The 144179-nt window shown below is 37.4% G+C and overlaps 1 pseudogene; it reads right to left on the minus strand.

Moving 5' to 3' along the window:
• Nucleotides 1-133780: 133780 nt before the first annotated feature.
• On the minus strand, nt 133781-134496 carry LOC100141194 (protein tyrosine phosphatase type IVA 2-like; annotated as a pseudogene).
• Nucleotides 134497-144179: the final 9683 nt, after the last annotated feature.

The raw sequence follows: 144179 nt of genomic DNA on the forward strand, positions 1-144179 counted from the left end.
GAAGACTCATTGGTAAAATCCCTGAGGCTGGGAAAGATGGAGAACAGAAGAAGAAGAGGGCTTTGGATGAGATGACTGGACACCATCACCAATGAAATGAACATGAAATTGAGCAAAGTCTAGGAGGGTCAAGGAAGCCTGGGGTGTTGCAGTCCATGGGATCACAGAGAGTCAGACACAACTGGGTGACTCAACAACAACAACAACAAAATGGAATAGTTCTCAGCAGTAATTAAAAAGGAACAAATTAGTTATATGAACAATAACATGGGTGAATTTCAAAATCACTATGCAAAGTGCAAAAAGTCAGGATCCATGATACTTCTTTTCACATGATTCTGTTAACAAGGAATTTTAAAGCAATTGAATATAGTGAGAGCATATTGGTGGTTGCCAATAGCTAATTGTTGGGAAGGTGTTGACTGCAAATAGGCATAAGAGAAGAAGGAAAGATTCAATAAACATACTATGTGGAATTTACACAGGTATGGACACTTGTAAATGTTTGTTAAACTATACAGTTGAAATGAGTGCATTTTAGTAAATATGAGTTAAAATTCTAGCACATCATAATAATAGATAGATGAGGGGAATCAGTTATTTGACATCTGAAAGTCACTTTGGGAATATTTTAATTTACTGTTCCACTAGTAGTAAGAGTTTTGTTGTTGTTCAGTCTCTAAGTTGTGTCTGACTCTGGGACCTCATGCACTATAGCATGGTAGGATCCCCTGTCCTTCACTATCTCCTGGTAAGAGTTTAAATAGGATCTAACAACCAAATCTTACTAAAATTTGCATTCTTCATATTCTGCAAAATTGTACATTTTTATAATTATTATTTCTCACCTAAATTTCTGTTGTAATAATGTTCTGATTAATTTAAAAAAGCCACAGAATGAGTTATAAAAACTTCTTCAAGGTTAAATCAAAGCACCTTTTCACTATGACCTGATCAATTTCTTTATTAAAAACTAAAATGTGAAGAGTATATTTTATCTAATTATTTGAAAAGATGCATTTTGTTTTAAAACTTCAAATATTTAAGTAGTTAGCATATAGCATTTAATGTCTAAAGGACTCGCAAATTAGTGACATGGACAAGTGAGCTTATCCATAAACTATTCACATAAAAGGGAAAGGATTCCAAAAATACATTTATTAAAAGGTTGTTTTAGTCAGTACTGTTTAAATAGCAAATCCTAATTAGTTCTTCCTATAGCTGCCTATACCTCAGGTAATGCTAGCAGTCTCTGAGACCTACTTTATAATAATTAGTTCCTCTGTGATGGCAATTTTATTTCTCTCATTTTTTTTTTTTTTGTTAAGAAAGAGTTTTTGTTAAAAAAAATAAGTACACTTTCTGACTTTGGGGTTCTGGGAAAGACAAATTTTTCAAATTAATTGCATTCATACACACCATTAAAGGAAATAATAATTACTTGTAACTTTAAGCACTTGATTCTGCTTTCCTAATAGATGATTATTTTAATAAGGAAACACAAAAAAGCAGAAAAAATCATGTGTATCCTTTCTCAATATGGTCCAACGTTTTTTAAAGAATTGCTTTTAGGCATATGTGTATGTGCTAAGTTGCTTCAGTTGTGTCTACCAGGTTCCTCTGTCCATGGGATTCTCCAGGGAAGAATATTGGAGGGAGCTGCTGTGCCCTCCTTCAAGGGATCTTCCTAACCCAGGGATCAAACCCATATCTCTTATGTCTACTGCATGGCAGGTGGGTTCTTTACCATTAGCACCACCTATTTAGCCATAAATAAAGGAAAATAATCATCTATTGGCATTTAAAATGCTTAAACCTGCACACTGTGATGGAACAAAACTTATTATGCATTTAATTACAAAGTCATTGAAAGTATGAGATATATTTTTAATAAATAAAAAAGCAGGGTACATAGCTATAATAAATGTCTATTTAAATGTTTACTATTTTTGGTTATGTAAAATTGTAAACAATACAAGTACATTCTAACTGAATGTTTGATATTCAAAAATATTTAGCAACTTGGTACAATAATTGTTTTGAAGACATAGTGTGGAGTCCACTGGGTTATGGAGCAACTTAGTGATAGGTATTCAGAATCATCACATTTTCTTTTGTTTTCAAAGTCCTTTCTTAGAGGACCTATCATTTGCTTTCATGGCAGTTTTCTACAAATCATGATCAGGATGGATTTTGGTTTCTCTGTAATATTTTCACTCGATTCTTCCATTTTACTGGTACTGTAACATGCAGAGATTTTAATAAATTTACTGGAGATTATTTCAGGTTATTTGGGTGAAATGAGTTTATTAGATGTTTTCATGGAGAGCTGGTAACTAACAGAGTTTTTTTTTAATGGATTTTATTTTTTAGAACAGTTTTAGGTTCACAACAAAATTTGCAGAAGGTACAGACATTTGTGTGCCCTCCCCCATTATCAGCATCCCCCAACAGAGTGATACATTTGTGATAGTAGAAGAATCTATGTAATCATCCAGCTTTTGTAATTTACATAATGGTGCCTTCTTGGTGTAGTACATGTTCAGATAAAAGTATAATGACAGACATCCACTATTGTAGTATCATACAGAGTAGCTTGACCGCCCTAACCATCCTTATGTTGTTATTGATGCTGAGTCACAAACAACTCTTTGTGACCTCATGGACTTTTTTTTTTTTTTAATATATATTTATTTATTTTAATGGAGGCTAATTACTTTACACTACTGTATTGGTTTTGCCATACATTGACATGAATCTGCCACGGGTGTACATGTGTTCCCCATCCTGGACACCTCTCCCACCTCCCACTCTATCTCATCCCTCTGGATCATCCCAGTGCACGAGCCATGAGCACTCTGTATCATCTATCGAGCCTGGACTGGCAATTCATTTCATATATGACAATATACATGTTTCAATGCCATTCTCCCAAATCACCCCACCCTCGCTGTCCTCCACAAAGTCCAAAAGACTGTTCTATACATCTGTGTCTCTTTTGCTGTCTCACATACAGTTTATCACTCAGATCAGATCAGATCAGATCAGTCGCTCAATCGTGTCCGACTCTTTGTGACCCTATGGATCGCAGTATGCCAGGCTTCCCTGTCCATCACCAATTCTCGGAGTTTACTGAGACTCACGTGCATCGAGTCAGTGATGTCATCCAGCCATCTCATCCTCTGTCGTGCCCTTCTCCTCCTGCCCCCAATCCCTCCCAGCATCCCAGCACCTCCTAGGTCTTTTCCAATGAGTCAACTCTTCGCATGAGGTGGCCAAAGTACTGGAGTTTCAGCTTTAGCATCATTCCTTTCAAAGAAATCTCAGGGTTAATCTCCTTCAGAAAGGACTGGTTGGATCTCCTTGCAGTCCAAGGGACTCTCAAGAGTCTTCTCCAACACCACAGTTCAAAAGCATCAATTCTTCAGCACTCAGCATTCTTCACAGTCCAACTCTCACATCCATACATGACCACAGGAAAAACCATAGCCTTGACTAGATGAACCTTTGTTGGCAAAGTAATGTCTCTGCTTTTGAATATGCTATCTAGGTTGGTCATAACTTTCCTTCCAAAGAGTAAGCGTCTTTTAATTTCATGGCTGCAGTCACCATCTGTAGTGATTTTGGAGCCCAGAAATATAAAATCTGGCACTGTTTCCACTGTTTCTAAATCTATTTCCCATGAAGTGGTGGGACCGGATGCCATGATCTTCGTTTTCTGAATGTTGAGCTTTAACCCAAATTTTTCACTGTCCACTTTCAATTTCATCAAGAGGCTTTTTAGTTCCTCTTCACTTTCTGCCATAAGGGTGGTGTCATCTGCATATCTGAGGTTATTGATATTTCTCCTGACAATCTTGATTCCAGTTTGTGTTTCTTCCAGTCTAGCATTTCTCATGATGTACTCTGCATATAAGTTAAACAAACAGGGTGACAATACACAGCCTTGACGTACTACTTTTCATATTTGGAACCAATCTGTTGTTCCATGTCCAGTTCTAACAGTTGCTTCCTGATCTGCATACAAATTTCTCAAGAGGCAGATCAGGTGGTCTGGTATTCCCATCTCTTTCAGAATTTTCCACAGTTTATTGTGATCCGCACAGTCAAAGGCTTTGGCATAGTTGATAAAGCAGAAATAGATGTTTTTCTGGAACTCTCTTGCTTTTCCCATGATCCAGCGGATGTTGGCAATTTGATCTCTGGTTCCTCTGCCTTTTCTAAAACCAGCTTGAACATCAGGAAGTTCACAGTTCACATATTGCTGAAGCCTGGCTTGGAGAATTTTGAGCATTACTTTACTAGCATGTGAATTCAGTGCAATTGTGGGGTAGTTTGAGCATTCTTTGGCATTGCCTTTCTTTGGGATTGGAATGAAAACTGACCTTTTCCAGTCCTGTGGTCACTGCTGAGTTTTCCAAATTTGCTGGCATATTTGCTGTAGCACTTGCACAGCATCATCTTTCAGGACTTGGAATAGCTCCACTGGAATTCCATCACCTCCACTAGCTTTGTTTGTAGTGATGCTTTCTAAGGCCCACTTGACTTCACATTCCAGGGTGTCTGGCTCTAGGTCAGTGATTACACCATCGTGATTACCTGGGTCGTGAAGATCTGTTTTGTACAGTTCTTCTGTGTATTCTTGCCATCGCTTCTTAATATCTTCTGCTTCTGTTAGGTCCATACCATTTCTGTCCTTTATCGAGCTCATCTTTGCATGAAATCTTCCTTTGGTATCTCTGATTTTCTTGAAGAGATCTCTAGTCTTTCCTATTCTGTTGTTTTCCTCTATTTCTTTGCATTGATCGCTGAGGAAGGCTTTCTTATCTCTTCTTGCTATTCTTTGGAACTCTGCATTCAGATGTTTATATCTTTCCTTTTCTCCTTTGCTTTTCGCTTCTCTTCTTTTCACAGCTATTTGTAAGGCCTCCCCAGACAGCCATTTTGCTTTTTTGCATTTCTTTTCTATGGGAATGGTCTTGATCCCTGTCTCCTGTACAATGTCATGAACCTCATTCCATAGTTCATCACACACTCTATCTATCAGATCTAGGTCCTTAAATCTATTTCTCACTTCCACTGTATAATCATAAGGGATTTGATTTAGGTCATATCTGAATGGTCTAGTGGTTTTCCCTACTTTGTTCAATTTAAGTCTGAATTTGGCAATAAGGAGTTCATGGTCTGAGCCACAGTCAGCTCCTGGTCTTGCTTTTGCTGATTGTATAGAGCTTCTCCATCTTTGGCTGCAAAGAATATAATCAATCAGACTTCAGTGTTGACTATCTGGTGATGTCCATGTATAGAGTCTTCTCTTGTGTTGTTGGAAGAGGGTGTTTATCATTACCATCTTTCTAAATTCCATATATATGTATTATTATATTGTATTGATGTTTTTCTTTCTGGCTTACTTCACTCTGTATAATAAGCTCCAGTTTCATCCACCTCATTAGAACTGATCCAAATGTACTCTTTTTAATGGCTGAGTAATATTCCATTGTCAGTATGTACTTTCTTATCCATTCATCTGCTGATGGACATCTAGTTTGCTTCCATGTCCTGACTATTATAAACAGTGCTGCAATAAACTTTGGGGTACACAAGTCTCTTTGTATTTCTGGTTTCCTTGGTGTGTATGCCAAGCAGTGGGATTGCTGGGTCATAAGGCAGTTCTATTTCCAGTTTTTTAAGGAATCTCCACACTGTTCTCCATAGTGGCTGTACTAGTTTGCATTCCCACCAACAGTGTAAGAGCGTTCCCTTTTCTCCACACCCTCTCCAGCATTCATTGCTTATAGACTTTTGGATAGCACCATTCTGACTGGTGTAAAATGGTACCTCATTGTGGTTTTGATTTGCATTTCCTGATAATGAGTGATGTTGAGCATCTTTTCATGTGTTTGTTAGCCATCTGTATGTCTTCTTTGGAGAACTGTTTGTTTAGTTCTTTTGCCCATTTGTTGATTGGGTCATTTATTTCTCTGGAATTGAGCTGCAGGAGTTGCTGGTATATTTTTGAGATTAATTCTTTGTCAGTTACTTCATTTGCTGTTATTTTCTCCCATTCTGAAAGCTGTCTTTTCACCTTGCTTATACTTTTCTTTGTTGTGTGGAAGCTTTTAATGGACTTTAGAAAAACAGCAATTTCTGTCCCCCATGTCTCCCAGAGTTAGCTTAAATTCATGTCCATTGTGTTGATGACACTAACCATCTCATCTTCTGCTGTTCCCTTCTCCTTTTGCCTTCAGTGTTTCCTGGTATCAGGGTCTTTTCCAGTCAAATGGCTCTTCGCATCATGGGGCCAAAGTATTAGAGCTGTAGCATCAGTCCTTCCAATAAATATTCAGGGAAGATTTCCTTTAAGATTGACTTGTTTGATCTCCATGCAGACCAGGAGTCTTCTTTAGCACACAAGTCAAAGGCATCAATTCCCTGAAGCTCAGCCTTCTTTACGGTCCAACTCTCACATCCATACGTGACTACTAGAAAAATCATACCTTTGACTGTATGGACTTTTGCTGGCAAAGTGATGTCTATGCTTTTTATATGCTGTCTAGATTTTTTATAGTATTATTTTCAAGAAGCAAGTGTCTTTTAATTTCATGGGTGCAGTCACAGTAAACAGTGATTCTGGAGACCAAGAAAATAAAATCTGTCACCGTTTCCTCATTTTTTCCAATCTATTTTCCATGAACAGTATGAAAAGGCAAAAAGATGCAACACCGAAAGGTTAACATCACCAGATGACATCACAAGATCGTTGACACTGAAATCAGATGGATTGTATTCTTTGTAGCCAAAGATAGAGAAGCTCTATGCAGTCAGCAAAAACAAGACCAGGAGCTGACTGTGGCTTGGATCACGAACTCCTTATTGCCAAATTCAGACTGAAATTGAAGAAAGTAGAGAAAACCACTAGACCATTCAGGTATGACCTAAATCAAATTCCTTATGACTATAGAGTGGAAGTGGGAAATAGATTTAAGGGACTAGATCTGATAGAGTGCCTGATGAACTATGACGGAGGTTCATGACATTATACTGGACACAGGAATCAAGACAATCCCTAAGAAAAAGAAATGCAAAAAAGCAAAATGGCTGTCTGGGGAGGCCTTACAAATAGCTGTGAAAAGAAGAGAAGCGAAAAGCAAAGGAGAAAAGGAAAGATATAAACATCTGAATGCAGAGTTCTAAAGAATAGCAAGAAGAGATAAGAAAGCCTTCTTCAGCGATCAATGCAAATAAATAGAGGAAAACAACAGAATAGGAAAGACTAGAGATCTCTTCAAGAAAATCAGAGATACCAAAGGAAGATTTCATGCAAAGATGGGCTTGATAAAGGACAGAAATGGTATGGACCTAACAGAAGCAGAAGATATTAAGAAGAGGTGGCAAGAATACACAGAACTATACAAAAAAGATCTTCACGACCCAGATAATCAGATGGTGTAATCACTCACCTAGAGCCAGACACCCTGGGATGTGAAGTCAAGTGGGCCTTAGAAAGCATCACTACGAACAAAGCTAGTGGAGGTGATGGAATTCCAGTGGAGCTATTCCAAATCCTGAAAGATGATGTTGTGAAAGTGCTGCACTCAATATGCCAGCAAATTTGGAAAACTCACCAGTGGCCACAGAACTGGAAAATGTCAGTTTTCATTCCAATCCCAAAGAAAGGCAATGCCAAAGAATGCTCAAAGTACCATACATTTTGAGTACACACTCATCTCACATGCTAGTAAAGTAATGCTCAAAATTCTCCAAGCCAGGCTTCAGCAATACGTGAACTGCGAACTTCCAAATGTTCAAGCTGGTTTTAGAAAAGGCAAGGAACCAGAGATCAAATATCCAAAATCCAATGGATCTTTGAAAAAGCAAGAGAGTTCCAGAAAAATATCTATTTCTGCTTTATTGACTATCCAAAGCCTTTGACTGTGTGGATCACAATAAACTGGAAAATTCTAAAAGTAATGGAAATACCAGACCACCTGACCTGCCTCTTGAGAAACCTATATGCAGGTCAGGAAGCAAGAGTTAGAACTGGGCATTGAACAACAGACTAGTTCCATATAGGAAAAGGAGTATGGCAAGGCTGTATATTGTCACCCTGCTTATTTTATTTATATGCAGAGTACATCATGAGAAACCTTGGGCTGGAGGAAGCACAAGCTGGAATCAAGATTGCTAGGAGAAATATCAATAACCTCAGATACGCAGATGATATCACCCTTATGGTAGAAAGTGAGGAAGAACTAAAAAGCCTCTTGATGAAAGTCAAAGAGGAGAGTAAAAAAGTTGGCTTAAAGCTCAACATTCAGAAAATTAAGCTCATAGCATCCAGTCCCATCACTTCATGGGAAATAGATGGGGAAACAGTGGCAACAGTGGCTGACTTTATTTTTCTGGGCTCCCAAATCACTGCAAATGGTGACTGCAGCCATGAAATTAAAAGACGCTTACTCCTTTGAAGGAAAGTTATGGCCAACCTAGATAGCATATTAAAAAGCAGAGACATTATTTTGCCAACAAAGGTCCATATAGTCAAGGCTATAGTTTTTCCAGTGGTCATGTATGGATGTGAGAGTTGGACTGTGAAGAAAGCTGAACACCGAAGAATTGATGCTTTTGAACTGTGGTGTTGGAGAAGACTCTTGAGAGTCCCTTGGACTGCAAGGAGATCCAACTAGTCCATTCTAAAGGAGATCGGTCCTGGGTGTTCTTTGGAAGGAATGATGCTAAAGCTGAAACTCCAATACTTTGGCCACCTGATGAGAAGAGCTGACTCATCTGAAAAAACTCTGATGCTGGGAGGGATTGGGGGTAGGAGGAGAAGGGGACGACATAGGATGAGATGGTTGGATGGCATCACCGACTCAATGGACATGGGTTTGAGTGGACTCTGGGAGTTGGTGATGGATAGGGAGGCCTGGCGTGCTGCAGGTCATGGGGTCTCAAAGAGTCAGACATGACTGAGCCACTGAACTGAACTGAACTGAAAGATGAACTCCCCAGATTGGTGGGTGCCCAATATGCTAGTGGAGAAAATCAGAGAAATAGCTTAGGAAAAAATGAAGAGGCTGAGCCCAAGGAAAACAGCACCCAGTTGTGGTGATGGAAGGAAAGTCCTCTGCTGTAAGAAAAAAGTATTGCATAGGAACCTTGAATGTTAGGTCCATGAATCAAGGTAAATTGGTAGTGGTCAAACAGGTGATGGCAAGAGGGAACATCGACATTTTAGGAATCAGTGAACTAAAATGGACTGGAACAGAAAAATTTAATTCAGATGAGAATTACATCTACTATAGTGCACAAGAATCCCTTAGAAGAAATTGAGTAGACCTCATAGGCATCAAATGAGTCCAAAATGAACTACTTGGTTGCAACCTCAAAAGTGAGAGAATGATCTCTATTTGTTTCCAAGGCAAACATTTCAATATCACAGTAATCCAAGTCTGTGCCCCAACCACTAATGCTAAAGAAGCTGAACTGTTCTAGGAACACCTACAAGGCTTCTAGAAATAACACCAAAAAACAACAAAAAAAAGATGTCCTTTACATCATAGTGGACTGGAATGCAAAAGTAGTTAGTCAAGAGATACCTAAAGTAACAGGCAAGTTTGGCCTGGAGTACAAAATGAAGCAGGGCAAAGGCTAACAGAGTTTTGCTGAGAATGCACTGGTCACAGCAAACACTCTTTTCTAACAACACAAGAGACAACTCTACACATGAACATCACCAGATGGTCAATACCAAAATCACATTCATTACATTCTTTGCAGGTGAGAATGGAGAAGCTCTATACAGCCAGAACAATCAAGACTGGGAGCTGACACTGGCTCAGATCATGAATTCCTTATTGCAAAATTCAGACTTAAATTGAAGAAAATAGGTTGAACCATTAGACCAGTCAGGTGTGACCTAAATCAAATCCCTTATGATTACAAAAGAAGTGACAAACAGATTCAAGGTGTCAGATCTGATAGAGTGTCTGAAGAACTATGGACGGAGGTTCGTGACATTGTACTGGAGGCAAAAATCAAAGCCATCCCCAAGAGAAAGAAATGCAAGAAAGCAAAATGTTTGTCTGAGGAGGCCTTGAAAATAGCTAAGAAAAAGAAGAGAAGCAAAAAGCATAGCAGAAAAAGAAAGATATATCCATATGAATGCAGAGTTCCAAAGAACAGCAAGGAGAGATAAGAATGCCTTCCTATGTGGTCAATGTAAATAAATAGAGGAAAACAATAAAATGGGAAAGACTAGAGATCTATTCAAGAAAATGACAGATACCAAGGGAATATTTCATGCAGAGATGGACACAATAAAAGACAGAAGCAGTATGGACCTCAGAAGCATAGAATATTGAAAAGAGATGGCAAGTATACACAGAAGAACTATACCAAAAAAGAACTTAATGACCCGGTAACCACAATGGTGTGATCATTCACCTGCAGCCAGATATCCTGCAGTCCAAAGTCAAGTGGGCCTTAGGAAACATCACTATAAACAAATACTGGGCTGGAAGAAGCACAATCTGGAATCAAAGTTGATGAGAGAAATATCAATAACCTCAGATATGCAGATGACACCACCCTTATGACAGATAACAAAGAGGAACTAAAGAGCCTCTTGATGAAAGTGAAAGAGGAGAGTAAAAAAGCTGGCTTAAAACTCAATATTCAAAAAACTAAGATCATGGCATCCAGTCCCATCCCTTCATGGCATCAAATAGATGGGGAAACAATGGAAACTGTGACAGACTTTATTTTTTGGGCTCCAAAATCACTGCAGATGGTGACTGCAGCCATGAAATTAAAAGACGCTTGTTCCTTAGAAGAAAAGGTATGACCAACCTAGACAGTATATTAAAAAGCAGAGACATTATTTGCTGATAAATGTCCATATATTCAAAGCTATGATTTTTCCAGTAATGTTTGGGATGTGAGAGTTGGACCATAAAGAAAGTGAAGTGCTGAAGAACTGATGCTTTTTAATTCTGGTCTTGGAAAAGACTCTTGCCAGTCCCTTGGACAGCAAGAAGATCCAACCAGTCAATCCTAAAGGAAATCAGTCCTGAACATTCATAGGAAGGACTGATACTAGACCTGACACTCCAAAACTTTGGCCACGTGATGCAATGAACTGACTCATTGGAAAAAACCCTGATGCTGGGCAAGTTTGAAGGCAGAAGAAGAAGTGGATGACAGAGAATGAGATGGTTGGTTGGTATTACTGACTCTATGGGCATGAATTTGAGCAAGCTCTACGAGTTGGTGATGGACAGGGAAGCCTGGTGTGCTGCAGACATGAGTTTGCAAACAATCAGAAATGACTCAGTTACTGAACTGAACTGATTTACATGAAATGATGGGACCAGTTGCTATAATCTTAGTTTTCACCTTTATCTGCTCAGTCTGTTCATTCTTTGTTTCCCCTATCGGGTATTATATAGTGAAATTATACATTATGCAGTGTTCATATTAGCCTTTTTCACTTTTTAACCTGCTTATATGTTTCCTCTACATTTTCATGGCTTGATGCATTATCTCTTTTTAGTAATAAATGATATTCCAGTATGCAGATGCTCCACAGTTTGTTCACCTACAGAAGGACATATTGACTGATTCCAAATTTTGACAATTACAAGTAAAGTTGTTAAAAACATCTGTGTGCAGATTTATGTGTGTACACAAATTTACAAGTTCTTTGGGTAAATGCTTTAAGAAACATGGTTGCTGGGTCATATGGTAAAGATATGTTTATTTTTGCAAGAAACCAACAAATAGTCTTCCAAAGTGGCTGAACCCTTTTGCATTCCCACCAGCAATGAATGAGAGGTTTTGTCGCTGCCCTATCTTTGCCAAAATTTGATGATGTCAGTGTTCTGGATTTGAGTTTTTCTAGTAAGTGTGTAGTGGTATTTCATTGTTTTAATCTGAATTTCCCTGATGACATATGATGGGAGCATCATTTTTATACTCTGTCATTCATATATCTTTTTTTTTTTTTTGGTTTGATGACTGTGGAGACCTTTGGTTCTTTTTTTAGCTAGGCTTAAACTGTAAAGAGTTATTTTTATAGTTCAGATGACAGTCTCCTATCAGGTGTGTCTTTCACAAATATTTTTCTGTCTGTCATGTCTTCTCATTTGCTTGATAACAGCAGTTTTTAGTGAACCCTAGACTCTAAAATTAGCTCCAGTGAATATGTTGTAATTTTTTCTTAAAGAAACAAGCATCCATTTTTTATCCACCGTGAGGTGATTGTGCTAATTAACACTCAATTTACAGGAGTTTCTTATCATTCTAGCGAAGCACCTCTACTGGACAAATTTTCATGCTATTTATCAAAGAAAATTGATTTCATTAATTTCAACCTATGAAACATGAATTTCATTGTGTGAAGTATCATGGTTGTAACAAATTTAGCATCACAAAATAAATAGCAACTTTGTACAGTGAAAACCAATCAAATTTTCTTCAAAAAATTTCCCTTTAATCACTCTCTGGCCTCCGCTGGCCATGGTTCTGAACCCAGAAGACGCATTTCAGTTCTTTTTTCATGCAACCTATGGCAGCATCTGAGTCAGGCCCGCCTTACTGAAATATTATTTTCCCTTGCCAACCAAAATGAACATATCCACAGTTCCTCTGTTATATCTCTGGATGCTCTCAGTATCCTTATTGAGTCTTTTTAAAAATGCCTTCATTTTCACCAGTCTTTTAGTATACTCATGTCTGTCTGTCCTGCTCTGGATGATTTCCACTATCCCCAAGCCAGTCTTTATCACTGTTCTCAATCCCACTGTGTTATAGAATGAATGTTTCAGTCACTCAAATTTCCAATGGTGAAGCCCTAAATAATAATGTGGCTGTATTTGAAGATGACCCCATTAAGGAAATAGTTTAAAGAGGTCATCAGGGTAGGTAGGGTTCTAATAATATAGAATTAGTGTCCGTATGAAAGAGACCAAAGAATTCTTTTTCTCACTCTTCACATGCATACATTAAAGAAAGACCAAATGAGATATAGTAAAGCTTGTGTCTGCAAGCCAGAGAATTTCTAAACTCTAAGTACCATGTTGCCACTCTGATTTTTGAATTTTCAGGCTCCAGAACATGAGAAAATTATGTTTTATTTTTTAAATATTTAAACATTATTTAAGCTGTCTAGCCTGCGATATTTTATTAGGACAGTCTGAACTAAGACAAGGTATGGTGCCAGAAGAATGAAAAAATGAAGAAGAGAAATAATGAAATAAAAATACTGAGCTATTGAGTATCTTCTTTATACTACAGGAACTTAGAGTTTTCAAAATAACACTTTCCAATGTAAAACAGGGGTTGCTTTTGTGTAATAAAGGTAAACCATATACCTTAATAGTTTGGAAAATGATGACAGACGTATTCAAGCATGACAGGCAAACTACACTAGCTAATCAAATATTTAACTATTAAAAGCTCTTCCAAAATTTAAGAAGAGAAGACCTGTGGAATAAAACTGGGTCTCCTCTCTTTTACTGCTATAAAGAGGGACTAGGGGAAAATGTGTCTTTTCCATTCAGAAGCAAGGAATAGAGCACGAGCTACAGAGGTATCATGCCTGTCTTTTCATTGATGAGTTCTAAGCAATAACAGAGGTATTTCAATCAATATTTGTGTATTAATCATGCAAAAGTAACTGTTTTTTTCATAATTAAAAGAAATCTTTTTACACGCAAATATGTGATACAAAAATATAGCAGAAGGAACACAAATCTGCCATGTAGTGTGCCATTTTGGTCAGAATGTATAAACAAGTCGACATATAGGTAAAAGGTAATAATCATGATAAGGGATAATATTTTATTATAACTCAGTTCAGTTCAGTTCAGTCTCTCAGTCATGTCCGACTCTTTGTGACCCCATGAATCGCAGCACACCAGGCCTCCCTGTCCATCACCAGCTCCTAGAGTTTACCCAAACTTATATCCATTGAGTTGGTGATGCCATCCAACCATCTCATCCTCTGTCATTCCCTTCTCCTCCCACCTTCAATCTTTCCCAGCATCAGGGTCTTTTCAAATGAGTCATCACTTCATATGAGGTGGCCAAAGTATTGGCATTTCAGCTTAAACATCAGTCCTTCCAATGGACACTCAGAACTAATCTCCTTTAGGATGGGCTGGTTGGATCCCCTTGAAGTCCAAGAAACTCTCAAGAGTCTTCTCCAACACCATAGTTCAAAAGCATCAACGTTTCAGCACTTAGCTTTCTTTATGGTCCAACTCTCACATCCATACATGACTACTGGAAAAACCATAGCCTTAACTAGGCAGACCTTTGTTGGCAAAATCATGTCTCTGCTAACTAGGTATTTCAGAAAAAGGTATATGGAAGTACCATATCCCACTGGTTTAATATATATTTCTATGTCAATTAAGTTGTGTAAACTTGCATTTTTAAAGTAGTTTTTGTCCTTGTGGTAATTGATGAAGCATATTTTGAACTCTACAGTAAGAAATAATTTATTTCTCCTCTTTAATTTGTAAAATGTTCACCTTATATCAAACCAGAAAAGTTGAGCATGTGTTTTATATAAAAAAGTATATGTGTATCTATATTCTCACTATGAGATTTTTTACAAACCTTAACTAAACTTAGGTAAAACCCTTTAAAAATCATAGTTGAAGTAGTTATTAGGCTCTAACTGCACATTTCAGGACAGAAAAGAAGACAAGAGATGTCACTGAGGACCAAGTTCAGTTCAGTTCAGTTCAGTTGCTCAGTCATGTCTGACTCTTTGAGACCCCATGAATTACAGCACGCCAGGCCTCTCTGTCCATCACCAGCTCCCAGAGTTCATGTCCATCGAGTCGTTGATGCCCTCCAGTCATCTTATCCTCTGTCGTCCCCTTCTCCTCTTGTCCCCAATCCCTCCCAGCATCAGAGTCTTTTCCAATGAGTCAACTCTTCGCATGAGGTGGCCAAAGTACTGGAGGTTCAGCTTTAGCATCATTCCTTCCAAAGAAATCCCAGGGCTGATCTCCTTCAGAATGGACTGCTTGGATCTCCTTGCAGTCCAAGGGACTCTCGAGAGTCTTCTCCTACACCACAGTTCAAAAGCATCAATTCTCCGGCACTCAGCTTTCTTCACAGTCTGACTCTCACATCCATACGTGACCACTGGAAAAACCATAGCCTTGACTAGATGGACCTTTGTTGGCAAAGTAATGTCTCTGCTTTTGAATATGCTGTCTAGATTGGTCATAACTTTCCTTCCAAGGAGTAAGCATCTTTTAATTTCATGGCTGCAGTCACCATCTGCAGTGATTTTGGAGCCCAAAAAAATAAAATCTGACATTGTTTCTACTGTTAGATGCATTATAAAAATATCAGTGCATAGTTCCTTTAGAAATGTTCAGGCTACATATTCAGGCTACATTTTTAACCTTATTAATCATTGAGTTTTTAAATATATTTTTGTCTTGTTTTTCAGCATTAGGTACTTATTGAAAATAAGATAACTTTTAAAAATCCTCCATCATATTTTATGGTTCATTTTACTTAAATTTGCCTAAATTTATCAATTACAATACACACACACACACACACACATCATGGACAAAACAAAGCTATTTTATATTCAGAGATTTGTCTCATGAAAATTACAGAAGAAAGTAATTAAATTTTATATAAACTTTATTTTGAAGATTTCCCTGGATTGAACAAATTTGGTGAAATAACTAAACATAAGTAAAATTCAGTTTGAGGCATGAACGTAAGTATAAAACCCTAAAAAATTTCATCCCTCAAAAGTTTTCTGTGCTGTGTAAAGATACTACTCTAAGCAATCGTCAGGTATCCTGATTTACTTCTAGAGGACAGCAGTGGGTCTATAGTCAATGCGACTCTGTTACACTGCCAACCAGACAGTGGCCAAATATAAATTCTTTACATTTTCTTTTATAATCTATAATATTATGCTATTGAGCTAAGTGTTACTAAGTGCTCTTCAGATACACAAGTCCCTCATCTTTTTACTACTTCCTTAATTAAATGATTTGGCTACCCTTCTAGAGGGGCTTCCCAGGTGGCACTTGTAGTAAGGAACTTGCCTGCCAGCGCAGGAGACATGAGAGACATGAGTTCAATCCCAGGGTGGGGAAGATCCTATGGAGGAAGGAATGGCAACCCACTCCAGTATACTTGTGTGGAGAATTCCATGGGCAGAGGAGCCTGATAGGCTATGGTCCATGGGGGTCGCAAAGAGTTGGATGTGACTGAAGTGACTTAGCATGCATGCATGTATACTTTTAGAATATCAGGCACACAGTAGGTTCCATGGTGGCTCAGACAGTAAAGAATCTGGCCCTTGGTTCAATTCCTGGGTTGAGAAGATCCCCCGGATAAGGGAACTGCAATGCATTCCAGTATTCTTGTCTGGGGAATTCCATGGACAGAAAGACTCCATGGGGATCTCAAAGAGTCAGAAATGACTGAGTGACTACACTTTCACTTTCATGTGATAAAATGATATCGTAATAGAAAGCGCTGCTACCAACTCTTAGTGTGGGAAAAGCCTGAAGTAAAAGTTGAAGAAAGAGCATTAAAGAGTTAAAACTAAAATTCCAATTTACTAAAAATAACAAGAGAATCAAATGACTATGTATGTGCCTCTTCTCCCAACTTCTCAATGAAAGTGTGTGAAATATTGTAAGTTTTCAAATATGAATATTTGGGCCACATTTTCTTTATATACATCTTTACTAATTTTAGCATATTTGATTTGGGTTTTTTATTTGAGACTCAGGCATAAGTGATTTTTGTTGAACATTTTAATTGTTGAGCCTCTAAGTTATGGAAACTTAATGAGCATTCCTAACATGCATTTTGCTGCCTGAACCCATGTTTCTGTCTTATTGAATTATGCTAACTTTTAAATGTTGAATCAGCCTTGCACTTCCCAGATAAAACCTATCAGTCATGATAATATTTTTCTTTTAATATATTGCTAGATTTCATTCACTAATACTTTGTTGTTTCTATTTTCATTAGTGATTGTTGTCTACAGTTTACTTCTGTTGTAGTGTCTGCATCTAATTTTATATCAGACAAAAGCAGTCCTTATAAAAGGAATACAAATTTTTAGATACACTTTTACTTTATGAAAATGTTTGAATATAATTGGTTTTATTTCTTCTATACATGATTTGTAGGAATCTCCACTGAAGTCAACTTGACCTGGAAAAGTTGATGTTTCTGGAAAGTTTTCAACTATGAATTAAATTTATTAAACATATATAGGGCCACATAAGTTTAATACATATTGTAATCACTGTAATATATATTTCATGTGTTATGATATCTTCTATGTTTTAATTTGTTTTTTACTTTTTTTTTTTTTTCCCTTGGTCATTCTGGCTTGGTTTATCAGTTACATAGTTCTTTTCAAGCAACTGCTTAGTCAGATTTCATTAATTTTCTCTGTTGTTTTTATATTTTAATTTCCTTTTTTTTTCATATTTTATTTTCTATTTTTATTTTTTTAATTTTATTTTAACCTTACAATATTGTATTGGTTTTGCCATATTTCAAAATGAATCTGCCACAGGTATACATGTGTTCCCCATCCTGAACCCTCCCCCCTCCTCCCTCCCCGTACCATCCCTCTGGGTCATCCCAGTGCACCAGCCCCAAGCATCCAGTATCGTGCATCGAACCTGGACTGGTGACTCATTTCATACATGATATTATACATATTTCAATGCCATGCTCCCAAATCATCCCACGCTCTCCCTCTCCCACAGAGTCCAAAAGACTGTTCTATACATTAGTGTCTCTTTTGCTGTCTCATATACAGGGTTATTGTTACCATCTTTCTAAATTCCATACATATGCGTTAGTATACTGTATTGGTGTTTTTCTTTCTGGCTTACTTCACTCTGTATAATAGGCTCCAGTTTCATCCACCTCATTAGAACTGATTCAAATGTATTCTGTTTAATGGCTGAGTAATACTCCATTGTGTATATGTACCACAGCTTTCTTATTTTAATTTCTGTTTTTGTCTTATTATTTATTTATCTTTTTTTAGGTTTAGATTCCTCTATTTCTCTTTACTCTTTTCTATTAAGTTCCTTTCTAAATAGTACTATTTGCATCTTATAAAATTTTATACATTGTGGTTTCATTTTCAACCAGTATTAAATATTTTTTAATTTCCAATTGATATTTTCCTTTTTTATGTGTAAGCTAGTTTAAAGAGTGATATTTATTCTACATATTTAGGAGTTTTCTAGGAATTTTTCTGTTCTATGATTCATTCTTAATATAATTACACTTTGACCACAAAATTTACTTTATATGATTTCAGTTACTTGACCATGACTCAGAATTGGGCCTATCTTTATTAAAGTCCTATGTCCACTTAAAAATAAAGTGTATTCTTTTGCTATTTGGTGGAGAGTGGTACAAATATAAATCAGACCTAATTTCTTGATAGTTTTGATTGTATCTTTCAAATTACTACTGATTTTATTGTTTTTATTGAAAGAGAAACTCCCCAGGAGAGTAGGTACCCAATATGCTACTGGAGATCAGTGGAGAAATAACTCCAGAAAGAATGAAGGGATGGAGCCAAAGCAAAAACAATACTCAACTGTGGATGTGATTGGTGATAGAAGCAAGGTCCGATGCTGTAAGGAGCAATATTGCATAGGAACCTGGAATGTCAGGTCCATGAATCAAGGCACATTGGAAGTGGTCAAACAAAAGATGGCAAGAGTGAATGTCGACATTCTAGGAATCAGCGAACTGAAATGGACTGGAATGGGTGAATTTAACTCAGATGACCATTATATCTACTACTGCAGGCAGGAATCTCTCAGAAGAAATGGAGTAGCCATCATGGTCAACAAAAGAGTCCGAAATTCGGTGCTTGGATGCAATCTCAAAAACAACAGAATGATCTCTGTTCATTTCCAAGGCAAAGCATTCAATATCACAGTAATCCAAGTCTATGCCCCAACCAGTAACACTGAAGAAGCTGAAGTTGAACGGTTGTATGAAGACCTACAAGACCTTTTAGAACTAACACCCAAAAAAGATGTCCTTTTCATTATAAGGGACTGGAACACAAAAGTAGGAAGTCAAGAAACACCTGGAGTAACAGGCAAATTTGGCCTTGGAATATGGAATGAAGCAGGGCAAAGACTAATAGAGTTTTGCCAAGAAAATGCACTGGTCATAACAAACACACTCTTCCAACAACACAAGAGAAGACTCTATACATGGACATCACCAGATAGTCAACACTGAAATCAGATTGATTATATTCTTTGCAGCCAAAGATGGAGAAGCTCTATACAGTCAGCAAAAACAAGACCAGGAGCTGACTGTGGCTCAGACCATGAACTCCTTATTACCAAATTCAGACTTAAATTGAAGAAAGTAGGGAAAACTACTAGACCATTCAGGAATGACCTAAATCAAATCCCTTATGATTATACAGTGGAAGTGAGAAATAGATTTAAGGGCCTAGATCTGATAGATAGAGTGCCTGATGAACTATGGAATGAGGTCCGTGACATTGTACAGGAGACAGGGATCAAGACCATCCCGATGGAAAAGAAATGCAAAAAAGCAAAATGGCTGTCTGGGGAGGCCTTACAAATAGCTGTGAAAAGAAGAGAAGCGAAAAGCAAAGGAGAAAAGGAAAGATATAAACATCTGAATGCAGAGTTCCAAAGAATAGCTAGAAGAGATAAGAAAGCATTCCTCAGCGATCAATGCAAAGAAATAGAGGAAAACAACAGAATGGGAAAGACTAGAGATCTCTTCAAGAAAATCAGAGATACCAAAGGAACATTTCATACGAAAGATGGGCTCGATAAAGGACAGAAATGGTATGGACCTAACAGAAGCAGAAGATATTAAGAAGCGATGGCAAGAATACACAGAAGAATCGTACAAAAAAGATCTTCACGACCCAGATAATCACGATGGTGTGATCACTGACCTAGAGCCAGACACCCTGGAATGTGAAGTCAAGTGGGCCTTAGAAAGCATCACTATGAACAAAGCTAGTGGAGGTGATGGAATTCTAGTGGAGCTATTCCAAATCCTGAAAGGTGATGCTGTGAAAGTGCTACAGCCAATATGCCAGCAAATTTGGAAAACTCAGCAGTGGCCACAGGACTGGAAAAGGTCAGTTTTCATTCCAATCCCAAAGAAAGGCAATGCCAAAGAATGCTCAAACTACCCCACAATTGCACTGAATTCACATGCTAGTAAAGTAATGCTCAAAATTCTCCAAGCCAGGCTTCAGCAATATGTGAACTGTGAACTTCCTGATGTTCAAGCTGGTTTTAGAAAAGGCAGAGGAACCAGAGATCAAATTGCCAACATCCACTGGATCATAGAAAAAGCAAGAGAGTTCCAGAAAAACATCTGTTTCTGCTTTATTGACTATGCCAAAGCCTTTGACTGTGTGGACCACAATAAACTGTGGGAAATTCTGAAAGAGATGGGAATACCAGACCACCTGACCTGCCTCTTGAGAAATTTGTATGCAGATCAGGAAGCAACAGTTAGAACTGGACATGGAACAGCAGACTGGTTCCAAATAGGCAAAGGAGTTTGTCAAGGCTGTATATTGTCACCCTGTTTGTTTAACTTATATGCAGAGTACATCATGAGAAACGCTGGACTGGAAGAAACAGAAACTGGAATCAAGATTGCCGCGAGAAATATCAATAATCTCAGATATGCAGATGACACCACCCTTATGGCAGAAAGTGAAGAGGAACTAAAAAGCCTCTTGATGAAAGTGAAAGTGGAGAGTGAAAAAGTTGGCTTAAAGCCCAACATTCAGAAAACGAAGATCATGGCATCCGGTCCCATCACTTCATGGCGAATAGATGGGGAAACAGTGGAAACAGTGTCAGACTTTATTTTTTGGGGGCTCCAAAATCACTGCAGACGGTGACTGCAGCCATGAAATTAAAAGACACTTACTCCTTGGAAGGAAAGTTATGACCAACCTAGATAGCATATTCAAAAGCAGAGACATTACTTTGCCAACAAAGGTTCGTCTAGTCAAGGCTATGGTTTTTCCTGTGGTCATGTATGTATGTGAGAGTTGGTCTGTGAAGAAGGCTGGGCACCAAAGAATTGATGCTTTTGAACTGTGGTGTTGGAGAAGACTCTTGATAGTCCCTTGGACTGCAAGGAGATCCAACCAGTCCATTCTGAAGGAGATCAGCCCTGGGATTTCTTTGAAGGACTGATGCTAAAGCCGTAAGTCCAGTACTTTGGCCACCTCATGTGAAGAGTTGACTCACTGGAAAAGACTCCGATGCTGGGAAGGATTGGGGGCAGGAGGAGAAGGGGACGACAGAGGATGAGATGGCTGGATGGCATCACTGACTCAATGGACGTGAGTCTCAGTGAACTCCAGGAGTTGGTGTTGGACAGTGAGGCCTGGCATACTGAGATTCATGGGGTCGCAAAGAGTCGGACATGACTGAGCGACTGATCTGATCTGATTGATTGAAACAGAAATCTTAAAGCTACAACTGTAGTTTGTATTTTTATTATATTTATGTGAATTTCCTGTAGACAGCATATATTTATCCTTTTTTAAAAAACAATCCAGTATACCAATCTTTATATTTTAGTTTGCTTTTTTATTTTATTTTATTTATTTATTTATTATTATTATTTTTTTTACAATGAGCGACGTCGCTCGCAGGGGCTGCTGGGAACGCCGCTCCCAGCCTCTCCCCTCCCCAGACACGGACCTTCCCGGGCCGCGCCACTTAGTTTGCTTTTTTAGATCATTTAAATTTCCTTAAATTATTGACATGCTTAGATTAACATTTATAAACTTTTTTTTTTAATTATTCTGAGGGATTCCTCTATGGTATTCCTTTAGTCTCATTACTGAGCTGGCCTTTTCTCTCTGTGTATGGAGTGGATTTTCTCAGTGATTTCTACCCTCTTTCTCATGACACTCTGCAGCTTCCTCTGGGAAGCCTCCAGCTCTCCAGGAAACGCTCTGGTACCCTGCCCAGCTCTCAGTGTCATTTGTGAGCACCCATTGAGGCCAGTGGAGAAGAAAGAGTTAATGAGGCCAAACTCCCCCTCACAACTACCAAAGTCGATAGTTTCTCCTTCCAGTCCATACTCGACTTTTAGAAATCCCTTGAAAGTGTGGCTGAAACCTAATTATTGTCTTCTAAGAGAGCTTTGGTTTAATTTTGTTCTCTGTTCCCAGGAGGCTCTTATCACTGTCTGTCCTTCAAGTCTTGGTCTTTGCTTCTATGTCAAACTAGTTGATTATCCTGTGACTTTAGATTTTTAATGAGCTCAAGAAAACGATATGACCTTATGCAGTATATGTTTTTCCTTGGTGAAATGTTGGAAACAATGTCTTTTCCAGCTTTCTGTATACTAAGCAGAAGCTCGAAATCTAGGAACATCTTCTTGTCACTAACATTTCATTGCCATTCCCCTCAAATGTTTTGAATACTAAATAGATCATGCAATAATTTACTTTTAAAGCACAGTTTATATTTTTTTAGCTGAATTGGAAGTAAAAGTTACTTTCAAATCCTCTTTAACCTCTGAACTAGAAATTATCATGAATTTACAAGGCAAATATAAATTTTAGAAGCTTTATTTCTGAAGAAATAGACTCAATTCAAAGCTATTTTTCCTTAAGACTGAGCTATCAGTTGGTCATATCATCTAAAATAAGACTTTAATAACAAGATTTACCTCCAATAATGTAATTGCCACAAACTTTGAAGCATGAACATAAGTATGAAAACGAAAAAAATTTCATCCCTCAAAAGGTTACTGTGCTGTGTAAAGATACTAGTCTAAGCAATTGTCAGATATCCTGATTTATTTCTAGAGGACAGCAGTGGGTCTATAGTCAGGCTTCTTTATCCACAGGATTCTCTAGGCAAGAATCCTAGAGTGGGTTGTCATTTCCTTCTCCATATAATTAGCACATTAGTAAATGTTTTTGTGTATTCTTTGAATTTGTAAATATGAACCTGAAAATGGGCTTTGCTTACCATTCCTTTGAGTAAATCAATGGCTAACTAAGCAGAAGGCTTGGATCTACTGTATATCAAACTTGTTTTAATAAACTCAAGCAGGCTAGTCTCAGAAACTGCAGTCTTAATCATCATACTATCAGACTCTTTTAATACATGTTAATGGAATTCACTTTTTTTTAATTTTTGATTTGTTGTTGTTGTTAGCTGTGGTGATTTCACATAGAAACCTAAAAAAAAGTAAAAATACATAGATAGAAATAATCATAACGTCTCTATCTGAAGCAGGGTAAGGGCCCTGGTATCTGAGGATGTGACCTTCTCTTGCATTTACTTACTCTTCTTGTTGTTCACTGTCCTGTCACTCAGTCGTGTTTGATTCTTTGTGACCCCATGGACTGCAGAACTCCAGGCTTCCCTGCCCTTCACCATCTCCTGGCACTTGCTCAACTCATATCCATGGAGTCTGTGATGCCATCCAACCATCTCATCCTCTGTTGTCCCCTTCTCCTCCTTCCTTCAATCTTTCCCAGCATCAGGGTCTTTTCTAATAAGTTGGCTCTTTGCATCAGGTGGCCAAAGTACTGCAACTACAGTTTCAGCCTCAGTGCTTCCAGTCAACATTCAGGGTTAATTTCCTTTAGGATTGCCTGGTTTGATCTCTTTGCTGTCCAAGGGGCTCTCATGAGTCTTCTAAGTTCAAAAGCATCAGTTATTTGGTGCTCAGCATATTTTATTGTCCAGCTTTCACATCCATAGATGACTACTGGACAAACCACAGTTTGGCTATATGGACCTTTGTAGGCATAGTAATGTCTCTGCTCTTAGTGTTGTACAGACCATGAAGGGGAAATATAAAATGCCACTTTGGGTCACATTTTGAAAATACTATTCAGATGAAAATGATTTTTTGTAAAACACTTGAAAGAGTATATATATATATATATATATATATATATATATATATACATATATACATATATATATATAGTTGCTGTCTTTCAGTCACTAAGTCATGTCTGACTCTGCAACCCCATGGACTGCAGCATGTCAGACTTCCCTGTCCTTCACTGTCTCCCAGAGTTTGCTCAAATCCATGTCCATTGAGTTGGTAATGCCATCCAACTATTTCATTCTCTGTGACCCCCTTCTCCTTCCTTCAAACTTTCCCATCAATCTATCTATAATAATTACAACATATATCAAAATGTATAATTCAATGATTTTTCACCAAAATGTATGTTTAGGTCTAAGGAATAGATAGACATTGACAAGTCCACCAAATACTCTCTATTTTCAGTAGTCAGTTCTCAGTAGCATTGATAACTGACTGTGAAAGAACAAGTTTTCATGTTCTTTCTATTATCAGATATTGCCCCCAGTGTTTGCCCACTTGCCAAGATCTCTGTAACATGAAAATTTTCCATCATCTCTAAGATGTTGCTTTGATTAAATTGCCCATTTGGTTTCTCCAGACCAGTGAGAGAGTTAACATATTTAATGTTAAGGAAAATAAGAAAACAAGATAGAACTCAGTAAAACAAGAAAGTTTCCAGGAAGCACTGCTATGTTCTCATGTTCTCTTTCTAACACTGATGGGCTTGTGTCCACTCTACTTCCCACTTGAGGGACCAATGGTGAAAGGTAAATAAAACTCTACTACTGGGAAGTGTTCCAAAATAACCTTAAATTTCTCTCTTCCATCAAACATAGACCCCAGAATAAACAGAATAATTGCCATAATATTTTACCTAAGCTACTTTCCTTAGGTCATTTCCTTGACCACCTCTCAAGTTTGAAGTAAAAGTTAGTATTAGGTTGCATGTTACAATGATTAGTATTCCTCTCAGCTGTGTTTCACTCCCATCACCCTTGAAATTGGTTTCCTGTCTTTGGTCAAGACTAAGTGAGCAGGATTAATATATTTTACTTCTGGGTAGAAGTTTCTAGAGCCTGCACGTGCATCCACATCCTCTCTTTTTCTTCTTCAGCTTCTAGCAGTGTTCAGAGAATGTGTAAGTCCTGAGTGAGAACAAGATCAGTGTAGGAAAATTGTGAAGAGCCTGAACATGAGTGAAGAATAAGCTTTTTTTTTTTTTTTTGATGTCACTAAGATTTAAGAGTTGCTGTTACTAAATTGTAAACTTGTCACTAAGATTTAAGAGTTGCTGTTACTAAATTGTAAACTAGCTCATCCAGACCAGTACAAGAATATGGTATTATCATCTTGCTTTATGAGCAAAGAAACCTTGGGCAAATAAGATTTCATCCCTGACCATCAGAGGATACTGCTTCCTTTAATTCAGTGGTTTTGCATCTTGGTTGGCAAAGCTCTTCTCTAGTTGTGGCAAGCCAGGGCTATTCTTTGTTAAGTGCTTGGGCTTCTCATTTCAGTGGCTTCTCTTGTTGTGGAGCACAGGCTCTAGGCACTCTGGCTCAGTAGTTGTGACTCAAGGGCCCTAGAACATGGGCTTAGTAGCTATGGAACACGGGCTTAGTTGCTCTGCAGCGTGTGGAATCCTCCCAGATCATGAATTGAACTGTGTCCCCTGTATCAACGGAGAAGGCAATGGCACCCCACTCCAGTACTCTTGCCTGGAAAATCCCATGGACGGAGAAGCCTGGTAGGCTGCAGTCCATGGGGTTGCTAAGAGTCAGACATGACTGAGTGACTTCACTTTCATTTTCACTTTCATGCATTGGAGAAAGAAATGGCAACCCACTCCAGTGTTCTTGCCTGGAGAATCCCAGGGACGGGGGAGCTTGATGGGCTGCCGTCCATGGGGTCACACAGAGTCGGATGCGACTGAAGTGATTTAGCAGCAGCAGCAGCCCCTGTATCAGCAGACAGATTCTTAACCACTGGACCACAAAGGTAACCCTCAACTCCTGGAGCTGTAGTGATCAGCTACACTACCCACCCTCCATACATCAGGACTCTATGTAAGATTTGAATTAACCAAACTTGGTTCCTCTCAGTTTATTGTAATATACCATAACTAAAAGAAGGTTGTATGAACAGAAAGGAAATAGTAGTCATATTATCTTTAAGACTCAAAAGAGTAAGATGTTTGTTTTATTAGGCTTTTAGCCGTGTCCATTAGAACAGACCTGCTCAGCAGATGCGATCCTAAGTGATAATTATTTCCTAGATCCAACTATAACTTTTTTGTGCCTTTAATGAGGATTTTTCCACTAGGAGCATCTTCTCAAATAAAGGAAATGAATGTTATAATCTCCTTGAGAGTTACATACATCAATGGTTTGTCATTTTACATTTCTCTCAACACATTAATAATTTGTCATTTTGCATTCCTCTTTATACATTAATGGTTTGTCATTTGGTCAGTAGGTTAGTCTCTTGTGAATTTGCTTAATATGAGCTATTTCCACGAAGGTCACACTCCTTCAAGCATATGCAAATATTACAAACAAATCGTGGAATTTACAACCACATCTGAGTTTGCAGCCTGAGGCCCTGTCTGGGCAGGGAGCCAGACCCTTCATATGACAGGTATCATCTCTCCCAAATACATCTGTATCTTTAACATTAGGCAGCTCGGTCTATCCTTTGTTAACTTTTTATCTACATTTAGCACAGTAAAAAGAATTGAGAAGCTTAGCAGCTCTGGTCTCATACTCAAATATAAATTTAATCAAGAGAGTAAGTATTGGACCTGGAGAATATCTGTTTTTATTTCCAGAGTACTAAGTTATACTCTAGGAGAGATTGACAGTGTCTTTGTGCCCTGAACAACTACTGGGAGTTCTAAATGTCCCTAACCTTCCAAGAAAGCAAATTTAGCATCAAGAATGCTAGTTGCCTACCTTCAAAATTTCAACTTGCTAGAACATTTTTTTACAATTAGTATTTGAAATACTATGAGTGTTGTTATAACTTCCTGCAGCACTACACCTAAATAAACCATAATTTTAACACTTAATGATTCAGAACTAGAAAACATATAATAAAAGTAGGTAAGTATAAACTAGTACACATTATGGGGTGGCAATTTTTCACAGCAAAATTCCAGCCATGGAGCTTTTCTGTAAAAAACATAGTTTTATGACTACTGTTTCCCCGTCTCTTTCAGCTGAGTTTTCTAAAGGGAAGTTGAAATCAGAAACTTAAATGTCTCTAGCCTAAAACTGCAACCAAATCCTAAATTCAACTTTTTCTAAATTAAAATACAAGCCATCATTTGAAAGACTTTGGAGAGGATCAACTGAACAAGTTGCAATTGAAGTTTATAAAACAAAACAAGAGCATAAATACCCTATTTTTTTTATAGGAATCCTTTATTATCAGTTATTTAAACTGAATTCTTGACTTAAAAAATTCTCACTGCAGTGTATAGGAAGGAAAGACACCCTTTGGTAAATATATACTGAAATAGATTTGGAATTTTTTTTTTTTTTAATATCTTTATTTTCCAATTAGGCTTCTTTTTTTCTCAAAAATGCTGAAGTTGGCTCTCCATCTCTCCTGTGAGATGATGCTGTATAAAATATTTCTCTAACAGGGCATGTTTTGTTACTGTTACACATATCTTTAGCTGATAGACAAGTAGCAGTAGATTTTATCTAAAAAAATCAAGGCAACAAACCATAATGAAATCACTTGTCCAGTCTGTTCCTGGATTATGATTTTAATACTTTTATCTTCTATTTTTCCAGTTCTCTGTTATATGATGAAAAAGAGTTTTAATTGGTCGAGTCAATTAGGATTTTCCAAATTTATTTCTCTTTTTTAATGTTAACTGTAACCTATAAATTCACTATAATCTTTTATCACTAAAACTATTCATTTTTAAGACCTATCCTAATCAAATAAGTGAAATATATGCCACAATATTAGAATACACACATCACACACACACATATGCATTCACAGCTCTAACATATTCTGCTTATAAAGTAGTTCTTAAAGGAATATAGAAAACCATAATCTACTTAAATCTTTCTTTAAAACTTGAAAATAATCCCATTTTTCTCCATTGTTTTGAATTCACCTATATTTCTATTTTAAGTCATTTGACTTGTACTTGACTCTTGAATCCTGATGTTGGGAAAGAGTGAAGGCAAAAGGAGAAGAAGGCAGCAGAGATGCTTGGATGGCATCCCTGACTCAATGGACATGAGTTTGAGCAAACTCAGGGAGATGGTGAAAGACAGGGAAGCCTGGCATGCTGCGGTCCATGGGGTTGCAAAGTGTCAGACATGACTTAGCAACTAAACAATAACAAATTTGACTCTTGGACCCAGATTTTCTCATTTTTCTGATATGGACTGTTCCATTGACTTTAATTATATTACTTATATCTTAGGTAGAAAGGTAGATTCTTCTTTTCTCATTGAAGGATAGAATAAACTTTACATACAAAATATGGCATATTTCAGTGGTGTTTTTCCAGATATGAATTGGAAATGGAATAAGCTCTTTGTGCAACTCTCTGATGAGAATTGCAGCCTGTAAGGCAGTACACTGCAATCCTCTATTTTCAAAAGAGAACAAGAATGATTACATTTGCAAGTCAATGAAGAGAGTGACATGGGAAATTCTTTGTTATTAATGTTCTGCTAGATAGCCATTTACCTTAAAGGAGGAAAGTTTTAGGAAAATTGAAACAGTAAAAATGCTACTCAGAAGAATGACTATTTCATCCAAAAGTTGCTCAGGAATGTATTTATTTGTAGAGCCCAGGGATATGTGAAAAAAAATGAACACCCCTAATAGAAAAAAAAAAAAATCAAATACTCCAAACCATGTGCAAAAAGTATGTTTCCCTCTGTATATAATAATCTTTTGGTTTCACCAGGCTGTATGTGATAGCTTTAATGATTAGACTTATTTACCCACATTTCACTGATATAAATAAGCATATATGACCACAGAAGTCCCCTTAGTTCTCTTCTAATCATTAGTGCAATAATTGATTCCAGAATATCTTGTTCACAAGAATTACAGGTGAGAAGAACACCATGCACTTGGGCGTCTGGCAGAAGGAGAAGATGAATGCTTCCACCTCAAACATTTCAAAAGCTTTAAATAAGAGGTCTACAAAAATATATATTTGTAGTCTCAGACATTAGATATCTATATAAATTTTAACAAAATAAAATTCTGAAAGATTTTATGATATTTCATATTCAGAACATTTAAACTTCTCAGTGGAGCTTCTTAAAGTCTTGGGGAAAGATTCACATTCAATGTAAATATTGTTCAATCATCAAGCTGTGTCCAACTCTTCACGACCCCATGGACTGCACCATGCCAGGCTTCCATGTCCCTTCAGTATCTCCCAGATTTTGCATAAGTTCATGTCCACTGAATCAGTGATGCCATACAATCATCTCATCCTCTGTCATTGTCTTATCATTTTGCCTTAATCTCCCAGCATCAGGGTCTTTTCCAATTCATCAGCTCTTCACATCAGGAGATGCAGCTTCCAGATCAATCTTTCCAAAGAGTGTTCTGGTTTGATTTCTTTTGAGATTGACTGATTTGATCTGCTTGCTTTCCAAGGGACTCTGAAGAGTCATCACAATTTGAAAGCATCAATTTTTTGACATTCTGCCTTCTTTATTGTCCAGCTCTCACATCTGTACAAGACTACTGAATAGACCAAAGCCTTGAACGTGGAATGTTAGGTCCATGAATCAAGGTAAATTTGACGTGGTCAAGCAGGAGATGGGAAGAGTAGACATCAACATCCTAGGAATCAGTGAACTAAAATGGAGAGGAATAGGTGAATTTAAATAAAATGGCCATTATATCTACTACTATGAGCAAGAATCACATAGAAGAAATTTAATTGCCCTCATAATCAACAAAAGTTCAAAATTCAGTACTTGGATGTAACCTTAGAATGACAGAATGATCTCAATTCATTTCAAAGGCAAACCATTCAACATCACAGTAATCCAAGTCTATGTCCCAACCACCAGTGCTGAAGAAGCTGAAGTTAACTAGTTCTATGAAGACCTAGAAGCAATCTAGATGTCCATCAGCAGATGAATGGATAAGAAAGCTGTGGTACATATACACAATGGAGTATTACTCAGCCATTAAAAAGAATACATTTAAATTAGTTCTAATGAGGTGGGTGAAACTGGAGCCTATTATACAGAGTGAAGTAAGCCAGAAAGAAAAACACCAATACAGTATACTAATGCATATAAATGGAATTTAGAAAGATGGTAATGTCTGAGTGAACTCTGGGAGTTGGTGAGGGACAGGGAGGCCTGGCGTGCTGAGGTTCATGGGGTCGCAAAGAGTCAGACACGACTGAGTGACTGAACTGAACTGAATGACAACCCTGTATGCATGACAGCAAAAGAGACACAGATGTATAGAACAGTCTTTTGGACTCTGTGGGAGAGGGAGGGGCGGGGGATGATTTGGAAGAATGGCATTAAAACATGTATAATATCTTATAAGAAATGAATCGCCAGTCCAGGTTTGATGCAGGATACAGGAAGCTTGAGGCTGGTGCACTGGGATGACCCATAGGGATGGTATGGGGAGGGAGGTGGGAGGGGTGTTCAGGATGGGGAACACGTGTACACCCATGGCAGATGCATGTTGATGTATGGCAAAACCAATACAATATTGTGAAGTAAAATAAATAAATAAATAAAATAATAAAAAAAGAAAAAAAATAAAACTTCTTAAGACTAACACACAAAAAAGATGCCTTATTCATCATAGGGGATATGAATGCAAAAGTAGGAAGTCAAGAGATTTCTGGAGTAACAGGAAAGTTTGGCCTTGGAATACAAAATGAAGCAGGGCAAAAACTAATAGAATTCTGCAAAAAGACTACACTGGTCACAGAAAACACTCTTTTTCAACAACACAAGAGATGACATTACACATGGACATAACCAAATGGTCAATATTAAAAAGAAAAATTTTATTGTTATATTGTTTGTAGCTGAAGATGGAGAGGGCTGTATACAGTCAGCAAAAACAAGACCTGGAGCTGACTGTGGCTTAGATCATCAGCTCCTCATGGGAAAATTCAGTCTTAATGTAAATATATTTGGTCTATTTCAACAGAAAATATAAAGTATCCTTTTTAAAAGACTCTCTCTCTTTTTTTTTTTTTTTGCTTTTTACACATAGCCAGTATTACTAAAATCTTTACACTTGCAAGTATGAAGTGATTAAATGGTGTTTTGACAATTGTTTCCACAGTGTTATGATGTGTATTGAGTCCTTCCTACTTGTAAGTCTGTTTAGTTGGACTGACCTTTGGCCCAAGGCAATCTTTGCATGCATATATATATAGAATATATCATTGACCTAGGATAGGGAAGGATTTCTTAAGTATAAATTGAGTGAAATAAGCCACTTGTAGTACGACAGATTCTTCTTGATTCCATTTATATGAAGTAGCAAACATAGTCAAATTCATAGATTTCAAGTGTGAAATGCTGGTTCTAGGAGCTAAGGGGAAAGAAGAAGAGGACTTACTAATCAAAAGTTACAGTTTCAGCTCAACAAGATGAATATATTTACAGATCTGCTGCAACTATACTGTACCGTACACTTAAAATGTATTTATGATAGAACATCTCATGCTGTGTTTTACCACACAACAAAATAAAACTAAAAAACAAAATTTCAAAAGCCAAACACAATACAGAATACTAATATATGAGGTTATAATAGAATTAAAGATTTCTATTTAGTAAAGCATATCACAAAATTAATAGAAAGATAACATTAAGAAGATATTCTACTATGTTAAAACTGAAAAATGATTAATGTCTATAATATCCAAAGACTTTTGCATATCATTAAGAAGAGGGCAACTCAAGAGAAAAACTGGTTAATAGTATAAATAGGCAATTTGCAAAAGGAAACTTTACATGGAAACAATATTCAAATTAGAATTGAGACATACAAATTAAAAATAAAAAGATAAAATAATATTCTACTAGACTGGCAAAAAAATAAAGTAAAAAATTTAATTGTTGGTGAATAATGGGAATAGGGACCCTAATGTGTTGGTGGCTGGAAGGAGAGCAGAGAACAGCTATTCTGAGATTAAGCTAGCAGTACAGGGAGGGATGAGGGAGGAGGGTTCAGGATGGGGAACACGTGTATACCTGTGGTGGATTCATGTTGATATATGGCAAAATCAATACAATATTGTTAAAAAATAAAAATAAATAAAAATAAATAAATAAATAGCACAAAGTCCTGCAGTGTTCCAAAGGAAATATGTACAAATATGCTCACTTAAAAGTATTTGTCATGTAAAGATTTGGAGGTGATATCATTTTCCATTATTGTAAGCTGGGTGCATACTGTGATCTATTGTCCAGTAATTTGAAAAAGTATTAGATATAAATATAACAATAGAGTGTTTTAAAACCAGATTTCTCTATAAAAATGAGATATTAAAAAATGTGGAATTTAATACATTCCCCTTAAATATAAATACACACTTTGTAAGAATATACCTAAATAAAATGTATATATAATTGCTGGTTGTTGTTTTTAGTCACTAAGTTGTATCCAATTCTTTTAAGACCCCATGGACTATAGCCCACCAGGATCCTCTGTACATGGGGTTTCCTAGGCACGAATACTGGAATGGGCTGACATTCCCTTTCCAGGGGATCTTCCTGACCCAATGATAAAATCCTCAACTCCTCCATTTGCAGGTGGATTCTGAGAAAGCTAATTCTTAGGTAGGTTGATAAGGAGACCAGGGCCCTTGAGGAGGAGGAAGGGACATTTTTTTTTTTTCTATATTCCTTCATCTTAGTCACATAAGACTTTTTTTTAAGCTCTGAGTTGTTATGGGAACAATCTATTTTGCCTGAGATTAACCTTCTTTAAGTCCAGAGTTAATGATTGCACAAAAAAACAACTCATCTTGCTCAAGGGTATATTTTTCCTTAAACTCTATGCTAATAATTATATAACAGCAATGTGTCTTGCTTGAGGACATGTTTCTCCTTCTTAAGAACCTCTGACTAACCCTGTTATCTTAGGATGTGTGTTGTGGTAGTGGGTCTGATAAGACCTTTCTATTGTTAGCAATAAATTGAAAAAGCATATAAGACCTTGGTAGGAGTAGCAAATCGGGCATTCTCTGCCCTCTTCTGATGTCAATGTCAGAAGCTTTCTCTGTCCCTTTTTCACCATGATAAATCTTTTGCCACATAAAGCTCTGAGGGACTGAAGCCATGTCTTTGGTCCTGAAGCAAAAGTCTCTCCTTTGCAGATCATGAACCCAACACTCTTCACCATAAGCTATTGATTCTTTACCACTGAACGACCAGGGAAACCCTGAATATACAATTAACACAAGGTATGAGTACATCATTGGAGAAGGAAATGGCAACCCACTCCAGTGTTCTTGCCTGGAGAATCCCAGGGATGGGGGAGCATGGTGGGCTGCCATCTACGGGATTGCACAGAGTCAGACATGACTGAAGCGACTTAGCAGCAGCATGAGTACATCATGAGAAACACTGGACTGGAAGAAACACAAGCTGGAATCAAGATTGCCGGGAGAAATATCAATAACCTCCGATATGCAGATGATACCACCCTTATGGCAGAAAGTGAAGAGGAACTCAAAAGTCTCTTGATGAAAGTGAAAGAGGAGAGTGAAAAAGTTGGCTTAAAGCTCAACATTCAGAAAAGGAAGATCATGGCATCCGGTCCCATCACTTCATGGCAAATAGATGGGGAAACAGTGAAAACAGTGTCAGACTTTATTTTTGGGGCTCCAAAATCACTGCAGATGGTGACTGCAGCCATGAAATTAAAAGACACTTACTCCTTGGGAGGAAAGTTATGACCAACCTAGATAGCATATTCAAAAGCAGAGACATTACTTTGCCAACAAAGGTTCGTCTAGTTAAGGCTATGGTTTTTCCTGTGGTCATGTATGTATGTGAGAGGTTAACTGTGAAGAATGCTAAGCGCCCAAGAATTGATGCTTTTGAACTATGGTGTTGGAGAAGACTCTTGAGAGTCCCTTGGACTGCAAGGAAATCCAACCAGTCCATTCTGAAGGAGATCAGCCCTGGGATTTCTTTGGAAGGAATGATGCTAAAGCTGAAACTCCAGTACTTTGCCCACCTCATGCGAAGAGTTTGACTCGTTGGAAAAGACTGATGCTAGGAGGGATTGGGGGCAGGAGGAGAAGGGGACGACATAGGATGAGATGGCTGGATGGCATCACTGACTCGATGGACGTGAGTCTGAGTGAACTCCGGGAGTTGGTGATGGACAGGGAGGCCTGGCGTGCTGGGATTCATGGGGTCGCAAAGAGTTGGACACGACTGAGCGACTGAACTGAACTGAACTGAAAGGTGGCCTATTGTAACAGGAGAAGAATTGAGTGTAATAGATGTGAATGAAGGGGAATAGATGAAATTAAACAATAGAGGAACTGTACAAATTCCAACAATGATAAATTGACATAGTTGAAGTGAAAAATAAAAGACAAAATTGAACAAGTACCAAAATCTTTAACACAGAAATTTAAGACTACATGTTCAGTTCCTATGACTGCCTTCTTTTCATCTACATTACAATATAATTCTGCTATGTTAAGTTTTCTATGTATTTTATATTTTGATTGATATTATGAATAAGATTTATGTTCATTATACTAGCTTGTCAAAAACACCATATGTAGAAAACAATTATTCTCTCTTTAAGGATATTTTAAACAAAAGTATAAAGAATTGCCTTATTAATCCTAAGAATGTTCATAAATTTTCCTGGATTTTGCAGGCAAATAAGTATTTCTTCTGTTGGAAACAATAATTTGTGTTCTTATTTTCTTTGTAACTGAATAATTTTTGAAATGTCAGAGCTATTTTGAGCAAGTCATTGCCATCTTGTTACTTGTTCTCATTTTCAATATTTGTTATTATTTTTCTTTATAACTGAATTGTTGGCACATAAAAGCCATTTTAAACAAAAGTGGTCATTTCTTCCATCAGTGTTTTGTCATTCTACTGTCAGTTTTACATATTATTTTTGCTTGAATATGTGATAGATATTGTTTGTCATATTATGAAAGTTTCCTTTCATTCACACTTTATTCATAGATTTTCCTTGTTTGTATTATTTTCTTTTTTAAAATTATTATCATTATTATTTTTTACTTTACAATATTCTATTGGTTTTGCTATATATCAACATGCATCCACCACGGGTGTACAGTTGTTCCCCATCCTGAACCCCCCTCCCACATTCCTCCCTATACCATCCCTCTGGGTCATCCCAGTTCACCAGCCCCAAGCTTCCTGTATCCTGCATCGAACCTGGACTGGTGATTCGTTTCTTATATGATATTATACACGTTTTAATGCCATTTTCCCAAATCATACCCCCCTCCCTCTCTCACAGAGTCCAAAAGACTGTTTTATATAACCTGTGTCTCTTTATTTTCTTAATATTAATTTGATATTATAAAAAGACCTAATAAAACATAAATTGACTTAAATTGAAGAAAGTAGGGAAAACCACTAGACCATTCAGATATGACCTAAATCAAATCCCTTATGATTATACAGTGGAAGTGAGAAATAGATTTAAGGGCCTAGATCTGATAGATAGAGTGCCTGATGAACTATGGAATGAGGTTCGTGACATTGTACAGGAGACAGAGATCAAGACCATTCCCATAAAAAAGAAATGCAAAAAAGCAAAATGGCTGTCTGGGGAGGCCTTACAAATAGCTGTGAAAAGAAGAGAAGCGAAAAGCAAAGGAGAAAAGGAAAGCTATAAACATCTGAATGCAGAGTTCCAAAGAATAGCAAGAAGAGATAAGAAAGCCTTCTTCAGTGATCAATGCAAAGAAATAGAGGAAAAAAAGAGAATGGGAAAGACTAGGGATCTCTTCAAGAAAATCAGAGATACCAAAGGAATATTTCATGCAAAGATGAGCTCGATAAAGGACAGAAATGGTATGGACCTAACAGAAGCAGAGGATATTAAGAAGAGATGGCAAGAATACACAGAAGAACTATACAAAAAAGATCTTCACAACCCAGATAATAACAATGGTGTGATCACTGACCTAGAGCTGGACATCCTGGAATGTGAAGTCAAGTGGGCCTTAGAAAGCATCACTACAAACAAAGCTAGTGTAGGTGATGGAATTCCAGTTGAGCTATTCCAAATCCTGGAAGATGATGCTGTAAAAGTGCTGCATTCAATATGCCAGCAAATTTGGAAAACTCAGCAGTGGCCACAGGACTGGAAAAGGTCAGTTTTCATTCCAATCCCAAAGAAAGGCAATGCCAAAGAATGCTCAAACTACCACACAATTGCACTCATCTCACATGCTAGTAAAGTAATGCTCAAAATTCTCCAAGCCAGGCTTCAGTAATATGTGAACCGTGAACTTCCAGATGTTCAAGCTGGTTTTAGAAAAGGCAGAGGAACCAGAGATCAAATTGCCAACATCTGTTGGATCATAGAAAAAGCAAAAGAGTTCCAGAAAAAACATCTACTTCTGCTTTACTGACTATGCCAAAGCCTTTGACTGTGTGGATCACGATAAACTGTGGTAAATTCTGAAAGAGATGGCAATACCAGGCCACCTGATCTGCCTCTTGAGAAATTTGTATGCATGTCAGGAAGCAACAGTTAGAACTGGACATGGAACAACAGACTGGTTCCAGATGGGAAAAGAAGTTCTTCAAGGCTGTATATTGTCACCCTGCTTATTTAACTTATATGCAGAGTACATCATGAGAAACGCTGGACTGGAAGAAACACAAGCTGGAATCAAGATTGCCGGGAGAAATATCAATAACCTCAGATATGCAGATGACAGCAGCCTTATGGCAGAAAGTGAAGAGGAACTCAAAAGCCTCTTGATGAAAGTGAAAGAGGAGAGTGAAAAAGTTGGCTTAAAGCTCAACACTCAGAAAAGGAAGATGATGGCATCTGGTCCCACCACTTCATGGGAAATAGATGGGGAAACAGTGGAAACAGTGTCAGACTTTATTTTTCTGGGCTCCAAAATCACTTCAGGTGGTGACTGCAGCCATGAAATTAAAAGATGCTTACTCTTTGGAAGGAAAGTTATGACCAACCTAGAATAGCATACTCAAAAACAGAGACATTACTTTACCAACAAAGGTTCGTCTAGTCAAGGCTACGGTTTTTCCTGTGGTCTTGTATGGATGTGAGAGTTGGACTGTGAAGAAGGCTGAGCACCAACTAATCGATGCTTTTGAACTGTGGTGTTGGAGAAGACTCTTGAAAGTCCCTTGGACTGCAAGGAGATCCAACCAGTCCATTCTGAAGGAAATCAGCCCTGGGATTTCTTTGGAAGGAATGATGCTAAAACTGAAACTCCAGTACTTTGGCCACCTCATATGAAGAGTTGACTCATTGGAAAAGATTGTGATGCTGGGAGGGATTGGGGGCAGGAGGAGAAGGGGACGACAGAGGATGAGATGGCTGGATGGCATCACTGACTCGATGGACATGAGTCTTGGTGAACTCTGGGAGTTGGTGATGGACAGGGAGGCCTGGCGTGCTGGGATTCATGGGGTCGCAAAGAGTCGGACATGACTGAGCATCTGATCTGATCTGATTTAATAAAACATAAGAACTACACATTTGGGCTTCCGTGGTGGTTTAGGTGGTAAAGAATATGCCTGCAATGTGGGACACCCCATTTGGTCCCTGGGTCAGGAAGATTCCCTCTAGCAAAAATGGCAACCCACTCCAGTATTCTTGCTTGGGAAATATCATGGACATAGGAGCCTGGCAGGCTACAGTCCAAGGAGTAGCAAAGAGTCCAACAATAATGACAGACTAATACATATATTTTTAATTAAAAAAATCCCCCGAATTATGAATAATATTACATAAATTGGACTATTATACAGCACCTTCCAATCATGGATAAGATTTGTGGGTTCCCCTAGCTTGACTACGAGAAGGCAATGGCAACCCACTCCAGTACTCTTGCCTGGAAAATTGCATGGACAGAGGAGCCTGGTAGCCTGCAGTCCATGGGGTCGCACTGAGTCAGACACGACTGAAGTGACTTAGCAGCAGCAGCAGCTAGCTTCACTAAGGATATATATAGTATATATTTTTTCTATTACTGGGTCATAAATTATTAAAACAAATGTGTTCAAGTAGCACACATCTATTATTTCACATTTTATGGGGATCAGAAATCCGAAGATGACAGAGCTGAATCAGCTTAGGTTCTCATGATGGGACTGAAATCCAGATATTGGTCAGGGATATGGTTCTTAATGAGGATTCGGGGTATTCTAAGCTCACTGTGGTTGGCAGAATTCATTTGCATCCTGTTGCAGAATTAGGATTCCTATTTTCCTGTTAGCTGTTCTTCAGTGACCTTCTCAGCAACTGGAGATTGTTCCTTGGCCTGTGCCTGAAAGTGAAAGTGATGGACTCTTTGCGACCCCATAGACTGTAGCCTATCAGGTTCCTCCACCCATGGGATTTTCCAGGCGAGAGTGCTGGAGTGGATTGCTATTTCCTTCTCCAGGGGATCTTCCCTGAAAGGCACCTCAAAACATGAATGGTACTCTCCTCCATACCACCCAATGCATGTTTCTCTGGTTTCCTCTCCTGTGACCAGCTGAAGAAAACTTTATGCTTTTAAAGGATTCACACAGTTAGATCTGGCCTACCAAAATAATCTCCCTATTTTATTTATTTATGGCCATATCACATGCTATACAGGATCTTAGTTCTCTAACAGAGTAGCAAGCCTGCATCCTCTCAGTGAGAACACAGAGACCTAACAACTGCACAACCAAGGAATTCTGACAATCTCCTTATTTTAATGTCAACTAACTATGGATCTTAATTATATCTGCAAAATCTCTTTGCAATAGTTCTTTTTTTTTTTTTTTCAGTAGCTTTTTTTTTTTATTAAAATATTTTTAAAAGAAAAGCCATCCTGAACCCTCCTCCCTCCTCCCTCCCCATACCATCCCTCTGGGTCGTCCCAGTGCACCAGTCCCAAGCATCCAGTATCGTGCATTGAACCTGGACTGGCATCTCGTTTCATACATGACATTTCACATGTTTCAATGTCATTCTCCCAAATCTTGCCACCCTCTCCCTCTCCCACAGAGTCCATAAGCCTGTTCTATACATCAGTGTCTCTTTTGCTGTCTCGTATACAGGGTTATTGTTACCATCTTTCTAAATTCCATATATATGCGTTAGTATACTGTATTGGTATTTGTCCTTCTGGCTTACTTCACTCTGTATAATAGGCTCCAGTTTCATCCACCTCATTAGAACTGATTCAAATGTATTCTTCTTAATGGCTGAGTAATACTCCATTGTGTATATGTACCACTGCTTTCTTATCCATTCATCTGCTGATGGACATCTAGGTTGCTTCCATGTCCTGGCTATTATAAACAGTGCTGCGATGAACATTGGTGTACACATGTCTCTTTCCCTTCTGGTTTCCTCAGTGTGTATGCCCAGCAGTGGGATTGCTGGATCATAAGGCAGTTCTATTTCCAGTTTTTTAAGGAATCTCCACACTGTTCTCCATAGTGGCTGTACTAGTTTGCATTCCCACCAACAGTGTAAGAGGGTTCCCTTTTCTCCACACCCTCTCCAGCATTTATTATTTGTAGACTTTTGGATCGCAGCCATTCTGACTGGTGTGAAATGGTACCTCATAGTGGTTTTGATTTTCATTTCTCTGATAATGAGTGATGTTGAGCATCTTTTCATGTGTTTGTTAGCCATCTGTATGTCTTCTTTGCACAAATGTCTATTTAGATCTTTGGCCCATTTTTTGATTGGGTCATTTATTTTTCTGGAGTTGAGCTGGAGGAGTTACTTGTATATTTTTGAGATTAGTTGTTTGTCGGTTGCTTCATTTGCTATTATTTTCTCCCATTCTGAAGGCTGTCTTTTCACCTTGCTAATAGTTTCCTTTGATGTGCAGAAGCTTTTAAGTTTAATTAGGTCCCATTTGTTTATTTTTGCTTTTATTTCCAATATTCTGGGAGGTGGGTCATAGAGGATCCTGCTGTGATGAATGTCAGAGAGTGTTTTGCCTATGTTCTCCTCTAGGAGTTTTATAGTTTCTGGTCTTACGTTGAGATCTTTAATCCATTTTGAGTTTATTTTTGTATATGGTGTTAGAAAGTGTTCTAGTTTCATTCTTTTACAAGTGGTTGACCAGTTTTTCCAGCACCACTTGTTAAAGAGATTGTCTTTAATCCATTGTATATTCTTGCCTCCTTTGTCAAAGATAAGGTGTCCATATGTGCATGGATTTATCTCTGGGCTTTCTCTTTTGTTCCATTCATCTATATTTCTGTCTTTGTGCCAGTACCATACTGTCTTGATAACTGTGGCTTTGTAGTAGAGCCTGAAGTCAGGTAGGTTGATTCCTCCAGTTCCATTGTTCTTTCTCAAGATAGCTTTGGCTATTCGAGGTTTTTTGTATTTCCATACAAATTGTGAAATTATTTGTTCTAGCTCTGTGAAGAATACTGTTGGTAGCTTGATAGGGATTGCATTGAATCTATAAATTGCTTTGGGTAGTATACTCATTTTCACTATATTGATTCTTCCAATCCATGAACATGGTATATTTCTCCATCTATTAGTGTCCTCTTTGATTTCTTTCACCAGTGTTTTATAGTTCTCTATATATAGGTCTTTAGTTTCTTTAGGTAGATATATTCCTAAGTATTTTATTCTTTTCGTTGCAATGGTGAATGGAATTGTTTCCTTAATTTCTCTTTATGTTTTCTCATTATTAGTGTATAGGAATGCAAGGGATTTCTGTGTGTTGACTTTATATCCTGCAACTTTACTATAATCATTGATTAATTCTAGTAATTTTCTGGTGGAGTCTTTAGGGTTTTCTATGTAGAGGATCATGTCATCTGCAAATAGTGAGAGTTTTACTTCTTCTTTTCCAATTTGGATTCCTTTTATTTCTTTTTCTGCTCTGATTGCTGTGGCCAAAACTTCCAAAACTATGTTGAATAGTAATGGTGAAAGTGGGCACCCTTGTCTTGTTCCTGACTTTAGAGGAAATGCTTTCAATTTTTCACCATTGAGGATAATGTTTGCTGTGGGTTTGTCATATATAGCTTTTATTATGTTGAGGTATCTTCCTTCTAGTCCTGCTTTCTGGAGAGTTTTTATCATAAATGGGTGTTGAATTTTGTCAAAGGCTTTATCTGCATCTATTGAGATAATCATATGGTTTTTGTTTTTCAATTTGTTAATGTGGTGTATTACATTGATTGATTTGCGGATATTGAAGAATCCTTGCATCGCTGGGATAAAGCCCACTTGGTCATGGTGTATGATCTTTTTAATATGTTGTTGGATTCTGATTGCTAGAATTTTGTTTAGGATTTTTGCATCTATGCTCATCAGTGATATTGGCCTGTAGTTTTCTTTTTTTGTGGGATCTTTGTCAGGTTTTCGTATTAGGGTGATGGTGGCCTCATAGAATGAGTTTGGAAGTTTACCTTCCTCTGCAATTTTCTGGAAGAGTTTGAGCAGGATAGGTGTTAGCTCTTCTCTAAATTTTTGGTAGAATTCAGCTGTGAAGCCGTCTGGACCTGGGCTTTTGTTTGCTGGAAGATTTTTTATTACAGTTTCAATTTCCGTGCTTGTGATGGGTCTGTTAAGGTTTTCTATTTCTTCCTGGTCGAGTTTTGGAAAGTTGTACTTTTCTAAGAATTTGTCCATTTCTTCCTCGTTGTCCATTTTATTGGCATATAATTGTTGATAATAGTCTCTTATGATCCTTTGTATTTCTGTGTTGTCTGTTGTGATCTCTCCATTTTGGTTTCTAATTTTATTGATTTGATTTTTCTCCCTTTGTTTCTTGATGAGTCTGGCTAATGGTTTGTCAATTTTATTTATCCTTTCAAAGAACCAGCTTTTGGCTTTGTTGATTTTTGCTATGGTCTCTTTTGTTTCTTTTGCATTTATTTCTGCTCTAATTTTTAAGATTTCTTTCCTTCTACTAACCCTGGGGTTCTTCATTTCTTCCTTTTCTACTTGCTTTAGGTGTAGAGTTAGGTTATTTATTTGACTTTTTTCTTGTTTCTTGAGGTGTGCCTGTATTGCTATGAACTTTCCCCTTAGGACTGCTTTTATTGTGTCCCACAGGTTTTGGGTTGTTGTGTTTTCATTTTCATTCGTTTCTATGCAAATTTTGATTTCTTTTTTGATTTCTTCTGTGATTTGTTGGTTATTCAGCAGGGTGTTGTTCAGCCTCCATATGTTGGAATTTTTAATAGTTTTTCTCCTGTAATTGAGATCTAATCTTACTGCATTGTGGTCAGAAAAGATGCTTGGAATGATTTCTATTTTTTTGAATTTACCAAGGCTAGCTTTATGGCCCAGGATGTGATCTATCCTGGAGAAGGTTCCATGTGCGCTTGAGAAAAAGGTGAAATTCATTGTTTTGGGATGTAATGTCCTATAGATATCAGTTAGGTCTAACTAGTCTATTGTATCGTTTAAAGTTTGTGTTTCCTTGTTAATTTTCTGTTTAGTTGATCTATCCATAGGTGTGAGTGGGGTATTAAAGTCTCCCACTATTATTGTGTTATTGTTAATTTCTCCTTTCATACTTGTTAGCATTTGTCTTACATACTGCGGTGCTCCCGTGTTGGGTGCATAGATATTTATAATTGTTATATCTTCTTCTTGGAGCGATCCTTTGATCATTATGTAGTGACCTTCTTTGTCTCTTTTCACAGCCTTTGTTTTAAAGTCTATTTTATCTGATATGAGTATTGCTACTCCTGCTTTCTTTTGGTCCCTATTTGCATGGAAAATCTTTTTCCAGCCCTTCACTTTCAGTCTGTATGTGTCCCCTGTTTTGAGGTGGGTCTCCTGTAGACAACATATGTAGGGGTCTTGTTTTTGTATCCATTCAGCCAGTCTTTGTCTTTTGGTTGGGGCATTCAACCCATTTATGTTTAAGGTAATTACTGATAAGTATGATCCTGTTGCCATTTACTTTATTGTTTGGGGTTCGAGTTTATACACCATTTTTGTGTTTCCTGTCTAGAGAATATCCTTTAGTATTTGTTGGAGAGCTGGTTTGGTGGTGCAGAATTCTCTCAGCTTTTGCTTGTCTGAGAAGCTTTTGATTTCTCCTTCATACTTGAATGAAATCCTTGCTGGGTACAATAATCTGGGCTGTAGGTTATTTTCTTTCATCACTTTAAGTATGTCTTGCCATTCCCTCCTGGCTTGAAGAGTTTCTATTGAAAGATCAGCTGTTATCCTTATGGGAATTCCCTTGTGTGTTATTTGTTGTTTTTCCCTTGCTGCTTTTAATATTTGTTCTTTGTGTTTGATCTTTGTTAATTTGATTAATATGTGTCTTGGGGTGTTTCGCCTTGGGTTTATCCTGTTTGGGATTCTCTGGGTTTCTTGGACTTGGGTGATTATTTCCTTCCCCAGTTTAGGGAAGTTTTCAACTATTATCTCCTCAAGTATTTTCTCATGGTCTTTCTTTTTGTCTTCTTCTTCTGGAACCCCTATGATTCGAATGTTGTAGCGTTTAATATTGTCCTGGAGGTCTCTGAGATTGTCCGCATTTCTTTTAATTCGTTTTTCTTTTATTCCCTCTGATTCATTTATTTCTACCATTCTATCTTCTAATTCACTAATCCTATCTTCTGCCTCTGTTATTCTACTATTTGTTGACTCCAGAGTGTTTTTAATTTCATTTATTGCATTATTCATTATATATTGACTCTTTTTTATTTCTTCTAGGTCCTTGTTAAACCTTTCTTGCATCTTCTCAATCCTTGTCTCCAAGCTATTTATCTGTGATTCCATTTTAATTTCAAGATTTTGGATCAATTTCACTATCATTATTCGGAATTCTTTATCAGGTAGATTCCCTATCTCTTCCTCTTTTGTTTGGTTTGGTGGGCATTTATCCTGTTCCTTTATCTGCTGGGTATTCCTCTGTCTCTTCATCTTGTTTAAATTGCTGAGTTTGGGGTGTCCTTTCTGTATTCTGGCAGTTTGTGGAGTTCTCTTTATTGTGGCTTTTCCTCGCTGTGTGTGGGTTTGTACAGGTGGCTTGTCAAGGTTTCTTGGTTAGGGAAGCTTGTGTCGGTGTTCTGATGGGTGGAGCTGTATTTCTTCTCTTTGTTCAGTCGCGCTGTGGGGAGGGAGGGAGGGATGCTGCAAAGAAATAACACTGGCGTGCGCTCGCAATGCCTCAGCCACACTGGGTCTGCCCCCGCTCACGGCGCGTGTAGCCTCCCTGCCCACACTGCTCGGGCTCTAGGTTGTTCCGCCGGGAACAATCCGAGGCTGGCCCTGGGTTGCATGTACCTCCCAGGTCCAAGCTGCTCAGGTTCAGGCACTCGGGTAGTCCTCAGAGGCGCAGACTCAGTTGGGCCTGAGTTTTGTGCTCTTCCCAGGTCCGAGCAGCTCAAGTGATGAGGTGTTTGGCGAGTGCCAATGCTGCGACTTATCGCCTCCCCGCCACTCGGTTATCTGGGTGTAAAACTGGCGCACCTTCTCAGGCAGATGTTAACCGTCCAGACCCCCAAAAAGTTTTAGTTAGCAAAGAAGCCTGCTTACAGTTTTATAGATAATGTCTCTCTGGGGCTGCGATTGCCCCCTTCCGGCTCTGGCTGCCTGTCACCGGAGGGGGAAGGTCTGTAGCCAGCTATCTCTGTTCAGTTCTTTGTTCCGTGCGCGGGCCTGGCGGTGTCTTAGGTTGGGGCTGGCTTTTCGCGTGGTAGATATCCCACAGTCTGGTTTGCTAGCCCAAATTATTTCGCTCAGATAGTGCTCAGGGTATTCAGGCCAGATTCTTACTCTAAGCGATGCAGCCCGCGCTGCGCCTCCCTGCCCAGCCCCCGCTTGCTAATGGCGCGTGCAGGCGTCTGCGCTGCTTCTCCGCTGGGGGAGTTACCGTAGGACTCGCAATCTTCGAGTTTTAATTGTTTATTTGTTTTTTCTTCCTGTTATGTTGCCCTCTGTGCTTCCAAAGCTCAGCACAGATTCGGCAGTGAGAAGGTTTCCTGGTGTTTGGAAACTTCTCTCTTTTTAAGACTCCCTTCCCGGGACGGAACTCCGTCCCTCCCTCTTTTGTCTCTTTTTTTGTCTTTTATATTTTTTCCTACCTCCTTTCGAAGAGTTGGATTGCTTTTCTGGGTGCCTGATGTCCTCTGCCGGCATTCAGAAGTTGTTTTGTGGAGTTTACTTGACGTTTAAATGCTCTTTTAATGAATTTGTGGGGGAGAAAGTGTTCTCCCCGTCCTACTCCTCCGCCATCTTGGCTCCTCCCTCTCTGCAATAGTTCTTAGCTAAACTTTTAACTAAATATCTAGCAGAAGAAGTATGAACAGAAAGGGTTGAGAATTGGTGTGAGGGGGGGCACCACCCTAAAATTCTATCACAAAAGCATTGCTAGAATACCATATCCATTCAGTGAGGATCCTGTCATGGGTGAAATGTTCCCTTTATTATTCATGTAGAGAATTTTATACATTCTTTGTCTTTGCAATCTAACTCTTTGAGATGCCATGGACTGCAGTCCTCCAGGCTCCTCTGTGCACGTGTTTCCCAGACAAGAATATTGGAGTGGGTTGCCATTTCCTCCTTCAAGGGATTTTACTGACCCTGGGATTGAACCACCTCTCCTGTATTGGCTGGTAGGTTCTTTACCACTGAGCCACCTTGTGCAGAGACACTGCAAGAAGTCACTTGACTGGGTAATTTTTAAGATTGTCATGACCAGTTCTTTATCAAAGTTTTTTTTTTCTGTAAAATATTCTTTCCTCTTCTTATTGTTAGTGATTTTAATATCTGGTATTTGTTTAGAATGGCTTTTGCCAGATTTCTTTAAAGTTTCCCTTACTATAATCTTTTCTTTAATTGAATCACTACATCCAGCCCATGATGAAGGGGAAATGAATTAAACTCTACCTGGGGATGAGTTGGAAAAGAGGGGGTGTAACTACATGAATTATTTATAGTTTTCCTGTAAAGAAGATCTGTCCTTGTTTCTGATTACTTATTTATATCAACATGGACTTGTGAATATTTATTTTATACTTTGGGTTCTAATCTGATTTTTTATATTTATTTTGTGGCTCAAATTTTTCCAGCTCTGGCCATTAGGAGTTCTTTCAGAACCAGTGTTCATACCGAATGGGACTCTTGGGCTTGAGATCTCTGTAGTCTCACTTGAGTCCACATTCAAGTGGCCTCCATGCTTTGTTTAATGCTCTGCTGTCACCATCTTAACATCTTAATCATTTTACTTTAAAATCTGTGTTCTCTAATTGACATCTGATGGTACAGTGATGTGCTGGACTCTTGGAGACTTCACTCACACAGAGTTCCTCTACATGACTCCTCTTCCTTGGGGCACTGTCCATGCCTGTTCCCAAATCCTTTGAATCTATGGGCATGATCTGGCTTTTTTCTCTCCCTAGGGAACCAGAGATAACTGATGGTTTGCTTTCAGGCGACCCAGGTCCATTTGGCATGAGAAGGACTGTTTTCTGCCATCACTCTTTGCCCAGGACTGAAAACGGAGAGTCCAAGTTGTGTACATGTGCCCTGGAAGTCTCAGTGGGGCACAACCATCTCGGCTGGTAGCTCCTGTCTCTCTGGTTGGCAGCCAGCTGGAGACTGTGTCCTGGGAGTATCTAGTCTCTAGCTTCTAGCCCAACCCCAAACCAGGAAACCAGCTAGTGTGTCCCAGGGCAGAGGCTAAGATCCCTGGGAATTGTTTCTGCTGTAGGTCAAGACAATGGGCTCTTGGGAAAAACAAACAAAAAAAATGACCAACTCAACTTTTTGCCTGTCCACATGCAGCTGGGCTGTAGCCTGTCCATCCAGGAGCTGAGGCTGACAGGAGGTGGAATACTTCAGCTCTCAGGCCTTTAGTCAAGGGACTTAACGAGCTCTCAGAAGCCTGTGAGAGTCTTATTGGCCCAGGAATAATTCTGCTTCCTTAGAGTGCACCCTCTTAGCAAGTTCCATGTCTGGAAGAACATTTCCTTCCTTGCCCAACCTTCCTGATCTGGCTTCCATTTGTCTCTTTGGGCCTGCTGGAGTCACCCTTGGGAATAAGCTACAAAACATAAATTGTACAATTTTTGTAATTCTATTTACAGGTTAGATGCTCTAATATTTGCCTTTTAAAGTGATTATTACACAATATAAAGATGAACAGTAAAATGCATACAATGTTTCAAATTTCAAATTTTCTTTTCTTAGGAGAATATTGAATAATGTCTTATTATAACATAGAGTTGGAGCATAGAGAGGCTGAGTACCAAAGATTTGATACCTTCGAATTGTGCTGAAGACTCCTGAGAGTCCCTTTCACAGAAAAGAGATAAAATCAGTCCATCCTAAAGGAAATTAACCCTGAATATTCACTGGAAGGACTGATGCTGAAGCTGAAGCCCCAATACTTTGGCTACCTGATGTGAAGAGCCAACTCATTGGAAAAGTTGCTGATGCTGGGGAAGATGGAGGGCAGGAGAATGGGCAGCTGAAGATGACAGAGGATGATATGGTTGGATGGCATTACTGACTCAATGGAAAGGAGTTTGAGCAAACTACTGGAGATAGTGAAGGACAAGGAAGCCCGGAATGCTGCAGTTTGTGGAGTCACAAAGAGTCAGACAGGACTTAACAACTGAACAACAACAACAACATACCATAGTCTCATAAACAACAGTGATTTATCTGACAGTTTTGGAAGCTGGGAAGTCCAAGGTCAAGGTACTGTCAGATTCAGTGTCTGGTGAGAACCCCCTTCCTGGGTCAGTGATAGTAGGCTTTTCACTGTGTCTTCACATTGCAGAAGGTGGGAGAGCTTTCTGCTGCTTTTATAAGGCACTAATCCCAATCATGAGGGGTCCATCTTCATAATCGAACCACCTTGCAAAGGCCCTACCTCCAAATTACTCATGTTGGGGATTAGGTTTTAAAATATAAATTTGGGGGGCACAATTAGTCTATTGCATACTGTTAATAAAAAAACAACATATCTACTTGAAAGAAACTTCATGGGAAAGGAAAAAATATATAATTTCTTTAATTAAAAAAAAAAGTTTTCTTTTTCTTGAACAAGATTCCTTCATGTTTAACATGGCCACCTGCAATTTATGGGAATCCACAAATCACACAGTAGATTCTGTTATTTTAAAATATCCCCATTCCTCCACCTTTATTTTTTTTCTTTCCTTTGGTACTTTACATTCTGGCATTGATGTATGCTCTTAACTTTTCTTGTTCATCCCCTGCTACCTGGTTATATCTTCTTTGTAGAAAAACTGTTTTTCCTGCCTTGATTTTTGGAGTTATATTCTCGGTAGGATTCTATTTGTAGGCTAAAATTAATGAAGAAGCATATCATTTGACAGTCAATTAGCTGTATGTAATAGGATGTGTACTTAGAAATGCTTAAATAATGGAGGTTTCATTTTCTTAAAGTGAATATAATTTTCAGATTATCTTCTCTGAGAGGTTTCATGGTTCTGAGGCTCAAAGTCAGCTCTTCTGTGAATCTTTTTATCTTCTCATCCCTGTCTCCAGCACCCAACCATTCTTTTCTGTTTGTTTACATTTTTATTGGACAATAGGTGATTTATAAGCTGTGCTACTTTCTGATGTAATACAAAGTGAAATAATTATGTTCATACATATACCCAATCTTTTTTAGATTCTTTTCACACATAGGCCATGACAGAGTATTGAGTAGAGTTCCCTGTGCTATATAGTAGGTCTTTATTAGCATCCAACCATTCTTAAACAATATTCAAACCTTAAGAAAAGGGAACATTTTCTTTTGACATGTCTCTCATTTTATCAGCAGATTTCTCTTCAAGAGCCATAAACCAGAGTTGATCTGTAGCCTAGCTTAATTGGAGCTGCAGAAATGTTTACTATTTTCAGCCTGCATTGTGAGAGGTAAGCTCTGATGGCAAGAAGAAACACAGAGGAGACACAAGGAGGAGGCAGAGGGCAGGTGGGGACAGCATGCATTGGAATATGTAACAGACTCAGTGGAGGCTCAGAGCATCTGAGGACTCAAGGAAGCTGGAAGCAAGACCTTCCACGTGAGAAGTCTTTTGCTTTCTTTCTCTTCCAATCCATCTTTTACTTCTTATTATGCATTCTTGATTTTTATTCTCAGAGCAGAGATGCCCTTGTTCGATGATTAATAGAGCCAGAAGCAACTATCTTTGCTTTCTAAATATGGTTTGTTTTTCTCTTTCTTACTTCACCCTGTATAGTAGGCTCTAGGTTTATCCACCTCATTAGAACTGATTCAAATATGTTCCCTTTTATGGCTGAGTAATAATCCATTGCATATATGTACTAAAATTTCTATATCCATCCAACTGTTGATGGACAGCTTGGTAGCTTCCATGTCCTAGCTATTGTAAATAGTGCTACAATGGATATTGGGGTACATGTGTCTTTTTCATTTTTTTTTATTAGGATATATGCCTGGTAGTTGGACTGTTGGGTCATATGATAGTTTTATCCCTAGTTTTTAAAAGAATCTCCATAGTGTTCTCCACAATGGAGATGCAGACATAGAGAACAGACTTTGGACACAGAGGGGAAAGGAAAGGGTGGGGTGAATTGAGAGAATAATATTGATATATATACATTACCATATATAAAATAGATAGTCAGTGGGAATTTGCTGTATGATGCAGGGAGCTAAAACCTGGTGCTCTGTGACAACCTAGTCCAGTGGGATGGGGAGGGAGGTGGGAGGGAGGTTCAAGAGGGAGGGACATATGTACACCTATGGCTATTCATGTGGAAGTATGGTAGAAACCAACAGAGTATTGTAAGACGATTGTCCTCTAATTAAAAGTAAATACATTTTTAAAATGTTAAAAAGTAAATGTAGTTGCATTTTTTTTTTTTTTGGTCTCTAAACTTCTGAATGAGAATTCCAAAGAAGACCTTTATTCATAGGATGACGTTTGCAGGATTTGTAGCATTCATTATTGCTAGACTGCAGTATTATTATTGACTAGGCCTAAGAACATGCTTATCACATGCTTATATAACTGTGGGTTCATGGGGCAGGGTGGTGAGCTGTAGCAGAGAAACCAAAGAATGAAATCTGTAATTTTATCAGAGGGGTTGACAAAGGTGGGAGTGTTTTTTCTCAAAGAATTTTTTGTAATACACTATTGATTGAATTTTGTGAGCTTCAGTTGTTAATTGCATGTTTTAAGCATTGGATTTTTAGTTGCATTACATTCTCTTTATCTCATTCAGCATTCTCTTTGATCTGTTTTAAATTACTATATAAAATGTATTACTATTTAAATGATCATTTATTATTATTTATCTTTTTCAAGTCACCTGTCACAGTTGCCTTACATGACAGCTTTTTTCACAGAGTATGCAAAAATATATTTTGAAGGCAACACAATGCAAATATATAATAAAATTATATTCAGTAATCTCTTTAAATAATTTATAACCCATGTCCTTCTTAAAAATTTTAAGCACAACATTCTCTATTGCTTCATATTTCAAACTGCTTTCATCAGTCTTATAATGTGTTTTCAATTTTGGCTCTCCTCTTTTTAAATGAGGAGAGTTCTGACTCTAACAGATTTGGTGTGTTTCCACTATCTCTGCATGACAGCATTTAAAATCCATTTCAGGTTAAAACAATTAGGAGAAGGCTAGAAAAATATTGCACACTTGGGGAGAGTGGGTTGAGAGCCCAGAGGAAGTGTTAGAGATGGAGCAATGAGGAGCATATATTCATAGGAGGGCTGCTGCAAACCTCATGTGGAGATGGGAGACCACGAACCACAGATCAAGGACAGAGGCATCCTGGCAAGGATGCCATGGAAGGAGGAAACCCGGCAGAAAGAACATGGACAGGATGGAGGCAGCCTGGCAGAAGTGGCAGAAGCCAACCAGGTAAAAAAGAGATTGGGATGGGGGCAGGGAATTTGAACTGAGTGTGGTGAAGAAGTGAAAGTGGACATAGGCTGTTGGCTGCATACAGTAGAATTTATCTTTTAATGTACATTAAGCAAATGGGAGTCAAGTATCTCTCACTTTCACAAAAGGTAGTTTAAAATATGGGAAATGGAGCTTGCTAGTCACCTAGAGCTTCAGCATCAGTCCTTCCAATGAATATTCAGGACTGATTTCCTTTAGGATGGACTGGTTGGATCTCCTTGCAGTCCAAGGGACTCTCAAAAGTCTTCTCCAACACCACAGTTCAAAAGCATAGATTCTTCAGTGTTCAACTTCTGTTATAGTCCAACTTTCACATCCATACATGACTACTGGAAAATCCAAAGCTTTGACGAGATGGACATTTGTTGGTAATGTCTCTGCTTTTTAATATGCTGCCTAGGTTGGTCATAACTTTTCTTCCAAAGAGCGAGTGTCTTTTAATTTCATGGCTGCAGTCACCATCTGCAGTGATTTTGGAGGGCCCCAAAATAAAGTCTGTCACTGTTTCCATTGTTTCACTATTTATCATGAAGTGATGGGACCAGATGCCAAGATCTTAGTTTTCTAAATGTTGAGTTTTAAGCCAACTTTTTCACTCTCAGTGATACTGAAAAGCCTGTAGTTTGATGAGTGCAATATCAAATTGCTTCAAAGAGATTCAGTTCATAGAAAACCCTAAAGACTCCACCACAAAATTACTAGAACTAATCAATGAATATAGTAAACTTGCAGAATATAAAATCAACACACAGAAATCCCTGGCATTGCTATACACTAATAATGAGAAAACATAAAGAGAAATTAAGGAAACAATTCCATTCACCATTGCAACGAAAAGAATAAAATACTTAGGAATATATCTACCTAAAGAAACTAAAGACCTATATATAGAGAACTATAAAACACTGGTGAAAGAAATCAAAGAGGACACTAATAGATGGAGAAATATACCATATTCATGGATTGGAAGAATCAATATAGTGAAAATGAGTATACTACTCAAAGCAATCTATAGATTCAATGCAATCCTTATCAAGCTACCAACGGTATTCTTCACAGAGCTAGAACAAATAATTTCACAATTGCTATGGAAATACAAAAAACCTCGAATAGCCAAAGCAATCTTGAGAAAGAAGAATGGAACTGGAGGAATCAACCTGCCTGACTTCAGGCTCTACTACAAAGCCACAGTCATCAAGACAGTATGGTACTGGCACAAAGACAGAAATATTGATCAATGGAACAAAATAGAAAGCCCAGAGATAAATCCACACACCTATGGACACCTTATCTTTGACAAAGGAGGCAAGAATATACAATGGATTAAAGACAATCTCTTTAACAAGTGGTGCTGGGAAAACTGGTCAACCACTTGTAAAAGAATGAAACTAGAACACCATACACAAAAATAAACTCAAAATGGATTAAAGATCTCAAAGTAAGACCAGAAACTATAAAACTCCTAGAGGAGAACATAGGCAAAACACTTTCCGACATACATCACAGCAGGATCCTCTAGGACCCACCTCCCAGAATATTAAAAATAAAAGCAAAAATAAACAAATAGGACCTAATTAAACTTAAAATCTTCTGCACAACAAAGGAAACTCTAAGAAAGGTGAAAAGACAGCCTTCAGAATGGGAGAAAATAATAGCAAATGAAGCAACTGACAAACAACTAACCTCAAAAATATACAAGCAACTCCTACAGCTTAATTCCAGAAAAATAAATGACCCAATCAAAAAATGGGCCAAAGAACTAAACAGACAGTTCCCCAAAGAAGACATACAGATGGCTAACAAACACATGAAAAGATGCTCAACATCACTCATTATCAGAGAAATGAAAATCAAAACCACAATGAGGTACCATTTCACGCCAGTCAGAATGGCTGTGATCCAAAAGTCTACAAGCAATAAATGCTGGAGAGGATGTGGAGAAAAGGGAACCCTCTTACATTATTGGTGGGAATGCAAACTAGTGTAAGCCACTATGGAGAACAGTGTGGAGATTCCTTAAAAAACTGGAAATAGAACTGCCTTATGACCCAGCAATCCCACTGCTGGGCATACACACTGAGGAAAACAGAACTGAAAGAGACACGTGTACCCCAATGTTCATCACAGCACTGTTTATAATAGCCAGGACATGGAAGCAACCTAGATGTCCATCAGAAGATGAATGGCTAAGAAAGCTGTGGTACATATACACAATGGAGTATTACTCAGCCATTAAAAAGAATACATTTGAATCAGTTCTAATGAGGTGGATGAAACTGGAGCCTATTATGCTGCTACTGCTACTGCTAAGTCACTTCAGTCGTGTCCAACTCTGTGCGACCCCATAGATGGCAGCCCATCAGGCTCCCACGTCCCTGGGATTCTCCAGGCAAGAACACTGGAGTGGGTTGCCATTTCCTTCTCCAATGCATGAAAGTGAAAAGTGAAAGTGAAGTCGCTCAGTCCTATCCGACTCTTAGCGACCCCATGGACTGCAGCCTACCAGGCTCCTCCATCCATGGGATTTTCCAGGCAAGAGTACTGGAGTAGGGTGCCATTGCCTTCTCCGGGAGCCTATTATACAGAGTGAAGTAAGCCAGAAAGAAAAACACCAATACAGTATACTAACCCATATATATGGAATTTAGAAAGATAAGTTATGACCAACCTAGATAGCATATTCAAAAGCAGAGACATTACTTGCCAACAAAGATCCATCTAGTCAAGGCTATGGTTTTTCCTGTGGTCATGTATGGATGTGAGAGTTTAACTCTGAAGAAGGCTGAGCGCTGAAGAATTGATATTTTTGAACTGTGGTGTTAGAGAAGACTCTTGAGAGTCCCTTGGACTTCAAGGAGATCCAACCAGTCCATTCTGAAGGAGATCAGCCCTGGGATTTCTTTGGAGGGAATGATGCTGAAGCTGAAACTCCAGTACTTTGGCCACCTCATGCGAAGAGTTGACTCATTGGAAAAGACTCTGATGCTGGAAGGGATTGGGGGCAGGAGGAGAAGGGGACTACAGAGGATGAGATGGCTAGATGGCATCACTGACTCAATGGACGTGAGTCTGAGTGAACTCCAGGTGTTGGTGATGGACAGGGAGGCCTGGCATGCTGTGATTCATGGGGTCGCAAAGAGTCGGACATGACTGAGAGACTGAACTGCACTCAACTGAACAATAACCCTGTATGTGAGACAGCAAAAGAGACACTGATGTATAGAACAGTCTTTCGGACTCTGTGAGAGAGGGAGAGAGTGGGATGATTTGGGAGAATGGCAGTGAAACATGTATAATATCATATATGAAACGAGTCGCCAGTCCAGGTTCAATGCATAATACTGGATGCTTGGGGCTGGTGCACTGGGACAACCCAGAGGGATGGTATGGGGAGGGAGGAGGGAGGAAGGTTCAGGATGGGGAACACGTGTATATCTGTGGCGGATTCATGTTGATATAAGGCAAAACCAATAAAATATTGTAAAGTTAAAAAATTAAAATAAAAAAGACAAAAAAAAAAAAAAAGAGAGAGAGATTCAGTTCAGTCACTGATGCGTGTCTGACTCTTTGTGACCCCATGGACTGCAACATGTCAGACTTCCCTGTCCATCACCAACTCCTGGAGCTTACTCAAGCTCATGTTATCTACTTGGTGATGCCATCCAACAATCTTATCCTTTGTCATCCCCTCTTCTCCTGCCTTCAATCTTTCCCAGCATCAGGGTCTTTTCAAATGAGTTGTTTCTTTGCATCAAGTGGCCAAAGTATTGGAGTTTCAGCTTCAGCATCAGTTGTTCCAATGAATATTCAGGACTGAGGATGAGGTGTTTGCATGTGTGAGAGGGATGTTAACTTAAATGTGTTAATTTAAAATTCCATCAACTGGTCCACTGGGTAAAATAATGAATTAACCACTTATTTTTTCTGAATTAGTAATTTACTGAAAATACAGATAGTATCTAATCTTTTAAAAATAGTCTTTTCTCTTGAGACCCAAGGGAAGAGATCTAATGTCCTTACTTTTGCAAAATCTTAATAAACTCCTTTCCAACACTAAATATAATCACCAAAAATATATTAAATTTGAAATTTTGTGAAATGTCTACCTAATGTAATACTAATGTTTTATAGTTGTTTCTTGTTCCTTCATATGGTGCTCATTTATTAATTGATTTTTCTTAAGTCATGTTAGTTTAATAAAGTTTATAACCAGAAATAAACTATAAAATATCTTTTAAATAATTGATAACAACAATTACAGTAACAATTATAAAAATAATGAAACCCTTTCCATGTTAACAAATAATTGTTATTTAATAAATATCATTTCTAAATGAATCTATATAAAAATAAAGGCAGTTCTTATACTCTTGAATAATAAAGTATGAATATAGGACCTTAAACTTCTTATTGATATAAAGATACACTCAGAGAAGTATAACTATACTAAGTATGAAATTGTAAATACAAACAGAATGAGGGCTTCCAGGTGGCATAACTGTTAAACAATCCACCTGCCAATTTAGGAGACACAAGAGACCACAGTACAATCCTTGGGTTGGGATGTTCCCCTGGGGTAGGAAATGGCAACCCACTCCATTATTCTTGCCTAGAAAATCCCATGAAGAGAAGGGCCTAGTGGGCTATAGTCTGTGGGGTCCCAAAGAGTTTAAAAGGACTGAGCACACACACAGAGCAATTCTATTAAACCAGGTCCCAAATCCATAATAGAATTTATCTCCTTAAAGTCTTGTCTAGTAATCTTATCCAGTCACTCTGTATCCCCCAACCCTCAAAGATACTTACTATTCTGACTTCTAACAAAATGTTATTATATAGCATAATTTTAAATGCATCACTCAAAGAAAAATTCTATTATTGATTTCCCAATAAGAGCACACTACCACTGGTTTGTAAATCCTAATATTTATAGACTGGTACTCAAGGTGCAATGATTAGTCTGCAGATATGACTTATTTTTAGCTATCCTGTATCTGGACACTTAACCAGTAACTTTACTTTCTGTCTGCAGTTTGCTTATGAGCCCACCCACATTCTACCTCTTCATGTTTCTACAATCAGAATGATGTGAAATTTTTCAAAAAATAGCCAAAAATTAGAAAAAGGAGGAAAAAAATGTCTTTAAGTACATTTAAGGATATGAAATACTATAGATAGAGATGAAGAGAGAAAATATTTTTTCTTAACTCTAAGAAGAAAAATCAGATACTCAGTAGATGAGAAACATTGGCATTTACAACCATCAGTAATACACTAGGCAGCAGAGACCTGGAGGGAGACTGTCAATATTCATCCATAATACAATATATAATGAAAATAATTGTTAGTAATTCAAACTAATATCAAATATATACACTTCATTAATGTAGACAAATATACCTCATTTGTGTGTACACAAGTAAATTCATGTTGATTATGGTAAAACCAATATAATATTGTAAAGTAATTAGCCTCCAATTAAAATAAATACATTTATATTTAAAAAAGTAAATTGAATTTATTAACAGCTTTTTTTAATCAACTGACCTTAATAAATCTAAAATTTATTAAGTAATTTTTATTGAAGTATCATTTATTTACAGTGCTGTATTAGTTTCAGGTATACAGCAAAATGATTCAGATATAGATGGATATAAATACACCTCATCCATACATGCTAAATTTCTTCAGTCATGTCTAACTCTATGACCCTATGGACCGTAGCCCATCAGGCTCCTCTCATTATGCTATTTTCCAGCCAAGAATACTGGAGTGAGTTGTCATGCCCTTCTCAAGGGGATCTTTCCAACCCAGGGACTGAACCCACATTTCTTATGTTTCCTGCATTGGCAGGTGGGTTCTTTACTACAATCACCACCTGGCAAGCCCAAATATATCTATATCTATATATTATTTATTTTTCCTTATACTAAGGTTATTTTTCCTTATACTAAAAAATATTGAATATAGTTCTCTGTGCTATATAGTAGGTCCTTGTTGGTTACTTTTTTAAAGATAATAGTATGTATATATTAATTCCAAACTCCTAATTTATAGCTCCCTCCTTGCCTTTCCCTTTTGGTAACTATGAGTTTGTTTTCTATGTAAATTCATTTTTATCCCATCTTTTAGATTCCACATATAAACACTATCATATTTGTCTTTGACTTACTTTACATAGCATGATAATCTCCATGTCCATTCATATTGCAGAAAAACACATTATTTCATTGTTTAATGAGTGAGTAGTTTCCCACTGTATATGTATACCACACATTCTCTATCCCTTCATCTGTAGATGGACATTTAGGTTGCTTCCAGGTTTTGCTATTGTAAATAGTGCTGGAATGAACATTGGGGTGCATATGTCTTTTTAGAATATGCTTTTCTCTGTATATATGCCGAGGAGTAGGATTGCAGGATCACATAGTAGCTCTATTCTTAGTTTTTTAAAGAACCTCCATATTGTTCACCATAGTGGCTGTACCAATTTGCATTCTCACCAATATTCCTTTTTTTTTTTTTTTTCCCCATACCATTTAGAACATTTATTATTTGTAGACTTTTTGGTGATGGACCTTCTGAACAATGTGAGATGATGCTTCAGGATAATTTCATTTGTATTTCCCGATTTACTAGGGATATTTCAGCATCTTTTAAAGTGCCTCTTGACCACTGGTGTGTCTTCTTTGGAAAAATATCTAACTAGATTTTATGCCTATTATTTGACTGGGTTGTTTTCATATTGAGCTATACAAGCTGTTTCTATATTTTGTTGATTGATTCATTGCAGTTTGATTCATTGCCAATTATTGTATCATTGGCAAATATGGTCCACCATTCTGTAGGTAGTTTTCTTGTCTTATCATTTGCTTTGTAATGCAAAAGCACTTACTAAAGTTTAATTAGGTTTCATTTGTATATGTTTTTATTTATATTACTCTAGAAAGTGGATTGAAAAAGAAACTGCTGTGATTTATGTCAGAGTGTTCTGCCTATATGTTTGCCTCTAGGACTTTATATTATCGAGTTTTCCATTTAGGGTTTATTCATTTTGAGTTTATTTTTATGTGTGGTGTTAGAGGATATTTTAATTGCACTCTATTACATGTAGCTACCCAATCTTCCCAGCACAGCTTATTGAAAAGACTAGCTTTTCTCCATGGTATCAGTTCAGTCACTCTGTCATGTCCAAATCTTTGCAACAGCATGGATTGCAGCAACTTGGCTTCCCTGTCCATCACCAACTCACTGTTTGCCTTGTTTCCCCATCTATTTTCCATGAAGTGATTGGACCATATGCCATCATCTTTGTTTTATGAAAGTTAAGTTTTAAGTCAGATTTTTCAATCTCTTTTTTCACCTTCATCAAGAGGACCTTTAGTTCCTCTTTGTTTTCTGACATAAGTGCAGTCTCATCTGCATATCTGAGGTTATTGATATTACTCCCAGCAATCTTGAGTCCAGCTTGTGTTTCATTCAGCCCAGTACTTCATATGATGTACTCTGCATATAAGTTAAATAACCAGGGTGACAATATATAGTCTTGACGTACTCCTTTCCTGATTTGGAACCAGTTTGTTGTTCCATATCCAGTTTTAACTGTTACTTCTTCACCTGCATACAAAGTTCTCAGAAGGCAGGTATGGCAGTCTGGTATTTCAGCTCTTGAAGAATTTTGCAGACTTTGTTGTGATCCACACTGTCAAAGACTTTAGCATAGTCAAAGAAGCAGAAGTAGATATTTTTCTGGACTTCTTTTGCTTTCTCTATGAACTAGTGGATGTTGGCAATTTGATCTCTAGTTCCTCTGCCTTTTCTAAATCCAGCTTGAACATCTGGAAGTTCACAATCCACATACTGTTGAAGCCTGCCTCAGAGAATTTTGAGCATTACACTGCCAGCATGTGAGATGAGTGCAATTGTGCGGTAGTTTGAACAATATTTGGCATTATCTTTCTTTGGGACTAGATTGAAAACTGACCTTTCCAGTCCTATGGCCACTGCTGATTTTTCCAAATTGGCTGGCATACTGAATGCAACACATTCACAGCATCATCTTTTAGGCTTTGAAATAGGTCAGCTGGATTTCCATCACCTCCACTAGCTTTGTTTGTAGTGATGCTCCTGTGGTCCACTTGACTTTCCTTTCCAGGTTGTCTGGCTCTAGGTGAGTGATCACACCATCATGGTTATCTGGATCATGAAGATTTTTTTGTACAGTTCTTCTGTGTATTCTTGCCACCTCTTCTTAATATCATCTGCTTCTGTTAGGTTCATACCATTTCTATCCTTTGTTGTACTCATCTTTGCATGAAAAGTTTGCTTTGTATCTCTAATTTTCTTGAGATCTCTAATTTTTCCCATTCTATTGTTTTCCTCTATTTCTTTGCATTGATCACTTAGGAAGGCTTTATCTCTCCTTGCTATTCTTTGGAACTCTGAATTCAAATGGGCATATCTTTCCTTTTCTCCTTTGCCTTTAGCTTCTCATCTTTTCTCAGCTATTCGTAAGGCCTCCTCAGACAACCATTTTGCCTTTTTGCATGTCTTTTTCTTGGGGATGGTTTTGATCATCACCTCCTATACAATGTTATGAAATTATGTCCATAGTTCTTCAGGCACTCACTCTTTTACATATAGCTGCCGAATGTTCCCAGCACAACTTATTGAAGAGACTATCTTTTCTCCATTGTATATTATTCTCTTCTTTGTCATAGATAAGGTGACCATAGGTACCATGCATTTATTTTTGGGGTTTTTATTGATCTGATTTATAGGATTCCAAGCTGGTGTTGGAGACTTGGTTAGTGGTGGTGGGGAGAAATTTTTATACCCTCAGCCCTACACACTGGAAACTGAGTACTAGAATCACCTTAAAACATTTGATTTTAGTTTTTTCTTTAGGAAATCCCTAGTTTCATCAATAACTCCTCATTTAGCATTTAAAAAAAATTTCCTCTATGTTTACCCCATTTAATTAAACTATAGTATCAGTATCACCTATTTTCTTAATCTAAGTTATCTAACCATGGGACCTTTTGAAGGAAGTTGCCATTATCTTCATTACCTCCACCATTTTTTGGCCTCAGGTCAAACAATAGGGAGGGAACACAGCCCCATCAATCAACAGAAAATTGAAATAAAGATTTACTGAGTATGGCCGTGCACATCAGAACAAGACCCAGTTTCCCCCTCAGTCAGTCTTTCCCATCAGGAAGCTTCTGTAAGCCCCTTATCCTTATCCATCAGAGGAGAGAGACAATGAAAACCACAATCTCAGAAAACTAACCAAACTGATCACAAAGACCACAACATTGTCTAACTCAGTGAAACTATGAGTGATGCTATGTAGGGCCAGCCGAGATAGACCCATGGTGGAGAGTTCTGACAAAATACAGTCCACTGGAGAAGGAAATGACAAACAACTTCAGTATTCTTGCCTTGAGAACCCCAAGAACAGCATGAAAAGGCAAAAAGACAGGACACTGAAAGATGAACTGCCCAGGTTGGTAGGTGCCTGATATGCTACTGGAGAAGAGAGAAAAAATAACTCCAGAAAAAATGAAGAGACAGAGCCAAAGCAAAAACAACACCTGGTTGTGAATGTGATTGGTGGGGGAAGTAAAGTTCGAGGCTGTAAAGAGCAATTTTGCATAAGAACCTGGAATGTTAGGTCCATGAATCAAGGCAAATTGGAAGTGGTCAAACAGGAGCTAGCAAGAGGGAACACTGACATTTTAGGAATCAGCGAACTAAAGTGGGCTGGAATGGGTGAATTTAACTCAGATGACCATTATATCTACTACTGTGGGCAAGATTCCCTTAGAAGAAATGGAGTAGCCATCATAGTAAACAAAAGAGTCCAAAATGTAGTATTTGGAAGCAATCTCAAAAATGACAGAAGGATCTCTGTCCATTTCCAAGGCAACCATTGAAAATCCCAGCAATCTAAGTCTATTCCCCGACCAGTAATGCTGAAAAAGTTGAAGTTGAACAGTTCTATGAAGAACTACAAGACCTTCAAGAACTACACCAAAAAAAAAAAGGATGTCGTTTTCATCATAGGAGACTGGAATGCAAAAGTAGGAAGTCAAGAGATACTAGAGTACAAGGCAAATTTGGCCTTAGAATGGAAAACAAGGCAGGTCAAAGGTTAACAGAGTTTTGCCTAGAATGCACTGGTCATAGCAAGCACCTTTTTCTAGCAACACAAGAGACGATTCTACACATGAACATCACCAGATGGTAAATACCAAAATCACATTGATTATATTCTTTGCACCTGTGGATGTAGATGCTCTATAGACTCAGCAAAAACAAGACTGGGAGCTGACCCTGGCTCAGATCATGAACTGCTTAAAGCAAAATTCAGATTTAAATTGAAGAAAGTAGGGAAAACCACCAGACCATTCAGATATGACCTAAATCAAATCCCTTATGATTATACAGTGGAAGTTACAAATAGATGAAAGATATTAGATCTGATAGACAGAGTGCCTGAAGACCTATGAATAGAAGTACATAACATTGTACAGATGGCAGTGATTAAAAACATCCTCAAGAAGAGGAAATGAAAAAGGCAAAATGGTTGAGGAGGCCTTACAAACAGCTATGAAAAGAAGAGAAGCAAAAGGCAAAGGAGAAAATGAAACATATACCCATGTCAATGCAGAGTTCCAAAGAATAGTAAGGAGAGATAAGAAAGCTTTACCTCGGTGCTCAAGGCAAAGGAATAGAGGAAAATAACAGAGTGGGAAAGACTAGAGATCTCTTCAAGAAAATTAGAGATACCAAGGGAACATTTCATAAAAAGATGGACACAGTAAAGGGCAGAAATGGTATGGACCTAACAGAAGCAGAAGATATTAAGAAGAGATGGCACAAATACACAGAACTATACAAAGATGATGATCATCACCCAGATAACCATGGTGGTGTTATCAGTCACTGAGAGCCAGACATCCTGGAATGTGAAATCAAGTGGGCCTTAGGAAGCATCACTACAAACAAAGCTAGTGGAGGTGATGGAATTCCAGTTGAGCTATTGCAAATCCTAAAAGATGATGCTGTGAAAGTGCTGCACTCAATATTCCAGCCAATTTGGAAAACTCAGCAGTGGCCACAGGACTGGAAATGGTCAGTTTTCTTTCCAATCCCAAAGAAAGGCAATGCTAAAGATTGTTCAAACTACTGCACAATTGGACTCATCTCACACGCTAGCAAAATAATGCTCACAATTCTCCAAGCCAGGCTTCAACAGTATGTGAACCGTGAACTTCCAGATGTTCAAGCTGGTTTTAGAAAAGGCAGAAGAACCAGAGATCAAATTGCCAACCTCTGTTTGATCATTTAAAAAGCAACAGAGTTCCAGAAAAATGCCTGCTTCTGTTTTATGACTATGCCAAAGCCTTTGACTCTGTGAATCAGAAAGGTGTGGAAAATTCTTCAAGAGATGGGAATAGTAGACCACCTGACCTGCCTCTTGAGAAATCTGTATGCAGGTCAAGAGACAACACTTAGAACTGAACATGGAACAACAGACTCGTGGCAAATCAAGAAAGGAGTGCACGAAGGCTGTATACTGTCACCCTGCTTATTTAACTTATATGCAAATACATCATGCGAAATGCTAGGCTGGATGAAGCATAAGCTTGAATCAAGATTGCCAGGAGAAATATCAATAACCTCAGATATGCAGATGACACCACCCTTATGGCAGAAGGTGAAGAGGAACTAAAGAGCCTCTTGATGAAAGTGAAAGAGGAGAGTGAAAAAAATTGACTTAAAACTCAACATTCCGAAAGCTAAGATCATGGCATCTCTTCCCATTACTTCATGGAAAATAGATGGGTAAACAACGGAAACTGTGAATGGAAACATTACTTTAATTTTGGGCTCCAAAATCATTCCAGATGGTGATTGCAGCCATGAAATTGAAAGACACAGCTATGAAATTGAAAGATGATTTTTCCTTGGAAGAAAAACTATTGCAAACATAAACAGCATATTAAAGAGCAGAGACATTGCTTTGCCAACAAAGGTCCATCTAGTCAAAGCTGTGGTTTTTTCCTTGAAGTCATGTATGGATATGAGAGCTGGGCCATAAAGAAGGCTGAGCTCTGGAAAATTGATAATTTTGAACTATAATGTTGAAGAAGACTCTTGAGAGTCCCTTGAACTGCAAGGAGTTCAAACCAGTCACCCTAAAGGAAATTAGTCCTGAATATTCATTTAAAGGACTGATGCTGAAGCTAAAGTTCCAATACTTTGGCACTGACTCATTGGAAAAGAGCCTGATGCTGGGAAAGCTTGAAGAAGAGAGGAGTTGAGTTTAAATCTGTAAGAGAAAGCTAAACATGAAATTATATGCTGTTTTCCCATTCAAATCTTCACCATAAATTACTTTGTGCCAAACAAAATAATAGGTATACCACAGTTGGAATAGAAAAGCCATCGTGTGACACTGTGGGAGTCAAGATATCTTCCAGGTCAGACCGATGAACCGCCTTCACAGTGAGTTAGCTAGAATATTGAAGCTTTAATGAGTTTTCTGATAATAATTAGCATGCACATTTGCCTGCCGTAGGATGTCTGCTTAATATCTATGGCACATGACATTAAAATACATTGGTTTCATGTACTCTTTCCCTAGTTTTATTACTGGCTTTGTGAAAGTGTCTGTGATGTAATTGATTATACTATATAAACCATTAGTAATAATAATAGGTTATTTTTGTGAAGTTATTCATGTATATGACACTATTTGAAGGATTATATATAGAAACATTTTATCTTTCTAAAACTTTTATGAAAAGAGTATTGTTAGTATCATTTTAGCAATGAGAGCAGATTAGTAGATGTCTTGGATCCCTGAATGTGTCTGTCTTTTTAATCACTATGTTGACTCCCTATTAAAAAGTATACAAATAGTAACTAGAGAATAAATATTTTAAGGAAATTTTCTTCTATTAAATATACCTGTGGTTTGTTTAGTATTTGAAAGAATATTTGACTTGCATAGAATAAAATAACATCACTAGTGCACAAATCTATTTTTATAAAATTCAATACATATCCATTAATTTAAAGAGGTACCCATAGTCCTTGGAAAAAAAAGTTATGACCAACCTAGATAGCACATTGAAAAGCAGAGACATTACTTTGCCAACAAAGGTCCATCTAGTCAAGGCTACGTTTTTTCCAGTGGTCATGTATGGATGTGAGAGTTGGACTGTGAAGAAAGTGAGCACCGAAGAATTGACGCTTTTGAACTGTGGTGTTAGAGAAGACTCTTGAGAGTCCCTTGGACTGCAAGGAGATTCAACCAGTCCATTCTAAAGGAGATCAACCCTGGGTGTTCTTTGGAAGGAATGATGCTAAAGCTGAAACTGCAGTACTTTGGCCACCTCATGCAAAGAGTTGACTCATTGGAAAAGACTCTGATGCTGGGAGGGATTGGAGGCAGGAGGAGAAGGGGACGACAGAGGATGAGATGGCTGGATGGCATCACTGACGCGATGGATGTGAGTCTAAGTGAACTCCGGGAGTTGGTGATAGACAGGGAGGCCTAGCGTGCTGCAATTCATGGGGTCGCAAAGAGTCGGACATGACTGAGTGACTGAACTGAACTGAACTGAACCCATAGTTTAGACTTAAGAAACTTCTGTCCTTGAAACATAATATGTTCTACATATGGGCAATTTCTTTTAAGACATGGTCACAGTTATTGGTAATGAACTGCTGTTTCAAAGTTATGGTCCATCTGCAAAAAATGAGTTTTGGATTAAATGGTCAATGAGTTTCATTGTGTTTCCTTTACAGATGCAGTCATACTTTAAAATCTACTTAAAGATTATGCTCTTGAAAAACTGCCTTTTCAAATAATAGACGTAACAAATAATACTCCCAAAGTTTTGTAAAACATTTCTTTTATTCCAAAAGGAAGTTTTTATCCAAGCTTGAAAGTTTGAGCATTAAAACAAGATTAACTTAGGGGATGATAGTAAAGTCGTTAATTATCTAACTGTATGAAAATCCGTTATGGGAAAATTGATTAATTGCTATATATTAGAATTAAATAATTATGACATTCAGCACATTGACATTTTGGGAGTTACATTTATCAATGAATAAATTCTTTCCAGTTATACATCTTCCAATTTTCTTCGGTCCGGGCACATCATGTATTTAAGCATCAAAAAGAGTCTCCAAAGTTTACTATCTTCCTCATGTCTTCTTTAATTATACAGTCAAGTATGTGCTCTAGATTATAAATTCTTATGAAAAACCATTGAATTCTATTGTCTCCTGAACAATGCAGCATTAGACACATCAGCCCTATGCACAATCTAAAATCTGTGTATAATTTATAGTCTACTTTTTGTGTTCCTGGTTCCTCAATATCCACTCTTATTTCATATCTCTGTTTCTGTATTTTTAGACCCAGTCAACCATGAGTTATGTGGTATTGTAGTACCATTGAAAAACAAAAAACACATAAAGTAGAACTTTGAAGTTCAAGCTTGTTTTGTTCAAGGATCAACTGTACAAAGAAATAAAATTCTTTAATAAATTTAGAAGCTCATGGTAACTGAGCCTATTTTAAAGAGTATGATGTTAGTTAATATTAAACATACAGATATTCATCAATTATTGAAAAGCATTTGTGTGCTTAATATGCGCTTAGATGCACTTCCTTCAGTTCAGTAGAGTTCAGTCTCAGTAGACTGAGTAGAACTCAGTCGTATCCAACTCTTTGTGACCCCATGGACTGCAGCACGCCAGGCCTCCATGTCTGCAACCAACTCCCGGAGTTTATTCCAACTCATGTCCATAAGTTGGTGATGCCGTCCAACCGTCTCATCCCCTGTCATCCCCTTCTCTTCCTGCCTCCAATCCCTCCCAGCATCAGAGTCTTTTCCAATGAGTCAACTCTTCGCATGAGGTGGCCAAAGTACTGGAGGTTCATCTTTAGCATCATTCCTTCCAAAGAAATCCCAGGGCTGATCTCCTTCAGAATGGACTGGTTGGATCTCCTTGCAGTCCAAGGGACTCTCAAGAGTCTTCTCCAACACCACAGTTCAAAAGCATCAATTCTTAGGCGCTCAGCCTTCTTTGCAGTCCAACTCTCACATCCATACATGACTATTGAAAAACCATAGCATTGGCTAGATGGACCTTTGTTGGCAAAGTAATGTCTCTGCTTTTTAATATCCTGTCTATCTTGGTCATAACTTTTCTTCCAAGGGACAAACATCTTTTAATTTCATGGCTACAGTCACCATCTGCAGTGATTTTGGAGCCCCCCCCCCAAAAAAAAAAGAATCTTTCACTGTTTCCACTGTTTCCCTATCTATTTGCCATGTAGTGATGGGACCATATGCCATGATCTTAGTTTTCTGAATGTTGAGTTTTAAGCAAATTTTTTCACTATCCTCTTTCATTTTCATCAAGAGGCTCTTTAGTTCTCCTTCGCTTTCTGCCATTAGGGTGGTGTCACCTACATATGTGAGGTTATTGATGTTTCTCCTGGCAATCTTGATTCCAGGTTGTGCTTCATCTAGCCCACCATTTCTCCTGAGGTATTCTGCATATAAGTTAAATAAGCAGAGTGACAGTATACAGCCTTGGTGCACTCCTTTCCTGATATGGAACCAGTCTATTGTTCCATGTCTAGTTCTAAGTGTTGCTTCTTGATCTGCATACAGATTTCTCAGAAGGTTGGTCAGGTGGTGTGCTATTCCCATCTCTTGAAGAATTTTCCATGCTTTGTTGTGATCCACACTGTCAAAGGCTTTGATATAGTCAACAAAGCAGAAGTAGGTGTTTTGTCTGGAACTCTGTTGCTTTTCCAATGATCCAATGGATATTGGCAAATGGATCTCTGGTTCCTCTGCCTTTTCTAAATCCAGCTTGAACATCTCGAAGTTCACAGTTCATATACTGTTGAAGCCTGCCTTGAAGAATTTTGAGCATTACTTTGCTAGTGTGTGAGATAAGTCCAATTGTGCGGTAGTTTGAGCATTCTTTGGCATTGCCTTTCTTTGAGATTGAAATGAAAACTGACCATTTCCAGTCCTGTGGCCACTGCTGAGTTTTCCAAATTGGCTGGCATATTGAGTGCAGCATTTTCACAGCATCATCTTTTAGGATTTGAAAAAGCTCAACTGGAATTCCATCAGTTCCACTAACTTTGTAGTGATGCCTGAGGCCCACTCGACTTCGCATTCCAAGATGTCTGGCACTAGGTGAGTGATCACGCCAACGTGGTTATCTGGGTCATGAAGATCTTTTTTGTACAGTTCTTCTGTGTATTCTTGCTACCTCTTCTTAATATCTTCTGCTTCTCCTAGGTCCTTACCATTTCTGTCCTTTATTGTGCCCTTCTTTGCATGAAATATTCCCTTGGTATCTCTAATTTTCTTGAAGAGATCTCTAGTCTTTCCCATTCTATTTGTTTCCTCTATTTCTTAGCATTGATCAGTGAGGAAGGCTTTCTTATTTCTCCTTTCTATTCTTTGGAACTCTGTATTCAGATAAATATATATTTCCTTTTCTCCTTTGCCTTTCACGTCTCTTCTTTTCGTAGCTGTTTGTACAGACTTCTCCAACAACCAATTTACTTTTTTGCATTTCTTTTTCTTGGGGATGGTTTGATCCCTGCCTCCTGTACAATTTTATGAACTTCTGTTCATAGGTCTTCAGGCACTCTATCAGATCTAACCCCTTGAATCTATTTGTCACTTCCACTCTATAGTTGTAAGAGATTTGATTTATTTATACCTGAATGGTCTAGTGGTTTTCCCTACTTTCTTCAATTTAAGTCTGTGGCATTAAGGAGTTCATGATCTGAGCCAAGGTCAGCTCCTGGTCTTGTTTTTGCTGATTGTATAGAGCTTCTCCATCTTTGGCTGCAAACAATATAATCAATCTGATTTTGGTATTGATCACCAGGTGATGTCCATATGTAGTCTTCTCTTGTGTTTTTAGAAGAGGCTGTTTGCTATGACCAGTGCATTCTAGGCAAAACTCTGTTAGACTTTGCCGTGATTCATTCTGTACACCAAGGCCAAATTTGCTCGTTACTCCAGGTATTTATTGATTGTAATTTTTGCATTCCAGTCCCCTATAACAAAAAGGACATCTTTTGGGGGTGTTAGTTCTAGAAGGTCTTGTAGATCTTCATAGAACCATTCACCTTCAGCTTATTTAGCATTATTTGTCGGGGCATGTTCTTGGATTCCTGTGGTATTGAGTGGTTTGCCTTGGAAATGAACAGAGATCCTTCTGTCGTTTATGAGATTGCATCCAAATACTTCATTTTTTACTCTTTTGTTTACTATTATGGCTATTCCATTTCTTCTAAGGGATTCTTGCCCACAGTAGTAAATAAAATGGTCATCTGAGTTAAATTCACCCATTCCAGTCATTTTAGTTCACTGATTCCTAAAATGTCAGTGTTCACTCTTGTCATCTCCTGTTTGACCACTTCCAATTTGCCTTGATTCATGGACCTAACATTCCAGGTTCCTATGCAAAATTGCTCTTTACAGCCTCAAACTTTACTTCCACCACCAGTCACATCCACAACTAGGTGTTGTTTTTGCTTTAACTATATCTCTTCATTCTTTTTGGAATTATTTCTCCACTCTTCTCCAGTAACATACTGGGCACCTACTGTCCTTGGAAGTACATCTTTCTGTATCTATTTTTTTGCCTTTTCATGCTGTTCATGGGTTTCTCAAAGCAAGAATACTGAAGTGGTTTGCCATTCCCTTCTCCAGTGGACCACATTTTGTCAGAACTCTCCACCATGACCATGATGCACTTCCTACCCTTAGGGAATCAACACTTTGGTAGTAGAAGCTTTATATTATATAGTTTCACAATGTCAGATGGTCTTAGGAACCATACAAATGAAATCTCATAACATAATTGTACATCTATTATTATTTTCATTTTATAATTAAATTCCAAGAAATTAAGCACCATGTTCCAAGTCAATTAAATTTTTAACAACTTTTCCTCTAGGTATTTATGCTACTTAGACTGTCTCCTAAACTTACTTGCTATTTTCATTTTCTACACTAGTCACAACAATATTCCATATATATATATATATATATATATATATATATATATATATATATATTCTAATCTCTCATTTAAAACACAAGTGCTACCAATTGCTTTCAGGATTATATCCAGTTTCCTCAACTTGTATGACAAAAGTATAATTTTTCTCTGTGCAAGTTCTGAGAAAGTTTTCCAATCAGTTTGACCCTGATACTGGCTTGGGAAGTAGACATGAACCTGGGGATTATTCTTCCTGATTTTGGAGGACTTAATTATTGGTTTAAAATTGGGAGTGCTATTCTGAGTGTAGTGATACATATCTAGGTACCCATTCCCTTTTTTGAGGGGTTTAATACATGTCCTTGGGAATGAAAGATTGTTTAATATATTGAATAAGTAGAAGGGGGCTCAGGTGTTAAGGCCTGGCAGAGTAGATTAAATATTCAGCAGGTGATAGATGATCTGCTTTGAACTAGAAGCCAACTGTAAAATAATCCAGGTAACTTCTTGGATTCATGTGGTTTAAGTGTTGTCATAAATAGGAAGTTCTTGTGGGAGCTGAGCTGGCTCTCAGGTGCTGCGGATGGACTTCCAGGTCTAAGGACTGGTCATCTTGTGATAGTTTCTCCATTTCTCTCCTCAGAGTCCTCAGGGATTTATCTCATTTCCCTGGGGCTAAAGCTTTTTTCTTTTATAGCGTCCACTAAGCATTCTTCTCTTTCCAGCCTGAGCACAGGTAATGTGTAAAAAAAGATTTACTGTTGCAAAAGTTATTTTGTTTATTTTTCAGATCCATCATCTGGGAAAATAAATGTGTTATATTATTAGGTTGCAAGAATCCACTCACATTTCTTTCTCCTTCTTTTCTTCTCTCCCTCCCTCTCTTCTACCACATCACATATATCTCTCCATAAGCCCCACTCCATACCTTTTCCTTAGACATGTATTTCAGTATGAGAAATAGAGGGCACAGAACACCTAGATGGAAAAATAGAGGCTAAACTGGTAAGAAATATAGTCTCAGTGGTGGTGGTGGTGGTGGTGTTGCTAAGTCATGTCTGACTCTTGTGACTCTCTGAACTGTAGGCTGCCAGGCTCCTCTATCCATGGGATTTCTCAGGCAAGAATAAGGGAGCAGGTTGCCATTTCCTCCTCCAGGGGATCTTCCTGACCCAGGGATTGAGCCTACCTCTCCTGCATTGCAGGAGATTCTTTATTACTGAGCTATACTTAGGTGACATATTACTTTGGCATATTAACCCTGACATAGTCATCTCTAAACTTCCATTAAAATATCACTGAAAACAAAACAAAAGGGAAATAGGCAACTATATAAGAAGATATATCTAACATTGATTTTCCATAATTTGGAACTTGAGTCCAAATATAACTCTTACTATTGCTCCAGGGGATCTTCTGGACCCTGGATCCAGGGATCGAACCTGAGTCTCCCGCATTGTAGGCAGACATTTTACCCTCTGAGCCACCAGGGAAGCCCTTGAGATATAAGGGCCTCATCAAAGGGCAGGTAATTGGACCTCTCTCCACAATGCTACACATCGGTTATTGGTTTCTTGGAATGAGAGCAATTGTGTTCCTTTGCTGCCTCACCAGTGGACATATTTTTTAGTAATATAACTGATAGTTCCCAAGGTTTTTAATGCTTACATATTATGAGAAGGAATTACGTAGGTTTTAAGACGTAGGATGCAGTGGTGTACAGCAGAGATTGGAGCAGTCCACACAGGGCTGTAGATTTCTTATAAGGCAGCTGGTTCTCCCAAATCAAAACAGCTTAACTTGTCCCAGACTTGTGATTTTCAAACTATTGTTATTATGGAAATTTTTAGAATCAGCAAAAGAACACTTTCAACCTTTCAAAATGAGGCAGAAATACAGATTTTCATTTGGAATTCTCTAATTTCTCTGAGGCATAAACAAAACATTTCTGTGAGCCAAGATTTGCTGTGGGCCATTAATTAATTATCAATAAAAGCATGTTGCTGTTTATATATAAATTATAGAACAAAAGAAAAGATGTATTTGAGTCTTCAAACATTTCAAAGTGCCATATTCTGTATTTCTTTCATAGATCAATTTCTATATCCACTCTTCATTTATGTAATGTCAATTGTCTTCATTCTTCTAGTTGGATAAAAGTATTTTCTTTTCAAAAAAGATCTGCCTCTCTATGTATGAACTACACACCATCTACTCTTTTTCCCCCTCAAAAATCTTATTTATCAAGTATATTCCCTCTCATCTACATCTTCAACCACTCTCCAAAATCAGCATAAAGATATATCTAATCTCCTCTCTCTGGAAAAGCACGAGCATCATCTCTGTGACCTCCCTTAATTTCAGAACCTGGATTCTTTGTCCAATGTTTGAAGAATGTTCATTACAAATTACTGCTTCAAGTTTTTCTTTTTAATTTTTTTTAAAAAAAGGAATTTACTGTGGAATAATAGATATATAAGTGCCTTTTAATTCTTACTATACACACTCTTCTTGCTAAGGCCAATGAATAGCTGTTATTCTGTATAAATCATTGATCTCATAACACTGTTCATTGTTCATCAACAAGTTAACATTTCAACCATTTTTTAAATTATGTACAATGTATTGTTCATTATAGAAAAATTTTTAAATAGATAAATAAGGGGAAAATTTATTTCACTATTAAAAAAACAGCTATTTTTAAGTATCAGCCTACTTTTTTTAATTTAAAGTTATATAGAAAATATGATATAATGTGTTTGCATATATTTGTATATGCACAAGCACATATAGTGAGTTAATATTTAAGTATACATATTGTGTCTACATATATAGAAATTTCTTAATGTGCCCCTTCTTTCATAAAAATTTAAGTACTCTCTCAATGTGGTTTAAACATCTCCACACATTAATGTATATTCTTAAATAGTTACATAGTGTAAGATTTAAAAAAGCCAAAAAAAGTCACATGATTGTAAAGTAGAAAAAAAAAAAAAACACCTCTAGAAGAATGACGAAACTAAATAAAACAGAAACAAAAAATATATTAGAGATAGAAAATGGTAGAGTTCCTCAGAAACATAACATAAAGGAAAACCATATTCAATGTTTTGGAGTATATTTGTCTTCCTAATGTTGCCATTAAATATGAAAATAAGCCAAAGAATACTTTAATAAAAAATTATCAACATTTAGCCAACAAATTTTCAAAACCATCTATCTACTTTACACATGCTCCTCTAGGTCTCAGAAATTATTTTCAAATATAAGAATCATGTGTAGTACCAATATCAAGTTGTCACTCAATATTTTATCTTCATATCCAAAATATACTATATGTTGTTTGGAATAATGGATTAAGTGGCTAACCTTGTATGACCATGTTCTTATCAACTGCTACTTTTTCTTTTTTTTTTAACCTGCTTTTAATTTTTTTTTAATTTAAATTTATTTTAATTGGTGTTCAACTTAGCTAGCATATTCAAAAGCAGAGACATCACTTTGCCAACAAAGGTCCATCTAGTCAAGGCTATGGTTTTTCCTGTGGTCATGTATGGATGTGAGAGTTGGACTGTGAAGAAAGCTGAGCGCCGAAGAATTGATGCTTTTGAACTGTGGTGTTGGAGAAGACTCTTGAGAGTCCCTTGGACTGCAAGGAGATCCAATCTGTCCATTCTGAAGGAGATCAGCCCTGAGATTTCTTTGGAAGAAATGATGCTAAAGCTGAAACTCCAGTACTTTGGCCACCTCAGGCGAAGAGTTGACTCATTGGAAAAGACTCTGATGCTAGGGGGGATTGGGGGCAGGAGGAGAAGGGGACGACAGAGGATGAGATGGCTGGATGGCATCACTGACTTGATGGATGTGAGTCTGAGTGAACTCCGGGAGTTGGTCATGGACAGGGAGGCCTGGCATGCTGTGATTTATGGGGTTACGAAGAGTCGGACATGACTGAGCGACTGAACTGAACTGAACTGAATTACTTTAAAATATTGTATTGGTTCTTCCACACATCAATTTTTTTCATTATCATTTTCATCAGCTTACCCTCCAAAAAGCAACATTTTCATTCTTTAATATATCTAAACACATTTTCTAATGTCATTGTCAAGCCCTTTGCATTGAACATTAAATTATATAATTACAGTAATAAGAGTACAATACAAGGTAGGAAAACATAATTATAGACATGTATTCCAGGACAAGCAGTATGGATTTGTATTCTAGCTTTCCTACTTATGCTAGGCAAGTTAATTTTCTAATATGTAAAGAAGGACTGATAATAGAACTTATATGGTTATTGTGAAAACTGCATGAATTAATATATGTAAAACATTTATAAAAGTGATGGACACAGAGAAGCTTAATTATGAGCTATTACTAGAATTCTGTGCCAAAGCCTTTGACTGTGTGGATCACAATCAACTGTGGAAAATTCTGAAATAGATGGGAATACCAGAGCACCTGACCTGCCTCTTGAGAAACCTATATGCAGATCAGGAAGCAAAAGTTAGAACTGGTTCCAAATAGGAAAAGGAGTACGTCAAGGCTGTATATTGTCACCCTGATTATTGAACTTATATGCAGAGTACATCACAAGAAACGCTGGGCTGGAAGAAGCACAAGCTGGAATCAAGATTGCCAGGAGAAATATCAATAACCTCAGTTATGCAGATGACACCACCCTTATGCCAGAAAGTGAAGAGGAACTAAAAAGCCTCTTGCCTCTTGATGAAAGTGGAGAGTGAAAAAGTTGGCTTAAAGCTCAACATTCAGAAAACGAAGATCATGGCATCTGGTCCCATCACTTCATGGGAAATAAATGGGGAAACAGTGGAAACAGTGTCAGACTTTATCTTTTTGGGCTCCAAAATCACTGCAGATGGTGACTGCAGCCATGAAATTAAAAGACACTTACTCCTTGGAAGAAAAGTTATGACCAACCTAGATAGCATATTGAAAAGTAGAGACATTACTTTGCCAACAAAGGTCCGTCTAGTCCAGGCTATGGTTTTTCCAGTGGTCATGTATGGATGTTTATTTCCAGTGTATCAATGCACAGCTTGTTTGTGGTGATCTTGTACTCTGCAACTTTGCCAAATTTGTTTATTAGTTTTGGTAGTATATGTTTCCATGAGTGTACTCCTTGTTTTTCTCTATGTATAGCATCATGTCATCTGCCAGTAGAGACAGTTCATCTCTTACTTTCCAGTTTAGCTTTGTTTTATTTCTTTTGTTAGTTAATTGCTCTGGCTAGAATTTCCAGTACAATGGGAAATAGTGGCAAAAATCAGACATCTTCATCTTGTCCCTGATCAGAATGTGGCATTTATTTGGAAATGACATCTTTGCTTATGTAATTAAGTTAAAATGAGGTAATTAGAGTGGGTGCTCATCCATTATGATTGGTGTTCTTACAGAAATAGAAATTCAAGCATAAACATACACAGAAGATCGTGTGAAGAAACACACAGAAAATTCATGTGTGGATGGAGTTTTTGAGTCATGCATAAGATCGCCTGGAGGAGGAAATGGCAGCCCACTCCAGTATTCTTGCCTGGAAAATCCCATAGACAGAAGACCCTTTTCAGCTATAGTCCATGACATGGAAAAAAGTTGAACATAACTTAGCAACTGAGCCTGCACACACATCTATGTACCAAGAAATGCCAAATGTTGGCAGAAAGCTACCAGAAGCTAGGAAGGTGATAGGAAAAATTCTCCCACATGTTTCAAAGGGAGTATGGTCTGACAACACGTAATTTTAGGCTGCTGATCTCCAGAAACATGAGATAATAAATTTATCTTGTCAGCTACCGAGTCTTTGGTACCTTGTTATGGAAGCCTTTTAGAAAACGAATACCCTGCACATAGTGTTCTCTTATGATTCTTTTATAATTTTTTTTAAGATTGTTAGTATTGTCCCTATATTCATTTGTAATTTTTAGTTACTTGCATGTTCTCTCATTTCCTTGGTCAATCTAGGAAAGAGTTTATCAATTTTTTTCTTTTCAAAGACCCAACTTTTAGTTTTAATAATTTCTTCTATTGTTTTTCTACTGTGATTTTATCTAATGTAATCTTTATTTCCTTCTGCTTTTTTTCTTAATTTTATATGTGCATGTATGTACTAAGTCGCTTCAGTCATATCTGACTCTTTGTGATCCCATAGACTGCAGCCTGCCAGTCTCCTCTGTCCATGGGATTCTCCAGGCAAGTTGCCATTCCCTCCTCCAGGAAATCTTTCCGACTGAGGGATCAAAGCCATATCTCTTATGTCTCCTGCTTTGGCAGGGCATTCTTTGCCTCTAGCACAACCTGGGAAGCCCCTTTGCTTTATTACACTATTATTTTCTCTATTTTCTGAAGATATAAAGGTGAGTTTTTGATTTGTGATTTTTAAATTAGGCTCTTACAGCTATAAATTTCCCTCTGATTATTGCTTTTGCTGAATCCCATAAGTTTGAGTATGTTATTTCTTTATATTTATTTGTGTCAAGTATTTTCTAATTTCTCCAATGATATCTTTTATATATATATATATATTTGACAAATTGGTTGTTTAAGAGTGTACTGTTGAATTCCACACATTTGTGGCTTTTTCTTTTTCCTGCCTAACCTCCTACCTAACTTTCAGTATTCTACATGTTTGATTAAGTTGCTTTTTGTAATTTCAAAACTGTGAAATTTAGTGAGACTTGTTGCCTACTAACCTAGAAAATGTTTTATGTATACTTGATAAGTATATTTTTTTCTTTTTGGAAAGAATCCAGTCTATATCTTTTTTAGGAATACTTGGTGTATGATATTGTTCAAGTCCTCTATTTCCTTTTTGATCTTTTGTTGGTTTATTCATTATTGAAAATGGGATATTGAAGTCAACAACAATAATTGTAGAAATTTCTATTTTCAATCACATCAATGTTAGATTTACATATTTTGGAGGTCTATTTTTTGGTAAATATTTATAATTATCTTTTGAATGAATTTTCCTTTCATCTATATATGATTTTATTTTCCTCTTTTAACAATTTTTAACACCTGTGGTCTATTTTGTCCGATATTAGTACAGCCACTGCAGTTTACTTTCGGTTACTGTTTACTTAGGCTATATTATTCAATCCTTTCACACTCAACTTTTTTGTCTTTTGGCTCAAAGTGGGTCTTTTGTAGACAGCTTACAGTTTTATCATAGATTTTATACATCCTGTGTGTATCAGTTTTTCCACTGGTGAGTTTAATCTGTTTAGTTTTAAAGTAGTTATTTGGAAGGACTTCGGCTATTTTGCTGTTTGTTTTCTGTATATCTTTTTTGGTCCTGAATTTAGCCATTTCATTATTTTTGTGTTTGATTTCCTTTTAGTATATTGTTTTGATTTCTTTAACATTTTATGTATGATTAAATTATTTTCTTAATGTTTTCTTTGAAAATTAAATTTAACACCTTAAATGTTTAACAATATTATTAAATTAGTACTAACTTAGTTTCAATATTATGAAAAACTTCTATTATACATCATGGTTGTTTTAACTTCATATTCTTTTTACTTTTTAATATTTTAAAGGTTACATCTGTATACAGTGTAATTCATTAAGACATAATATTTGTCTTGTAAATCATATAGGGAAAAGTTGCTAGTAAGCAAAATATGCAAAAATACTGGCTTTTATATTGACCGGTGTAGTTACTTCTATCAGTGCTTCAACTTTCTTCACTTCACTTCAAGTTATTCCTTAGTGTCTTTTATTTTACATCTGAAGGACTTCCTTTAGTAGTTTTAAAAAGTAGGTTATACTAGAAACAAACCTTTCAGCCTCTTTTATCTGGGAAATTCTTAATTTCTCCTTTATTCTTGAGGATTGGCAATGTTTATCTTTCTGTACTTTGACATTTCCTTCAATGTTCCTGTTGACAAATCAGTTGCTAATCTTATTGAGTAGCTTTTGTATGTGATGTCACTTCTTTCTGCTTTCAAGATTCTGTTTATCTTTGGCACTCTAGAGTTTAAAAATAATGTACATTAGTGTGAATTTCTTTGTTTAACCCACTTATACTTCATTAAACTCCTTGGCTTTCCAGATGCATGTATTTCAAGAGATCTGGGAATTTTTCAGTTATTATTTTCAGATATTCTCTCTGCTTCTTTTTCCTCTTTCCTTCTTGAACTGCCACAGTGAATATATAGGTATGATTGATCGTGTCCCATAGGATTCTAGAACTCTGTTCATTTTTCTTTATTCATTTTCATTCCTTCTTCTCCATCTGATTGATATAAATGTAATATCTTAGAGTTACATTTTCTCAAATCTGTTGAAAAGCTCTAGCAAAATTTTCAGTTCAACTGTTTTACTTTTCTGCCCCAGAATCTCTAATCTCATTCCTTTTTATAACATTATTTCTTTATTGATATTTTATTTTTTTGTACATTGTTTACAGTCTTTGTTACTCAGATCAGCTCAGTTCAGTTCATTCGCTTGGTCATGTCCGACTGTTTGCAACACCATGGACTGTGGCACATCAGGCCTTCCTATCCATCACCAACTTTCAGAGTTTACTCAAACTCATGTCCATTGAGTCAGTGATGCCATCCAACCTTCTCATCCTCTGTCGTCCACTTCTCCTCCCACCTTCAATCTTACCCAGCATCAGGGTCTTTTCAAATGAGTCAGTTCTTCGCATGATGTGGCCAAAGTATTGAAGTTTTAGCTTCAGCATCAGTCCTTCCAATGAATATTCAGGACTGATTTCTTTAGGATTGACATATTTGATCTCCTTGCACTGCAAGGAACTCTTAAGAGTCTTCTCCAACACCACAGTTCAAAAGCACCATTCTCCAGTACTCAGCTGGCTTTATAGTTCAACTCTCACATCCATACATGACTACTGGAAAAATCATAGCTTTGATTAGATAGACCTTTGTTGGCAAACTAATATCTCTGCTTTTTAATATGTTATCTAGTTTGGTCATAACTTTTCTTCCAAGGAGTAAGTGTCTTTTAATTCCATGGCTACAGTCACCATCTGCAGTTATTTTGGAGCCCCCAAAAATAAAGTCTGTCACCATTTCCGTTATTTCCCCATCTATTTACCATGAAGGATGGGACCAGATGCCATGTTCTTAGTTTTCTGAATGTTGAGCTTTAAGCCAACTTTTCACTCTCCTCTTTCACTTTCAGAGGCTATCTTTAGTTCTTCTTCACTCTCCGCCATAAGGTTGGTGTCATTTGCATATCTGAGCTTTCTGATATTTCTGCCATCAATCTTGATTCCAGGTTGTGCTTCATCCATCCCAGCATTTCTCATGAGGTACTCTGCATATAAGTTAAATAAGCAGGGTGGCAACATACAGCCTTGATGTACTCTTTTCCTGATCTGGAAACAGTTGTTCCATGTACAGCTCTAACTATTTCTTCCTGATCTGCATACAGATTTCTCAAGAGGCAGATCAGGTGGTCTGGAATTCCCACCCCTTTAGGAATTTTCAACAGTTTGCTGTGATCCACACAGTCAAAGGATTTGGCCTAATCATAGAAGTAGAAGTAGATGTTTTTTCTGGAACTTTCTTGCTTTTTCAATGATACAACAGATATTGGCAATTTGATCTCTGGTTCCTCTGCCTTTTCTAAATCTACCTTGAACATCTGGAAATTCAGGGTTCACATACTATTGAAGCTTGGCTTGGAGAATTTTGAGCATTACATTGCTAGCGTGTGAGATGAGTGCAGTTGTGTGGTAGTTTGAGAATTCTTTGGCATTGCCTTTCTTTGGGATTGGAATGAAAACTAATCTTTTCTAGTCCTGTGACCACTGCTGAGTTTTCCAAATTTGCTGGCATATTGAGTGAAACACTTTCACAGGATCATCTTTTAGGGTTTGAAATAGCTCAACTGGAGTTCCATCACCTCCCCTAGCTTTGTTTGTAATGATGCTTCCTAAGCCCCATTTGACTTTGCATTCCAGGATGTCTGGCTCTAGGTGAGTGATCACACTATCATGATTATCTAGGTTGTGAAGATTTTTTGTACAGTTCTGTGTATTCTTGCCACCTCTTCTTAATATCTTCTGCTTCTGTTAGGTCCATACCATTTCTGTCTTCTATTATGCCCATCTTTGCATGAAATGTTCCCTTGGTATCTCTTTTGTTGAAGAGATACCAAGGGAATCTCTTTTATTTTCTTGAAGAGATCTCTAGTCTTTCCCATTATCTTGTTTTCCTCTATTTCTTGGCCTTGGCCACTGAGGAAGGCTTTCTTATCTCTCCTTGCTATTCTCTGGAACTCTGCATTCAAATGGGTATATGTTTCATTTTCTCCTTTGCCTTTCAATTCTCTTTTCATAGCTATTTGTGAGGGCTCCTCCATCAACCATTTTGCCTTTTTGCATTTTTTCCCCCTTGTGGATGGTCTTGTTCCCTGCCTCCTGCACAGTGTCACAGGTGTCACATCCATAGTTTTTCAGGCACTGTGTGTCATTGTCACTGGCTTACTTTAACTTATTAGAATATTTAAGAATGTTGATTTAAAATATCCATTTAGAAAATCCAACAGCTGCACCTTCTCATGGACAGCTTTCCTATGAACTTCTTATTTTCCCATATATGGACAATAATTTTATTTCTTTGAAAACTTTTAAATTTTCTGTTAAAAATTGGACACTTTGAATATTATGATGAGCAGAAAAAAAAGACTAAGAAAAAAGAGTAAGAAAGATATAAAGGGAAGAAGGAATATAAGAAGATAGAAGAAAACAAAAGTGAAAGTCTAAGGGAGAGAGAAAGAAAATAAGAAAAGAAATATTACTCCTAAAGCTTTTCATATAAATTCTGGACACTCCTTTGGGTTGAACCAGGACGTTTAACACTCTGCCTGGTTTATATTTACTGTTTGTTCTGACAGTAAAGACCAGTGAAAGTTGAAAGCTTGTTGTCTTCTGAGGTCTGTTATGAATATTTTTACTGACATGAGAATTCATGTGGAGCTAATTTCCCCATATACACAGTTGCTTTTTAAAATCCCTATTACCTCTAAACATTCATTTCCTGGTTTTTCTTCTCATAATTCAGTGTGTTACTGTCTGCTTTGTTGTTGGTTCTCACCCTCTGTGCCCTACCACCATTTCAGTAGCATCTGTTTTTTTTTTTTTTTTTTTTAATACTTTCATTGTCTTTTGAGGACTACAGAGCATCTATGACCTGGTAGAGTGAAATTAGGCAAAGCAAAGTGAAGCCCTCTGTGGCAGTCCTGGGGGAGGGTGCAAATACATAAAGACAATTGCCTGGTTACAAGGTCTGTTCTGCTCCCTCAAGAATTATCTATCCACATCAGGAACAGAGGCTAATATCTTCAAGATAACCACCATGTGGAGAAGGGTTGAGGGTGAGGGTTAGTTAATATGCCACAAAAATCTCACTCTCTTTCAGTGGCCTTTATCCTGACTAAGCATTTGCTTTGTTGCTGTAAATGTCTTCCAGAGGCCCAGGAAGGTTAATTCTGGCAGTTTTCTATGTGTTTTGGTGTTCCTGGGGAGGAATGGAACTAAAATTCTCTATCAAAAACAACAAATTGTCTTGTGCTCAGTAGTATCTGACTCTTGGCGATGCCATTGACTGTTGCCCACAGGGCTCCTCTGTCTGTGGAATTTCCCAGGCAAGAATACTGGACTGGGTTGCCTTGTCCTACTCCAGGGGATCTTCCCAACCCAGATATCAAACTCATGTTTCCTGAATCTCCTGCATTGGCAGGTGGATTCTTTAACACTGAGCCACCTGGTGAAGATGTTACACCTCCATTTTGCTGATATCACTGGTCTGTTTTTACAAACTAAGTTTTACTGGAACACAGTCACAGCCATCTGTTTGCATTTGTTTGCAGCAATTTTCAAGGTACAATTTCAGAATTGAGTTGTTGCCAATGAGACTGATGGCCTTCAAGCTTAAGATATTCAGTAACTGGCCCTTTTGTGAAGTCTGCAGAATTCTGTGTTAAAATTTTCTGAATATATAACCTGTTGTAAGATATAGTATATTACCTCGTTCTACTATCTATATAATTTGCTTTCATTGCTTTTTTCCACTAGCTTAATGATGATCACTAAAATGATGAATAGAAATATCAGAATGGATATTCTTGTCTTATCCCCAGTCTTGGGAGAAATCCATTTTTTTCATCCTAAAGTTTATTCTTAGCTGTGGACTGAATATGTTTCTTTTATCTTTCTCCCATACCCTCTTTCACTGAAGCATTTATGCTTTTAAGTAAATTCTGAATATATTCGGTCATTACATTTTCTAATATTTTATTAATCTTTTCCACTCTTTTGGAATCCTATAATATATATTCTAAACTGGTCAATATTTTTCTGAAGCTTACTGAAATTCAGTTAAATTTTCAGCATTTTTCTCTTTATTTAATTATAGTTTTATTGCCATGTATTCAATTCACTTTACTTTTTCTGCAGTGTCTAACCTGTGGTTAATCATAACTGGTGAATATATTATTTCAGATTTTATATTCATCTCTAGCAGTTTCATTTATCTTTATATAGCTTTTATTTTCTATTCATTTTTCTTTATAATCATAACCTTGTTTATAATAATTTCTTTAAAGTCATTGTCTGCTAGTTCCATTATCTTTGTAATTTGTGGGTTCATTTTCTTTTGATTCACTGTTTATCTTGATTTGTGGGTAATACTTTCCTACTTATTTGCATTTTTAGTATTTTTGACTCATTGCTTTATATTGTAAATATTATTGTTCATCTGGATTGCATTTTTTTTTAACCTTTAAGAAATAAAATGGATAAACAATTCACTAAGGTGGGGAAAGATATCAAAGTATGTGAATATGCAGTTTTAGAGTAATAGTACAATTTTCAACAAAGAAAGGATGTCCAACTTTGAAGTCATTCAAGGTAATATAATTTAAAATAGCAATTTAAATTAGCTCTTCAAGCAGGAAGTAAGTTTTATGTAGCATACAAAGGAAATAGAAATGACTAAATGTTTTAAAGTAGAATAATTTTTTAAATTATAGCACAAACAATCTATTTAAAGGTTAAGAAAATGTAAATCCATAAACTTAGTAATATCAATAAATGCTGAAGACAAGTGAAAAATGACAGTTGCAGAAGAATGGCATCTGAAGAAATTTATTTGACACAAATGCATGTACAATAAAATTATGTATTTCTATAGGTAAAAATAATCATTTAACTCTATTGGTACTAGTCTGAAATAACTCATTGCAAACTGATAATGCTGGTAATGTGTAAGAGACAAAAAGGATAAGATGGGTGTAGGTGTTGATTAGATTGTATTTAAAGCCAGAGTGTTAAACTTTTATATGTGTATTTTATATAGACTCTCAGTAGTTTAAATATAAAAGTACATTTTCAGTAATTAAAAATTAAATGGTCTAAATGGATAAAGATTAAAATTAACTGGTTCCCCTGAGAAGGGGAGAGCACTGGTAGGGGAGAGTGGGTGTGTTTCATTTATGTTTTAACCTATATATCTCAATGTAATTGGTATATTTAACAAAAATAATGTGAAGATAAATTATTCCTGTGGTTTTTGCAAATAATACATAATTCAATTGTGTTATACAGGGGAGAGCAAACATTTTTGGTAACACCAGAGAATAAATAGTTTGGGTTTTGAGAGATACATGTTCTCTGTCATAATGTAAATGAATGTGTTTCACTGTGTTCCAATAAAAGTTTATATGCAAAAGCCGGTGGTAGGACTGATTTGGTTTTTGGTTTGCAGGTGGTGTGCAATTCACTCTTATTTAATAAGAGTACTTCTAATACTTGTGTATTAGACAAGAAGAGAACTGTGAATATTAATCTATTATATTATAATGATATATTAAATCCAACAGATTCTGTATGATAATCTTATATCCACAAATTTACCAAATTCAATGAGCTGTAGAATTTTTATGGATTTTTAGGATTTTCTATGTATAGTATCATGTCATCTACAAATAGTAAAAATTTTGTTTCTTCTTTTCCAATTTGGATTCCTTTTATTTCCCTTTCTTCTCTGCGATGGCCAGACTTTTTAATGATGGCCATTCTGACAAGAGTGTAGTCATACCTCCATTATAGTTTTATTTGCACTTCTATAATAACTAGTGATATTGAGCATCTTCTCATGTGCCTGTTGTCCACCTATATGTCTTCTTTGGAGAATTGTTTATTTAGGTCTTCTGCTTATTTTTTGATTGGGTTGCTTTTTCTGTTATTGTGTTGTATGAGCTTCTTATATATTTTGGAAATTAAGCCCTTAGCAGTCACATCATTTGCAAATATTTTATTATTAAAATTTTATTCTCCTCAAAGAATTTTGATGTGAACATATTGCTGAGAGACAATTCTCCATGAGTCTCACACTTTTGCACATCTTTTGTACATCTCCTTGTACTATCTTTAAAGGATATTAAACAGCCTAGGAAGTTAGAGATAGTGTTTCTTTCTACAGGGCAGAGTTCACAATTCTTTCTTGAGCAAAATCATTTCAGTTCAGTCTCTTTGCGATCCCATGGACTGCAGCATGCCAGGCCTCCCTGTCCATCACCAACTCCGAGAGCTTGCTCAAACTCATGTCCATTGAATCAGTGATACCATCCAGCTATCTCATCCTCTGTTGTCCCTTTCTTGTCATGCCTTTAATCTTTCCCAACACCAGGGTCTTTTCTAAGGAGTCAGTTCTTCGCATCAGATGGCCAAAGAATTGGAGCGTCAACTTTAGCATCAGTCCTTCCAATAAATATTCAGGACTGATTTCTTTTAGGATTGACATGAGAACCCCATGAACAGTTTGAACAGAATAATCAATATGATATTATTTTAGGATAGTTGGGCAGGTTTGCTAGCAACCCTCTATATATGATTAGGAGTTTTAACATTGGACTTACTCAATCATGACACAAGTCTTAAGTGTTTATCATCCATCTGGGCCCATCCTTGATGTCCCTGTGGAACTCAGGAAAGATAAAAGGAATTAATGGTAATGTAAAGTTCATACTGCCTGTTAATCCATGAGTAATAAAGTGTCTTGCCTTTGATTATGAGTCTCATGTCTTCCATGAAACTCTGGCAGAATAATTTGATGGGTTTGAAGTAGGAAATGTATTGTGTATTAAGGAAACTATAACAAACTTGGGGATCTGAATTAGTAGACATGAAAAAATAAGGCAACTCAGAGCAGGTAATGTTAAGTTACCATATTTACATTCAAATTTAGCATGACTTTGGGACTGACTTACTGCTTCATTCATAAGACTCCACTAGAACTTTTGTCAAAAATTTTTAACTAGTTATCAGAGTCTGTCCTGCAAAACATCAAAACTTCTAGATACTTTTCTTTATGATGGGTCTCTGGCTACTATTCATAAAATATTTCTTTTATAAATTGAAGTCTACCACTTTTGAAATGCATCTCTTTTCCCGTATTTCAAAGGTATTGACAATTTCTTCCACATTACCAGAGAAACTTTCCAGTTTTACTTTATTTAAAAAGTGTTTCAGCTTTATTGAGATATTGTTTTTGTCTTTTCTTTTATCATTCATTTTTTAAATTGGTCTACAATTACCTTACATTTTAGTGAAATTTCTGCGGCAGAACAAATGAATCAGCTATGTTGTGTGTGTGTGTGTGTGTGTGCATGCTCAGTTGTGTCCTACTCTCTGAAGCCCCATGGACTGTAGCTCTCCAGGTTCCTCTGTCTATGGAATTTCCCAGGTAAGAATACTGGACTGGGTTGCCATTTCCAACTCCAGGGTATCTTCCCAACCCTGGGATTGAACCTGTGTCTCTTGCATCTCCTCCCAGTGGTAGGCAGATCCTTTACCACTAGCCCCACCTCCCTCTTGGAACTCATTCCTATCCCTATGGTGTTGAAGAAGACTCATGGGAGTCCCTTGGACAGCAAGAAGATCAAACTAGTCAATCCTAAAGGAAATCAGTCTTGAATATTCATTGGAAGGACTGATGTTGAAACTCCAATACTTTGGTCACCTGATGCAAAGAAATGACTCATCAGAAAAGACCCTGATGCTGGAAAGATTGAACGCAGGAGAAGGGGATGACAGGATGAGATGGTTGGATGGCATCGGTGACTCAGATATGAGTTTGAGCAATTTCTAGGTGTTGGTGATGGACAGGGAAGCATGGCCTGCTGCAGTCCATGGGGCTGAAAAGACTTGGACAGCTGAGAAACTGAACTGAACTGATCCCACCCCTATAGGTCATCACAGAACACTGAGCTGAGCTCCTTATGCTATACAGCAGCTTCCCACTAGCTATCTATTTTACACATGGTAGTGTATATACGTCAATCCCAATCTCCCAATTCATTCCAACTCCCCTTCCCCTCTTCATGTCCACATGTCCATTTTCTATGTCTGCGTCTCTATTCCTGCCCTGCAAATAAGATCATCTGCACAATTTTATAGATTATGTATCTATGTGTGTGTGCATATATATTTTTATGTATATATAAAATATAAAATAATATATATATTTATATATATAATATAAAATTTATATATATATATAATTTATAATATTTGTTTTTCTTTCTGACTTATTTTACTCTGTATGATGGCCTGAGATATCATTGACATAATACATATGTAAGTTTTAAAGCTTGTATAAAATCTAATTTGTTCCATATATGTCTTTCAAAATGACCACCACAGTCAAGTTGGTTACCACTGCTGTCTCCTCACATATTTACCCTTTTTGTGGTGGTGGTAACATTTAAGATCTTTTCTTAACAACTTTAAAGTACATAATATAGCATTGTTAATATTAGCCACCGTGTTGCACATTAGATCCACATAACTTATTTATTTTATAGCTGGATATTGGTTCCATTTGACCAACATCTCCTGAATTCTCCCACAGCCCAGTCCCTGGAAGTGACCATTATACACTCTTTCTTTGACTTCAGCTTTCTTTGATTCCACATGAGAGAGAGCATATATTTGGCTTTCTCCTTCTGACTTATTTCACTCAGCATAATACCCTCAAGATCCATTTGTGTTGTTGTAAATGTTGTTTCCAATGTAATTTAACACTCTTTAGATTTATATGAAGGCTGAGATAGATAGAAACAATGCTTTGTAATCTATATTTTCATTATTTTGTTTTAAAATGAGGTCATATGTTATACCTCTAAACTCTATACCTCTACTATGCTATGTTAAGCCAGGACTTTCCCCTCTTTGGACACAGTGATTAATGAAACAATGTAAATAATAATCCAAAATGACAGGCAAATCCCAAACTCCTGGAACATGAATAAAATAATTATGATGAATTTCATGTGAAGAAAACTTGGGTATATTATATTTATGCATTTACTGAATATTACAACTTTGACTTCTTTGATACTTCTTTCAGATTAATTTGTTTTTTATCAGATCTACTTTTGCTTGGAGATGAAATTCTTCTTGCACATTTTAAAGTTCTTCTATTTCCTTTTATTAGATAATAATAAGCAAGACATCAAAAGTGACCCACAAGTATAGAATGAAGATAAAAAGTTGAAAATAAATTTGAAACATGCTTAGAAAGCAAAGATTAATGAAAAAATGAACAATCATCCAGCTTTCTTGATTCACACATTTTTATTTCTCATTGAAATAAATCTTGAAGTTTTGGAATGGTCTTTCTTACCATTGTAATTTTTTTTTTTTATGATTGTATTTTCCTAATCAGTTAGGATTGCCAGAAAAATATGGGAATTATTTTGAATTTCAGATGGAAAACAGATATTGCATAAAATATGGATATAATAAAAGCTTTTTATCTCAAACTCAAATTTTACTGAGGGTCCTATATTTTTATTTATTAATCTGCCAACCCTAGTAATTGTGAGAAATCTAAAGTTACTGAGATAGACATGTTGATATGATAAATGTCCTTTAACAAATGCATCAGCTTTATAGCTCAATTTACCATACATTAGAAGTACAATGAAGTTTAGAGCTGTGTGATTCAATTATTTGTTGAAAATGTTAGTTTCTTATAAAACATTATTGTCCAGATAACGATTTCATATAAATTCATTTTCATAGTCATGCCTGTGAGTTTAATTACTTAGGTCTCTACTTTATTTAAAAATATTTAGATATTTCTATACAAATATAGGAAAAGTGTAAGATTACAAGAATCAAATGAGAAAATTGAAGTGGCAAGAGAAAAACTTCTCATTAAACAGTAGTTTCTTTTGTAGTACTTCTGATGTGTGATGTGTAATGACAGCCACTGTATATGTATGTATTAATCCTGGTTTACCACTTACAATTGTCTCAATTTCTCCTCATCAAACATAATTTCATTTTACTTCTTATTCTAATGACTCTCTTCCTGACATGTTATAATTTATCAGTGCCTCTGTTCTCATCTGAGCAGCTCAGAAATTTGTTAAATTACTATATTCCATGTTCGGAAAATTGCACTTGCATAAATTCTGCCTAAGAAAGTGTTTTGCCTATGTTCTCCTCTAGGAGTTTTATAGTTTCTGGTCTTACGTTGAGATCTTTAATCCATTTGGAGTTTATTTTTGTGTATGGTGTTAGAAAGTGCTCTAGTTTCATTCTTTTACAAGTAGTTGACCAGTTTTCCCAGCACCACTTGTTAAAGAGATTGTCTTTAATCCATTGTATATTCTTGCCTCCTTTGTCAAAGATAAGGTGTCCATAGGTGCGTGGATTTATCTCTGGACTTTCTATTTTGTTCCATTCATCTACATTTCTGTCTTTGTGCCAGTACCATACTGTCTTGATGACTGTGGCTTTGTAATAGAGCCTGAAGTCAGGCAGGTTGATTCCTCCAGTTCCATTCTTCTTCCTCAAGATTGCTTTGGCTATTCGAGGTTTTTTGTATTTCCATACAAATTGTGAAATTATTTGTTCTAGCTCTGTGAAGAATACCATTGGAAGCTTGATAGGGATTGCATTGAATCTATAAATTGCTTTGGGTAGTATACACATTTTCACTATATTGATTCTTCCAATCCATGAACATGGTGTATTTCTCCATCTATTACTGTCCTCTTTGATTTCTTTCACCAGTGTTTTATAGTTTTCTCTATGACCCACTGCCCAGAATATTGGAAATAAAAGCAAAAATAAACAACTGGGACCTAATTAAACTTAAAAGCTTCTGCACAACAAAGGAAACTATAAGCAAGGTGAAAAGACAGCCTTCAGAATGGGAGAAAATAATAGCAAATGAAGCAACTGACAAACAACTAATCTCAAAAATATACAAGCAACTCCTACAGCTCAATTCCAGAAAACTAAATGACGCAATCAAAATATTGGCCAAAGAACTAAATAGACATTTCTCCAAAGAAGACATACAGATGGCTAACAAACACATGAAAAGATGCTCAACATCACTCATTATCAGAGAAATGCAAATCAAAACCATTATGAGATACCATTTCACGCCAGTCAGAATGGCTGCGATCCAAGAGTCTACAAGCAATGAATACTGGAGAAGGTGTGGAGAAAAGGGAACCCTCTTACACTGTTGGTGGGAATGCAAACTAGTACAGCCACTATGGAGAACAATGTGGAGATTCCTTAAAAAACTGGAAATAGAACTGCCTTATGACCCAGCAATCCCACTGCTGGGCATACACACTGAGGAAACCAGAAGGGAAAGAGACACGTGTACCCCAATGTTCATCGCAGCACTGTTTATAATAGCCAGGACATGGAAGCAACCTAGATGTCCATCAGCAGATGAATGGATAAGAAAGCAGTGGTACATATACACAATGGAGTATTACTCAGCCATTAAGAAGAATACATTTGAATCAGTTCTAATGAGGTGGATGAATCTGGAGCCTATTATACAGAGTGAAGTAAGCCAGAAAGAAAAACACCAATACTGTATACTAACGCATATATATGGAATTTAGAAAGATGGTAACAATAACCCTGTATACGAGACAGCAAAAGAGACACAGATGTATAGAACAGTCTTTTGGACTCTGTGGGAGAGGGAGAGGGTGGGATGATTTGGGAGAATGGCATTGAAATATGTATAATATCATATCTGAAACGAATCCCCAGTCCAGGTTTGATGCACGATACTGGATGCTTGGGGCTGGTGCACCGGGATGACCCAGAGGGATGCTACAGGGAGGGAGGAGGGAGGAGGGTTCAGGATGGGGAACACATGTATACCTGTGGCAGATTCATTTTGATATATGGCAAAACCAATACAATATTGTAAAGTTAAATAAAATAAAATTAAAAAAAAAATTCTGCCTAAGAGAGTGTCTCAACTTTTTTGAATAGGTAGGTTGTATAACTGAATTGTTTCATAGGGCTAAAAGCTCTCCTCTGTTTACATATTTCTTTTAAGACTTTGTTTTCTTCTTATTTTGGTGGATGGTTTAGGTTTTCTAAAAAAGCCTAGAAATTTGCAGTTATCTATGTAAGAATAGCTAATACCCTACCAATCAAAATCATTTTGTCAACAATCAAATTTGTTTCCTTTACCTCTTAATTTTTTTATCACTAATGAAGCAAAAAATGAAATGTTGTAGATTACTATGGTAGGCAGAATAGGAAGTCTCAAAATATCCACATTCTAACCCTAGAATCTGTGAATATGTGATCTTATATGGCAGAAGGGGTTTCATGCGTGTGATTAAGTTAAGGACCGTGAGGTGAGGAAATTATCCTGGATGATCAAGTAGGGCCCAACCTAATTATATGGTTTCTTAAAATTGCAAAATTCCTGGCTAGGTTTAGAAGATGTGAGTATTGAAAAATGGTCAGGGAGATGCATGCTGGTCCCTTTGTAGGTGGAACAAGGAGGCCACAAGCCAAGGAATGTGGACAACCTCTAGATGCTGCAAAAGTTAAGGAAAAAATAATTTAGCAATTTAGTCCATTTCTGAATTAGTCATCCTATACAGTGTCACTGGGAATTATTTCAGTGAATTTTCTTGAAGTTTCTGCTCCCCACATAAAATTTTGTGCATAAGATCCATTACTCACCTACTACTACTTTACAATATTACTAAAAACTTGGTGGTTTAACAGCACAACTTTATTAACTAATAGCTTGGAAATTCAGAAGTCTAAAATGGGTCTTACTGGGTAAAAAAGGGCCCACAGGGCTATATTGCTTTCTTGTGGTCCTGGGGGAGAATCTGTTTCCTTTTCAGAGACTAGAGGTTGCCTGCATCCTTGGCTGTGGTTTCATCCTCCATCTTCAATGCCCTGCATTTAAATGTCTGATTCCATTATCACAGCTCTCTGATTCCTTCTTAAAGGATTCTTGTGATTACACTGGCCCCATTAGGATAATTCAGAATAATCTTCCTGTCACAGGTTTTCACAAAGTCTCTTTTTTACCAATAAGGATGACATTCACAGGTTCTGGGATTAGGGAATGAGCATCTTTGGGGGTTATTGCTCTGTCTACTACTTAAAGTAAACTCTTTTCTTCAATTTAATAAATCTCAACTAAAACATTATAAAAGTTAGCCATTAAAAATAATATATTTACTTTTTTATAGCTATGTAATAAGAGTGTGGAAGTCACAGCCAACTGAAAAGAATGCTATTTGTATGTCAGTGAAATACATTTTGAATACTAAACAAGAATGCTAAGATTAGTGTTTGCAAAAGACATAATTGAAGAATAAGATGTTTCAATTTATTCTAGCTACCTGACACTCATAAGACGTTATCAACTTTCTGGGATGGCACCAAAGAGTTGCTGTCATATGTTAGTTAATCAGTGTTCACCCATCCTTCATGTTTGACTGTCAGGAAAGCATTATACCCTTGACCACTCAATGTTAGAGATGGGGAAAATAAACATTTAGTCATTTTTTTACTTTTCTGTGGGAGGGGAACAATTATAATTTGTCAACCATTAAGATTCTCTGTCAGTTTAAGAGTTTGTTTTTTTCTGTTCATCCAACAATTCTGTACTCTCTAACTCAACTTGATGCAGGACTTCCTTGACTTCAACTCCAAAAGAGTATCATTCTGCTTATACATCTATCAATACAGGTCTCAAATGCTACAAAACCAGAATCACATTTGCATGATACATAGATACATTTTTAATGATAGATAATTCTAGCCTGGCATAATTTATCATATGTGGTGAAGGGTTAGCATATCTAAAAAAAGTGTTAGCATTTATTAACATTTTCTTTGAGCAACCAGCTAACAGATATATTTACACATTCATTGTTACAAAGGTAGAATATGTGATAAGAACACAAATATCTTCACTTTGACTTAATTATGTTTAGCACTAAAATCTGGGGAGGTGGGGTCAACTAAGTAATAAAACAACCAAAGAAAATAAATGTTCCAGGCAGGAATATTTCCCTGTACAGAAAATATAGAGTGATTGTCCTAGTTTTTAGAAAGTACTCACTAAAGTAACTGTGAAGACCTGCTGTTAATATTCCCCTAAAATAGAAATTTCAGTTTATTCCAAGTATCTTTTAAATAATTTCTTCACTGTCAAATATCAGCCCTTTGATAGTACTGAGAACATAGTAAAAATAATAGGAAAACAATGTGTTGAGGTGATCTTCCTTGCCCTGGTAACATCAAGTAAAGAAACTTAACTGCTGAGCACAGCAGTGCTCAAAGAATTCATGCAGTGAGCAGCTGCCTACTTTGGGAAAACATGTGTTTAAAAATACCTTCTGCTCCAGGTAATTCTGCTTTTATAGTCCAGATTTTCAGCTTCTCTCAAGGACAAAACACAGGAAATCAAGATGTTTCATTAGAAAATGCTTTAAATAGTTTAATGAATGAAATTGGTCTTGGACTGGGTCTACATAAAGCTAGAAGATCAATAACTTTTGCTATATATTTTCTCAAATAATAATTTAAATTATTTTCCATGTCCAGAATTAAACATCCTATTTGAGAGAATAAGCATACTGATACATTTAAAGAGATGTATCAAAAATTTAATTGCCCAGAGTTCTTAATTTTGAATTAAAATCAAACTAAGTTCCCAAATTTAAAAGCTACCATTTTAGAAGTATGGGATTAAGGATAAGTCTTCTAAATAGAATGCTCAAGCTATTTTTACAATTAGTTCTACTCTTTGATGCCAATGGTTTTTGATGGTATTCTCAGCATTGGAGTAAGTAGTCACAGATGAAAAATTCAAAACCTTTTAAAAAGTTGACAAAAACAATTTTAGCTATATGAAGGCAATGGCACCCCACTCCAGTACTCTTGCCTGGAAAATCCCATGGATGGAGGAGCCTAGTAGGCTGCAGTCCATGGGGTCGCTAAGAGTCAGACACGACTGAGCAACTTCACTTTCATTTTTCACTTTCATGCACTGGAGAAGAAAACGGCAACCCACTCCAGTGTTCTTGCCTGGAGAATCCCAGGGACGGGGGAGCCTGGTGGGCTGCCGTCTATGGGGTCGCACAGAGTCGGACACGACTGAAGTGACTTAGCAGCAGCAGTAGCATGGCTACTCTTAGCTCTTTAAATCTTTAAGATCTTTTTAAAATAATGTATTTTTAAGTAAAGATTTATATCATGTGTCAAAACTGTTTCAATTTAATTTTTGTGACGTGTAAAATTATAGTGTATATACACTATAGTGACTGGAGGTTTTTATTTGCTTAAAAGGGGAAATTTAGTTAATCAATATTTTTTTTCAGAAGATATTAAATAGCTTAATATTTTCAAAAAGTTAATCACTCAGTCATGTCCAACTCTGTAATATGACAGACTGTAGCCTGCCTGGCTCCTCTGTTCATGGGATTCTCCAGGCAAGAATACTGGAGTTGGTTGCCATTTCCTTCTCCAGGGGATCTTCCCTACTCAGGCATCAAACCTGGGTCTCCTGCATTGCAGGCAGATTATTTACCAACTGAGCCACTGTTGATCCATATGTTCACATTCAATTAATCTGTCATTTAGGATTTGGAGTTTTGTTTGGTCTATCTTTTAAAGGACATGATTCTTCAGAGTAAATATAAGAGGTAATTAGATGTCTATCAGCAGATGAATGGATACGAAAGCTGTAGTACATACACACAATGGAGTATTACTCAGCCATTAAAACAAATACATTTGAATCAGTTCTAATGAGGTGGATGAAACTGGAGCCTATTATACAGAGTGAAGTAAGCCAGAAAGAAAAACACCAATACAGTATAGTAACACATATATATGGAATTTAGAAAGATGGTAATGATAACCCTATATGTGAGACAGCAAAAGAGACACAGATGTATAGAACAGTCTTTTGGACTCTGTGGGAGAGGGTGAGGGTGGGATGATTTGGGAGAATGGCATTGAAACATGTATAATATCATATGTGAAATGAATTGCCAGTCAGGTTCAATGCATGATACAGGATGTTTGGGGCTGGTGCACTGGGATGACCCAAAATGTGATGGGGAGGGAGGTGGGAGGGGTTTCCAGATGGGGAACACGTGTACACCCATGATGGATTCATGTTGATGTAGGACAAATCCAATATAATACTATATGGTAATTAGCCTCCAATTAAAATAAACAAATTTATATCAAAAAAAGGTAATTATAACAATTTTAATTTATAAGTAGAATGTCACAATTCAGCCAACTTAATATGGGTGAGGTCAAAAGCAGTTTATTCAGTAGAAATAAACAATATGAGTAACTGAGTACATATTTCACTTCTTGCTAATTTTCGGCATTGTGTAGTCAGAGAGTTGGACTGTGAAGAAAGCTGAGCACTGAAGAATTGATGCTTTTGAACTTTGGTATTGGAGAAGACTCTTGAGAGTCCCTTGGACTGCAAGGAGATCCAACCAGTCCATCCTAAAGGAGATCAGTCCTGGGTGTTCATTGGAAGGACTGATGGTGAAGCTGAAACTCCAGTACTTTGGCCACCTCATGCGAAGAGTTGACTCATTGGAAAAGACCCTGATGCTGGGAGGGATTGGGGGCAGGAGGAGAAGGGGATGACAGAGGATGAGATGGCTGGATGGCATCACTGACTCAATGGAGGTGAGTCTGAGTGAACTCCGGGAGTTGGTGATGGACAGGGAGGCCTGGTGTGCTGCAATTCATGGGGTTGCAAGGAGTCAGACACGACTGAGCGACTGAACTGGCGTGCTGCGATTCATGGGGTCGCAAAGAGTCGGACACAACTGAGCGACTGAACTGAACTGAGTCAGATCCCAAGATTTGCATCAATATTTATGCCTTTGAATTTTGAAAATATAATTGAAAAGTGAACAACAATCTACTTATAACCGCCTTGATTCCTTCCTTCATTTTTATCAACATACTTCAATTGAATTTTAGGAGATTGAGAGATTCCACTGGAAATACACATATTAGCATGCCAAATCTGCAGCTGACCTAATAAGCAGGGGACTTAACAAGTGATAAGTCATTTTCACCAAGCTTATTACACATCAATTTAACAAATTTCAATTGTATGAACAACTCAATTAGTGAATATTTGAGCACTAACTCTTTCATGCTGTTTAATATATTTAATCCAAATAGCCCTTCAAATTAATCTAGTTGGCTCCAGTTGTTGTTGTTATTCAGTAGTTCAGTACAGTAGTGACTCCAGTAGTTCATTTATGGATTCTACATTATATTTGCTGACTGTTTACTACATAAACAGAGCCATGATAAGAAACACATAAAGTTGTACACATCAAGGTCATAATAAACTTGTAAAAGTTTGTGATTTATAGGTTTTCAGATACAAACATACCGCTACTATGCAAGGTGCTGATTATTACGAATAATTCAACTGACATAATAGCTTAATGGGGCAGAGTAGACTGTAATCAAAGTCAGTCAGTAAGGAATCAGAGAAGATTCATACAAACTGACTCTGAGATGTAGGAAGGGTTTTACAGACAACAATGGAGAATTATTGGAGAAGTAAAAATATTAGAACAAAGGCACTGTGAATGCAAGCACAGTGCTTTTTCAGTGAATTAAAAGTTATTTGAATTTCAAGGAAAGTGAGATATATGCTTTTATTATCAGTGAACCAACAGCTACGTAAAACTGAGAAACACACTGGGAAAATTGTGAAAGCTTGGGGAAAAAATACTTGACAATTTTAAATGCGTCTTTGTAGGTAAAAGGAGAAAACTTTTTCACTGAAAACCAATTATGATAAGTCAAGATATGAGAAGTGAAGGAATATTTTTAGATTTCATTATATATGAAAATGTATAAAAATGAATAGTGAGATTTGGAGGAAGAAAAAGAATGTTGAACTCAAGGTCATGCAATGTCGTGCAGTGTTTTATAAAAGGTACAGGAAGCACTGGGTACCAAAGAAGAGACAAACCCCAGTACTGTCTGGATAGGACTGAACTAATAACATTTCTTTGAGAAAGTTATATTTTAATTCTGGTGAACAAGTAATGATGACTATCATAGACAACAAACATGCACATATATTAATCACCATAAAGCAAAGAAAGGTGTAGAACAGGATGATGGAGACTTGTATTGAAAACCACAATAATGTAAAGTAATAAGCCTCCAATTAAAATAAATAAATTAATTTTTAAAACATTTTTAAGTTTTTATTATTTATTATACCATTATTTTTAGTGGAATAAAAATAGCAATAGAAAGTAAAATGCATTGGATGACACTTTGTGCTTATACTTGTAGTAACGTCATTAAGTATAGGTAGCAAGAAGCAATATAAACTGTAGGGAGATAAATGAAAGTGACAGAATTAGGACTAGACTAGCATTTTGCTTTTGGTGGGGTTTTTGATGAATCTCAAGTTTTAAACTAGAATCCCTTCTCTGGGATAGGGAGTACTCAATCATTTACGTTTTGCCATGATTTTTCCTACTGTGATTTTAGATAAAACTTTGTATTTTTATCTATACGTTTTTTATCTATGTATATTTTATTTATCCCTCTGGCCTAGCATTTGCCAGCTTACACAGATTTTAGCTCCCACAACTATGCAAACTCAAAAGATGTTAAATGTGTATTATGGCTCCAGTAAGTGAGAAAAGTAAGTGAAAAAGCTAAATACTCTGGGTCAAGCTCCTAACCAGGATTTAGCTGTATCTCTTTTGAGGATTTGCTGTTCTTATTGCCCATTGTTTATCTGTGTTATAGTAAACTCAAAAGACTAGTTATTTTGAAGTGATAAACAGTCCTCACATTTTAGCAGCTTGTAACAATGAAGGTTTACTCTTTCTCACCTGAATGTCCATTGTTTGGGACACAGAGTAACAAGGTAGCTATCACCTGGGACATTGGAGGTCATTGTGGCCGAAGGAAGGTGGCTCAGAGGATCTCATAAGGAAATAAAATACTGGAAAAGACAGACCTCAATTCACTCACATGGAGGTCACAACCATTCCTCTGGTAACAACTCAGTTATAGGGGATTCAGAAAGTGCAACTCTGTGTTCTGGGAGGAGAGACATTTAGAAGTGTTTGACAAATTATGCTACTCATCATCAAATATGTCAACACAAACTATGAAGTCAGTTATACTTGTGTTCAAAATTACCTGTATATTTAAATTCAAAGCTTCAGTCTCAATCCTGGCAAAATAAGGTTAATAATATCACCTTTCAGTGTTGTTTATGACCAACCTAGATATCATATTCAAAAGCAGAGACATCACTTTGCCAACAAAGGTCCATCTAGTCAAGGCTATGGTTTTTCCAGTAGTCATGTATGGATGTGAGAGTTGGACTGTGAAGAAAGCTGAGCGCTGAAGAATTGATGCTTTTGAACTGTGGTGTTGGAGAAGACTCTTGAGAGTCCCTTGGACTGCAAGGAGATCCAACCAGTCCATTCTGAAGGAGATCAGCCCTGAGATTTCTTTGGAAGGAATGATGCTAAAGCTGAAACTCCAGTATTTTGCCACCTTATGTGAAGAGTTGATTCATTGGAAAAGACTCTGATGCTGGGAGGGATTGGGGGCAGGAGGAGAAGGGGACGACAGAGGATGAGATGGTCGGATGACATCATTTTGACTCAGTGGACATGAATTTGAGCAAACTCTGGGAGATAGTGAAGGACAGGAAATTCTGGCTTGCTGCACTCCGTGGGGTTGCAGAGAATCAGATAAAATTTAGCTACTGAACAACCACAACAACAATATAAAATGTAATTTTTCTATGTTGAGCTTCCTAGAATTTGGGTACAGTACATATGTTTGAAAATGTTGTGGGTCATTTTATATCAATGGTTCCTATCACTTTTTTTGTTTTTAATATATCAGGTATATTTAGTGGTCCCTCAACTTGACTTGAGATACTACAATAAACTAATCTCCCTGAATAGCATATCATCTTCTAGTCTTTAACATAATCTAACATATGTTCATTTAACTCAGCTCTTTTAAGACCAAGTTTAAGCTCATACATTTATCTGTACAGTTTTTGCTGAATTACTCTTCATGTTCTTAAGTTAATGCTGACTTGACTATATGACCAAATTATCAAATTTTAATGTTGAAAGTTAATCCTTCATTTATAAAATCAGTAGTCATTCAATTTGGTATTATTTCAATTTATATTCAATTTGGTATTATTGTCATTATTAATTTATTTATCAAATTACTTGGGCCTTTCCATAGTATTATAATAAAGATAGAGGCTTAACATTAGAATCCCTTTAAAATGTAACCTCACAGTCTTTTACAAGTGGAACAAATTTCATATCTTTACAGCAATGGTCTGTTGTATCAATGATATGAACCTACTTCTTTCTTTTAATGACCCTAGAAAAGAAGAGTTTGAAGTGAAAGGAGTTTGAAGAGAGAGATGCTGCTTCCTTTGATGGACAGCTTGGCAGAAGGAGCGCGAAGTTAGCAGTGCTACTCACTGATCCTGAAACACAAGCCATTTAAGTAGCACTGAAGGCCAGTGAATTGGAACCACTATAGCTACACTACTTGTATAATTAAATTATGTAAAAGAATATTGGAAACAACCATTTCAGCAAAATAGCATGCAATGTTATTGAAATAGTAGAAAAACACTTGTATGTGTGTTTTGATTCATCTTCCCTTTAATGTGATCATTTATTTTTAAAATACAGAAAAAAAAATGCTTAAAAATTCAGGGGAAGACACAGGATAAACTTCCTATTTCCAGTGTCAGTATTCTAACCTAATTTGTACAATAGATGTTCGTTAAAATTTTGAGAAAGGAGGTGAAATTCTTTACCTCAGAATGAGGTTAGTAAGATTCTTCTTTGGTAATCTTATTTTTGCAATGTTATTTTTAAAAAATTTTAATAGATTAATCCTTTAAAAATGCCATCTAACTGCTGTGACCTTTTGGAGTGACAAATTAGATACTGGGTTGGCAAAAAGTTTGTTTGGGTGTTTTGGAAGATCTTTTAGAAAAAACTGAATGAAACTTTGACCAACCCAATATTTTTAAATAATAGTTTTATTGACAATTATAATTTAGCAGGTAATTATTTTAATAGTTGTCTAAGACAAAATATGAGATAGATTTAATTCATAAATAGGGAAAAATGTTTTCAGGATGAATGTGGATTAACCTAGTGCTATTCTTTGTAAGCAAAGTAGCAGATATTTCATTGCCCTTAGAAGCTGATGGAATGTACTATGTCTTACCTTATGTATTTAGAATTTTCACATTTATTGGTGAAACAAGACTTTCTATACATGACTTTTCGGTAATCTAGAATATGTTTTTCAGATACCCAATCTGAATTAAGGATACAACTCAGCAGTGTGGGTGTCTGGGTGTAAATCCAAGGTCAACAAGTTTTTGTTTAAAATTGGTAGAGTGAGTAAGCTCTCTTTGTCTCAGTTTTCTCATCTTTGAATGAGGCTGATAATACTACATTTTTAAATGGATTAAATAATGTTACTCATATAGTACCAAGACCTTAAAAATGCTTTTTGAATGTAGACATTCTGAAATGGCTGTGTCAGTGCTAGTCTTCATGTTTACTCATGCGATGAAATGATGTAATTTGAGACGGGCTGATGCTTAATCAGATTTGTACATAAGACACTAACATCTGCATCCCCAGTGCAGCTCTGTGGACAGAGCATTCATTTCATCTCCATTTAATTTTATTCTAGAAAGCAGAAGTATCTCTTCTGTAGGCAAATTGGTGGGAAACTCTATTATAAATAAAACTATGCTTATTATTGCAAAATATTTGACAGTCATAGTTGCTGTTTTAAAATTATTTGAAGGTTAATTAGAATGTTATTTTAGTGAGAAAGAAATTTAGTGGATAGTGTAGATTATTTGCATCTTTAGGACATTTTACATTTAAATGCACCATATTTCTATATGATGCAAATTCAGCATTATGTTATGTGTCCTATAAAATAAAACAAATGAAACCTAAATTACTTCATTTTGCAGAATCAGTACTTATAAAATGATATCTAGGGAATTTCAGTTCTACACACAAAGCAAAATGTAATATTAGCAATGCTGTAACTCAAACTGTTGATTTGTTGGACTGGAGATGAGCAAGGGTTCATAAAAACATTAAGATGCCTAGAATTAATAAAATATTTGAAAAGCCATTATCTCCTGCATTGCCAAGTTTTACTCTCATATTAACTAATTCTCATATTTCAACTGGTAAATACAATAGAGGAGTGATGGTAGCAGAATTAAGTGAAGTGAAAGTCACTCGGTCACGTCCAACTCTTTGCGCTCCCATGGACATGCTGCTGCTGCTGCTAAGTTGCTTCAGTCGTGTCCGACTCTGTGCAACCCCATAGACTGCAGCCCACCAGGCTCCTCTGTCCATGGGATTTTCCAGGCAAGAGTACTGGAGTGCGTAGCCTTTCCTTTTTCCAGGGGATCTTTCCAACCCAGGGATCAAACCCAGGTCTCCTGCATTGCAGGCAGATTTTTTACCAGATGAACCACCAGGGAAGCCCAAGAATACTGGAATGGGTAGCCTATCACTTCTCCAGTAGATCTTCCCGATTTAGGAATCAAACCAGGGTCTCCTGCATTGCAGATGGATTCTTTACAAGCTGAGCTACCAGGGAAGCCCTGGAAGAAATTGAAATAGCCACTTTAAATCCTTTATCCAGAAGTAGCTTTCTAGAGGAGAAGGCAGTGGCACCCCACTCCAGTACTCTTGCCTGGAAAATCCCATGGATGGAGGAGCCTAGTAGGCTGCAGTCCATGGGGTCTCGAAGAGTCGGACATGACTGAGTGACTTCACTTTCATTTTTCACTTCCATGCATTGGAGAAGGAAATGGCAACCCACTCCAGTGTTCTTGCCTGGAGAATCCCAGGGACGGGGAAGCCTGGTGGGCTGCCGTCTATGGGGTCGTACAGAGTTGGACATGACTGAAGCGACTTAGCAGCAGCAGCAGCAGCTTTCTAGAAAGGTTTGTTATAACAATTCCAACTTTAAAACAATTCCTATCCTACTTAGCAATGTTGTATCCTTTGAAAAACAGCAATATTGGAATGAAAAAGACTCCTATAATAATGCTAATAGTGAAGGAGTAGCTTTCTCTAATGGGAGACTAAATAGTCCTGAGGAGAAAGGAGAGACAAATCCCTTAAGAAGGTATCATCAGGGAACAAAACATAGCAGAAGTCATATAGTCATTTGATTTGGAATCAATGAGTTTTCAAGTATCAGAGTGTCCCAGTGTGGTGACTGCTAGGGTTTTTAAGCTGTTCCACTGCACCAAATTACAACTTTTAATTTTACAATAAAATGGCACTAAGGACAATAGTTATCCAGATTCAGATTTACAAGGTGTCTCCTAGGTGGAAGGCAACTGGACTCAAAAAATCCACCATAGTCAAAGGCATTCACATAACCAAAATTTCCAAGAAGATGTTACCTGTGTCTGTCAAGTTTCAATCTGAAGTTTGAACATGCAAAATTTAATATAAATATGAATTAGTAAAAGGAAAACTGAATTGGGCATATAATTATGGTGAGGGATACAGTAAAGATACATGAAGAAAGTGACCACTATCTTGGGGCTGATGAAGAGTGGATAAAGGAGAAATTAGGTGCTTAAAAGATTCCCCATATCCTCCAAGAACTAAGATTCTGACTTTGTTGGAGAGGAAAGGAGCATAGATGCAGAAGGCTGTTGAGAAAGAAACTTCCCGAGTGCTGAATCATGGCTGGTCAAGAGGAGCAGGCTGCTGGTGGTGGATAAACTTGCTGTCAAGTGTGGCAGTCTGAAGCTGAGTCATGGGAATAGCTCACATGGTAAAGAAATTCTCCAGATGCTGTTGTAGATACAGGTTCAATTGTGTTGGAACTGGTTCATAGGAAGAGTGTCCTAGGTGGTTGAGAAACTCACTGCAAGATAGATTGGACTTGGTCCATGGATGAGTTGTGTTCTGGATAGGGCAGGTGGGCTAGAGCTGTTCCAAAGGAATGGTCTGCCATGTAGGCCAAGAAACACACTTGTGCATATGCTTCAGGTGGAAGTAGTCTGCGAGAACCACTAAGACGATTGTTACTGGCTTCCAGCACACTGAGCGACAGCCATGCTGGAGAAGAAAACCACCCCAAGACCTAGAGGACATGTCTTTCCTCTTGCCATAGTCTCACAACATCATTCCAGGGACCTTTATTGGCACAGCTTCTATTGTACTGTCTGGCAAAGGAGAAATTAAAGTTGGGGCACAGTATTGGTATTACAAAGTGAAGTCGCTTACTCGTGTCCGACTCTTTGCGACCCATAGACTGCAGGCCACCAACCTCCTCCACCCATGGGATTCTCCAGGAGTGGGTTGCCATTTCCTTCTCCAGAGCACAAAGCAGGAACACAAAAGAACAGTTAGTGCTTAGAGGTAGTAAATTGATAACTTATTGTGCCTGTTAGTTGGACTAATGTGTTATTTCTACTTGGACTCAGGTTATTTAAAAAAAAAAAAAACTATTATATTTTTAAGAATACTCCATTTTGAGTATTGCTAACTATTCAGTGCACACATTACAAGATGTTTGAAATCTTTTTAGGCTTATGTCTCATGCCTTGTCCCACCTGAGCCACCCTGATTGTGACTCATCTGAATATGCCTACTTGTTTTCCCCAGAAACTCCATTATAGATCAAACAACCTACACGGAAGCATAGTGTAGAGACAGAGAGGAGGAATTCTCACCTCTCTGTTTTAATGTCAATGTTTTAGACATTAAAACTACATTTTAATGTCTTTTTAAAATGAACTCTTCCAAAGATGCTAACTGTTTTTTAAGAAGTATTAGAGCTTGATAAACCCATTCCAGTATTCTTGCCTGGAGAATCCCAGGGACAGGGGAGCCTGGTGGGCTGCCGTCTATGGGGTGGCACAGAATCAGACACAACTAAAGCGACTTGGCAGCAGTAGCAGCAGAGCTTGATAATGAATTAGCTTAATTTTTTTCTGTTATTCTTTGCAACATTTCATTTTAGCATCACTCACATTGCCTGGCCCTCCTAAGCATCAATACATTAATACTATATCTTTCCTTTAAGTTTTTGTTGGTTCTGGAGATCCAACCAACCAGTCCATTCTGAAGGAGATCAGCCCTGGGATTTCTTTGGAAGGCATGATGCTAAAGCTGAAACTCCAGTACTTTGGCCACCTCATGTGAAGAGTTGACTCATTGGAAAAGACTCTGATGCTGAGACGGATTGGGGGCAGGAGGAGAAGGGGACGACAGTGGATGAGTTGGCTGGATGGCATCACTGACTCAATGGAGGTGAGTCTGAGTGAACTCCGGGAGTTTGTGATGGACAGGGAGGCCTGGCGTGCTGTGATTCATGTAGTGGCAAAGAGTCAGACACGACTGAGTAACTGAACTGAACTGAACTGAAGCTTACTTGGTCTAAAACTATGACAATTCTAGAGAACATATACTCAAGACATTAATTTGGATTTTAATCACATACCTATTTGTAAACAATATGGACCTCATTGCTATTGATAAGTGAAGTAGTAATTATCTTTGTCAAGAAGTAGCATTGAACTTTTAAAACCTTTAAGCTTTTCCTTGTGATCAATTGAGATCTAAATACATAGATTTTAAGATATTGGTAGATCAAGCACCCATAGCATTTAGTATGAGGAAAAGCAATGCTAATTCTGAAGACTGTGGAGTGGAGTCACCTGTGTGACGTTATTTAAGAGCTCACAATAGTACCTTGATAAATTTAAAGGGGTATATATTGATTCCAGAGTACCTGAAGGGCCACTTATGTGGAGGCATAAGGAGATGGGGTGATAAACAGAATTTGGTACAAGGTTCATGTCACAGATGGTTCAATTTATTCATGAATCCATCCTATGATTATTTTCCTAACATATGTTTGATTACACATATAAACACAATTAGGATCTATTTCTCTAACAACTTAGTAGCTACCAGTATTGTTACATATACTTTTTTATTCTTTTTCATAAAAAAATTTGTTGATATAAAATTTATTTACAATGTTGTTAGTTTCAGGTGTACACCAAAGTAATTTATATATATATATATATATATATACCCACACACATATATATTCTTTTTTTACATTATATCATGTTATAGGTTATTGCATGATATTAGGATAGTTCCCTTTGCTATATAGTAGGTTCATGTTGTCTATTTTATGTATAGGAGTGTGCATCTGTTAACCCCAAACTTACTAATTTACGCTTCTCCCACCTTTGCCCTTTGGTAACCGTAAATTTGATGTCTATGGCTGTGATTCTTTTTCTGTTTTATAGATAAGTGCATTTATATAATTGTTTAGATGAAACATATAAGAGAAATCATATGAAATTTGTCTTGTCTGATTTACTTCCCTTGTATAATAATCTCTAGGTCTATTCATGTTGCTATAAATGGCATTATTTCATTCTTTTAAATGGCTAAGTAGTATTCTATTGGGTATATGTAGCTCTTATTAATTTTTCTTTCATCTATTGATGGATTGCTGCCATGTTTTGGGTATTATAAATGTAAATAATGCTGTATGAATATTGAAATGCATAGTATCTTTTTGAATTATGATTTTCTCTGATCTATGCCTAGAAGTTAGGTTGCTGGATCATATGGTAACTCTATTTTTTGCTTTTTAAGGATACTCCATACAGTTTTCCATCGTGGATGCACCAATTTACATTCCCACCAAAAAGGAGGGCTCCTTTTTCTCCACACCCTCTTCCATATTTGTTATTTGTAGATTTTTGATTATGGTCACTTCGACTGATGTACTTTTGATTTGTGTTTCTCTGTAATTAGTGGTGTTTAGCATTTTCATGTGCCTTTTCGTGATCTGTATGTCTTCTTTGGAGAAATATATATTTAGATCTCCTGCCCATTTTTCAATTTGGTTGTTCATATTGTTTTTTTTTTGTTTTGTTTTGTTTAAATTTTGAGCTGCATAAGCTGTTTTGTATATTTTGGAAATTAAACCCTTGTCAATTGCACCACTTGCAAGTATTTTCTCCCAGTCTGAAGGTTGTCTTTTTATTTATGGTTCCCTTTCCTGTGCAAAAGCTTTTAAGTTTAATTAGGTCCCATTTGTTTATTTTTGTTTTTATTTCCCCTATTCTGGAAAATAGACTCAAAAAGATACTGTTGCAATGTATGTCAAAGAGTGGTCTGCCTATGTTTGCCTCTAGTTTTATAGTATCCACCCTAACATTTAGATCTTTTATGCATTTTGAGTTTGTCTTTGTGTGTAATGTTTGAGAATATTCTAATGCCATTTTCTTACATGTAGTTTTCCAGTTTTCCTGGTATCACTTATTGGAGACATTGTCTTTTTTCCACTGTATATTCTTGCCTCCTCTTTCATAGATTAATTGATCATAGGTGTGTAGGTTTATTTTGGGGCTTTCTAGCCAGTTTCATTGATGTGTATTTCTGTTTTGGGGCCTGAACCATACTGTTTTGATAACTGTAGGCATATAGTATAGTCTGAAGTCAGAGAGCTTTATTCCTCTATTTCTGTTTTTCTTGAGATCCCTTGGGCATTTTGTATTTATGTACAAATTTAAAAAAATATGTAGTGCTTTGAAAAATGCCATTGGCAATTTGATAGAGATTGCATTGAATCTTTGGAGATTACTCTGGGTAGTCATTTTCACAGTATTTATTCTTCCAATCCAAGAGCACAGTGAATCTTTACATCTGTTTGTGTCATCTTTGGATTCTTTTATCAGTGTCATAGTTTTCAAAGCACAAGTCTTTTGCATAGGTTTATTCCTTTGTATTTTATTCTCAGTGTACACCTTCCAAGAGTGGAGTATCTTTCTCCCAGTATCTTTAATTGAGCTCCTGCAATTAATCCCAGTGGCCTTCAAAGCCAAATGTTCTGGAAGCTTCTCCTCCCAATGCCAGAGACCTTGGCTGGGGGGCCTGCTATAGGGCTCAGAACTCTCAATCCCATGGGAGAACTTCTGTGACATAATTGTTCTTCAGTCTGTGGGTAGCCCACCTGGGGGGTATTGGACTTGATTATATTGTGAGTGTGATCCTCCTCTAATCTTGTGGTTTCTTCTTTGCCTTTAGATGTAGCATATCTCTTTTGGTAGGTTCCATTCTTTTTTACTGATGTTCATTCAGCAGTTTAGGCGTGATTTTGGTGTTCTCATGGGAGGAGTGAGTGCAAGGTCCTTCAACTTCACCGTATTTTCTCAAGTCCTACATATACTTCTTGACCCATGGATTAAGGTTATAATAGGAAGAGCAAAGTGAGAACCTGGCCACTGCTTAACACCCTGTAACCCTATCCTCAAGATAGGAAATAAGAAGATAGTGTGTTTCTGAATGATTGCAGAAACTAAAGTCACTGTCATATACTCAAAAGATTCCAGAGTGGTGGTCTCCATTCAATTCTTCTACCCAGGGTCTTAATAAAACTTATACAGCATGGCAGAAATTAGTGGACTGTTGTAAACCTAACAACGATATGGCCTTTACAGAAGCCATTCTGCTGCTCTGGTGTATTTATTGGCACAGAGCAGTACTGTCACAAGGATTTACTTTTTGCCAATTCCTTTCTTTGAAATTTATGTTAGAGTTAGTATTCCTTTATACAGTAAAGCCAACAGTACATTTTTACTGTATTGCCTCAGGACTATGATAATTATCTCACTCATAACTGAAATATTACATGTAGGAAACTTGCTCATAAATATTTTTTGAGAAAGTCCAAACTCCAGGTGACCTATCTTTGCTTACATTCTCCCTGAATATATACCAAAGACCTCCCTTGACCTTTGACCAACTGAAAGAAGGGGAAAACAATTTAGTCCAAATGCTAATTCGTGATGAATGGATGCTCTGTCTTGGCAGTAATTGGAAAGGAGTTGCTCCATATTACTCATATCAGGGTAATTCTGAGGCACTGAGGTGGTGGACAATTCTCCAAGGACATAAAACGGCATTTGCTAAACTAGGTGATCTACTTTATATGGAAGAAATGTGGCCTGGAACTCATAAGCACTAATTCGTGTGCAAAGATAAATGTGGACAGTTGGTCTATCACCTAATAAAAACAAATCTGGAAGACTGATGTTGGATAGGTCTGACAGATACATAGGTGGATTTATGTTGGTGAAAACAAAGTAAATGAAACTTTGTTTCATGTAAAGTTGAAGGGAAAGCAGCTTGAACCACAGAGCTATTTAACCACTGCATAAAAACGATACTTTCTGGGGAATTAAATAGCTTCTCTCCTGTACCACCTGAGTAATTTGACAGTGAGTCCATAGACAGGGTGGATAGTATGACAAGAAGGATTATGCAGTTTTAAAATGAATTCATTCTCACCAAGTCATCTAGCTGTTGATACCCATGAACGTGCAACCTGCCAACAGAAAAGAAAGATGTTGAGCCCTTGATATTTCAAAGGGACCACTGCTTGCTACATGAAGGTTCGTCAATTGCATTAGATGTTTTGTATTTTGAAGGGTCATTTTTGCCAGAATTAATGCATATTCCCAACAGAAGGATGCCTTTTCTGATATCTCTATAGCATCATTGTCTAAGTGCTTACAGAACACATTTATCTGTGAACATGATATAATAACAACATCAATTCAGACCAAGGGGCATATTTTATACAAAATAGTTCATGCAGTGGGCTTAGAAATTACTAATCATTCCACACACCCTATCAATGAGAAACAATCAGACTGATAGAAGAGTCTCAGACACGTGTAAGTTTTAGGGCAAACCTCTTAGATAGATCAGTGCTGCCTTCCAGGAAACACAGCATGCATTGAATCATTTGTCAAAATATAGTAGCATGTTCCAGCAGCTACATTAAATGGATCATTGAGCTGACGGATTTAAGCGGGACAACACATGTGTTCATCATACCCACTGAGTCCCTTGAACTTTTGTTTTTCTTCCCTGCAGCTTTAAGTCTGCTAGAAAAGATGTCCTGATTTTCAAGAAGAAAATACTTCTGCCCAGGAATATATTAATAACAATGCTGACTGGGAGCTACAACTAACAATCACCTTCTTAGGGCTCCCCGTGCAGTTTGAAGTACTGGCTAAGGGTGAAGAACTCTAGAATGGGTAGTGATGTGATGAAGGGGTTTCAGCGGTAGAGGCTATAACTTTTGTTAATTTTTAAAATTAACATTCTTTCTTAAGTGCTCTGAGAGATAGAGATTGATCTTCACAGAAACTTGACTTGATTTAACATGTACTTTCACAACTGGTAAAGAAGTGTTCCAAAAGTGGTGTCTCATTTTGCAATAGAAAACTCAGCAGAAAGGTACCATGAGATCTGAATACCACAAGGAATGAACTATATCAGACATACCTGTATTGTATCTTGTTTTCTAAACTGTACTTGTCTCCTTAGCTCTTGGAACTTACACGGAGACCAGGGATCTATCTGCCAAGGCAGATATCCAGAGTCTTGGAACCCTTTAATTAATTTTGAACTCACATATAGCACAATTTTTTTTCAGAGAAGGGTACTGAAATGCCATGTGGTGGTGATGGTTTCGTGGCTAAATCACATCTGAATATTGAGACCCCATGGACTGTAGCCTGCCACGCTCCTCTATCCATGGGATTTCTCAGGCAAAAAGAAGTGTTGTTATTTCTTTCTCCAGGGGAGCTTCCTGACCCAAGGATCAACCCCAAATCTCCAGCATTGCAGGTGGATTCTTTACCAATTGAGCCACCAGGGAAGCAAGCCCCTGAGATACCACAGCAGTATCTTGCCAAAGGGGTAAGACAATACTCCTCAAAAGTGTGAAGGTTATTCTTCATAGGGAAAAATTTCACCAATGAGTGATAGGTAGCAACACAGTATCAGAGAAGAATATCTTCTTAATCCTCTCCTTTAATGGATGAATCCAAAGCATAACTTCAGTAGTTTCAGTAGAGACTGCCCAAGGCTACCTTACATGGTCAGGGATTAGTCATTGCTCTTCCTACAGTGACAGTCAACTGAATAACATACCACTGGAGATTTATTTTCTTTCCTGGCCTTGTAATGCTTCTCTTCTCTCTTACTCTGCCCTGGTATTGCACCTGGTTAAATATTACTGCTAAGATTTGCTCAGATTCTATTTTCTAGAGAACATAAACTAAGACATAAGAAAATATTCTAGATGGGAACAATCCTATCTCAATGTACTTGTATATTACATCATCATATTATATGCTTTAATACAAATTTACCAGTTATAACTCAATAATAAATAATTTTTAAAAAGTTACTTAAAATTGGTGGCTCAGATATTAAAAAATCTGCCTGCAACATGGGAGACCTAGGTTCAATCCCTGGGTAGGGAAGATCCCCTGGAGAAGAAAATGGCAACCCACTCCAGTATTCTTGCCTGGAGAATTCCACGGACAGGGGAGCCTGATTGGGTTACAGCTCATAGGGTTGCAATGCGTCAGATATGACAGAGTGGCTAACACTTTCACAACCTTAAATTAACTTGCTTTATTGAGAGGAAAAATCTAGACAACGTGTTAAAAAGCAGAGATATCACTTTGCCAACAAAAGTCCATATAGTCAAAGCTATGATTTTTCCAATAGTCATGTATGAATGTGAGAGCTGGAATACAAAGAAGGCTGAGTACTGAAGAATGGATGCTTTCAAACTGTGGTGCCAGAGAAGACCCTTGAGAGCACTTGGACATCAGGGAGATCAAACCAATCAACCCTAAAGGAAATCAACCCTGAATATTCATTGCAAGGACTGATGCTAAAGCTGAAGCTCCAATACATTGGCCACTTGATGTAAAGAGCCAACTTATTGGAAAAGTCCTTGATGCTGGGAGAGACTGAGGGCAGGAGGAGGTGGGGGTGACAGAGGACAAGATGGTTGGATGGCATCACCGACTCAATGGACATGAGTTTGAGCAAGCTCTGGGAGATGGTGATGGACAGGGAAGACTGTTCTTCAGTCCACAGGGTCACAAAGAGTCAGACACAACTGAGTGACTGAACAAAAACAATAAAGCTGAGAGGATAAAAGAAGATGTAGTATAAAAGAGGTAAAACCCAGTTTTTTATAGTACAGTCTGAGAAATAATATCGAGTATTAAAAATCAAAGTGAATCGGTAAATAAACATGCTGTTTATGAATAGGGAAGTTACTACCAAAAGAAAATTCTAAAATACTTGGTAGTGAGACCACAGAGTGGGGAGAAGCAGGGAAAAAGTCTTTTTTTGTTTATAAGCTGTTTAGTGTTATTGACTTTTAAAAGTTTATTCACGTATTACTTTGCCTTTAATTAAAAATCAAAAAATTGTTGGAACTGTTAAAAATTACATTTTGCTTTTTAACTAATCAAAAGATTAGTTAATAATCTTATAATTTAATAATATCTCATCTTTATGATAAACTCATGTAGAATAAATACAGGTATTGTTTAAACTGAATGTAAAGTTGCTCAGTTGTGTCCAACTCTTTGCAACTCTAAGGACTGTAGCCTTCTAGGCTCCTCTGTCCATGGAATTTTCCTGGCAAGAATACTGGATTGGTTTGCCATTTCCTTCTCCAGGGGATCGTCCCAATCCAGGGATCAAACCTGGGTCTCCCACAATGCAGGCAGACTCTTTACCATCTGAGCCACCAGGGAAGTATATTCAGTGGTATCTATCTAAAAATAAGCATGTGACCTCTGGTTTTCCCTTGAATCCAATCTATGCTGAATAAAACATATGATGACTTACTCCTGGGGGGGTGGGGGGAAATGTATCTGCTTACAGTAAGTCACCCAGGTTGAATAAACAATCTCACCTTGGTTTAATTTATTTAAAAATTGCTCTATTGGCTTACACACACACACACACACACACAAACACACACACACACCGTGATGTATGCAAATAGATCCAGATAGCCTTTGGTATTTGTGCATTTCAGATAAGTAGCCATTCTAGCAATGACACACAGTTCACATAATACCATTTTCAATTATTGAGAAGAAGGCCCTTTCACGTAAATATATTTTCCACATTATACCACCTATGCTGCTGCTAAGTCGCTTCAGCTGTTTCCGACTCTGTGTGACCCCAGAGACGGCAGCCCACCAGGCTCCCCCATCCCTGGGATTCTCCAGGCAAGAACACTGGAGTGGGTTGTCATTTCCTTCTCCAATGCATGAAAGTGAAAAGTGAAAGTGAAGTCGCTCAGTCGTGTCCGACTCCTAGCGACCCCATGGACTGCAGCCTACCAGGCTCCTCCGTCCATGGGATTTTTCAGGCAAGAGTACTGGAGTGGGGTGCCATTGCCTTCTCCGATACCACCTATATCTTGTATTAAATAAAATGAGTAAGAGTGTAATTCAATGTTTTTGACCTTTATGCATGCTGCGAACTTTTGGAAAGAAATGTGTTCTACATTATATTTAAAATTATCACCATTAGTATTACTCAAAAACGGTTTGACTGACAGGGCCCGTTCCCAAGCTGTTTTTTCTTTCAGTCACAAATTCTTATTCTTGACCCAGAGGCAAAATGTTATGCAAAGTGAGAGTGTTGAAAGGGGAACAGTACATCTTTCTGAATATAAAATCTCTCCCACTTTAACATCTCAGAAAGCTACAAGCTTCTCTCCTTGGAGGTGCCTCTGAGGGGGTGATAGGTTATTGCATTTATTTAAGGAAGGCAAGAGGGGGTACAAAAGTCTTTCTTGAATGTGTTATGAGACTTTCTGGGCAATTGTGACATGGGCTTTTATATTCAGGAGTGTGGTGTCTCATGACTGTAATATATTTTGTTGAAAATGTAAAGTTTTCAAATAGTATTGCTGGATTCAATCATCATACATCCACAATTTATTTAAAAGTAACATCCTAAGATAATAGAACCTTAGTGTCTCAAGGTCATTGCTTACAGTCTGTTCTTTCCCAACCTGCCACGTCCTTTGGCATTGCCTTTCACTTTTCTAGGAACAGTGAGCTCGCCACTTCATGATGGAAATCTTCCATGTTAGGTTTATTCCTGTCTGCACATATTCTATTTAGAAGAAAAGAAAAAGACTTTGGCCTCACTAACATAAACATAACAAAATCTCATTAATTCAGCTGAACTAGAGGGAAAGTCCTAATAATATGAAATGCAGATACTTTTAAAGGAAGAGTTTACAGCTGTGTACACCCGTGGCAGATTCATGTTGATGTATGGCAAAACCAATACAATATTGTAAAGTAATTAGCCTCCAATTAAAATAAATAAATTTAAATTTAAAAAATACCTATAAAAAAAAGATAAAGGAAGAGTTTCAGTCATTCCCAGGGTATCCAGCAATTAAAGCCAAAATACAAAAACTGCCAAGTAGAAATCCTGCCAAACCCTATTTAAGGCACAAATAAAGCTAATTTTTAATTATAATTGGTATACAAATGATTGCTTCTAATTTAATCAAAAAGAAATTGCTTTCTTAAGTTGAACATTTATTCTTCATATCTTGTTTATATTGTTAATTTCCTTGCCAGATCTTTTTATATTATTATTAGCACAAGGAAAAGTCTAGCCTAGTCCTTGTCTGAATCAGCATAGAATCATTTTAAGATTATTCATAATAAACAACTTAACACATTATTTTTACTTGTGAATTGTGAGCCCATATTTAGAGGTTTTTGTTGATTAAATGTGTGTGTGCTTGGTTTAATCTTAATTTGTATATATTTGTAAGTTTTATCTTATGAACTAAGCAAAACAGTATAACAAAAAACTTTATAAAACTTTTGTTCTATCAAACTGTAAAATTCAGGAATTAGATTTTGTTTGAAAGCTTTTTCTTTTAGTGAAAATGTATACACCACTAGAAAGATAAGTAGCTTCACTATTTCAAAAAGTTCCTAAGAAAGTTTTGCTATGTAAGTACTGTTGTTTGCTTTTGTTTATAATCTATAATATTATATGCACTGCTAAAGCAACTAATTTTTGTCTTTCTTATTAGAAAATATTAAATACTTATAAATACTTTTTATTAAAGCTTGATGTTATATCCTATGTTTTGTATTAACTCTTTAAAAAAATTATTTAAGATAGTATATATTACTATAGGACCTAAGGAAGAAGAAATATTCTCTGCCCCTTTACTCTCTGAATTTATTTTCTAAACATTTACATGAACTATTATTCTACCTATTATTATGTAATAATTTTGTTCATTTAAGCAAATATGAATTACTTTATAACATCAATATAAAACTTGATAATAATGAATTGTGTGTAATTAAAATATGTCACTGCAGTTTTTGAGATTTGGATTACTTCTACAATTGGTGATGTAAAAATTGCCCATAAACATATCCTTTAATAAACAAAATTATGAGTAATAATTCCAGAAATAAAAATTATTGTATTATTGTGGCATTCATTTTTATATATTTTCTCTAGAAAATCTACCCATCTGAAGGGAAACATGTAAAGGACACCACTTTTTTGCATAGTCTTATTTAGATGTTTGACAAATTCTTAAGTCATACAAACATATCTAATTTTGTGATTTTCATTTACTTAAAAACAAATGACTTTAGAAATTTTACCTTCTTTATATCCCTATTGATCATTTATATTGAAGCTTTAATTTATTTTAATTGGAGTATAGTTGCTTTACAACGTTGTGTTAGTTTCTGCTGTACAACAATGTGAATAGCTATAAGTAGACATACATCCCCTCCCTAATGGATCTGCCTCCTACCCACCCATCCCATTCATCTCGGTCACCACAGAGCACCAAGCTGAGCTTCCTGTGCTATATAGCAGGTTCCCACTAGCTATTTTACGCACGGCACTGCACATACATCACCTTAATCTCTCAATTCATCCCACTCCCTTCTCCCTCTGTGTCCATGTCTGTTTCCTATGTCTGCATCTCTATTCCTGCCCTGCAATTAAATTCATCTGTATTATTTTTCTAGATTCTACATACATGTTAATATTATGTTTTTATTTTTCTGATTTACTTCACTCTGTATGACAGACACTAAGTCCACACCAATCTCTACAAGTGATCAATTTCATTTCTTTTAATGGCTGGGTAAAATTACATTGTATAAATGCATCACATCTTCTTTATCCATTCATCTGTTGAAGGATATTTAGGTTGTGTCCATTCCCTGACTACTGTAAATAATGCTGCAGTGAACAATGAGCTGAATGTGTTCTTTTGAATTATGGTTTGCTCAGGGTATATGCTCAGTAGTGGGATTTCTGGGTTACATGGTATTTTTAGTTTTTATTATTTTAAGTAACTGCAAAACTGTCTTTCATCTTTTATGACTCTTTTCTCATTTATTTCCTTTGTCTGTTACCCATTCATAAAGAATTATCTTCACATGCTAATATACCTCTCTATACATTGTGCATATTTCCACACTTTTTATTTAAAAAGTTGATTTTTAACATAATGAATTTATATACATCTGTAATATTTGATTTCTGCTCTTGATATTACATTTAAAAGCTTTGTCACATCAAACTTAAATGAGTAACATCACTTTTTTTTTAGTATGCATAGACCATTTATATGTAAAGTTTGAACATCTAAAGTTATTTACAGCGTATTATAAAAATAATTGAATTTTGTTTTCTCTGATGCTCACTTGTGTGGTAAAATGGGTACATTTACTGTACATTACCATAAAACTTAAGTTGTTTCAGAACACTTTTGACTATGGATTATCTGTGTATTTTTGCTGCTGACTCATATTATTTTTGGTCACTTTATAGTATACCTTAAATTTTTATTTAGATAAAGTCATCTCAGTTTTTATGTTAATAATTTTCTTGGCCTATTGTGAAATACTGGGTTTTACGGTTACTTAATGTTATGTTAAGTGCTAATTAATGTTTCACTGGGAATATAACTGAATGAATAAATCAATTATATAACTTGAAAAAGATTGTCTCCATTCTATCAAAAAAAAAAAAACTTAATTCATCCTACCCAAAAGCAGGAACCAAAATATAATAAGCTTCCATCTCTAGCAACGTTAAATTGATCTAAAATTTTGGTTTTGGTTTGGTTTCAGGATTCTCAGAATTATGCATAGTGTTACAAAATGAGTTATAAAGATTCCTATCTGTTTATTCTTTGGAAAATTAATCTCATTATTTGAATTTAACAAACTGATTCTTATTTTATGTTTTAGAAATTCATGTAGATATTATCTTTCCTTCAGTGAAATTTATAAAATGCATACCTGGGGTGTAAAATAAAATGAGATTTGAAAAATACATCCAGCACTGCAATTGACATCCTTAAAAAGAAAATACATCCATATCTCCAGAAAACTTTCTAATATTTTTGCAGTCAACACCTCAACTAACTCCAGACCTGTTCTTGACTTTCATATAGTGAAATAACTCAATAAATATTTTTGTGGCCACATGAAGTTGATACACATCTAGAAGATTATTCCATTGATGTTATATACATATCACAATATTTTCATTTTATTTTAGAATGTATCCCAATAAATTTTCCAAAATGTGTACATTTATTCTCCTCCTGATAGACATTTGAGTTATTTACAGTTTGAATTGGGCTTCCATGGTAGCTCAGCTGGTAAAGAATCCACCTGCAACACAGGAGTCTTCAGTTCAATTCCTGGGGCTGGGAAGATCCACTGGAGAAGGGATAGCCTACCCACTACAGTATTGTTTGGCTTCCCTGGTGGTTCAGCTGGGAAAGAATTCGCTTGCAAAGTGGGAGACCTGTGTTCCATTTCTGGGTTGGGAAGATCCCCTGGAGATGTGAGTGGCTACTCACTCTAGTATTCTGACCTGGAGAATTCCATGGACTGTACAGTCCATGAATTTGCAAAGAATTGGACACTACTTGGGGACTAAACCACCATCACATGATGTTTTTGGAGACATGAAATTAAGATACGCTTACCCCTTGGAAGGAAAGTTATGACCAACCTAGATAGAATATTCAAAAGCAGAGACATTACTTTGCCAACAAAGGTTCATCTAGTCAAGGCTATGGTTTTTCCTGTGGTCATGTATGGATGTGAGAGTTGCACTGTGAAGAAGGCTGAGCACCGAAGAATTGATGCTTTTGAACTGTGGTGTTGGAGAAGACTCTTGAGAGTCCCTTGGACTGCAAGGAGATCCAACCAGTCCATTCTGAAGGAGATCAGCCCTGGGGTTTCTTTGGAGGGAATGATGCTAAAGCTGAAACTCCAGTACTTTGGCCACCTCATGCGAAGAGTTGACTCACTGGAAAAAACTATGATGCTGGGAGGGATTGGGGGCAGGAGGAGAAGGGGATGACAGAGGATGTGATGGCTGGATGGCATCACTGACTCGATGGAGGTGAGTCTGAGTGAACTCCAGGAGTTGGTTATGGACAGGGAGGCCTGGCGTGCTGGGATTCATGGGGTCGCAAAGAGTCGGACATGACTGAGCCACTGATCCTATCTGATCTGATACTTATATTGGCCTGGCGTGCTGTGATTCATGGGGTCACAAAGAGTCAGACACGACTGAGTGACTGAACTGAACTGAACTGATACTTATATTTACAGACATATGATTGGACTTTCCTGATGGCTCAGTGGTAAAAAGTCCACCTGCAATGTAGGAGACACTGGAGATGTGTATTTTATCTCTCAATCAGGAAGATTCCCTAGAGGAGGACATGGCAACCCACTCCAGTATTCTTGCCTGAAAAATCCTATAAACAGAAGAGCCTGGCAGGGTTAGGAAACTGGCAGTCTATTAGAGTTGCAAAGATTCAGACATGTCTGAAGCAAATGAGCACACATACATATAAGTAACTTTTTCAAACCTAAATGCATTTTTAGTGCAACATTTCAAAGCAAAATGTTTTATTTTTTAATTTTTTTTTCGGTGAACAAGGCCCACACTTTATTTTTCAAAATAGTTTTTATACCTTAAGTTGTGCATAGAGGATAATGGGGGAAGGGGTAGAGTCATGCAAGGACAGCAGTTCCGGGTTCTAATCAAGCCAGGCTTTCAAACTTACCATATGCAAAAGTTCAGGTGAATTACATCATCTTCTGGCCAGGAGGCCTGTTAACATTTTAAGAAACTTATCTTTCTCTAAAGGTGATTATTCCAAAGTCAGGCACCAGCCTCCAAAAAAGCATTGGACAAAGCTGCATTCCTATAGGGCAAAGGTGAGGTGGGCTCAATCAAGAAAAGAATTAACTCAAGGGTCCAAGGTTACAAACATTGAGGCTGCTACTTACATTTCTATACACCCATTATATCAATCAATACACTGCCAAGGACACAGTAGGTAAGGAGTATGGAGACTTAGCAGCAAACATTGGCCCAATAAGTGAAAAACCCTTCACCAATACAATTTCTAATCAATCTTTTAACTACTCAAAGGAATCTGTGTTTATACAGTTTAGAACATCTCCTGCCTCTCACAGTTGGGAGGCTCTGAACAATCACATGTGGCCAGAAAAACCTATTCAGGCAGGCTAGAGGATTTCCAAAGGAGTTTGTAGGTTAAACACTCTCACACCCAGGAATTATTAACTGGAGCTGTAAGCTAACTCTTTTTTCAGAGAGAGGTAGTGGCGGACAGCCCCCCATAAAGTCAGAGGTGTAGGTGAAAGCACAAAGCAGAAAGTAGGCAGAGATGCTCGAGAATTTCCAGGGGGACTCCTGAGGCTTGATCCCGCCTTTGTGTATGCAGAGCCTCCTTCCTCATGACCTTTGTCATGGGTGGAGCTCCTCACGCTGGCTCCTGGCAGTGATAGAATTCCAGTTGAGCTATTCCAGATCCTGAAAGATGATGCTGTGGAAAGTGCTGCACTCAATATGCAATATGCACTCAGTATGTAATATGCTGGGTCCCGGCATCTCCCCCTTTTTTTATTTCTTAAAACAGCCAGATGCAGCTTAGTCACGAGCTTCTGAATGTTCTGCTGAAGAATCCTGACAATACAAGGAAGAATGATTATGAGAAGATTAGACAGAATGTTTTTTCCTGAAATGAAGTTAGAGAAAGTGTGAAAAAAGTCATTAGCTGCTCCAGCAGCGGTAAAATCCAGTCGAGAGTGTTCCAGGGTCTGTATTTGATTATGAACTTTCCCTAAGTCCAGGCCAATGTCAGAGCTGTTCCAAACACCTGAGATATGATTTTTGATTTTTTACCATTCATAATCTGTCTCGTTTACCTTTAAAGATGTCACGCATATCCACCGGTAATCAGCGTGGCATGACAGAGCCATTTTCACTTTTAAAGCCTGTAACTCAGTCCCAATATGCATTATTGCTTCTTCCAAGGCATCTACTCTCATCTCCAATTTTCTATGTGTAGCTTCCTGTGTTGCTAGAGTTAAAGAAGCATTTTTAGACATGATATCAACATATTGGGCAGTATGCACTTGTTGAGTCAATGATATTGCTGCCACAGTAACAGAAGTAATTGCTGCTATTAAAGCTGATATTCCTAAAATAAGTAAGCCCACAAATCGTGGTGATCACATTAAATCTTGTAGTTGTTGTAACACAGCAAGACTATAGTTATATCAATAAGTGGTTACATCATAAGATAAGGTGGACATTGTAACACTACAAAGGAGCAAACATTATATTGAGGGTTTAAACAAGATGAGAGCATGCATTGTTCACAAGTCACTACATTGGGTCCACCAGTGAAAGTCATATGTAGATTAAGTTTTCCAGAATCGTTGGTAAAGAGAAAAACATAAGGAAAGGGTAGACAAGCCAAAACAGAATAAGTAGAATTATTCTCTGGTTGGAGTTCGCGCTGTAGCAGCCCTGTCCGTCTCTCTGGGATCTCGATGTTTATCTTGCCTCCCCTTCTGGCGGGCTCCTCTTTTGTGATCGAAGCAATTGGGGAACCGGATGTCTGGGGGACTGCAATATGGCGAATCAGCCTGTCCCGGAACTAAATTGGAGAATCTGCATCCTTCAAATTAGCCTGTTCCGGGCGCCACTTGCCGTGGTCCAGGGAATTCAAAGCAGGGATGGCGTCGGCGAGGATCAGGAAACAACTGCTTAATTAAACATTAATTAAGGATATAAAGAGTAATAGAATAAGGATAGCTCAGTAGGAAAATTCAGTGGAGAAGAGAGGCTGAGTAGCTTGGTTTACGCGGGAGACCAATAAAACTTCAAGACAAGAAGTTTGCACCACTTACGTAGGCCACAGGTGTCCTTCCGTTCTCCTGAAGCAGAGGAGACACTGAGGCCTCCCCGGTCGGATCTTAGAAGCCCAGGCATAATTAGCAAGCATGGCGGATTCCGCACTCCAGATGGAGACTCAGCCAGAATTTGGGAGAGAGAGCGACATCGGGAGACCAAGTTTCGGTGAACAAGGCCCCAGCAAAATGTTTTAAATACAAACTATAATTCTTATTGCTACCAACTTTTGAGTCTATACAGTAAATTTTTTCTACTCTAAATTCATGGAAAATGTTCTCATACTCTTCTTCTAAAATTTCATATCTGTATCTTTTAAATTTTAGTTCAGGCCCACTTTAAATTAAAATTTACATAAACTTTTTTTTAAAAATTGAAGTATAGTTGATTTACAATGTTGTGTTAATTTCTGCTATACAGCAAAGTGATTCATATATTTATATATGTTCTTCAGTATTCATTTCTGTTATAGTTTATCACAGGATATTGAATGTAGTTCTTCATTCTACAGAGTAGGACCTTGTTGTTTATTCATTCTGTATATAACAGTTTGCATCTACTAATCGCAGACTCCTAGTCCATCTCTCTCCTTGGCAACCATCAAGCCTGTCCTCTACGCCTGAGTCTGTTTTTGTTTCATACATAGTTCATCTGTGTCATATTTTAATTCCCACATATAAGTGATGCCATGTGGTATTTGTCTTTCTGTTTCTGACTTACTTCATTTAGTGTGATACTCTCTAGTTCTATCCGTATCACTGAAGCTTTATCCATCCATCTATTGATGGACATTTAGCTTGTTCCCATGGCGGGGTTATTATGAATATTGCTGCTATGAATATAGGGTACATGTGTTTTTTGAATTATAATTTTGTCCAGATATATGTCCAGGAGTTGGATTGCTGGACCATGTGACAGATATATTTTTAGTTTTTGGAGGAACCTCCATACTCTTTTCCACAGTGACTGGACCAAACTTTTTGCTGGTGTAATTGTTTGGTTTTGATATTAGGGTGATGATAGCTTCATAAAATATGTTAGGGAGTGTTCCTTCCTCGTCAGTCTTTTGGAAGAGTTTGAGAAGGACCAGTTAAAGGTTTTTTGTGTTTTGGTACATTTGGTAGATGTCACCTGTGAAGCCATCTGGTCTGGGACTTTTGATTACAGGAATTTTTTTTTTCTTCTTACAAATTCTATTTCACTTCTAAGGGACTTGTCTGTTTAAATTATCTGTTTCTTCTTGATCCACTTTTGGTGGGCTGTTTGTTTCTAGAAACATTTCTGTTTCTTCTAGGTTCTTGAATTTGTTGGCATATAATTGTTCATAGTATTCTCTTGTTTTGTTGCTGTTGTTTTTTCTCCTGTATTTCAGTTATTCAAACACATTTGTACTTTTACTGAGATTTTAAAAATTGATAACAGTATTGTCTGTGAGTAAGAATGGCTTTACTTTTCCCTTTTCAATTTTTATCTTTTACTATCTCTTTTTACCATATTCTTTAAGTGTTAAAGGGCTTTCCTGGTAGCTCAGCTGGTAAAGAATCCACCTGCAGTGCAGGAGACCCCGGTTCAATTCCTGGGTCAGGAAGTTTCCCTGGAGAAGGGATAGCTACCCACTCCAGTAAAGATGTTATATGCCCAATTTTGCAATGATATTATGCTTGCTCTAAACAGCCATGTTCCTTTTAACAATACTGAAAGAGGCTAAAACCTAGTCTATTATATTTATACACAAATTTATCTTTTTGGTTCTTTTTATTCTGTCTTGCACATCTGGGTTTCTGCCCTGGTATAGTTTTCTTTCACCATAACAATATTTCTGCATTACATCTTGTAAGACAAGTCTGCTGACAATGTGGCTTTTTGGTTTTCCTTTAAATGAAAATGATTTTTTATCTATCTCATTTTGAAGAATATTTTCACTGAATATACAATTCTGGTTAATGTTTTTTCTTTCTTCAGCACTTTTTTATCTTCAGCACTTTAAATATGATATTTATTTGTTTTATGGCTTTCATTTCTAAGTTAGAAATGGTCTGTCTCACACCTTTCTAAGTAAAGTATCTTTCTGGATGTTATAATTTTTATAAACCTATTTTTAGTTTTCAACAGCTTAACTATTATTGGAAAAAGGTGTTTACATTTTTATATTAATTTCCTCTTCATTATTGTTGGAATTTGCATTTACCTCAAAATATAAGGGAAACTTTTGCCTGTTTTTTCAGTATATTTCCCTGACTTCTTCCTATTCTGGTTCACAATCAATCTCCTGACCCCACCCCTCTTTTCCAATTGGTTTTGATCTCCAACTATATGTGTGTGTGTGTGTGTGTGTGTGTGTGTGTGTAAAACTTTGTTTTTCATCAATAAAGATTACTTTTATAGCAGTTTCAGATTTCCATCAAGATTGAGTGGCAAGTGCACAGAACTCCCATATACTTTCTATTTTCATATACACAATTGTCTCCACTACTGACAGCCTCTTCCTAAGTGGTATATTTGTTATAACTCATGAACCTACACTAGTCAATCATTATCACCTAAAGCCATAGTTCACATTAGAGTTCACTGTTAGTGTTTTACATTCTATGGGTTTGGACAAATGTATAATGATATATATCCTCCATTGCAGTATTACATTAAATCACTTTACTGCCCTAAAAGTCTTCTATCCTCTGCTTATTCATTCTATCTTCTCTATGCAAATTTTTGATCTTTTTACTGTCTTCACAGTTATGTCTTTTTTAGAATGCTATATACTTGAAATCACACAGTATGTAGCCTTTTCAGATTAGCTTTGTTTCACTTAGTAATATGCATTTAAGATTCTTTTATGTCTTTCATGACTCAATAGCTCATGTCTTTTTGTTGCTGAATAATATTTCATGGTTTGTATGTACAATGGTTTGTTTACTGAAGAACATCTTGATTGTTTCCAAGTTCTGTCTATTATGAGTAAAGTTGGTATAAATATTCATGTATAGGTTTTTGTGTTAAAATAAGGTATCAGTTTCTTGGGGAGATATCAAGGAGCACAATTGTTGGGTTGTATGGTTACAGTACATTTATTTTGTAAGAAATTACTGAATTGACTTCCAAAGTTGCTGTACCATTTTGCATCCCCACAAGCAATGAATTAGAGTTTCTTTTATTTACATCCTCTCCAGCACTTCAGAGAAGGCAATGGCAACCCACTCCAGTACTCTTGCCTGGAAAATCACATGGACAGAGGAGCCTGTTGGGCTGCTGTCTATGGGGTCGCACAGAGTTGGACACGACTGAAGCGACTTAGCAGCAGCAGCAGCACCAGCATTTGGTGTCAGTGTTTTGAATTTTGGCCATTCTAATAGGTGTGTAGTGATACTTCACTATGTTTTAATTTATAATCACTTAATGATATATGTTTTTTCTGGATATTTTTCTGAAATAGATGTTTTTCTGGAACTCTCTTGCTTTTTCAATGATCCAGTGGATGTTGGCAATTTGATCGCTCTTTCCTCTTCCTTTTCTAAAACCATCTTGAACATCTTGAAGTTCACAGTTCACATATTCCTGAAGCCTGGCTTGGAGAATTTTGAGCATTACTTTACTAACATGTGAGATGAGTGCAATTGTGCGGTAGTTTGAGCATTCTTTGGCATTACCTTTCTTTGGTATTGGAATTAAAGCTGACTTTTTCCAGTCCAGAAAAACATCTATTTCTGCTTTATTGACTATGCCAAAGCCTTTGACTGCATGGATCACAATAAACTGTGGAAAATTCTGAAAGAGATGGGAATACCAGACCACCTGACCTGCCTCTTGAGAAACCTTTATTCGGGTCAGGAAGCAACAGTTAGAACTGGACGTGGAAAAACAGACTGGTTCCAAATAGGAAAAGGAGTATGTCATGGCTGCATATTGTCACCCTGCTTATTTAACTTATATGCAGAGTACATCATGAGAAACGCTGGGCTGGAAGAAGCACAAGGTGGAATCAAGATTGCCAGGAGAAATAATAATAACCTTAGATATTCAGATGACACGACCCTCATGGCAGAAAGTGAAGAGGAACTCAAAAGCCTCTTGATGAAAGTGAAAGTGGAGAGTGAAAAAGTTGGCTTCAAGCTCAACATTCAGAAAACGAAGATCATGGCATCCGGTCCCATACTTTATGGGAAATAGATGGGGAAACAGCGGAAACCGTGTCAGACTTTAATTTTTGGAACTCCAAAATCACTGCAGATGGTGATTGCAGCCATGAAATTAAAATATGCTTACTCCTTGGAAGGAAAGTTATGATCAACTTAGACAGCATATTAAAAAGTAGAGACATTACTTTGCCAACAAAGTTCTTTCTAGTCAAGGCTATGGTTTTTCCAATGGTCATGTATGGATGTGAGAGTTGGAAAGTGAAGAAAGCCAAGCGCCGAAGAATTGATACTTTTGAACTGTGGTGTTGGAGAAGACTCTTGAGAGTCCTTTGGACTGCAAAGAGATCCAACCAGTCCATCCTAAAGGAGATCAGTCCTGGGTGTTCATTGGCAGGACTGATGCTGAGGTTGAGACTCCACTACTTTGGCCACCTCATGCGAAGTGTTGACTCATTGGAAAAGACCCGGATGATAGGAGAGACTTGGGGCAGGAAGAGAAGGGAACAACTGAGGATGAGATGGCTGGATGGCATTACATGAGTTTGGGTGGGCTCCGGGAGTTGGTTATGGACAGGGAGGCCTGGTGTGCTGTGATTCATGGGGTCACAAGGAATCAGACACGACTGAGCAACTGAACTGAACTGAACTGAATGATACATGATCTTGAACATGTTTTCAAATGCCCACTTGCCATCTTTTTATCCTCTTCACTTAGGTTCCTGTTCAGGTCTTTTGTCTATTTTTTAATCAGGTGGTTGGTCTTTTTATTGTTGAGTTTCAAACACTTATTATAGTGCTTTATCAGATGTGTCTTTTTCTAATATTTTCCCCCAGTCTGTGACTTGTCTTCTCATTATCTTCATATTATCTTTCACAGAGAAGTTTTTTAACTTTTTTGAAGTTCAACTTATCAAATATCTGTCTCATGAATCATGACTTTTGTGTTGTATATAAAAAGTTATTGCCATAAAGGTCTAGGTTTCTTCCATTTTATTCTCTAGGAGTTGTTTCATTTTTGGTTTTACATGTAGAACCTATTATCCACTTTGAGTTAATTTTTGTGAAGGGTGAAGAGTTTGTGTCTAGGTCCATTCTTTTCTTCTAGCACCATATGTTTAAAAGATTTTCTTTGCTTCATATTGTTGCATTTGCACCTTTGCCAAAGATCAGCTGCATATCCTTGTTCATTGATCTCTTGTCTGTTCTTTCAGCAGTACCACAGTATCTTGGTCACTATTAGCTTTGTAGTAAGTCTTGAAGTGTGGTAGTGCTAGTCTTTCCACTTTGTTCTTTTTCGATATCAGGTTGACTCATAAGGCTTTGTTCATTCATAGATTTTAGGCTCAGTTTGTCAACAACAGCAAAACTTGCTGGGATTTTAATTGGAATTGCATTGAATTTATATACCAATGTGACATCCTCACAATATTGAGTCTCCCTCTCAATGAGCGAAAGCATTTACATTTATTTAGTTAGTTGATATCTTTCATTAGAGTTTTATAATTTTCTTCATGCTGTTTGCTTGTTAGTTGCTAAGTCCTGTCTGACTCTTTGTGACCTCATGGACTGTAACCCACCAGGCTCCTCTGTCCATGGGATATTCCAGGCAAGAATACTGGAGTGGGTTGCCATTTCTTTCTCAAGGGGATCTTCCTGACCCAGAGATCAAACTTGTGTCTTCAACACTGAAAGGTAGCTTCTTTACCACCAAGTCACCAGGGAAGCAATTTTCTTCATGTAGATCTTATAAATTACTTGTTAGGTTTCTATATAAATATTTCATTTTGGAGTTTTAATGTCAATAGTACTATTTTTCATTTCAAATTCCTCTTGTTCACTGATGGTATTTTTAATCTTCTTTGGTGTGGGACTGAAGTCATTCTTAGGTCATCTTGTCAGGAGCCCTGCTGAGCTGATACAAAAGGCTGAGCTGCCAAGTGTCAGAAGAAGACAGAAATGAACTTACTGTGATGGCAAAAACAAGAGTCTCATACTGGAGAGATGCCAGATTCCCCTATTCCACTTTTCCCAGGGAAAGGATCACAGGTTGATGACCAAGTGGATTAACACAGAAGTGGGAGTCATCACACTATTGAGGGACCCCCAAACAACATGCATGCTCTGGCAGTTTCATAGACTCTTGGGTCAAAGGAGGAGGGTGAGGAAGCAGTCTAGGAGTAGAAAAGCAATTAGTACTGAGTTAGAGTGGAGAAAATTATGTTCAAGTTCCCCACTCCCACCCCCATATGGAAGCCTCAGCAGAAGGCTTCCGTCCAAAGTCCTGGCAATGAAGGCACAGGGGCTAGGACTAAAGATCAAGAAAGATCGTGACTATCCAAAGGAACTGGAATCCATGACTGCAACTCCAGAAACCATGATACTCTGAGTAAATGGGGAAGGAAGCTTTCTGTCATATGGCCTGAAAAAGATTTAGCCTTTGTAATGGCCTATTATTGTTCCTGAAAGATCACACATAGGTTTTCAATAGAAGCCAGACGTCTCAATGAATTTTTAGTTCCTAAACCAAATACCCAGAGTATTTAGGTGATCATTTCATGCTTTGTGTCCATCACTTTGATATTCCCAAGCACTGTATAATTCTGTTAACTTGGTCTGATATTAACCCTGTGATATTTGCTTTCCGATAGGGCCTGTGGTATCTGGCCCTCATATTTGCAGTCCCATGCTCAGCAAGGACAAGGGAATAATCACATATATTTACTAGACCCAACATTACCACTTCCTATTCCGATAACAAATACCTTGATCTGTAGGTTCTAGCTGCTCCAGCTGCCGGGTATTCCAATATCTGCCTAATCAACTCAGTGAAGATGTCTTGACCTTGGGTTCTGTTTCCTATGCTCCATAAGCAGGTGTCTGAAAATTATTCAAGGCAGAGAGCCAGAGTAAAGATGAGGCTCACTCTGTGTTTTTCTTTGCTCAGGGATTTCAGGTCTATGATGTCGAATGTCCAATTCCTGAGAACAGTTGCTATGTGCATGCTGTCTAGTATTAAGATTCTTTATGGAAAGATGGAAACAGTACCAGCAATTCATCATTGTCAAGTAATAAGACTTTTAGGCCATGATTATATTTTTGCACTGAAACTTTCCTTCATTTTGTTAAAATTATGTGATCTGAAGAAACCAATACAGGACATTGCCATGGACATATTCCTGCCAGTTTTGCTATAAATTTCCTAAGAAATAACACAAAATATTAATGATTTACTTCAACTCAGACATAAATATTTAATGCACAATTAAAAAGATAAACACTAACCCTGTGCTTAGTTGCTGAGTTGTGTCTGACTCTTTGTAACCCCTTGTACTGTAGCCCAACAGGCTCCTCTGTCCATGAGAATTCTCCAGGCAAGAATACTGGAGTGGGTTGCCATGCTCTCCTCCAGGGGAACTTCCCAACCTGGCATCAAACCCAGGTCTCCCACATTGCAGGCAGATTCTTCACCAGCTGAGCCATGAGGGAAGCCCAATCACTAACCCTACAAGAGGTAAAATAGAATATTGGTAAATGATCTAAACATAAAATATAATGATACATTAAAAAATAACATGGTGTATAACATAACTGGGAATTTAAAATGGAAAAATTTGGAAATCTTTTTAAAAACTAAATTAGGAATTTAAAGACAGAAATGGTATGGACCTAACAGAAGCAGAAGGTATTAAGAAGAGGTGGCAAGAATACACAGAAGAACTATATAAAAGAGATCTTAATGACACAGATAACCACAATAGTGTGATCAATCTTTGTGTGATTGCTTCAACAGTACATGAACCGAGAACTTCCAGATGTTCAAGCTGGGTTTAGAAAAGGCAGAGGAACAAGAGATTAAATTGCCAACATCTGTTGGACCATAGAAAAGGCAAGAAAATTCCCAAAAAACATCTAATTGTGCTTAATTGACCACACAAGCCTTTGACTGTGTTGGTCACAACAAACTATGGAAAATTTACAGAGATGGAATTGCCAGATGGGTGTTACCAGCCTCTTGAGAAACCTGTATGCAGGTCAAGATGCAACAGTAAAAACCAGACATGGAACAGCAGGCTGATTCACCATTGGAAAAGGAATAGGTCAAGGCTGTATATTGTAACCCTGCTTATTTAACTTATATGCAGAGTACATCATGTGAAATGCAGGCTGGAAGAAGTGCAAGCTGGAATCAAGATTGCTGGAAGAAATGTCCATAACCTCAGATATGAAAATGACACCACCCTTATGATGGAAAGCAAAGAGGAACTAAAGAGCCTCTTGATGAAGGTGAAAGAGGAGACTGAAAATGCTGGCTTAAAACTCAATGTTCAAAAAATGAAGATTATGGCAGTCAGTCCCATCACCTCATGGCAAATAGATGGGTAAAAATGGAAACAGTGGGAGACTTTACTTTCTTGTGCTCCAAAATTACTGCAGATGGTGACTGCAGCCATGGAATTAAAAGACGCTTGCTCCTAGGAAGAAAAGCTATGACAAAACTAGACAACATGTTAAAAAGCAGAGTTAAAAAGCAGAGATATTACTTTGCCAACAAAGGTCCGTCTAGTCAAAGCTATAGCTTTTCCAGTAATCATGTACAAATGTGAGAGTTGGACCGTAAAGAAGGCTGAGCACCGAAGAACTGATGCTTTTGAACTGTGGTATTGGAGAAGACTCTTGAGAGTTCCTTGGACAACAAGGAGATGAAACCAGTCAGTTCTAAAGGAAATTAACCCTGAATATTCTTTGGAAGGACTGATCCCGAAGCTGAAACGCCAATACTTTGGCCACCTGATGCGAAAAACTCTCATTGGAAAAGACCCTGTTGCTGGGAAAGATGAAGGAAGGAGAATGGGACAATAGAAGATGAGATGATCTGATGGCATCACCGATTCAATGGACATGGATTTGAGCAAACTCCGAGAGCCTGAATGACAGGGAAGCCTGGGGTGTTCTCGTCTGTTGGGCCACAAAGCAACTGAAAAACAATGAATAATCTTTATATCATATAATTATTTCCACATGTTCTCTTTTTATTTAGTTAGCCTTTCCTCAGTTTAGAGGTGATAATTTTTATATTTGTCATTTGACTTCAACATTTCTTAGATTACTCACATGTTAATTTGTTTCATAATTACTGTTATTCTCTACCACTTTTTTGTATATTTTTTTTGCATTTTTTGTATCTAAGTGACTGTTATAGATTCATCTGTATTGAAAATTTTAAAAACTTTGCACAAATCATCTTTCTGGGTGCTTTTTTCTTTGAATTATACATAGTTGAAATACATGGGATTCAGGATTTCTTTCTGTTTTCATTTACTTAAATTTGGATATTACTTTAAATTTTAAAATTATCTTTAATTTTTTTTTTAAATCTTACTATCAGTTCGGTTCAGTCATTCAGTTCTGTCCGACTCTTTGAAACCCCATGAATCGCAGCACGCCAGGCCTCCCTGTCCATCACCAGCTCCCAGAGTTCACTCAAACTCATGTCCATCGAGTCGGTGATGTCATCCAGTCATCTCATCATCTGTCGTCCCCTTTTCCTCTTGCCCCCAATCCCTCCCAGCATCAGGTCTTTTCCAGTGAGTCAACTCTTCACATGAGGTGGCTGCAGTACTGGAGTTTCAGCTTTAGCATCATTCCTTCTAAAGAACACCCAGGACTGATCTCCTTTAAGAATGACTGTTGGATGTCCTTGCAGTCCAACGGACTCTCACGAGTCTTTCCAACACCACAGTTCAAAAGCATCAATTTTTCGGTGCTCAGCTTTCTTCACAGTCCAACTCTCACATCCATACATGACCATTGGAAAAAACATAGCCTTGACTAGACGGACCTTTGTTGGCAAAGTAATGTCTCTGCTTTTGAATATGCTATCTAGTTTGGTCATAACTTTCCTTCCAAGGAGTAAGCGTCTTTTAATTTCATGGCTGCAATCACAATCTACAGTGATTTTGGAGCCCCAAAAGATAAAGTCTGACACTGTTTCCACTGTTTCCACATCTATTTCCCATGAAGTGATGGGACCAGATGCCATGATCTTCGTTTTCTGAATGTTGAGCTTGAAGCCAACTTTTTCACTTTCCTCTTTCACTTTCATCAAGAGGCTTTTGAGTTCCTCTTCACTTTCTGCCATAAGGCTGCTGTCATCTGCATATCTGAGGTTATTGATATTTCTCCCAGCAATCTTGATTTCAGCTTGTGCTTCTTCCAGCCCAGCGTTTCTCATGATGTACTCTGCATATAAGTTAAATAAGCAGGGTGACAATATATAGACTTGAAGTGCTCCTTTTCCTATTTGGAACCAGTCTGTTGTTCCATGTCCAGTTCTAACTGTTGCTTCCTGACCTGCATACAGATTTATCAAGAGGCAGGTAAGGTGGTCTGGTATTCCCATCTCTTTCAGAATTGTCCACAGTTTATTGTGATCCACACAGTCAAAGGCTTTGTCATAGTCAGTCAAGGAGAAATAGATGTTTTTCTGGAACTCTACTGCTTTTTCGATGATCCAGCGGATGTTGGCAATTTGATCTCTGGTTCCTCTGCATTTTCTAAAACTAGTTTGAACCTCTGGAAGTTCATGGTTCACGTATTGCTGAAGCCTGGCTTGGAGAATTTTGAGCTTTACTTTACTAGCGTGTGAGATGAGTGCAATTGTGCGGTAGTTTGAGCATTCTTTGGCATTGCCTTTCTTTGGGATTGGAATGAAAACTGACCTTTTCCAATCTTGTGGCCACTGCTGAGTTTTCCAAATTTGCTGGCATATTGAGTGTGGCACTTTCACAGCATCATCTTTCAGGATTTGAAATAGTTCACCTGGAAGTCCATCACCTCCACTAGCTTTGTTCATAGGGATGCTTTCTAAGGCCCACTTGACTTCACATTCCAGGATGTCTGGCTCTAGGTGAGTGATCACACCATCGTGATTATCTTGGTCTTGAAGATCTTTTTTGTACAGTTTTTCTGTGTTTTCTTGCCACCTCTTCTTAATATCTTCTGCTTCTGTTAGGTCCATACCATTTCTGTCCTTTGTCGACCCCATCTTTCCATCTGTTCAGATCAGTTCAGTTCAGTCACTCAGTCATCTCCGACTCTTTGCGACCCCATGAATCGCAGCACACCAGGCCTCCCTGTCCATCACCAACTCCCAGAGTTCACTCAGACTCACGTCCATCGAGTCAGTGATGCCATCCAGCCATCTCATCCTCTGTTGTCCCCTTCTCCTCCTGCCCCAATCCCTCCCAGCATCAGAGTCTTTTCCAATGAGTCAACTTGCCGCATGAGCTGGCCAAAGTACTGGAGTTTCAGCTTTAGCATCATCCCTTCCAAAGATAGCCCAGGGCTGATCTCCTTCAGAATGGACTGGTTGGATCTCCTTGCAGTACAAGGGGACATCTTTGCATAAGTAGTATATATTTGAATTTGTTTCTAACTGTAGTTATATTTACAGCACACATATTTTGTCTCTGCATTCCTTTAACCTTGTGTCTTTTTAAAAACTTTCTTTTAACATTAGTTAATTTTTCTATGTCCAATTTTTAATATTTTCTCTATAGCTATGATATAATAATAATGCCAGGTATTTTACTTCAAGTAGCACTTAAAATTTTTAAATGCATTTATTATATTTTGTTTTTCTATCATTTTTAATGCTATATTAGCAACTCTAAAATCTCAGATAATTTAATCTAAGGTATGTAATATAAGGTATGTAATCCAATAGTTTTGCTTCAAATCTTCTTTCCCCAAGTATTTGTGAATCATTGACTATATAACCAGGAATTCTGATTGAGATTATTCTTATTATATTAAATAGTATCTTCATATAGTACCTCTTTTAATTTTTACTTGTGTCTCATGTTTCAAAACTGATCTTAAAACATTTATTTTGAAGATGTCTTTTCAGCTTCAATAGTATTCTTATTTGGGACCAGATGATTCTTTGTTGTGGAGAGCTGTCCTGGGCATTGTAGGATATTTAGCAAGCTATGGTTAGTTGTAATGATCAAAAATATCTGCAGATTTTGCCAAATCTTCTCTGGGGATAGGTAATATCACCTGTTATTTTGATAGAGACTTCATTGAATCTACAGATTGGTTCGTATCAATATCTTAACAACGTTAATTCTTCCAGTCCATGAATGAAGAATATCTATTTCTTTACATAATTTTTAATTTTCTTCATCAGGTTTTCAAAGTTCAGAGTATGGGTCTTACATCTACTTGTTTAAGTATATTTCTAGGTATATTTCTTTTAAATGTAATTTTAAAGGGGATATTGTCTTGATTTTTTTCTTATAGTTCATTATTAATGTATTAAAAAATACTTTTATGTGTGTTTGCATTGATTCAGGTTGGTGCTGAATTTTTAAAAAAAAAATAGTTAACAAGAACAGTGAGCAACATAACCTATTATTTACTGAATTCAGATATACTATGCATGTTTAAAACATTATCTTATTTAATCCTCACAACAATGTCAATTTTCAGAAGACTAAAGTACTTGAAGAAATTCAGTTAGGATGAACATACCAAGTTTTCAAAGATGTGGACTAGTACTTTTATCTACTGCTAACAAATACACACGTGGCACTAGTGGTAAATAACCCATCTGCCAACACAGGAGACATGAGAGACATGGGTTTAATTCCTGGGTTGGGAAGATCCCTGGAGAAGGGCATGACTGCCCACTCCAGTATCCTTGCCTGGAGAATCCCACAGACAGAGGAGTTTGGTGGGCTACATTCCACAGTATCACAAAGAGTCAGACACAACTGAAGCGACTTACCATGCAACACAAATACAAATTGGAAGAGGTTTTTTTTAAAACAGGATGGTAGTTTCTTTAAAATTTAAAACATGCATATGTTCCAGTCATTCAATGCCTAGGTATTTATAATGGAAAAGAAGACACAAAGATTTGTACAAATATTCATAAAGCTTTAGAATTGATGTCTTTGAACTGTGGTGCTGGAGAAGACTCCTGAGAGCCCCTTGGACATCAAGGAGATCAAATCGGTCAATCTTAAGGGAAATCAATCCTGAATACTCATTGGAAGGGCTGATCCTGAAGCTGAAACTCCAGTGTTTTGGTCATTTGATGCAAACAGCTGACTCACTGGAAAAGTCCCCGATGCTGGGACAGATTGAGGGCAGAAGGAGAAGAGAACATTAGAAGATGAGATAGCTGGATGGCAAAACCAATGCAATGGACATGAAATGGGCAAACTTTGGGAGATGCTGAGGGACAGAGAGGCCTGGCCTGCTGCTGTCCATGGGGTTGCAAAGAGTCTGGCATGACTGGGCAACTGAACAACAACAACTAGAAACTATAAAAATGTCCATAAAAATTGAATAAATTAATAAACTTTGGTATAGATACCATTGGGATATTTCTCAGCAATACAAAGGAACACAATTTTTTTTTTTTAAATTCAACTATAAAAAAATCTCAAAATCTATGCTGAATGAAAGAAACCAGGAAAAACTAGAATGCATTCTATCTATACAGAATTCTAAAATAATACCTGTTGATCTATAAGGCTAGAAAACAGATCAATGGTTACCTGAAGACATTGTGGCGGTGGGGGCAGTCATGTAACAAAAGGGCATAAAACATGTATAGTTGCATTCACTCATTTTCTCCATTATATGACTATTAAGAAGCTTAGATAGGATGATTTTTTTTCATTAAATTTTTACTTACATGCAATCAAATTCACTCAATTTAAGTAAATTTTGAACTACTGTAATTGTTTATAGTTGTATAACTGCAGTAGAGCCTTTTCCTCATCATAAAGTTTCTTACTTTTTTATTATACCCACTCCCAACCACAGGCATTCTCTATTCTACCTTGTTGTTTTTCAGTCACTAAGTCATGTCTGCATGACTGCAGCACGCCAAGCCCCTCTGCCCTCCACTATCTCCCAGAGTTTGCTCAGATTCATATCCATTGAGTTGGAGATGCTATATAACCATCTCATCCTGTGCCAACCTCTTCTCCTCCTGCCTTCAATCTTTCCCAGCATCAGGATCTTTTTCAGTGAGTCGGCTCTTCATATCAGGTGGCCAAAGTATTGGAGCTTCAGCACCAGTTCTTCTAGGGTTAATATCATTTAGGATTGAATGGTTTGATCTCCTTGAAGGACTCTCAAGAGTCTTCTCCAGCACCACAATTCAAAGACATCGATTCTCCAGCGCTCAGCCTTCTTTATGGTCCAACTTTCACATCTATATGTGGTTACTGAAAACAACCATAGTTTTTACTTATATGGACCTTTGCCAACAAAATGATGTCTTTGCTTTGTAATACTCTGTCTAGGTTTGTCATAGCTTCTGTTCCAAGGAACTAGCATCTTTTAATTTCATGGCTGCAGTCACCATCTGCAGTGATTTTGGAGCCCAGAAAAATAAAGTCTGACACTGTTTCCACTGTTTCCCCATCTATTTGTCATGAAGTGAGGGGACTGGTTGCAGTGATCTTAGTTTTTTGAATGTTGAGTTTTAGGCCAGCTTTCTCACTCTCCTCTTTCACCCTCATCAAGAGGCTCTATAGTTTCTCTTAAATTTCTGCCATTAGAGTGATATCATCTGAGGTTATTGATATTTCTCCTGGTGAACTTGATTCCAGCTTGAGATACACCCAGCCTGGCATTTCCCGTGATGTACTCTGTGTAAGTTAAATAAGCAAGGTAACAGTATACAGACTTGACATACTCCTTTCTCAATTTTGAACCAGTCTGTTTTTCCATGTCCAGTTCTAACTGTTGCTTTTTTTTTTCTTTTCTTAAACATTTAATTCACATTATAGAGGGATTTATGTTTGCTTTTTTCCAATCATTAACAGTGGTTGAGGAGTACTGAATCCATCACTACTTTGATAACACAGTAGATTCCAGATTCATTTTTCCAGGTACCAAGAGATCCCTCTAAATCAAATCAGCCTTTGTATATACTTATTTTTACTGAACACAGTAATGCCTGTTGGTATCTCTGAAGCATAATCACATCTTAGGTTGGTATTTCTCCAGGTAAAGAAGCTGTTTGGAATTGAATGCTCCCCTTCTTTTTTTGTCTTATAAATTGAAATGCATCTTCATTCCACATGTGTACTTCATTCAACATTCCACATTCAATCAAAGCAAGTGCAACCGGTACAGGTCCCCTTCCCAATCCTGCAACGCAGTGCGCTACAACACAGCAACCTTGTTCTTCAGGATATTTGGTTTTAGTAGGCTTAGCCAACGGAGAAGACAATGGCACTCCGCTCCAGTACTCTTGCCTGGAAAATCCCAGGAATGGGGGAGACTGGTGGGCTGCCGTCTATAGAGTCGCACAGAGTCGGACACGACTGAAGTGACTTAGCAGCAGCAGCAGACTTAGCCAATCATCTACTACCTGACTAGGGGGTGGTGCTCCACTGTCAAAAGGCCAATCTAGAACGTGAATTTCCTTCTTTTTCAATATGTAGCATCATAAACTCGAGCCAAAGTTGCCACTTCATACTTCCGAAGTTCCTCTGTAAACGAACTTGTTGAGGGTAGCAGTGGTAGGGTTGTGGGTTATCAGAAAACTCACGTTCTCATAGGAGATCTCCACAAGGGCTGGACGGTTCATTATGGCAAATAAAAAGTGTGACTGTGCGTGTGTGTGTGATGGTGAAAATGAAAAAAAGAAAAAAGAAAAAAATCAATAAATCTTGAAATGTTTCATAGCAGAGAAGATTAAAAAGACCACTAAAATGTCTAAATCAGTTTTCTCTATTCAACTAGCTTATTCTTTCAGAAACTTCTCTCTTTAAGATAAGCAGATAAGCAGAACTATTTAGAATCCACTTGAATCCAAATTCAACTTGGGCCTCAATGTCTGTTGATGGATACCATGACTACCAAAAAAAAAAAAAAATCCAACTACATAACAACACTTAAGCAGCCTTTACTACATTTAGGCACTAGTGAGACACGTTAAAAGCATAGGTCGCTCTCCACTTTTGTTTACTTGATGCTTAATTTTACTGGAGTCATCAAAATAAATATGCTTGCAAAAAAAAAAAAAAATCCAACTATTTCTGAGATCAATCTGGGTGTCCAGAGTCTTCAAGGTGATAGTAATTATGGCACATAGACCCTCCAAGCTCACTTGTCAACGGAAACACCGTGCTGAGCCTGGCAGAAGTCTGCCCTCGCACTCAGAAGCGCCATAAATATGCAACCTATATTCCAACGAAAACGCTACTGAGCTGAGGCCTGGGCATTGAACTCTGGCGGCAGCGGAGTCCAGCCTCTGAGCCCGACACCCGGCTCGGTCCGGCAATGGCGCATGTCCAATCCCGGTCTAGATACTGCTGCTCCTCCTGCTGCTATGGCCGCCGCTGCCCTGTGGCGTCGCCTCTGCCCTGTGACCTACTGCCGCTGCCGCTCCAGCTGCTACCCGTTGGACAACGGTTACCTGCATATAGGTTTCTCAAGAGACAGGTAATGGGATCTGGCATGCCCATATCTTTAAGAATTTTCCACAGTTCATTATGATCCACACAGTCAAAGGCTTTAGCATAGTCAATGAAGCAAAAGTAGATCTTGAGTTGTGTTTTGTTTTTGTTTTTTAATTCCCTTGCTTTCTCTATGATCCAACAAACATTGGCAATTTAATGTCTGGTTCCTCTGGCTTTTCTAAATTCTGCTGGTACCGGTGGAAGTTCTCTATTCATGGTCTGCTGAAGCCTAACATGAAGGATTTTGAGCATTTCTTTGTCAGCGTGTGAAATGAGTGCAATTGTGTGGTAGTTTGAACATTCTTTGGCATTGCCCTTCTTTGGGATTGGAATTCTTTGGGATTGGAACTGACCTTTTCCAGTCCTGCAGCCACTGCTGAGTTTTCCAAATTTGGTGACATATTGAGTGTAGCACTTTAAAAGCATCACCTTTTAGGATTTTAAAAAGCTCAGCTGGAATTCCCTTGCCTGCTTTGTCTACATTCATTATAAGTTTACTTTTATTTTATAAGCTGCAAATATTTGGAATCATACAGTATATAATCTCTTGTATTTGACTCTTAACTTGGCATACTGGTACGAAAATCATCCAGGTTATTACATGTGTTATTATTGCATTTCCTTTTGTTTCTGAGTGTTATTTCATAGTATGACTATCCTAGATTTTTTTAATTTATTCATGTTTTAATTGAAGGATAATTGCTTTACAGAATTTTGTTGTTTTCTGTCAAACCTCAACATGAATGAATCAGCCATACATATACATATGTCCTCTCCTCTTGAACCTTCCCTCTCATCTCCTTCCCATCCCACCCCTCTAGGTTGATACAAAGCCCCTGTTTGAGTTTCCTGAGCCATACAGCAAATTCCCTTTGGCTATATATTTTACATATGGTAATGTAAGTTTCCACCTTACTCTCTGCATACATCTCACCCACTTCTCCCCTCTTCCCATGTCCATAATTCTGTTTTCTATGTCTGTTTCTCCATTGCTGTCCTGCAAATAAAGTCTTCGGTGCCATCTTTCAAGATTCCGTATATATAGGTGTTAATAGACGTAGTTCAGTCTGTATAATAGGCTCTAGGTTCATCAACCTCATTAGATCTGAATCAAATATGTTCCTTTTTATGGCTGAGTAATACTCCATTGTGTTTATATACTACAGCTGCTTTATCCATTCATCTGTGGATGGACGTCTAGGTTGCTTCAATGTTTTAACTACTGTAAAAAATGCTGCGATGAACACTGGGGTACATATGTCTTTTTCCATTTTTGTTCCCTCAGGGTATATGCCTACGAGTGAGATTGATGGGTCATATGGTGGTTTAAGTTCAGTCTCTCTGTTGTGTCCAACTATTTGCGACCCTATGAATCGCAGTATGCCAGGCCTCCCTGTCCATCACCAACTCCCGGAGTTCACTCAGATTCACCTCCAACGAGTCAGTGATGCCATCAGCCATCTCATCCTCTGTAGTCCCCTTCTTCTTCTACCCCGAATCCCTCCCAGCATCAGAGTCTTTTCAATGAGTCAGCTCTTCGCATGAGGTGGCCAAAGTACTGGACTTTCAGCTTCAGCATCATTCCCTCCAAAGAAATCCCAGGGCTGATCTCCTTCAGAATGGACCAACCAGAATGGACTGGTTGGATCTCTTTGCAGTCCAAGGGACTCTCAAAAGCCTTCTCCAACACCACAGTTCAAAAGCATCAATTCTTTGGTACTCAGCCTTCTTCACAGTCCAACTCTCACATCCATACATGACCACTGGAAAAACCATAGCCTTGATTAGACGGACTTTGTTGGCAAAGTAATGTCTCTGTTTTTCAATATGCTATCAGCTTGGTCATAACTTTCATTCCAAGGAGTAAGTGTCTTTTAATTTCATGGCTGCAGTCACCATCTGCAGTGATTTTGGAGCCCAGAAAAATAAAGTCTGACACTGTTTCCACTGTTTCCCCATCTATTTCCCATGAAGTGATGGGACTGGATGCCATGATCTTCGTTTTCTGAATGTTGAGCTTTAAGGCAACTTTTTCACTCTCCACTTTCACTTTCATCAAGAGGCCTTTTAGTTCCTCTTCACTTTCGGCCATAAAGGTGATGTCATCTGCATATCTGAGGTTATTGATATTTCTCCTTGCAATCTTGATTCCACCCTGTGCTTCTTCCAGCTCAGCGGTTCTCATGATGTACTCTGCATATAAGTTAAATAAGCAGGGTGACAATATACAGCCTTGACGTACTCCTTTTCCTAATTGGAACCAGTCTGTTTTTCCATGTCCAGTTCTCACTGTTGCTTCCTGACCTGCATACAGATTTCTCAAGAGGCAGGTTAGGTGGCCTGGTATTCAGAAATCTTTCAGAATTGTCCACAGTTTATTGGGATCCACACAGTCAAAGGCTTTGGCATAGTCAATAAAGGATAAATAGATGTTTTTCCGGAACTCTCTTGCTTTTTCCATGATCCAGCGGATGTTGGCAATTTGATCTCTGGTTCCTCTGCCTTTTCTAAAACCAGCTTGAACATCAGGAAGTTCACGATTCAGGTATTGCTGAAGCCTGGCTTGGAGAATTTTGAGCATTACTTTACTAGCATGTGAGATGAGTGCATTTGTGCAGTAGTTCGAGTACTCTTTGGCATTGCCTTTCTTTGGGATTGGAATGAAAACTGACCTTTTCCAGTCCTGTGGCCACTGCTGAGTTCTCCAAATTTGCTGGCATATTGAGTGCAACACTTTCACAGCATCATCTTTTAGGATTTGAAAGAGCTCAACTGGAATTCCATCACCTTCCATCATCGTAGTGATGCTTTCTAAGGCCCACTTGACTTCACATTCCAGGATGTCTGGCTCTAGGTGAGTGATCACACCATCGTGATTATCTGGGTCGTGAAGATCTTTTTTGTACAGTTCTTTGTATTCTTGCCACCTCTTCTTATTCTGCTTCTGTTAGGTCCATACCATTTCTGTCCTTTATTGAGCCCATCTTTGCATGAAATGTTTACTTGGTAGCTCTAATTTTCCTGAAGAGATCTCTTGTCTTTCCCATTCTGTTGTTTTCCTCTATTTCTTTGCATTGATCGCTGAAGATGGCTTTCTTATCTCTTCTTGCTATTCTTTGGAACTCTGCATTCAGATGCTTATATTTTTCCTTTTCTCCTTTGCTTTTCGCTTCTCTTCTTTTCACAGCTATTTGTAAGGCCTCCCCAGACAGCCATTTTGCTTTTTTGCATTTCTTTTCCATGGGGATGGCCTTGATCCCTGTCTCCTGTACAATGTCACAAACCTCATTCCATAGTTCATCAGGCACTCTATCTATCAGATCTAGGCCCTTGTATCTATTTCTCACTTCCACTGCATAATCATAAGGAATTTGATTTAGGTCATACCTGAATGGTCTAGTGGTTTTCCCTGCTTTCTTCAATTTCAGTCTGAATGTGGCAATAAGAAGTTCAGGATCTGAGCCACAGTCAGCTCCTGGTCTTGTTTTTGTTGACTGTATAGAGCTTCTTCATCTTTGGCTGCAAAGAATATTATCAATCTGATTTCAGTGTTGGCCATCTGGTGATATCCATTTGTAGAGTCTTCCCTTGTGTTGTTGGAAGAGGGTGTTTACTATGACCAGTGCATTTTCTTGGCAAAACTCTATTAGTCTTTGCTCTGCTTCATTCTGTATTCCAAGGCCAAATTTGCCTCTTACTCCAGGTGTTTCTTGACTTCCTACTTTTGCATTCCAGTCCCCTATAATGAAAAGGACATCTTTTTTGGGTGTTAGGTCTAAAAGGTCTTGTAGGTCTTCATAGAACCATTCAGCTTCTTCAGCGTTACTGGTTAGGGCATAGACTTGGATTACTGTGATATTGAATGCTTTGCCTTGGAAACAAACATAGATCATTCTGTCGTTTTTGAGATTGCATCCAAGTACTGCATTTCAGACTCTTTTTTTGACCATTATGGCCACTCCATTTCTTCTGAGGGATTCCTGCCCACAGTAGTAGATATAATGGTCATCTGAGTTTAATTCATCCATTCCAGTCCATTTCAGTTCGCTGATCCCTAGAATGTTGACATTCATTCTTGCCATCTCTTGTTTGACCACTTCCAAGTTGCGCTGATTCATGGACCTGACATTCCAGGTTCCTATGCAATATTGCTTTTTACAGCATCGGACCTTGCTTCTATGACCAGTCACATCCACAGCTGTGTATTGTTTTTGCTTTGGCTCCATCCCTTCATTCTTTCTGGAGTTATTTCTCCACTGATCTCCAGTAGCATATTGGGCACCTACTTACCTGGGGAGTTGCTCTTTCAGTATCCTATCATTTTGCCTTTTCATACTGTTCATGGGGTTCTCAAGGCAAGAATACTGAAGTGGTTTGCCATTCCCTTCTCCAGTGGACCACATTCTGTCAAATCTCTCCACCATGACCTGCCCGTCTTGGGTTGCCCCACTGGCATGGCTTAGTTTCATTGAGTTAGACAATGGTGTGGTCCTAGTGTGATTAGATTGTCTAGTTTTCTGTGAGTATGTTTTCAGTGCGTCTGCCCTCTGATGCCCTCCTGCAACACCTACCATCTTACTTGGGTTTCTCTTACCTTGGGTGTGGGGTATCTCCTCACTGCCACCCTTCCTGACCTTCAACATGGGATAGCTTCTCTAGGCCCTCCTGCGCCCATGCAGCCGCTGCTCCTTGGACGTGGGGTTGGGGTTAAACCTGTATGGTGGTTTAATTCCTAGCTTTTTAAGGAAACTCCATATCATCTTCCATAGTAGCTGTATCAATTTACATTCCCCCCGACAGTGCAAGAAGGTTCCCTTTTATCCACACCCTCTCCAGCATTTATTGTTTGTAGACATTTTGATGATGGCCATTCTAACCAGTGTGAGGTGATAATCTCATTGTAGTTTTGATTTGCATTCCTAGAATTTATTTGTCCATTTACCACTTATGGGTTTGTACACTTGCTTCTAGATTTTGTATATTATCTGTCCACATATTTCTGTAGGCATGTTTTTATTTCCTTTGGGTAAATGGGTAGGAGTAAAATTGCTGGATCCTGTGATAAGCATCTGTTTACCTTTATGATACTGCCATACTGCTTTCCAAAGTGGTTGGGGCATCTATCATTTGCATTGCTAATTTTCAAAATTTTCAATTGGCACATGCTCACCCACATTTGGTTCATTAGTTTTTAGCTGTTCTAGTTGGTATATACTGTTATTTTATTGTTGTTTAATTTGCATTTTTTCATGAATATTGATGTTGTGCTTATTAAATATATATATACACCCACATATATATATATATATATATAATTTAGAAGTATATGTTCAAATAGTTAGACCATTTTTTCTTATTGGGTTGTTAATATTCTTATTATTGAGTTGCATGACTTTTGTATATATTCTGGATATAAACTCCTTTTCAGATAAGTTTTCAAAAAGTTTCTTCACATGCACTTGCCTTTTTGTCATCTTAATTTTCACATTGGGAGACATTATTATTTTACTTTACTTACTTCCCTTTTATCATTCTTTTGTAACTTATTATTATTTTTGCTATCTTTGAAAAATCTTTACCTAACTCAATATCACAAAAACTTTCTCCTTTATTATTAAAAAATGGGAAGTCCTTTATTGCTTACTTGCCTAGATTAGTGATCAAAGGTAAGACCTATTTTAGCATGGGCACTTCATGCTACCTCTACCTATATGTAAATCCAATTCTTTACATTATGCTTATGGTGCATCTGCTTCAATTGCCCAGCCAATACCACGGTATTTATTCCACGAATATGGAAGAATGTTGATCAAGAATAGAGCCATGGGACGATAGCCCCAGTTGTAGATTCCAGGACTCAGGCTGCTCTGGCCCTGATGTGGACCCAGAATGAGAGCAAAATTTCAGAAAATGACAGCTCCAACTGCAAGCAGGCCAGTACAAGAAGGAGTCTTAGAACTCAGAGTCCCATCCATGCTTGAGTACCATCTTCCTGTGTGGGTTAAAAAATCAGATGTTAGTCCTCCTCCATGGGTAGATAAAAGATGAATAAAAAGAGGAAGTCTTCCCAACCAGTTAGTTCTAATTCTCTGAGATGGAAGCCAATGTGTTTTATCAGCCCCTACTTTATTAGCTTGTAGGCGAAATAGGGAAGGAGCTATTTATGGCACACATTATTCAGATTCACTGTGTGCTTATTTTTATTTCTTTTAAAAAATGTATTGTTTATTATTTGGATAGCCTGGTGGTGTTAGCTATGTACTGATGAACCACTAATTTTTCAGACCTATCAATTCACTTAGGTTATTTAAGATAACAGTATTCTCTCTTCACTTTTTTTATGTATAAGCTGAGGGAAACCTCAGCCAATTATACTTTGTACAAGGCAATGAGTGCCCTGCAGTTTCTACTAATACATTGGCAGCCTGTTTGTGTGTTTCAAAAGTGCCTGCAAGTCTCAACTGTTTTATTTTCCAGGACTAATATTATTAGCTTGCATTTCACCAAAATGTCAAAATCAAAAAGAAAAGCCAAGATATTTTATAGTTGTTAGTGTTTTGCAGTTACTTCTTTAGTTAAGTGGAATTTTTTTTAAAAGAGTATTGTTGATCTTCCTCTTGAGAAATTTGTATGCAGGTCAGGAAGCAATAGTTAGAACTGGACATGGAACAACAGACTGGTTCCAAATACGAAAAGGAGTACGCTGTATATTGTCACCCTGCTTATTTAACTTATATGCAAAGTACATCATGAGAAACACTGGACTAGAAGAAGCACAAGCTGGAATCAAGATTGCTGGGAGAAATATCAATAACCTCAGATATGCAGATGACACCACCCTTATGGCAGAAAGTGAAGAGGAACTCAAAAGCCTCTTGATGAAAGTGAAAGTGGAGAGTGAAAAAGTTGGCTTAGAGCTCAACATTCAGAAAACGAAGATCATGGCATCCGGTCCCATCACTTCATGGGAAATAGATGGGGAAACAGTGGAAACAGTGTCAGACTTTATTTTTCTGGGCTCCAAAATCTCTACAGATGGTGACTGCAGCCATGAGATTAAAACATGCTTACTCCTTGGAAGGAAAGTTATGACCAAACTATGACCAAGTTATGACCAAAGATAGCTTATTGAAAAGCAGGGACATTATTTTGCCAACAAAGGTCCATCTAGTCATGACTATGGTTTTTCCTGTGGTCATGTATGGATGTGAGAGTTGGACTGTGAAGAAGGCTGAGCACCGAAGAATTGATGCTTTTGAACTGTGGTGTTGGAGAAGACTCTTGAGAGTCCCTTGGACTGCAAGGAGATCCAACCAGTCCATTCTGAAGGAGATCAGCCCTGGGATTTCTTTGGAGGGAATGATGCTAAAGCTGAAACTCCAGTATTTTGGCCACCTCATGCAAAGAGTTGACTCATTGGAAAAGACTCTGATGCTGGGAGGGATTGGGGGCAGGAGGAGAAGGTGACGCCAGAGGATGAGATGGCTGGATGGCATCACTGACTCGATGGAGGTGAGTCTGAGTGAACTCCGGGAGTTGGTGATGGACAGGGAGGCCTGGCGTGCTGCGATTCATGGGGTCGCAAAGAGTCAGACATGACTGAGCGACTGAACTGAACTGATTGTTAGGTATTTTTTTGTAGTCTGCATTATTTATTTATTTTATTGGCGTATAGTTGATTTACAAGGTTTCTGGTGTATAGCAAAGTGATTCTCTCTCCATATATATAATATATATTTATACACTCTTACATTTTGTTTATTATAGGATATTGAATATAGTTCCCAGTGCTGTTCAGTAGGACCTTATTATTTATCTATTTCATATGTAGTTAGATGTAACTGATAATCCCATTCTCCCAAATTATCCCTCCCCCACTACCTTAGAGAAGGAAATGGCAACCCACTCCAGTATTCTTGCCTGTAAAAGCCCATGGGCAGAGGAGCCTCGTGGGCTATAATTAGTGGGATCACAAAGACTTGGACACAACTGACTAATTAACACACACCCCACCTTTGGTAACCAGTTTTTTTTCTGTGTCTGTGAGTCTTTTTCCTTTTCATAAATAAGTCCATTTGTATCACATTTTCAATTCCACCGATAAGTGATTTCATATGGTATTTGTTTTTATTTTCTTGAGTTAATTCCCTTAGTATGATAATCTGTAGATCCATCCACGTTGCTGCAAATGGAATTATTTAATTATTTTCTGTAGCTGAGTACTATTCCATAATGTGTGTATTCCGCATTTTCTTCATCCATTCATCTGCTGATGAGCACTTAGCTTGTTTCCGTGTCTTGGTTACTGTGAGAAGTGCTGCTATAGACATTGGGGTGCATATATCTGTTCACAGTAGAGCATTATCTGGATACATGCCCAGAAGTCGGATTGCTGGATGATATAACAACTCTGTTTTTAGTTTTTTTTTTTTAAGGAAACTTCATACTATTTTTGATAATGGCTGCAGCAATTTAAATTCTTATCTTATCTCCACACCCTGTCCAGCATTTATTATTTTTAGGCTTTGTAATAATGGCTATTTTGACCACTATGAGGTGATATCTCATTGTAGAACTTCTAGAACTCATAAATTCAGCAAGCACATAATTAATATTCAGAAATCTGTTGCATTTTTATTAACAATGAAATATCAGAAAGGAAAATAAAATCCATTTTAAATTGCATCAGGAAAAATTACTTAGAGATAAACCTGACCAAGAAAGTTAAAGACATATACTGAGAACTATTAAACATTGATAAAGGAAATTAAAGGTGATTCAAAGAAATGAAAAGGTATCCCATGTTCTT

This window comes from Bos taurus, chromosome 16 (assembly GCF_002263795.3).
Source record: "Bos taurus isolate L1 Dominette 01449 registration number 42190680 breed Hereford chromosome 16, ARS-UCD2.0, whole genome shotgun sequence".
NCBI classification, from domain to species: domain Eukaryota; kingdom Metazoa; phylum Chordata; class Mammalia; order Artiodactyla; family Bovidae; genus Bos; species Bos taurus.